This window comes from Eulemur rufifrons, chromosome 7 (genome assembly GCF_041146395.1).
Source record: "Eulemur rufifrons isolate Redbay chromosome 7, OSU_ERuf_1, whole genome shotgun sequence".
In the NCBI taxonomy this organism is placed as follows: domain Eukaryota; kingdom Metazoa; phylum Chordata; class Mammalia; order Primates; family Lemuridae; genus Eulemur; species Eulemur rufifrons.
Genome location: NC_090989.1, coordinates 76,474,367 through 76,618,545, shown reverse-complemented (window position 1 = coordinate 76,618,545; position 144,179 = coordinate 76,474,367). Strand labels below are relative to the sequence as shown.

The 144,179-nt window shown below is 44.4% G+C and overlaps 2 protein-coding genes across 6 annotated transcripts; one reads left to right on the top strand and one right to left on the bottom strand.

Annotated features, from left to right (window-relative positions):
- The first annotated feature begins 8,490 nt into the window (after positions 1–8,490).
- RTP1 (receptor transporter protein 1) lies at positions 8,491–11,138 on the top strand. The gene is made up of 2 exons (XM_069472798.1): positions 8,491–8,768; positions 10,619–11,138. Exons 1-2 carry the CDS (start codon positions 8,491–8,493, stop codon positions 11,136–11,138), a joined length of 798 nt encoding a protein of 265 aa, XP_069328899.1.
- Positions 11,139–37,857: 26,719 nt separating this feature from the next.
- On the bottom strand, positions 37,858–104,545 carry MASP1 (MBL associated serine protease 1). Of its 5 annotated transcripts, XM_069475212.1 has the most exons (17): positions 104,175–104,538; positions 98,855–98,952; positions 98,350–98,581; positions 74,986–75,163; positions 73,210–73,341; positions 70,430–70,626; positions 68,071–68,218; positions 66,841–66,959; positions 65,743–65,821; positions 59,435–59,572; positions 57,900–57,974; positions 47,722–47,859; positions 46,063–46,176; positions 44,987–45,172; positions 43,146–43,213; positions 41,154–41,253; positions 37,858–40,746 (listed from the first exon to the last, which is right to left on the bottom strand). In XM_069475212.1, exons 2-17 carry the CDS (start codon positions 98,881–98,883, stop codon positions 40,556–40,558), a joined length of 2,124 nt encoding a protein of 707 aa, XP_069331313.1. In that variant the 5' UTR covers positions 98,884–98,952; positions 104,175–104,538; the 3' UTR covers positions 37,858–40,555. The 5 variants fall into 5 exon arrangements, with proteins under 5 accessions (XP_069331313.1, XP_069331314.1, XP_069331311.1 ...); XM_069475213.1 differs by lacking the exons at positions 37,858–40,746; positions 41,154–41,253; positions 43,146–43,213 and adding an exon at positions 43,226–43,386 and having other exon boundaries at positions 104,175–104,540; XM_069475210.1 differs by lacking the exons at positions 37,858–40,746; positions 41,154–41,253; positions 43,146–43,213; ... (1 more) ...; positions 46,063–46,176; positions 47,722–47,859 and adding an exon at positions 50,244–53,848 and having other exon boundaries at positions 104,175–104,545.
- Between the last annotated feature and the right edge of the window lie 39,634 nt (positions 104,546–144,179).

Below are 144,179 nucleotides of genomic sequence, written 5' to 3'. Positions count from 1 at the left end.
CTCCCTCCGGGGTGTGATATGAATGAGTGCAGGCAGGCAGGCAGCGAAGGAGGGGAATCCGTGCCACCTGTCTGCTGGCAGACATTGAACTTCTGTGTGTCCTCAAACAAAAACAAGTCTTCAAAAACAGAAAACTAACCAAATCAAGTCCAAATAAATAAATAAATAAATACTCAACCCACATGGAATCTATGAAAACAAGTGAGTCACACAAAAAATACAACACTCTAAAGATGAAAAGGACATATAAACTTAAAATGAGTTACTACAGGTTTTAAAAACATGCTTATGAAGAATCTGCCTTTTTTCTCTCTCCAACTCTGTTTCTTTCTTTCTGTGGCTCCATTGTCAGCCTTTCTTCCTTTTGTCTCCCTCCTCTGTCTTCCCCTCCACAGGCCTCACTTGCCCTCACAGGCCCTCTGTGTCTCACTTCCTATTTCCCGCTTTATCTTTTCAGTTTGTGCCGTCCTTGCTGAGGATAACATGCTGGAAATCCTTCAGTCTTCCCCTTGTTCTCCATCCCATCTCATGGAGGGAGTGTTGGGGTCTGAAGTCGCAGGTGCTCTCAGGCTCTGAGCCTCCTGGGGGAAATCTCTCTTCCTGTGGCTCCCTCCCTTGCAACAGTTGAGTTCATGTCTTACATCAGCATTCCCTTGGCTCCACATTCACTTGTTCAGGCTTGTTAAGTAAGGTAAGAGGCACCAGGTGTATGGCAGTGGTGATGCCCTGTGTTGAATCTAAGGGTGCTTTTGGTTGAGTTTCCTGGAAACTGACTCTGGGATTGAGAGTGGCACACAGAGTTTTCTGGGAAATGCTCTTGGGAGTTACACCTGTAGGGAGGTGAAGAAGGCAGGAATGGACAAACAAGAAATTGACAGGCAATATGACTGCAACTGATCCTCAGCCCATCCTGTGAGGAGCTCTGGAAATGAGATAGCCCTTCAGAATTGTCCCAAGTCAGGCAAAGGGGATAGGTCTCTGGATGCTTGAATCAGCTGGTCACTGGCCTTGGGAACCTGTTGCAAAGGGCAATTCACAGTGAGTGGTCAGCAGCCAGCACTTCCAGCTGGCTGGGATGGAGCATCTGCGGAGAGGAGGGGACCTAGGTGAGCTCTAGAGTGATACTTAATGTGGGTGTTTTGTCTTCATCCACCCTGTACACTCCTTCCTTCTGCAATCATAGTGATGATTGAGACACGGGTTAATCAGACCACAGATTTGGCTTCCATAGAAGATACAAAGGAATAATGACCAAAATAAGAAAGAAGCAAGAGAAAAGCCAAGAAGGGGAGATATCATTGACAGGGGACAATCTGGGAAGTCTCCCTGAGGAGGTACCTTTGAACTGGGCCTGAGGGAAAGGCCAGTGTTTGAAGGGTAGGGATGAGGGACAGGACTGCAAAAATGTAGACAGACGTAGTCTTCTTGAAGTACGGCCAGCTCTTTCTCTCTGCTGTGTGTTCTACACCCGCGGATCCAGCTAACAGGGCATCAAAAATGTACTTAGGCCTACGATGGTTGTGTCTGTACTAAACATGTACAGGCTTTTCCCCCCTTCTTATTATTCCCTAAACAATACAACATAACAGCTATTTTACATAGTATTTACATCATATTAGGCATTATGAGTAAGCCAGAGATGACTTAAAGTATTTAGGAGGATGTGTGTAGATTATATGCAAACACTACACCATTTTATATCAGGGTCTTGAGCATCCACCGGTTTTGGTATCCTCAGGGGTTCTAGAACCAGTTTCTCATGGATACCAAGGGAAGACTGTGCTCTGAAGTCTATGCAGGTCTCCAAGCTCCAGGTCATTGTGAATAAAGAAGTCCTCCTTCCTTAAAGTAAATGTCCCTTGAAGACCTCGGGTGAGGCATAGAGCTGGTAACATGCAGTGTAAGGGAGGCCCATGGAGCCTTGCCCTGGAGGTGTTTTCATGTGCTGATACCTTGAAGATGGTGGGAAGCTGCAGGTGTGCAGGTGTTCCCTGGACACCCTTCTCCCTTCCCCTGTGACTTTGGCATCCTGTATTTAATGGAAGTTTAGTCTCAGAGCCATTTTCCAAGGCATGTGTTTTGCCGTGAGGGTTGGGAAAGCTCTAAGGGTCATCATAGCGGCTGCCTTGAAACATCTGAAGGGGGCCATGAAGCTGGGGCGGTGGGGAGATAACATCTACTCAACGTGGGGCCAAAAAGCAAATGTGGGAGTGAAGCAGAAAAATAGGTGCCTCACTTCATTGAAAGAAAATGCTTAATGAAAGGCGGTGCTTTGTCAAAGTCCAGCAGGTTATGAAGTAGTAACTGTAGGAGGAGGAATTAAGCAGAAGCTGGAAATGCAGACAGGGTTATAGAGCATTCTTTGATGACCTTTAAAGCCCATTCCAGCTCAGAAATAATATAATAATGACTAACATTTATTTAACATTTACTATATTAAATACAATTCTGAGGATAATAAATACTATTATAAGAATTCTGAACAGATTATATCATTTAATCCTCACAAATTCATAAAGTGGGGACCATTATTTTGTTCATTTTACAGATAGGACATTGAGACCTAGAAGAATTAAGTCCCTTCACCAATTGTCACACAGCCAGTAAGCGGTGAAGCCAGGATTTGAGTGCAGACAGGCTGATTCCAGAACCCACAGTATTCATCTCTTGTAAGAGCACAGTGTTTGAACCTGTGGCATCATTGCACAGCAGGTGTGACGTTGAGACAATTGGTAGAAAGAGCACAGGAGCAACAATGATGGACTCTGATGTGTTAGCAAATTTCCCCTCCATTTGGTGAGTTACTTAGCTCAGTAATCTATAAATGTCTACTAATACTATCGTCGAAGGGACACATCGCTGCCTACTACTTTACAGTGAGAATGAGATAATCATGCCCTTGACAATCAGTCTCTAAACAGTGGGTTATTCAGCATTTATAGAGTAAATCTGAAGATGTGTTTCTTTGCTTTTCCTGTCAAGTCAGAGGGGCGTTATGAATGTATGACCCAGTTTTCCAATCTGACTGGAGCACCCCTAAGGGCAGAAAGTGTGGATGTGTATCTTGGGGTGTAGCAGATCCCTCCTCTCCCCCTGCAAGTCACTATGGGTTCACAGACAAGAGCACTGAAGTCTTTGTAGTTCCTCAGACACAACCCCTGCCCTTAAGGAGCTTGTGCACTATTAGAATTGTCACTGTCACAACACTCATATACAAAATACATGCAAGTGTAATAGAGGTACCAGGAAGGGTTTTTAGTGGCCTAGAAGAGAGAGCATATTCCCATGGGAACAGTGGGGGAATTGTCCCAGGGCAGGCAGGATTTTAACTCATTCATTCTACTTCAACTTTCTTTGATGCTCTACTTGATGCTGATGTTGCATCAGCAAGTAAGCCAGGTGCGGAATCTGTCCTCTGAGAGCTTACCTCTTGCTGGAGAAGACAAATAATTAATCCTGTCATTCCACTGCCCCCTGGTTCAGAGAGTGGGTGCTGTCATCAGAATGCCCAGGTTCAAATCCCTCCTTTAATCAGTTGCAGGCCGAGTGATCCATTTATTGTATTATTTCAAGGCTTCTTTGAGTCACCCAAGAAAGTTAGAAAAAAAAGAGCCTACTTCTTGGCCAGGCGTGGTGGCTCACACCTGGAATCCTACCACTCTGGGAGGCCAAGGTGGGAGGATCTCTTGAGGTCAGGAGTTCAAGACCAGCCTGAGCAAGAGCAAGATCCCATCTCTACTAAAAATAGAAAAAATTAGCTGGGTATAGTGGTACGTGCCTGTAGTCCCAGCTACTCGGGAGGCTGAGGCAGGAGGATAGCTTGAGCCCAGGAGTTTGAGGTTGCTGTGAGCTATGATGACGCCATAGCACACTAGCCCGGGCAACAGAGGGAGACTCTGTCTAAAAAAAAAAATAAATAAAAATAAAAATAAAATAAAATAAAAAAAGCCTACTTCTCAGGGGTGATATGAGGAGAAAATGTAAATTCTTAGCAAGGTGCCTGCTTGGCGTACGGTAAGTGTGCAGTAAGTGCTAGCAATCTTTAAAAATGGGGTGGTATGAAAAATGTGGGCTGCTATAGAGAGCACAGGAACTCGCCCCCTCCCCACCCCAGTATAGGACAGAACCATATCAAGTTGGATAAAATGGTGCTCTACGAGGATGTGAATAAGACATTTTAGGTGGACAAAAGAGCAAGAACAAAGAAATAGAGGTGGGATCCAGGTCCTTTCCTGAGACAGGGAAAGCATCAGCCAGGTCCATTGAGAGAGGGTCAGGTGGTGGGAGCTCTGCTTCACAAGTGAGATTGAGACCAGAGCATGGGGGGAACTTGAGTGCCACACTTAGAAATTCCTTTAAACTTAAAGTTGAGACTACTTCCTGGCTCTTTATAACATTAAACCAACAGATTATTGAGGGGCTTACTGCTCTGGCTTAGTGAGGGTGGAACATTCTGGGAGGGAAGATCCTTTGTTGTGGGACTGTCAGGCACATTTAGATCCTTCATCCCGGCACAGAGTACCAGTAGAAACTCCTACATTGGTCTAGCCCCCAGACTCACCCCTCCTCCTTCCCAAACGCCACTTAGGAATACAGAACTGCCCTCAGTTGAGACTCATTTTTCATTAGTACATCATTTCGAGAGTGATAATGTATGTTTATTTTTATAAAATTTTGATCACCTATAACAGAATAATTAGCTTTATAAAATGTTTCCTATTGTGCCAAACAACAAATTAGAAGCATGGTTTTCTTTTTTCCTTTTAATCACTCTATTTTCTAGTAGAGAATTTGGTTTTATACCATTTTATGCCCATAAGATATGATCACAAACTTTAAAAATTTGAGCAGGGTGAGGCCAACAGCTTTAAAGATGTCTAGCTAAGCAGTCTCTAAAGTTTGGATTCCATGGCATCAGAGCTCTTTGACAGAGAGTAAGTTGCAATACCACAGTGATTTTTGTCATGATAGAAATATTTTTATCAGAGAAAACACTATGCTATACAGAAGGATGCATTACATTAGCCTATGCATAGCAAGCTTAGGTTCTAAATTAAACTTAATTTGTGCCAATGGGGATTGCATCAGCTGGTTACACACACACACACACACACACACACGCATGCACACACATTTCTTTTTATCTTCTTGTTTTTCATCATAGTGTTTATTGTAGCAACAACTGCAAAATACTTCTCCAGGGCTTGTTCTGGGTGCTGGTGCTGGGTAGCACTGATTGTTATAAGCTCCTCTCAATTTCACATACTTTCTGGAAAGATCCCTAGCTCACATTCTCATCTTGGCCAGTGGCTGCCACCTGAGACAGCTCCCATCACACCCGTGAGGCTAGTTAAGTTAGTTTACTTATCTGGGTGTTGATAGCCTTAATTCAGAGTCAAGAATACTGACTTGAAAAATTAGTAGTTTAATATAGGGTCCCAAAGAACTTAAAAGTCCTTCCCAGTGTTAATGTCTGTCCTTCTTACTGTGCCCAGTACAAATCTAGCGGAGTGACACCTCCCCAGAGCTCCTTCAACCATGCAGCAGGCCCCAGGAGAGAGAGCCTGGCTCCAGGCCCTAGCTGGCAGGCCTCCTTGGAAGTTCTCTTCTCCATCTCATGGGCTCCATCCTACCTCCTGCTCTCCCAGGATTCAGTATAAGTATAAAGCTCTTTGAAACCATGTATGGCTACAGTCAGAGGGGACCTTATGTTATCATCTACTCTAATTCCTCATTGAACAGATGGACAAGCTGAGCCAAGAGAAGTGAGTGACTTGCCTGAGGTCACAGAGCCAGCAGCAGAGCTGGGATATGTATTTGTAACTTCTGACTCCCAGCTCAGTACTCTTTTCATTGAGCCAGGGTGCCTGACATTACATAATTGCAGCTTCGCAGTCTTGGTGTGCCTAGAAATGACTTTCTGTACTGTATTTTCTTTGGCACGATTCTAAGATGAATGCGTCTCTCAGCTCTGAAATATTTACACCGAGCATCAGGGGTCTGTGGGCACGATTGCTTCATTAAATTCAGCAGCAGAGGCAGCATCTCCAGTAATACCAGAGAGCCCAGCAGGTCAAATACTACTCACTCATCTTCCAGGGAGGCTGTGGCCTCAGTGTAGCCTATTGAATCATTCGCTGAAAGGATATGAATTTCCTTTGCAATTCTTGGAGTCTGGAATGGCGATATCCAGTGATGAGAAGGAAAAAACACACATTTACTTTATATCTGTTATGTTCTAGAGTCCATGCTGGGCATCATAATAGCTAAAGCTGGGGCTTTGTAGCAGTCATATAGATTCAAATTCAAGTTCAGCAAATCATTAGCTGTTGAATCTTGGGCAAATCATCTATCCTTTCTACTTTAGCTTACATATCTGTAAAATGGAGTTGCTAATATTATCTGCCTATGAAGGTTGTTATTAGGATTAAATAAATTAATATTTATAAAGCACTTAGAACAATGCCTGGTACTGAATAAGTGTTATATAGTGATTGCTGTTACTATGCAAATTAAAAACGTATTCACATAAAACAACACATATTTTAATCACTACAGATACAGCTTTGTTATCCTATTGCCAAGATGAATAAATTGAGATTAGAATAATGTAAATCAAGGCACCAAGCATTCCTACAAGGTAGGAGGAGTCTTGGAAGATGGTCTCCAGTATCAGATGGGAAATCGGATTTTTAGGTCTTCCATTTTCATCCTTAAACTTCAGAATCTGCAGACTGTTCATAATTTATACCATTTGAAGAGACTGCTCAGATTCTTTTTTTTTTTTTTTTTTTTTTGAGGCAGTGTCTCAACTCCATTGCCTGGGCTAGAGTGCTGTGGTGTCAGCCTAGCTCACAGCAACCTCAAACTCCTGGGCTCAAGCGATCCTTCTGTCTCAGCCTCCCGAGTAGCTGGGACTACAGGCATGTGCCACCCTGCCCGGCTAATTTTTTTCTATATATGTTTAGTTGTCCAGCTAATTTCTTTCTATTTTTAGTAGAGATGGGGTCTCGCTCTTGCTGAGGCTGGTCTGAAACTCCTGAGCTCAAATGATCCGCCCGCCTCGGCCTCCCAGAGTGAGACTGCTCAGATTCTGCTAGCCACATCAAGCTTTTGAAGAGAGTGGAATCAAGAGATATGTTTTCCAACTTTAGAAAGTATTGTCTCAGATGCCTGGAATGCATGCCCATAAGCTTCTTCAACAAGATTTATACAAATAGGTGGCAAGAGCATAATTGTGAGAAAATGAAATAAAACCACAATGCCCCAAAATATAGGGTTGGTTAAATAAATTATGCCTATCTATATAACAGAATATAGGCAGCCTACAAGATATTACTATGGAATAATATTATGACCTAGAAAAATATTAATGATATATTGTTATTTTAAAAATATGCACAATGTTGTATGTAGAATGTGTGTGTATACACACATACATACATGCACATATTTATACATCCACATATATGCATGTACAGAAAAATGGTAGGCAGGATGTATATATCATAATACTAGCAGTAGTCATCTTGGGTGGGCTATTATGGAAGAGCTGTACTTTTATTTTATCTATATTTTATAATTTTTCTATAATAAACCCATGTGACTTTTAAATGAGAAATAATTTATTAAAAATAGCAGGAGAGGAATCTATAGTAAAGCCCATTTTCCCTCTTATGCTCTTCAATAATTAACTTGGAAATCATCTGTCTATTTCTGCCTGGCTGATGCAATGGCTCCTACCTTTGTAACAGGTGGTTGCTCTCACACATGGCCATTACAGCATGGATCCCATTGCATTATGGTTATTGGGCACATATTCAGTTACAAGCACCCAGCGCAGAGCCTGGCACATGCCTGTACAGTCTACTCACATGCTATGTTTGAAATGAATGAATTAATGAACTGGTCTGGGGTCAACAGCTTGGATTTGGATACAAGAACTGCCATTTATAGGCTAGGTGAGTCTCAGGCTCCTGATCCATACCGTGTCAGTAGTAATCACAGTTTAAGAGACCTCCAATTGTGTTTTGAAAATGACAAAGCACTGGTCAGAAGATGGGTGGGGATACCAAGGGAGGATTTATTATTATTGCTCCATCAAGTAACAAATCTACTTCTCCCTGTACCTTATTTCTCCTTGGCTCCCTAAGGCATCAAGGTTACCATAGCAGCCAGATGCTGATAATGCCTCCAGGGACAGAAAGGTGAAACTCAGCCAGCTCCCAAGTCCTTCCTTCCATATACCCTTTACAGGCCAGGGTGAGATGGTCTGAAGTTCAGCCTCTGGACAGGCCCTCTACCCTATCTCGGATCACTTAGACCCACAACCCCTGCCTCCGCAGCCTCAGTTCAGGGATCTGAAATACCCTTTTGGAGACTACTGTCTCCCCAAGCTCTGTCTCCTGGCATCCTGCCTGGTTGCTGTGGAAATAGGTTCCACTGCGGACAAAGGAGGGAGCTGGGGCCTGCTTCCTCCTGGTTCTGTCGATGAGGATTTTCAGACCGTGGAGATTGCGCTGCCCTGCCCTGCACCTGCCCTCGCTCTCTGTGTTCTCACTGAAGTGGAGCTTGCCCTCCCTTACTATTGACACTGACGAGAACATGTGTAAAAGCGTGACCACAGGTGAGTGGAAGAAAATCTTCTATGAGAAGATGGAGGAAGCAAAGCCGGCTGACAGCTGGGACCTCATCATAGACCCCAACCTCAAGCACAATGTGCTGGCCCCTGGCTGGAAGCAGTACCTGGAGTTGCATGCCTCAGGCAGGTGAGTAGCCCAGGAAGTAAGGGCCCTGCAAGCACCCCCTGGACCCCTAGCACCTTCTGAGGAGAGACAAGGACACACAGAACTCAGGCACTTAGCTTCAATCTCACTGTCAGGCTGGTGTAGACTGGAAGGCAGAGAAAGAGTCCCTAATTGGGAGTTAGGACACTTGAGTTTCATTTCAGCTCTTCCACTGATCACCTGTATAACTCTTCCTCTCTGAGTCATAGTTTCCCCATCTGAAAAATAAAGAGGTAAAGTATATTTATTAGTCCGAAACTCTGACATTTTACATATTTTCAGATTTTAATCATCTCTTAAAAAGTAGTTGAAAACCAGAGAAGGAGGGCTTGAGGCCCACTGGGGGTCAAGAGGTTTATGCTCTGGTCCTAGGACAGTTCAGTTTAGATCTGTTCAATTCAGCTTGATTTAATTTAAAATATCGAACACATGATGTATGCTAGAAATTGGCTCTACTGTTAGCTCCATGGCCCTTGAGCAATTCAATTTCCCTCTCGGACCTCACTTTCTCCACTTGCAAAATGAGAGCTTAGCCTTGCGGTCCAGAGAGCAGCAGCAGCAGCATCACCTGGAATTTGCTAGAGGTGCAGGATCTTGGGCCCCATTCTAGACCTGGATCAGAACCTGATTTTAAGAAGATTCCCTAGGTGATCTGTATGTACAATAATATCTGAGATGGTCGTCTGGCTTCTAGCACTCTTGTCCCTGAATCTATGGCATAAAGACTTTGCTTTGGCATGTAAGATGGGGAGGCTGAGTGGTACAGCCTGGGGGTAAGAAGTGAGCTCTCCTGCATGCCTTGCTTCTGTCCACTCCATTCCACTCAATTCAATTCAAGAAACATTCCTGACACCTGTTATGTGCTGGGCTCTGTCTCCAACTAGCTGTGTGCACATGGATGGCTCTCCTAACTCTCTGTCACAGGGTAAAACAAAGGATTAATTAGGTGATTCCTAGCTTCCTCTGGTTCTGACATTTTTTATTTCAGGTTGTGCAGTCTGGTCTGAAAGGAGGAAAGAGTCCCCAAAGGATATGAGTAAACAAGAAGAGATGAGAATGAAAACGTGAAGCTCCTAAATTGGCCGACAAGAGGGGTGCCAAGGGCTAGACTTTTGCTGGTGGGACTCAGGAACTTCTCAAAGACCTGGAAGGCTTGTGGGGCTGAGTGGGGAGGGCTTGGGGCTTTCCCAGACCCTGCTGGTGGCCTGTGATTCCTAGCTGGCCCCAGTCAGGCCTGTGAAACCATAGCCCTTGGGGGGTCACTGTGGGCACAGACTGCCTTCACTGCCAGGCCTTGGAGTGCATTAACTCTGGCACTGACCTGCAGGCTTATAGGTGATAACGGTGTCATTTTCTACTGATTTGGATCTAAACTGTTCCAGTCAGTGTTGACAGATAAGAATGTGGAGATGGATTATGCGTTTCCTCTATGGCATGGGCCATCCTTGCTATCAGACTCACAGGAATTCTGACCAGGAAGGACTCATCTAGTGCACCCTGTGCATTTTACAGATGAGGAATAGGAATGCTGCCCAGACAGAAAAGCCCAGAGCACTGTGATGGAGGGAGCTGAGGCCTCTGGAAAGCATTGAGGAGGCAGAGCGCTGCTGGGTGCCTAGTTGCATCCCAGGAGCCCATTCTAGTCCCAGGGGCGCCCACAAGGGAGCAGCAGGTTGGCGGCCTCCAGGGGAATGCTAACGAACCCATGGCAGGCAACACACCCCCTCCACCTCCAGGCTCTGCCTGGTCCCCAGGTCTCCCCACCTCCTTCCTCAGGCTGTTTGCACGGCCTGCACACCATCCTCTCCTCCTTCCTCTCCCCATCCCTGCAGGTTCCACTGCTCCTGGTGCTGGCACACCTGGCAGTCGCCCCACGTGGTCATCCTCTTCCACATGCACCTGGACCGCGCTGAGCGGGCGGGCTCGGTGCGCATGCGCGTCTTCAAGCAGTTGTGCTACGAGTGCGGCACAGCGCGGCTGGACGAGTCGAGCATGCTGGAGGAGAACATCGAGAGCCTGGTGGACAACCTCATCACCAGCCTGCGCGAGCAGTGCTACGGCGAGGATCCGGGCCAGTACCGCATCCACGTGGCCAACCGCCAGGACACCCGGCGGCATCGCAAAGAGTTCTGCGAGGCCTGCCAGGAGGGCATCGTGCACTGGAAGCCCAGCCAGAAGCTGCTGGAGGAGGAGGCGAACACCTACGTCTTCACCCCGGCTCCCAGCCCCACCAAGCAGCAGACCGAGACGAGCTCAGGCTGCAACTTCTGCTCCATCCCCTGGTGCTTGTTTTGGGCCACGGTTCTCCTGCTGATCATCTACCTGCAGTTCTCCTTCCGCAGCTCCGTCTAGGAGTCCCTGCTGGGCCCAAGGCCTGTGTGGGCCGCCAGTCAGCTGTGGGAGGGCTGGAGGAGAGACCTGGGCTGGGAGTGGGGCACATTCTAACGCTGGTGCCGCCGCTGACTCAGGGGGACCCTGGACAAATTATCCAGTTTTTCCATCTGTAAAATTAAGGGTTTGGGCAAGATCATTGGTTTTTCAAAGTGAAACCAAGAACCCCCAAGTTCTGCATAGGGACCTCAAGGACTTTTGGGTTTGGAAGGTAGACTGAGTGCGAGGGTTTCTGACTTCTGGTCCAACTATCTAGCCTCAGCTCCTACCTCCTCTTGCTTTAGTCAGGACGGGTCTACCTTAGATGGCGTTCCATTGAAAATTTTGTACAAAAAAACATTCAGTTGCTTTTAAGGAGTTGGGAAATTGGAGAACTAGGTGATCTCCAAAGGCCTTTCCAGGGCAATGAGCTAAACCTTACTCTCTTGTTAATCCCCCACCCCTACCCTGCTTGCCTCCCACATCTTGTAGCTGCAGCCTTAAATTAATCTCTTTGCCTACTGTATGAGCCTCATCCACAGCTCTGCTCCCTTCTCCTCCCCCACACAGCAGAGGTTCCTCTTGAAGGGAGAGAGATGGGGGCACCAGGCTATCCCTTTGCTGCTGGGGACACAGGGTCCCTTGCTTCTGTTCCCAGCTTCCCAGCTTCCAGCTTCTCTCCACGCAGGGTGGATTCTGGGGTCTGCCTGGCTGAAAGATGGTGGTTGGGGTAGAGTCCCATAGGGCTAGGCTTCCCATCCACTCCATAGGAACTGGCAGAGAATTTAGGGGAGGTTTAGAAGACAGAGTTTTAAAAGCAAAGCACAAAATCCCTGGTAACAAATATAATGATTCTGCATTATAGTGAAGGATCTTCCAAGTTCAGGGACCAGAGTTCAGGCACTGGGCCTAAAAGATTCTCAGCAGTGCTGATGGCCAGAACACAGGAGCAGGGACCTGGCCTCCTGGGTTCTTTACTGAAACTATAGCCAAGTGGCTTTCCCACTTTGGCCAGGCATGAGCCCTCTTGCCAAAGATCTGCTGTTCACCTAGAACCACAGGGATGGGTGTCTTCCGCAAGAGAGGGTGTTAAAGATGTGAAGTGCTTTGCCCATAGAGAAGTGCATAGATATTTGGGAGAATCTTATATTGCTATAAAATGGGAAGTAATATTGTTTGGAGTGGGAGGACAGAAGACTTTTTATAGTAGTGTATGGAATGAAGTTGGTGGGGAGAGGCAGAAAGCTGCAATTTTGAGGGCCCTCATTTACCCACCTCTGTTATTAACTTGACTCCTTTCCTCACTACTCTTCTGTTTAATAGAAAGTCATAATCATCTGTAGCGGTAGAGGGAGGAGGGCCATTTATAAAGATGGGCAACTACTTTAATAAAGATGGGATATATTCAATCAGGCTTAGCAGTCATTAATGTGTGTTTGAGATGCCCCACACTGTTCCTGACCTATAATGGGCTGTTGGTCCCCTCTTTCCCACCTCCTTATCTCCCTGCTCTCATTTTGGGGCCGCCATATGAGGCTCTATGTAGTTCCAGCTCTGGGCCAATCCTGTTCATAGTCAGGAGGGGTGGAGGTCAGTCATCAGGGGATCAGCTTAAGGTCAGTCTTACCCCTGCCCTGGCTCTAACTCTAGTAACCAGCTGTGACTTCCTTTACTTCATTCACACAGTATTCATTTCTTCATTCAGTCCAGGTATCCTGAGCACATACTCTCTGGAAAGGCCTGATTTAGGTGCTGGGGTAGAGTGGGCACTCTGGGTAGGCACTGTGTCTCAGAGGTCTCTGCTTACTACAGAGGTTCTCACTCCTGGCTTCACTTTAGAAATCCTGGGGGCCTTTTAAAGAAATATCCGTGCTCAGCCCAATGAGGTCAGAAATTTTGGGGACAGGGCCTGAGCATTTGAATTAGAATAAAATGCCCAGGTGATCCTCCTGCACTGCCTGGTATAATGCCTTCTAACTAAAAAATAGATTTTACATCCAATTTTATAAACACTGAGGCCTGATATCTTGCTTGTCCTAGATTCTCTAAGACTAGGGCTCAGCTTCCCTCTCTCCAGCTGACCTTCTCCCTCCCCACCCTGTGCCCTGGGACTTCACCCTCCCTCACCTGCCCCCTTTTGCAGATCTGCTGCTACAATGGCTTTGTCTTGCCCTGAGAGTCTTCATTACCCGAGCTCTGCCACCCTTGCTGGGACACTCATCAAACTTTGTTATAATTACTCTCCTATAGCTAGATTCCCTGCTAGAATGTAAGCTCCAAAAAACCCCCACAAACTCCATGTATTTTATTCACCTCTGTTGAGTGAATAACATGTGCTCAATAAAAGTTTGTTGAATGAATAAACGAAGCAATAAGCTAGGCCATCTCCAGCCAGATCCTCATATCACTAGTGTATTATTATTATGTTCGTGACAATATCTGGAGTCTCACTCTCACTCCACCACTCATTCTTTCTAGATCCGCACTTATGTATCCTAAATCAAATCAGTTTAAATCAAGGTACCTGGAGGAGGAAGGAGTTGTGTGTGTGTGTGTGTGGGGGGGGGGCGCATATTTTAAAGATGACAGCATGGGGTCATGTAAAGGGCTCTGAAGCCTGCGTTGGGAGCCGTGGGTCCTCATTTACTTTTGAGCTGATTCCCCTGGGACTTTCAGCTGATCATTATTCTCTCTGGGTCTCAGGTGCTCTGTCTTCTTGTGGTTTGGAGCATCCTGAGGTCCTTCGTTGTACTATCCTGTATCAGCCCATAGAAAACATGCTTTTTCTACACTTTCCAATGGCAAGTTATCCAGCCTCTATTTGAGCATTCTTGATGACAGGGAGATCATTACCTCTGAGGGCAGCTCATGCCATCTTTGGATAGTTCTGCCTTTTAAAGAAGACTTTTTCCTCTTAAGCCTCCCTCAAAAGGACTTGCATTGTTCATTCACAGGTTCTAGTTCTCACCAGTGCGATCCCACAGGGAGGCCGTTCCCTTTTCCTCATACAAGTCTTTTCTTATCCCCACAGCCAGGACAGTGCTCTTAACCTAAGTCAGATCCTGCCATTCTTCTGCTTCCCTTTTCATCCTGGGAAAGCGAAGCCCTACGTGACCACACTTGAGGTGGCTCCAGCCGTCCTGCTGACATTTTTAGTACTCCTCCTCCTCGTTTCTGCAGCCACACCAGCTTCTTTGCCATTCCCCAAACACATAGGCATATTTCTGCTTAGGGCCTTCTTCCCCCTGATCCCTCTGCCTGGAACGGTCTTTCCCAAGAAATTCACTTGCCTTGCTCTCTGATGGCCCTCGAGCGTTTGCTCAAGCCTCATCTTCTCCACCAGGCCTGCTCTGACACTCCATTTCCTGCTGTAGCCTGCACCCCCCCCTCCTGATCCCCGCACCTTTACCTCAGCCTGGGTTCCCAGAAAGCAGAAATGGAGGCAGAGGCTGACGTGTCGGCACTTTATTGGCAAGTGCGGCCCCTGGAAGCTGGAGTTAGGCAGGGGGAGCCGAGCAGAGCAGAAGGGAAAAGCAGTGGAAAGAGGCCTTACGCTGTTGACCGCCTCCACTGGGGCCGGTTGCTCAGTCCCACAGAACCATGAAATGCATCTTGGTATCCTTTGGGCGTGGGGTGGGGTGTCTTGTCTTCCGGTGGCTGAGGGTGTGTCCCATAGGGTGTTAAGTCCCCTGCACTCTGGGTCGTGGGTGTGCTAATTGGGTAAATATATGAAGGAACAAGTGCTGAAGAGGTATCTGAAAACAAGGTTTGTGTCTTTGCTCTGACTCTCTAGAGTAAAAACTCCAGTTTCTGCCTTTTTACGGTCCTGTTCTGGTTGTGTTTCTCTCTGGGGGCCCAGCATCCACTGCACATCCTTTAGTGATAGCTCTCTGACTTCCTTCTCCAGGAATTACCTCTCTCACATTGAGTATAATTCCGTGGGGTATCAAGGGACTCTGCAATTTCGTGGGGGGTATCAAGGGACTCTGCATCTCCCCCTACTCCCAACCAAGAGTCACGTGGCCCAAGAGAGGCTGATGGGAATTTCAGTGACGAGCAAAGTGATAAAAACACTGAAAACAGGTGGAGCATATTAATTGCAGTGGTGGCCCCCTGGAATGATTGTAAAATAGTTTCTGCTATGCACATTCCCATCATGGCCAAATTTTGTCTTTGCAGAGTCTTGTTCTCCACTCTTCTTTTTGCTTCTGTGAGCTTCCGCCATAGTGTTCCAATACATTCCCTTTATGCTTAAATCAGCTGCTATCTCTGAGCATTTCAACCAAAGGACTGTGACTGACACACCACGTCTTTCCTCCCTGGACATGCTGCATTTGGGCAGCTGTGATGATGGGAGCCCAACCTGAGCTCCATCTGCCCTCTCCCTGGGTCTTCAACTTCTCTTCCCTCTGTGCTCAAACCCCACATTCACCTGTCTTTTCTCCTTCTATTCACATCCAAATGTTTCAAAGACTGTCCACACTCTGTCTCCACATTCTCACTTCCCATTAATTCTGCAGGCTGGCTCCAACCCCCACAAAAGCCTCCAAAATTGTTCTCACCAGGCACCAGCAGGCATCTTACGGCTACATACAATGTATACTTTTTTTTTTTTTTTTTAAGAGACAGGGTTTCCTCTGTTGCCTAGGCTGTAGTGCAGTGCTGTGCTCATAGCTTATAGTGACCTCGAACGGTCCTTCTGCCTTAGCCTCCCAAGTAGCTGAGACCACAGGCAGGTGCCACTATGTCTAGGTAATTAAATTTTTTTTTTTTTTTTTTTTTTTTTGTAGAAGTGAAGTCTTGCTATGTTGCCCAGGCTGGTTTTGAATTCCTGGCCTCAAGTGATCCTCCTGTCTCACCTTCCCAGAATGCTGGGATTACAGGCATGATCCACTATGCCTGGCCAGTGTGCACTTTTATACCTTATTTTTCTTGGCCTGGCAAAGGAGTCTGATACTATTGACTGACTCCACTCTCTGTACTTGGCTTCAGGGACACCCCACTCCTAATTTACCTTCAGCTTTTCTGGCTTCTTCTTCCCCTCTTCTTCATAGGTCTCTCTGCCTCTGCCTGCCTCCTAAATGTTGGGGTTCTTTAGGACATTCCAAGTCTTCTTCTCTTTGCTCCTCTCTCATTTGTCCACACTTCCCAGATGATCCAATCTATTCTGAGATTTTCATTCAATATCTCCATGCTGATGACTCAAGTCTACATCTCTAGGCCTGAACTCTCTTCTGGGCTTCCTACATTTATGTTTTCCTTCTTACTTGACATTTCTCTTTGACTTTTTCACAGGCACTTTAAAGTCAACATAAACAAACCAGCTCTGAAATTTGCTTTCTTTGGTGTTCTATAAAATTACCCACTTTAACCATTTTTAATTGTACAGTTCAGTGGAATCAAGTACATTCACATTGTTGTGCAGTCATCACTGCTATCTATCTCCAGAATTTTTCATCATCCTAAACTTGGAAACTACCTATCAAACACTAACTTCCCATTGTCCTCCTCCTGCCAGGCCCATGATAACCACCAATCAACTTTCTGTCCATGAATTTGACTATTTTTAACTGGTTTACTTTAATATAAGTACAGCCATTTCTTTTCTTCCCCTCATATTTATTTCTAAGCAATGACATCATTTTCCCAGCAGCATGGTAGCCACAATATTTCTCCTTCTGTCTCTGCACATTTCACTTAGCATAATGTTTTATATGCATATCACATTAAAACATGCATCAGAATTTCCTTCGTTTTTAGGGATGACTGGTATTTCATTGTATGTATATATCATATTCTGTTTATTGATTTGTCTTAGTTCATTTCCTGTTGCTTATAACAGAATACCTGAAACTGAGTAATTTATCAAGAAAAGAAATTTACAGTTATACAGGCTGAGAAGCCCAAGGTTAAGGGGCCACAACTGGAGAGGGGGACTATTTGTGGCATCTCAACGTGGGGCAGGGCATCACTAGCTCAAGTCTCTCTTCCTCTTCTTATAAAGCCACCGGTTCCCCTCCCCTGAAAAGTCATTAATCCATTAATCCATGAATGGATCAATCCACTTGTGAGGGCAGAGACCTCATGACCCATCACATCTTCAAAGCCCCACCTCTCAGTGCTGCCGTATTGGGGATTAAGTTTCAATGTGAGTTTTGGAAGGGACAGTCAAACCATAACATTTCTTCCCCTGCCCCCTCAAACTCATGTCCTTCTCACATACAAATACATTTATTCTATCCCCATAGCCCCAAAGTCTTAACTCGTTCCAGCACCAACTCAAAGGTTCAAAATCCAAAGTCTCATTTGTGAGCCTGTGAAATCAAAACAAATTATCTACTTCCAAGACACAATGATGTGACAAGAATAGGATATGCTTCCTATTCCAAAAGGGAGAAATTGGCAAGAAGAAAAGGGTAACAGGCTCTAAACAAGTCTGAAACCCAAGAAAGTAGGCACTGGGTCTTGAGACTCCAGAATAATCTCCTCTGACTCCATGTATGGCATATTCTGCACACTGTGTGGGGATTGGACTCCCAAGGCCTTGGGCAGCCCCATCTCCATGGCTTAGCTGGGCTCAGGCCACTAGCTCTCCCAGACTGGCACTGCATGCAGGTCGCTCTACAGTTCTGGGGTCTTGGTAGTGGTAGCGGTCTTACCCCTAAGGTTCCATCAGGCATTGCCCTAGTGAGGACTCTCTGCAGCAGCTCTGACCCCACATTTCTGCTCAGCATTTCTCTAGTGGGGGCTCTCAATTGTGACTCTGTCCTTGTGACAAGTCTCTGTTGGGCTCCCAGGTTATCTGTGATATCTTTTAAAATCTAGTTGGAGGCTTAAACAGCTTTTGCTTTCGGCAAGCCTGCAGATTTAGCACCATGTGGATGCTGCCAAGGTTTATAACTTGTACCTTCCAGAGCTGCAGCATGAGCCATACCTGAGACCACTTGAACCTTGGTTTGGGTGGACTCACAGTGCTTCTCCAGGGTGCAGGGAGTAGAGTCCTGAGGGGCTCCAGACAGCAAGCCCTTGGGGAGTGTCCCAGGACTGTTCCCTGAACCTATTCTGCCTTCCTAGACCATTGGGCCTGTGATGGGAGGGGCAGCCTCTAATGAATGTCTCTGTGGTCTTTCTTCCATTGTCTTGAGGAATAGCACCTGGCTTCCTTCTAGTTGTGCTAATCTCTTTAGCAAGAGGTCTCAGGGCCATACCCTGATTTCCTCTCCTGAACATACTTTTTTACTCTTTACATGCCAGGCTGAGAATTTTCCAAATCTTTCCACTCTGATTCCCTTTTCATTATAGATTTGGTTTTTAAATTATTTCTTTTCTCCTGAATCTCAGTGTAAGCTGCCCGAGGTAACCAAGTGGCTCCTTCCATATTTTGCTTAAAAAGTTCTTCTGCCACATACCCTAATTCATTACTCTCAAGTTTGGCCTTCTGCAAAGCCCTTGGGCATGGACATATTTCAGCCAGTTCTTTGCCTATAACAAGAATGGCCTTTACTCCAGTTTCCAATACCTTCTTCTTCAGTTCCATCTGAGACCTCATCAGAATGATATTTACTGTCCGTATTTCTTTTTTTTTTTTTTAAATGATTTTTATTTCAAAATATTAGGGAGTACAAGTGTTCCCGTTACATTTTTTAAGTTAAATTTCTCTTTTATTTTAGGGTCTCATGCCCTGCCCCCCTTAGCTTTACTACAACATTGTATAGAAGGAATCAAATTGAAACAAAAATTGAAGTTTTAGGATGCAATAATTTTAGAGCTTAAATAAAACACATCTCCATAACAAAGAGAATAATAAACAAATTATTGGTACTATAATCTGTAGCTACAAAAATTATATACTTATTTTTGAGAAAGACACGTTCCCTATGGATGAACCAATATCTCATTTTAAAGTCCACTGTACAGAATTTTGAGCATCAAATCCCAAATTCAGGGAGCTGAATTAGTCAGTAATTGCTGGGAGGCATGATTAAAGGAAAACTTGGACCAAATGTAACCCTCATTTCTTAGTTGGCAGAGAACTAATATTTAAAAAAATATTCAAGAATCAGAAAGCAGTGAATCCAGAAACAAAATGGGAGCCTATAGTGAAATCCTAAGCAATTCTCAAGGCACCTGCTTAATTGATATGTTTGTTTGCCTAATGAGCTTGAGAACTTGCTGGAGGTAAGGAGAAGTCAGCTCAATGGAAAGAGGATGGGAATCTGTTATGACTTTGAATAGCTGTCCTCAACACTGTTAAATTTTCAATGGAAGAAATACAAAAGAATACTGCCTGTTTATTTACTTTCTGTTGTTGAATTGTATAAAGCTGAAGTCAGGGCTTTTAAGTGTGCCTGTCACCAGAATAGTGTACATTATACCTGATAGGTAAGTTTTTATCCATCACCCCTTTCCACCCTCTCCCATTGGTAGTTTCTGATGCCCTTTACACCACTTTATGATCATGTGTGCCCATCGTTTAGCTCTCACTTATTAGTGAGAACATGTGGTGTTTGTTGTTCCATTCCTGAAATACTTCACCTAGGAGAGTATTCTCCAGGTCCATCCAAGTTGCTGCAAATGACATTATTTCATTCCTTTTTATGGCTGAGTAATACTCCATTGTGTGTGCGTGTATGTACACCGCATTTTCTTTATTCACTCATCAATTAATAGGCACTTAGGTTGATTCCACATCTTCACAATTGTGAATTGTGCTGCGATAAACATTTGGGTATGGCTGTCTTTTTGATAAAATGACTTCTTTTCCTTTGGGTAGATACTCAGTAGTAGGATTGCTGGATTGAATGGTAGATCTACTTTTAGCTCTTTGAGGACTCTCCATACTGTTTTCCATAGAGGTTGTACTAATTTACAGTCCCACCAACAGTGTATAAGTGTTCCTTTTTTACTACATCCATGCCAACATGGATGATTTTTTAATAATGGCCATTTCAATATGGGTAAGACAGTATCTTATTGTGGTTTTAATTTGCGTTTACCTGATGATTAGTGATCTTGAGCATTTTTTCATGTCTATTGGCCATTTTTACATCTTCTTCTGAAAAAACTTTGTTCATGTCTTTTGCCCACTTTTTAATGGGGCTATTTTTTTTTCTTGCTGATTTGTTTGAGTTCTTTGTAGATACAGGATATTAGCCCTTTGTTGAATGTGTAGTTTGAGGATATTTGCTCCCATTCTTTAGGTTGTCTATGTACTCTGTTGATCATTTCCTTTGCTGCGCAGAAACTTTTTAACTTAATTTATTTTCATTGTTGTATTTGTCTTTGGGGGTCTTAGTCATAAATTCTTTGCCTAGGCAGGTGTCTATAAGATTTTTTCCTATAGTTTCTTCCAGAATTTTTATGGTTTCAGGTCTTACATTTAGGTCTTTAATCCATTCTGAGATAATTTTGGGGTATGGTGAGAGATAGGGATCCTGTTTCATTCTTCTGCATGTGGCTATCCAATTTTCCCAGCACCATTGAATAGGGCATCCTTTCCCCAGTGCGTGTTTTAGTCTGCTTTGTCAAAAATCAGTTGGTCATAGCTATGTGGTTTTATTTCTGTGTTCTCTATTCTGTTCCATTAGTCTATGTGTCTACCTTTATGCCAGTACCAGGCTATTTTAGTTACTATAAACTTGTAGTACAATTTCAAGTTGGGTAATATGATGCCTCCGGATTTGTTCTTTTGGCTTAAGACTGCTTTGGTCATTCAAGCTCTTTTTTGGTTCCATATGAAGTTTAGAATTATTTTTTCTAGATCAGTAAAAAGTGAACTGTCCATATTTCTATCAGCATTCTGGTCATGACCACTTAACCAATCTCTAAGGAGTTCCAAACTTACCCTTGTCATCTTGTCTTCCAAGCTCTTACCAAAATCTAGGCTTTTTCTAGCCTGCTCCTCCAAATTCTTCCAGCCCCTGCCCCATTACCCAGTTCCAAAGCCACTTCCATATTTTCAGATATTTGTTATCAAAAACACCCTACTTCTTCGTACTAATTTTCTGTCTTTGTTCATTTTTCTGTTGCTTGTAACAGAATACCTAAAACTCTATTCATTCATCCAAAGACATTTAGTTATTTCTGCCTTTTGGCTATTGTAAATAATGCTGCTATGAGCATTAGTGTACAAATATCTGTTTGAATCCCTGCTTTCGATTCTTTTGGTAATTTTTGTTGTTGTTAAAAATGGGGTATTTAAAGAAACAGCCACTTCTCCCTGTCTTTGCAGACTGGCTTTTGTGCCAGAGAAGTGCTTCACTTATTAGATGGGCATGCCCTGTAACGAGAGATCAGCTATAGGTAAAAGCTTAAAGTCTTTTTGGCTCTTTTCAGAGCATACACCTTGCCTGGGCCTGTGGCTTTTTCTATTTCTTAGTATACAGGGCTGCTTTTGAATGTCTTCATTTCCCGGAGTCTCACCCCAGCTTCTCCTCTGTGCCTTAGACAGTCCACAATATGTGTCCACCTATAATGTCTTGCTCCAGGCATCTGTGGGTCTGTAGTCTCCCTGCAGCTTTCTGGAGTGGAATCCCCCGACTATAACCCTAGGGAGACAGAGACCAGTCCTTCAAGCAGCCCCCAGACAGGTTAGAACATTACAAATAAGGCCTGCTCTGCTCCTTCTGTTTTGAGGGGGGAAACTGGCCACTGGGATGCTGCCCCTTCCAGACCAGGACTGTGCTACCCAAGAAAAAGGGTGGGTTTAGAGTGGGTAAAAACATCATGAAATTTCTTACTGTTTTGAATGTGTCTTTTTCTTGACTAGGCATTTGCTTGGTTGCTGTCCTTTGACTGTTTTCTAGAGCTCCTATAGGGTTTTTTTTAAATTTAGCCAGTTTCTGGTTGTTTTCTGATGTTTCTGTGGGGGAACACGGGCTTGGAGCTTCCTAATCTGCCATTTTACTGCGATGGACTCAACTGCTCTCCTGTTGTTGCCTTCCTGCACCCAGCCTCCACACAGGGCCATAATGACACTTCACACATGCAGTTCCATCTGTTACTCTTCTCTCTGTGCCAGGCTTATTCCAATTCATTCAGCTTCCAGCCTACAATATTTCCTCTCCATTTTGTCCATTCAAGAATAGAACTGATGCTTCTGCTAAGAACTTGTATAACTCCCTCTGCTTCCCCTTTCATAGCCTCCCTTTCCAACTCTAAGACTTTGTGATTCTGAAAGTCTATTCAGGGAAGCAAGTATTTGCAGAGTTGTGGGATGTTAGAGTTGGAGGAACCGTTAGAGACCCGATCACTTTATTTTGCAGACAACAAAATGTGACCTGAGTGTGGCGGTGACTTACCCTAGGATCTGTTGTCAGGTAGTAAAAGAACAAAGAGTCCAACCCTCTCCTAGTTTTCACCTAGAACTCTTTCCCACCACTCTTCCTGCTCTGCTAGGAAGATGTCTGCAGTCTAAGAAGGCCTCACTTTTGTCCCTTATCGTCTCTTATATTTGCTACAAATGGGGAATTTCAGGCTTGCTCATGGGCTTAGCCCCTGTCTTGGCGACGACTTCTCTGGGATGGCTCTTTCTTTGCACGCATTGTCACATGCCACATGATGAACTTGTTGGATGTATCCTGTGTTATAAATAAACTCCTTGGGGACATTCCAGAATCCCCAGCCTCTCCCACTGGAGCTTCTATACACTAGTCTTGATGTTCAAACCAGGAAGAGATCTACAGGCATTGAATTGTGGTTCCAGAGGCTGGAATCCTTAATGCAGGGTCAGCAAAAAGTGCTGCTTTGATTACTTCCCTCAAACCCATCAGGATAGAGGACCAGCCCAGTGGGAGAATTCTTCCTGGGGATCAGGATCCCTGAGAACCAAGAGGATTGCCAGCTAAGGAAAATTCCTAATGTAGGAAGGCCATAGACTCTTGGAACTATGAGAAAAGTTATAGATGCCTTGATTGAGGGCCCTTATTTTACAGGTGAGGAATTGAAGCCTAGAGAAATTAGGGAACTTGACCAGTATTGCACACCACAGAGTAACAGAAGATCGTGAAATTTGGGGACAGGAAACACTGAATCCTGGCTCTGCTACTTACCAGCTCTGTGGCCTTAGGCAAGTTACTTGAGCTCTTTGAGCCTCATTTTCCTCCTCATCAGGATGGGAATTGTACTACCTGCCTTGGAGGGTGATTGTAGGGAATAAATATGATATTATACCACCTGTGACATGCTCACTAAATGCATATGCTGTTTTTCTTCTTATTTCCCTTTTAATTTTCAGCTTCTCCTTTGAGTCTAAAGTTTCTCTTTGTAATTTCAGTAAAGCTCTGTTGGTAAAGGCTTTAGGAAACAAAACAGAAGTCAAGGATTAACATCATAGCCCAAGATTTAGGACTGGTTTGTTTTAATATATTAATATACAGTCATTTCTTTTCTTCCCCTCATGCTTATTTCAAAGCAATGACTTCATTTTTCCAGAAGCATGGTGGGCACTCTTTGTTCTTCAAAGATAGCTATTTTAAAAATCAAACAGAAAACACCAGTGATTTCTGGGCTCCATTCCCATTGGCTGGAATACCCGGCAGGAATTTAGTTCTTTTCCAACTCCCATTCTGATTCTCTGTAGGACTCTCAGCTAAGGAATTTCCTTTGGAGTCATTTTTGGCATAACTTGGGTACTGCCACATGCATCAGGGAAATGAAATCCGCCTGTTGTATGACTCCTTTGTGACAGGGCCTTGTAAGTGTGGTGGATAAATGTCTGTGGCATTAGAAAGCTCACTGGCCTGGGAGTCAGGGAAACTGGGTTTCAGCCCTGGTTTAACTATAATCTAGGTGGCTGACCTTGGGTGACTTAAGTTTCACCGACCTGTAGGCCTCAGTTTCCCTATTTGTAAAACAGGGAGGTAAGGTGATCTGAAGAGTGCCTGCCAGCTTCGACCTTGCTCATAAACTGCTGCTGAGCACTGCTTGATTTGGGGCATTTAAGGTGGTATCCTTACCTTGACCCTCCCAACAGGCCATCTAGTTGCTACCCCAGCATTTCAGTCTGCCTAGCGAGGTTTGGAGTTTGATCCTCTTATCTGAAACATTCGTAATATCTTCATTTTCATTCCTATCTGGAAGCAAACTTTCATACATCTTACTCCCTGACTTTCCTCTAAAGGTATTCAAAAGGCAGTTACCTTGCGAGGTGTTGCCTTACACAAGGATTTGGGTGGCAGTGATGAAATTTCAGGCTGTGTTTTATTTATCCCCTCACTTTTAAAACAAGCCCAATAATTCTTCATTCCTGTCTTAATAGGATCATAGTGATATCTTGAGAATGTAATGAAATATTCCCTATTTTCAAAATCATTCATTCAACAAATGTTAATTGAATGCGTATTATGTGCCAGGCAGTGTTCTAGGTATTTGGGAATGTAGTAGAGAGCAAAGCCACTAAATCGCTGTTATTGTGGATAGCAGAGGAACTTGACAAAACGCAATGTGAGTAAGATGTGTGATAAATTAGATAGTGTTAAGTACTAAGGAGAACAATGAAGTAGACAAGTGGGATAGGAAGGGCAGTGGATGGAGTTCAATTTTAGATTGAGTAGCTAGAGAAGGGCTCACTAAGAAGGTGACATTTGAAATAAAAGATGAAGGAACTGAGGAAGGGGAATGGCATGTGCAAAGGCCCTGAGGGGAGCAGCCTGGGATGTTCAACCGTGAGGTGGCGCGTGTGGCTGGAGTGCAGCAGGGCCAGGTGACAATGGGGATCAGAGCATACAAACCATAGGTCATTGTCAGGATGTTGGTTTTTAATCTGAATTAGACAGGAAGCTACTGGAGGGGTTGAGCAATAGGGTGACGTTATCCAATTTACTGTTGTCATGTTGATAATAGACCACGGAGGAACAAGAGTGAAAGAGAAAACATTACCTAGGAGCCTCCTGCAGTAATCTAGGCAAGAGGCAATAGTGGCCTGTGCCAGGGTGGTAGCAACTGCTGTTGAGTCTGGATATATTTTAAAGGTGGAGCAGAGAGGATTTGCTGATGACTCATATGTGTGGTACGAGAGAGAGACAGGAGTCAAAGAGGTGTCAGGATTTTTGGCCTGGATAACTGGAAGAATGGAGTTTCAACTTCCTGAGATGAGGAACAAATTTGGGGGCACTATTAGGAGCCGGTTTGGGGCATGTCAAGTTTGGAATGCTTGTTAGATATTCTGTTAGACATTAAATAAGAGAAATGCCAAAGTGGCAGCTGAATATTCATGCCTGCAGTTCAGAGGTGAGCCCCAGCTAGAGATAAAATTGGAGAGTCATCAGCATTTAGGTAATATTAAATGTCATGAGACTAGATGAGATTATTTAGGGAATGAGGGTAGAAAAAAAAGAAAAGAGGCCCAAGGACTGAGCCCTGGAGCTCTCCATGTTTAGAAGTTGGAAAGACAGGGAGAAACCAACAGGGAGACTGTGGAAACTGAGGCACAAAGAGCAGCATTCACTTGAGTTTTCAGAGCCCAGGCAGCGGAATGAGGACTGTAACACAAGTCTTCCCTCACTGTGGGCTTCAGAGCTCTTTCTACTGGCCCAAGGCACCTTCTCTCTCATGGCACCAACTACTCCGTGGGTTGGAATCCTGCTGATGTCTCTTGCATGGGATGTGTTGTTTCATCAAGTCTGAGTAGGAGGTGGATTTTTGTCTCTATTTTTTTTCCAGTGTGTTTGGAGTATTTCATAATTTTAAAATGAACTAAAATAAAAAAAAACTTTGTGGGAGACCTAGACTGCCAACATGGATTTGGGCATTGGACACGCAAACTCAGACCACAGGGAGATGTTGCTGGAGTAGTTTAAAGGAAGGATTCTGTTGTCTGGGATCCCACTGGCAGGCCTGAGCTGTGTGTGAGTGTTTAATGGGCATGGATTGAATAAACCAGATGGTCCCAGGAGATGGGATTATGTTACAGGACACATAGCCCAAGGGGTGATGAGAGTCCTTTCTTTCAAAGTCGGTCAGCATCTTCTGCACCTTGGGCCTGGACTGCATCTACACTGTACCCTTCAAACCCCCAGGCTTGCTCTGGTTGGTGCTGGCCTGTTGGTTTGGATTGGGGTATCATAACCTCTCACTTTGCAGACGTCTCCACTGGGACTGGCAGATGCCGGTGGGGAGACATGTTCTCACCCATGCTGGTCTGCTCATCATTCAGACGCTCGCCCTGGGCACCGTCCAGTGTCAGCACACCTTCCCCTTGTCATAACAATGCTTTGTCCCAATGCCCATTCCTCCGAGGGGACTCCCTTGGAGCCTGTGGGATCTGTGTAGGTGTCAAAATGGTCCTGGCCCTTTTTCCCTGTGATCAGAAGCTCGTTGCTGGGAATTGAGTCTGTGTTTTGCATCCAAATGATGTTTTCCTTATCTTCTTGGGAAAAAAAAGGCCAACACATACCAGATGCAGGAAATTGTTGTAAAGACCCTGTTTGACTCCTTCCCTCAAGTTCAGAGAACCCAGGGCTTCCTTTCTAGAAACAAGCGCTGGTGCCAGCAGGTCACAGAAAGATCAGGGACCTGGAAAGCCATTTCTGCCTTTGGGTTTTGCTTCCTGCCTTCTTTCCTCACTACTTCTCCACTAATTCACTCTGAAGTATTAGCAGATGTTGGGAATCTGTTAGCAGCGGCTTCTGTAGGCCCAGCCCTAGGTCCCCAGGGCCCCAGATTCCTCCCCCTCTGCTGGGTTGCCTCACTCAGGACCATCGGGTCTCGCCTGATGCTCTGCAGCCTTAGTCTCCCTCAGTTCACTCTGCATTAACGCCTCGTTTGAAAGGGAAAGATGATCACATCCCTCTTTGGTTCAAAAACCTTAACGTCTCCCTATTCCCAAAACCAATCAGGCTTCTCATGACCTTACACTTACAGATCTTCCTGAATGGTGTGATATTCTTTCCCCCAACCTTTCTGTCTCTCCAGGGACAGCATGTCACTCAGTTTTTCCCAAATATCCCATGTTCTTTCAGATCTCTGCTTTCTCTTATGCTATTCCCCAGTTCCTGGAACACTTTCTCATTTTTTGGCTTACTACTGCAAAGTAAAATGGCACTGTTCTTTCTAGAAAAACACTAGTGCAAAAGTCTTAGTGATGGTGTTGCTATGGAGAGTCACAAAAAAGTTCTGGGTTGTGGGCTACATCACCAGGGCACCCGTCTCATTTCTGACCCTTACCAGCTGAATGACATGAACCAAAGACCCATGCTTGAGAAATGGAGACTCCCACCATTCCTCAGGGGTTACGTACTGGCAGGATGGCCTGGAACAGTGGGTCTCAAACTGGATGCACATTAGAATCACCTGGGAGTATTTTAAAAGCCTCACTGCTCTGGCCTCACTCCAGACCAATTGTATTTGAGTCTCTGGGGGTGGGACCCAGGCATTGGTATTTCTTCAAACTCCCCAGGTGACTCCTGTGTGTGGTCTAGTTTGAGAACCACTGGTGTAGTAGCTGAAGGATTGGACTCCAGAGTCCATCAGAACTGGTTTCAAATCCTGTTTCCCCATCTCGTAGCTGAGGGATCTTGGGTCACATTTTTAAAAATGACACATTTATTTTTAGAATAGTTTTAGAAAAAGTTGTGAGGATGGTGGGGAAAGTTTCAATACACCCTACCTCAGTTGCTCGTGTGATTAACATTTCACATTAGTATGGTGCTTGTGTCACAATTAATATATTAAAACCATTATTGGTATTAATATATTATTATTAAAGTCCACACTGTATTCGGATTTTCTTAGTTTCTACCCAATGTTCTTTTTCTGTCCCAGGGTCCCATCCAGGATGCCACATCGAGTTAGTTACCATGCCTCCTACATTCTGTAGTAGTGTCCCAGGGCTGCCATAACAAAGCACCCAGACTGGGTGGCTTAAAACAACAGAAATTTGGTCTTTCACAGTTCTGGAGGCTAGAAATCAAGGTGTTCCCCCTGAAACTTTGAGAATCCTTCCTTGCCTATTCCTCGCTTTGCTGGCAATTGTTGGCTTTCCTTGGCTTGTAGATGCAGGGCTTCAACCTCTGCCTTCGTCATTACGTGGTGTTCACCACTCGTGTGTCTGCGTCTCTTCTCTTCTTACAAGGACACCAGTCATATAGAATTGAGAGCCCACCCTACTCTAGTATGACTCTTCTTAACTAATTACATCTGTGATGACTTTATTTCCACATAAGGTCATATTCGGAGGTACTGGGGATTAGGACTTCAATATATCTTTTTGGGGACACAATGCAACCCATTATAGGCTTATTTAGGCTATTACAGTTTCTTAGAATATCCTTGTTTTTGATGACCTTAACAGTTTTGAGGAGGATTGGTCAGGTACTTTGTAAAATGTCTGTCAATTGGAATTTGTCTGATGTGTTTCTCAAGATTAGCCTGGGGTTATGGGATTTAGAGAGGAAGAGTACAGAGCCGTTTTTATCACAGCATATCAAGATCACATACTATCAATATGACTTGTCAATGTTAATATTACCTTGGTTACCTGGGTGGGGTAGTGTTTATCAGGTTTCCCCACTGCAGAGTTACTGCTCCCACACCCATACTGTCCTCTTTATTTTTTATTTTATTTTATTTTTTGAGACAGAGTCTCACTCTGTTGCCCGGACTAGAGTGCTGTGGTGTAAGCCTAGCTCATAGCAACCTCAAACTCCTGGGCTCAAGCAATCCTCCTGCCTCAGCCTCCCGAGTAGCTGGGACTACAGGCATGTGATACCATGCCCGGCTAATTTTTTCTATATATATTTTTAGTTGTCCACAATTTCTTTCTATTTTTAGTAGAGACGGGGTCTCATTCTTGCTCAGGCTGGTCTTGAACTCCTGAGCTCAACCGATCCACCCACCTCAGCCTCCTAGAGTGCTAGGATTAGAGGTGTGAACCACCACACCCGGCCCATACTATCCTCTTTAAAAGGAAGTCACTAATTGCTGCCAACACTTAAGGAATGAAGAATTATGCTCAATCTCTTGAGGGCAGAGTATTTACATAAACTATTTGGCATTCTTTTCTGTGGGAGATTTGTCTATTCTCCCAGTTTATTTATTTGCTCAATAACTTATTCACATATGTATGTACTGATGGATATTTATTTTCTACTTTGGATTATTACCCAATACTACTTATTTTTTTTTTATTGTTGTTGCTAAAAATCCCAGCTTTGGCCATTGGACACAATTGGCCCCTTTAACACATTCCCACCATTATGGGTTCTCTGAGCATTTCCTTACTTTCTGGCACTCCAAGATACTCCAGGCTCAACTTGTATATTTCCTGCCTAGTCCTAGAATTAGCCATTTCTTCAAAGAGCCCTTATTACTTTTATTGGAGAATGATATTAAAAACAAAGATCTGGGTACTAGCTGTGTTGGTGTTGGTGCTTCTAGGTTGGGCCACATTTTTAAACTCACTGTGCTTCAGTTTTCTCACCTATAAAATGGTGATAAGAATAGTACTTTCGAGAACTCAGGAAGATGGTGGAGTGGCGGTGACTACTTGGATCTGCGCTCCGGCGAGGAACCGTGGATCCGGACCTGCCACAACGCTAGAGGACCGCTCCCACACAGGAACAGCGGTGTGAATCCACGGAGAATCAGCGTGGGACAAACAGAGCAAGTGAGGTCTGAGGTGAACAGAAATTAAGATCGCGGAACTCTGCGGAAGGCGTGGAACAGACAGTAGCCAGCGGAGCGCAGGCGGCTGCGCCCGCCCCCAGGTGGGGCGGGGGCAGTCTTTAGGAAAAGCGGCTTGCGCTCCTCACTGACCTCCATCCCCAATTGCTTGGAGACCCCCTCGCAAGCCAGAGCAGAATCTCCGAGCGAGACGTAGGGCATTGCAGACAGGAGGCTTTTTTGGGAGAATAGCTTGGAACCTGGGAAGTCTCGGCTGAGACAGTCCTTGACGAGAAGGGACGGACCTGTGCCAGGGGGGAGGGGCACGATCAATCCCCGATCAGCGAATTGCGCTGTACCTCTGCGCTACTTTTGTCGGTGGTTCTTCAGCCGGTGGCCCCCGGCGGCTTTGCCCGCCAAACCCCCCGGCAGCGGCGGTCCCTGGTCTCTGCCTGCCGGGGAGCCGGTCCCCCTCCGACCCCGGAGCGCTGCGGGCGCCATCTTGAAAGCAAAGTCGGAACCGCTCGGGAGCCATAAGGTGCCCAGCGGCTCTCTCTCCCCGGCGCCCCCCGCTGGTCTCTGGGCCCGCGCCATCTCCGCCGGCGGCACTCGGCGTGAAGGGGCGGAGCTGCGCTAAGACTTAAAATAAACACTGAGTTGCCGCTCCGGAACCAACGGAGCCGGCGTGAAGGGGCAGAGCTGCGCTAAGACGTAAAATAAACATTGAGTTGCCGCTCCGGAACCAACGGAGCCGGCGTGAAGGGGCGGAGCTGCGCTAAGACTTAAAATAAACACTGAGTTGCCGCTCCGGAACCAACGGAGCGGGCGTGAAGGGGCGGAGCTGCGCTAAGGCGCAAAAACACGATCATTGAGCCGCTGAACTGTATACTTCAGAATTGTGTATCCCTTCGTTTAGCGATGCGCTGTGGTGCTGTGTAGCTCTGTTTTTGTTCTTTTGTGTTTGTGTTTTCGCTGTTTCTGGGTTAGGTCTCTTTGTGTTATTTGTTAGTTTGGTTTTTGTTATTGTCTTTGTTTTTTTTTTTTTTTTTTTGGGTTTTTTTTTTTTTAATTTTTATTTATTTATTTATTTTTTTTTATTTATTTTTTTCTTTTTTTCCTCTTCTCTTCTCCTTTTCTTTTCTCTTTCTTTTTCTTCTCCTTCTGTTCTTTCTTTTCACTTCTTTTTTTTTTTTCTTTTTTTCTTTTCTTTTCTTTTTTCTTTTTCCTTATTTCTTCTCTCTTTTTGCCTTCTAACTGGGAACCCACGCTGAGCTTGGGAACGGGCCAGGCCCCTGGCTCTGGTACATACCAGAACCTGAGTAGTCACTCCCAACGCCGGCGATCTGCGGGCGCGCAATAGCCATCTTGGGGCCCACAGCCAAGTCACTGCGGAGCAATAGGGTGCCAAGAGGCTCCCTGGACGGCCCCCTCCCCTGGTCCACAGACCTTATATAGGGTCCCCACCCACGTCTAAACATTGACTACTTCTCCAGAAGCGAGAGTGTGGAGCCTGGTCCCTGGGGACATTGGGCCAAGGCAGACTTTTGCCTGTGGGAGTTGCGGCAAATGGGGCGCTGAGCGAGCGAGGGCACCATCCACTCCCCACAACTAGTATTTTTCCTGCAGATAGAGACAGAAACCACCCCTATAGAGGAAGAACCAAAGGGAAACAAACAAACAAAGAGAATTTTGGCCCACTACTAGTGTGGACCCGGCCTGCCCTCTGAAAGACTACAACACAGTGTCCTAACTCACCAAAGCAGTCTTGGATCACTCCAATCCTCTAGGATTGGACCCATCAGAAGCAGTCCCCCAACTGAAATAGAAAAATTTCTAAACAATTCACAACAGTCTTCCCCTCTTGCCAAAGGAAGCAATATACCAAGACTACTCCACAGCCTAAGAATAGAGCACAGAGAGTGCTGTTAACCAGACTAAATCTATAAGTAAAGATCCAACGATTAATCTAGATGGGAAGGGCCCAGCGAAAAAACACAGGAAGCACAAAGAATCAAACAGAAAGCTCACCCCCAAAGAGAAATACCGGCTCTCAACCATTTGACACAAACCAGACTCAAAACACCAACATGTCACAGGAAGAATTCCAATTATGGATCATAAACAAGCTAAATAATATACAAGAATCAATGGACAGACAACACAAGGAAAATGCAAAAAAAATTCAGGATTTGGAGGAAAAATTCACTAAAGAAATTGAAATATTGAAGAAAAACCAAACTGAACTCCTAGAAATGAAGAATTCACTCAGAGAGCTACAAAACACTGTGGAAAGTCTCAAAAGCAGGGTAGATCAAACAGAGGAAAGAATTTCAGAAATTGAAGATAACTCCTTTCAACTAAATAAGTCAGTCACAGAGATAGATCAAAAAAGTAAGAGAAATGATCTGAGTCTTCAAGAAATGTGGGATTATGTGAAGAAACCTAACTTGAGAGTTATTGGCATCCCTGAGGGTGAAGAAGACAATAAGCAAGGGTTGGACAAGCTATTTGAAGACATAATCGAGGAAAATTTTCCAGGCCTTGCCAATACTCTAGACATACAGATTCAAGAAGCTCAAAGGACCCCTGGGAGATTCATAGCAAATAGGAAAACACCACGCCACGTAGTCATCAGGCTGACCAAAATATCCACTAAAGAGTCCCTTCTCCGAGCTGTAAGGAGAAAGAAACAGGTAACTTACAAAGGAAAACCCATCAGAATTACGCCAGATTTCTCAGCTGAAACCTTACAAGCAAGAAGAGGTTGGGGCCCCATTTTCACGCTTCTGAAACAGAATAATGCCCAGCCTAGAATCTTGTACCCAGCTAAGCTAAGTTTTCTATACGAAGGAGAAATCAAGACATTCTCAGATAAACAAAGGTTGAGGGAATTCACCAAGACAAGACCAGCCCTGCAAGAAGTACTCAAAAGAGAGTTACACACGGACCAGCACAAGAACGATCCACGAATGTAAAACTACTCAAGAGCTAAAGATCAAATTCCAGATACCACAATGGCTCAGGAGAGAAAACATTGCAATGAAGTTCTACCCAACAAGCTGAACAAAAAACCGTCTCACTTATCAGTTTTCTCAATAAATGTGAATGGCTTGAATTCCCCGCTCAAGAGACATAGACTGTCCCAATGGATAAAAAAGCACAAGCCAAGTATCTGCTGTCTCCAAGAAACCCACCTAACGAGCAAAGATGCATTTAGACTGAAAGTAAAAGGATGGAAATCGGTATTTCAAGCAAACGGTAACGAAAAGAAAGCTGGTGTGGCAATCTTAATTTCCAATAACTTAGCTTTCAAACCAACAAAAATAATAAAAGACAAAAATGGCTACTACATACTGGTCAAGGGCACAATTCAACAAGAAGCCATGACTATACTCAATATATATGCACCCAACCTAGGTGCACCTAGATTCATAAAGCAAACCCTACTAGATCTGAACCAGATGATAGATAATAATACTGTAATAGCTGGAGACTTTAACACCCCACTGACAGTACAGGACAGATCCTCTAAACAGAAAATAAACAAAGACATAATGGACCTAAATAGAATGCTAGAACAAATGGGCATGGCTGACATCTATAGGACATTCTACCCAAAGTCCACAGAATATACATTCTTCTCATCAGCTCACAGGACATTCTCTAAGATTGACCATGTCCTAGGACATAAATCATGTCTTCAAAAATTCAAAAAAATAGAAATTATACCATGCATCTTCTCAGATCACAGCGGAATAAAAGTAACAATGATCACAAACAGAAACCCTCACTCTTACTCAAAGTCATGGAAGCTAAATAACCTTCTCCTGAATAATTATTCTATAAAAGAAGAAATCAAGATGGAAATCAAAAATTTCTTTGAATTAAATGACAATGGAGATACAACTTATCAAAATCTATGGGATGCAGCTAAAGCAGTCCTGAGAGGAAAATTCATATCCATAAATGCCTATATCAAAAAGACAGAAAACATGCAAATAGACAACCTAACGAATAGACTCAAAGAGCTGGAGAAAGAAGAACAGAACGATCCCAAACCCAGCAGAAGGCGAGAAATTACTAAGATCAAATCAGAACTAAATGAAAAGGACAACAAAGAAACTATAAGGGAAATTAATAAAACAAAAAGTTGGTTCTTTGAAAAGATAAACAAAATAGACACACCTCTGGCTAGACTAACCAAGAGCACAAAAGTAAAATCTCTAATAACCTCCATTAGGAACATGAAAGGAGAAATCACAACCGATGCTACAGAGATACAAGATATCATCTATGAATTCTACAAAAATCTTTATGCACACAAACTGGAGAACGTGGAGGAAATGGACGAATTTTTAGAGACACATAGTCTTCCCAGGCTCAACCAGGAAGAAATAGAGTACCTGAACAGACCAATATCAAAAACTGAAATCGAAACAGCAATAAAAAACCTTCCCAAAAAGAAAAGCCCTGGTCCAGATGGGTTCACACCTGAATTTTACCATACATACAAAGAAGAACTGGTGCCCATCCTACATAAACTATTCTCCAATATTGAGAAGGATGGAGTTCTCCCCAACACGTTCTACCAAGCCAATATAACATTAATACCAAAGCCTGGAAAGGACTCAACAAAAATAGAGAACTACAGACCAATTTCCCTCATGAATATAGATGCAAAAATTTTCAATAAAATACTAGCAAATCGAATCCAAGTACTTATCAAAAAAGTAATCCACCACGACCAAGTGGGCTTCATCCCCGAGATGCAGGGGTGGTTCAACATACGTAAATCTATAAATGTAATTCACCACATAAATAGAAGCAAAAACAAAAATCATATGATACTCTCATTAGATGCAGAAAAAGCATTTGACAAAATTCAACACCCTTTTATGATAAAAACGCTTAACAAAATAGGCATTGATGGAACCTACCTAAAAATGATACAAGCCATATATGACAAACCCACAGCCAACATCATACTGAATGGGGAAAAACTGAAAGCACTCCCACTTAGAACTGGAACCAGACAGGGCTGCCCATTGTCTCCATTACTTTTCAACATAGTATTGGAAGTCCTTGCGAGAGCTATCAGGCAAGAGAGCAGAATCAAGGGAGTCCAAATAGGGAAGGAAGAGATCAAACTCTCACTTTTTGCTGATGATATGATGTTATATCTGGAAAACCCCCAGGATTCAACCATGAGACTCCTGGAATTGATTAACGAATACAGCAAAGTCTCAGGCTACAAAATTAATATACACAAATCAGAGGCATTTATATATGCCAATAACAGTCAATCGGAAAACCAAATTAAAGACTCAATACCCTTCAAAATAGCAACAAAGAAAATAAAATATCTAGGTATATATCTAACTAAAGAGGTAAAGGACCTCTATAAGGAAAACTATGAAACACTGAGAAAAGAAATAGCAGAACTTGCAAATAGATGGAAAAATATACCATGCTCGTGGATCGGAAGAATCAACATTGTTAAAATGTCTATACTACCCAAAGTGATCTACAAATTCAATGCAATCCCTATTAAATTACCAACATCATTCTTTACAGACATAGAGAAAATAATTATACACTTTGTATGGAATCAAAGAAGACCCCGTATAGCAAAAGCAATTTTAAGCAATAAAAACAAAATGGGAGGTATTAATTTGCCAGACCTCAAACTATACTACAAGGCCGTGGTTCTTAAAACAGCCTGGTATTGGCACAAGTGCAGGGACACAGACCAGTGGAACACAACAGAAAATCCAAATATAGAACCATCCTCATATAGTCACCTAATTTTTGACAAAGCGGGAAAGAATATACTCCGGGGACAAGAATCCCTATTCAACAAATGGTGCTGGGAGAATTGGTTAGCCACTTGCAGAAGACTGAAACAGGACCCACAGCTTTCACCTCTCACAAAAATCAAATCACGGTGGATAACAGACTTAAACCTTAGGCGTGATACAATCAGAATTCTAGAAGAAAATGTAGGAAAGACTCTTACAGACATTGGCCTAGGCAGAGAATTTATGAAGAAGACCCCCAAGGCAATCACAGCAGCAACAAAAATAAATGAATGGGACATGATTAAACTAAAAAGCTTCTGCACAGCCAAAGAAACAGTCCAGAGAATAAACAGATCACCTACAGAATGGGAAAAAATTTTTGCATACTACACATCAGATAAAGGACTGATAACAAGAATCTATTTAGAACTCAGGAAAATCAGCAAGAAAAAATCAAGCAACCCTATCAAAAAGTGGGCAAAGGACATGAATAGAAATTTTTCAAAAGAAGATATAAAAATGGCTAACAAACATATGAAAAAGTGTTCAACATCTCTAATCATCAGGGAAATGCAAATCAAAACCACAATGAGATATCACTTAACCCCAGTGAGAATGGCCTTTATCAAAAAAACCCAAAACAACACATGTTGGCGTGGGTGTGGAGAGACAGGAACACTAATACACTGCTGGTGGGACTGCAAACTAGTGCAACCCCTGTGGAAAGCATTATGGAGGTATCTTAAACAGATTCAAGTAGACCTGCCATTTGACCCAGCAATCCCATTACTGGGCATATACCCAAAGGAAAAAAGGTCATTCTGTAACAAAGGCACGTGTACCCAAATGTTTATAGCAGCACAATTCACAATAGCAAAGATGTGGAAACAACCCAAATGCCCATCAATACATGATTGGATTAGTAAACTGTGGTATATGTATACCATGGAATATTACTCAGCTATAAGGAATGATGAAGATACGACATCTCTATGGTTCTCCTGGAGAGAGTTGGAACCCATTATATTAAGTGAAGTATCCCAAGAATGGAAAAACAAGCATCACATGTACTCACCAGAAAATTGGTTTCCCTGATCATCACCTAAATACAAATCTGGGAATGACACCAATTGGACATCAGACTGAGGTGGGGGGTGGGGGAGGGGATGGGGGTATGCCTACACAATGAGTGCATTGCACACCGTTTGGGGAGTGGTAACACTTGAAGGTGCTGACTCGGGAAAGGGGGGGTGGGGAAAAAAATATGAAACTATTGTTTTTAACTTGCACTGTTCACTTAATAATTTATCATGAATATTTCCCATATTATTTCATATCATTGTACAAGAAATAATGTATACATTATGAGGACATACTGTATCTAACAAGATATACTGTTAGACTCTTTGATTCTGTAAAACTAAATTGAAAAAAAAAAAAAAATTAAAAAAAAAAAAAAAAGAATAGTACTTTAATCACAGGTTGTTGTGAAGGTTAAATTAAAGAATGTGTGTGAGAACTTAGTGCAGTCTCAGCTGGATAGGAAATGCTCAAATACGTGAGTGATTATTATTTACCATAGAACTTTTTATATTTGAGCTAAGTTTATAGTTTCCCAAGTTCTTTCCCATCAGTTAATTCATCAGATTCAACAACCTCAGACAGGGGTAGGGCAAAGATTATTCTGCCATTTTACAGATGAGAAAACTACATGGATTAAGGGGTCAGCCTATGCTGCCCTAAAACCTAAGTCTCTTGATTTCAAGACTCACTGTAGACCAAGATTGGCTACCAGTTCTGTCATATGAGGGGTCTAGATTTCCCTTCCCTGACTCTTGCCTACTTCTCGCTTGAAGAACTTCTTGGTGGTGGTGCTTCATCGATTCCTGCCCCCAGTGAATGAGATTAACTCATGGAAGAAGGAAAATATATATTCCAATCCAGAACAGACTACTCATAGGCATGGTGCCATATTTTCTGAACCAAGCATTGAATATATGATTCAAAATTGTTTTTTTCTATTCTGGGTATGGGTGGCATTCAATAAATGTAATTTAGATGCTGAAACATTGAAATTCTGGGACATTTTAATAATTTACAGGAACAATAGGACAGGGTATTTAAACAGAACTGACCTGAAAAACCCAAGACATGCTTTTTATCTATAATACAATCTTCCCTTCATAGTCTCTTTCTCTCTTTCTTCATGGTACAGTGATCCTAATCAAATACAGCAAAATGTTGATAAATGAAAACAACTCACCAGAATCATCAGTGCGTGAAAAACATAAAAGCCAAACAGGGAGCTTTGACTCAATGCAGATGTTTATTGGAACAAATGCGTAGTTTCCCATAAGAACAACAGCTTCTGTTGCTAATAAAATCTGGGCATGATTGTTATTGCTAATAACAACATCATGGTATGAAATCGTAGCTTTAGTTATATACAAACTGTATTCTAGGGAGGTGGATTTTGGTTGCATAGAAGACAGACCTTTTTAAGAGGCAGCACATTTTAAAGTTGGTATGGCCTACATTTGGAGGTAGTGAATTTCTCATCACTAGAAATGCTCAAGAATGAAGTCATGGAGCTAGACAAGCTGGTTCTATCAGATATGCCAACCCTCCGCTTCTGTGGCTCTATGAGAGATTTGGGCTTGTTGGACCCGAGCAGCAGTGCAAGAGCTGGAACATCTAATGTTTTTAGAGTGACAGGGAAGCCTAAGTTTCATGGCCCATTTAGACATTTTCTCAGAATAAAGATGAAGTTGCAATTGGGGAAATAAACAGAATAAACTGGGTCCTGCCAGGAGTCATTATCCATACACAAATTCTGAAGCTATTTCAAGTCTCGTTTAGTATTCTAACTTTAAGAAGGGCTCTTTTAGATGTTGGTTCTGATCCCAGAACACGGGTCTACTGCATGTGTAGTTTTTGTGAGAGGAACTGGCATAATCCAAGGAAAGCTTGAGTGGACAGTGACTCTTGTTCTCCCTCCATCTGGAAAGCCTCCCTCTGTCTTACCTGTAGAAATGCCCACCCTGCTTAACGCTCTGCTCCAGCACCATCTCCTCCAAAAGCCTCCCTGATATTGCCTCCCCCATACGTCTGTACCAGAATGGACTTTCTTCTGCCTCTATGCCTCTCCAAAACATAGCACTTGCTGGGGTTCATTCTATTGCACAGTAGTCACTTATGTATGAGTCATATATCTCCCACTAGGAGCTCCCAGAAGGCACAAATGGTACTCTCCTCATCCGGTAGCCCCCGTAGCAGCCCGCACAGCCTGGGACATGGCAGTACTGTGAAGTAGTATCGTATCTTGGAATTCCTTGGGGCAATTCCAAAACTTTGCATCATAATTCTTTGATATTTAAAATAGAGCTCCAGCTTGCTTGACTAGTGTCTGATAGAGTTGAGTCCCATTGCCATTTTTTCTTTATAGAATCAATAGCTGGGCACAGAGAGGTAGGACAACTTCCTCACAGTACTAGAGGCAGGCTGTGAATTGCTGTCCCTGAGTGTTCAGTCTAGGGCCTAATGCCCATAAATTCTCATTCTTCATTATCTTCCTCTTTCAGCAAGAGACCCGGAATGACTCCAGCAGCTGCATACGGTCAAGAGCTGAAATCCTCCATGAAGACCAGTTTGATAGAACAGAAGACAGGAACTTGGGATCAGCCCTTCTGATCCCTTGAAGGGCTTATATCTTGACACTCTGGAGGGGATAAGGTCTATAGAAGCTTCCTTAGAGAAGATGGGGGAGGCATTCTGCTTGGGAAACATTTATGACCTTGCAGGGCTAGGGAGTTCAGGGTGAGGCATAGGGGTGAGGAGTCAGGGGAAATGGCTGCTTGGGGTCAGCTGTGGATGCAGGGAGGGAGAGTGCAGGGGCCTGAGCTCTAGCCTGTTAGGGTCTACCCTGTGCAGCCCAGGTTCCCAGGAAGGGAAGAAGGCTAGGGACCAGAGTGAATGCTCTGCTTAGTAGTAAGGAAAGATCCCTTGGCCAGCACTTTGCCTGGGCCATGTCCTTGGGAACCAGCATGTGGTGGATGGGGGTGGGTGTTGCAGGAGCACCAGTAGTATCTTGTCTCTATCAAAGCCCTTTGGAACCTAATGTAATTTTTGCCTTTGGGTTGCATTGGCTTTAACTCATCAGGGAAGAAAATGGCTTCATGTGACCCTAGATTGTCAGAGCTGGGAGGCCCTTTGAGATGAGGGGAAAGGATTTGCATAGGGTCACACAGGGAGCTGGGGGCAGAGCCAGCTGCAGAACCAGGTGTCTGCCTTCCCAATCCACCATTCCCAGGCTCCTCTGCCCCTGCTTCTCTCAGGCACTCTCCCAATTTGGTATCTAGCCCATGTTCATAAGTATGTTGCTAAGGGACATGCCATAAGAACCTTGTCTGTTTCACTTCTTTATGACAGGAGGGTGCGGATTGGAGTTGGGAAAGTTGCATGATGGCAAGCAGCATAGAGCACCTGGGGGCAGGTGAAGGAGCTGGTCAAGATTGAGGTGTGTGCCTAATCAGCTCTAAAACTCAGCCAGGAGTTTGTAAGAGAACTTGGTCTGCCTGGTAGACACATGGATCTTCTGCTACATCACATTTATTGAACATTTAGTTTATGCTATGCACTGTGTTAAGTGCTGCACATCTATTAATTAATTTCATCCTCAAGAGACTTTTATGAGGTAGGTAGGGTATGCCATTTCCATCTTATGGATGAAGAAACTGAGGTTCAAAGAGGTGAAGTCGCCAGCCCAGCACTACAAAGCTGGTGATAGAGCCCAGAGTTGACTCTGTGTTCTGACCACTCTGCTGCTCTGCCTCCTTGAAGAGAGTGAATGAGGGCGGGGATGCCCCTCTATTGCCCAATAACGGGTGGGCTGAATTAGGGAGGTGAAGGGCGAGGGGCAGAGGAGGGACGGCCGCTTGCATCAGATAATTATTCTCTGCTGCTGACTGACCCGCAGGTGGTGCCCAGGCTGCGGAATGGAATTCAGTTCCTCACGCTCGTGACGCCCTGGATCCAGCCCTTGTGGTGGTGCACGTAGGAGTACACTCCATAGCGGTCCTTCTTCCCACAGTCCACGCCCCAGGACACCGTGCCCACCAGGTACCACTGGCCTCTTTCTCTATCCAGGGTCACCATGGGGCCTCCAGAGTCGCCCGAGCAGGCATCTTTGCCCCCTAAATGAAAAAGAGATGCAGACAGTAGTAAAATATCCCTTCCCCAGCCTTCTCGCACGTCTAACTTGTAGTTCAGAGAATTGGGCACTAGAGGGCGCAGCAGACCGTTTGACCCAAACCTGGGCTCCATGCAGCGCTAGGTGGGCCTCCTAGGTGCTCAAAGGGATTTTAGAAAGTGCTAGTTCAGGCCTCTTTGTTTCACACAGGAAGCATTGGACTTGAAAGGGCAATGATGGACATGCCTTAGAATTCTATTCTCTGATGCATCTTCTTCAAGGGAATCCCTCCCCCATCACCTACCAGGCCCTCCGCCCCTGCCCCCCACCTGCCAGCACCCACCCAGCTGGGAGGTCTCCACTCCTCCCTGGCTGGCAGTGCCCCTATTGTATGCCAGCCTCTTAACCCACCTTCCTTCTCCCCAGCACAGATCATGTCCCTGGTCACTTTTCTCTTCAGTGGGGCATAGGCCTCCTGGCAGGTGTGGTGGTCAACAATAGGGATTTCAATCTGGAACACAAGGCTGTTATTGGTCCCATCCTGGCTCAGGAGCCCCTGCTGTCCTGACATCCCTGGAGCTGGCTCCTCCCCACCCCTTACCTGTCTGGGCCTGGGTCTACCTGAGACTTGGTTTTGGAAACTGCCCTATGGTACAGGTGAGGGAACAATTGGACAAAGAATCAGGAGACCCATGTTCTGGTACAGTCGGGTAAGTAACTTTCCCTCTCTGGGCCTCAGCTCTCTTATCTGCAAAATGGACGTAATAATTCTTGCCTAGGAGATGCGTTATTTCAAATACGTATACAAAAAACATGCTTGGTTTTCTCCCACCCCTGCTACGAGACCTGAGGCATGCCACTTAATCACTGATTTTCAGACTTCTAAGACTCTGTTTCCTCATCTGAAAAATGGAAGCACAGTATTTGACAAAATAATCACATGCTAATCGTTAATCACTGTACAAAGAGGAAATGAATGCACAAGTGCTTTGTAAACTACAAACACTGTATAAATATTAGGTACTTTAGGGGTTGTCACTGTTTGCTTTGCAGCAAGCGCTTACTTATATTATTTCCCTCACTACAGGATGAGCTTCTAGACACTGGGTCTGCATCTTGTCCGTTTCTCTCTTGCATTGCTTGAAACATAGAAGGTAGTCAGTAAAGATTTTTTTTTATAATTGAGGCAATAAATTGATGCTTATAAAAATAAGGCATTGTGATTATTATTGTCCTTGATTCAACATGGGGGTAAATGTTGGAGCAAATATCTAGAATAAAAAAAGGAAACATGTGAGTCTCATTCACCCAAACCACAAACTGAATGGGCCATATTCCCCAAATGTGTAACTCTTGTTGCCTTGCTGGGAGGTAGCCAGAGTCCATTCAGATCCCTCTTGGACTGTGGCCTTCCCTGGATATGTGGAGAGAGGATGCCAGGGGAGGGTGGTCATGATGACATGTCCTCAGCAAACATCGAGTACCCCATTAACCTTTAGTCATCATTCAAGTATAATTTCAAGTGTCACTTCCTTTGGGAAGCCTTCCTGAACCCCCACGATGAGGTCAGGTCCCATGTTATATGTTCTGGAGCATGCCACACTTCTCCATCATCACCTTTATCCATACATAACTAGTTTCCGTCCATCCTATCTGACTGTAAGCCCAAGGGGGCCAGGGACCAGATCTGGCCTTTTACCTCCCAGCACAGTTAATATCTAGTACTGTGCCTAGCACATAGGAGGCACCAAATCAACGCCTGGGAGTTAATGAATGAAGGGTTGTTAGTCATAGAACCTGGTGATGTCAGTGCCAGGCTGCTTTTAGCAGACATCTAGTGTTGCCATGAACTTTGTAGTTTGAAATAGTATCCTGTGGTCTGGAGAGGCAAAATGACCTGTTTCAGATCACCCACTAAGTTAGCAGCAGTGAAGACTTGGAGCCATGGCTCCTATTCCTAGTTCAGTGTTCTTCTCTGAAATGATAGGAACGTGAACTTCTGAATGTGACAGGCAAGTTCATCACTGCAAGGACTGCAGTTCTCGGGAGCCTGGCTCGTTCTTGGCTAATTTGCTATATAGTACTCATGGTGTATAGGTGGATTATGACCCTTTCAGGTGCTTAAACCTGCTGTTTTCTTGAAGAATTTCCATAAGCTGATCATTTAATAAGCCATAAGGAACACTGAACAGTGTTTAGAGAATAGAGCCCATGACATGTAGAATAAACAAATCAAGCTTTCTGGGGTTCAAAGTCCCACTGAACTTTGGAGGTAAGTCTGGGCCTCCCGTCATCTCTCTTACCAACCCCCTGCCCAAGCCTCCAGATCCCTAAAGGGGCAATGTGGAGAAGGAAGGCCCAAATGCAGGTGTCACTGTCTGTAGGGTATAAAATGAATGTCACCTCCATGAGGGTCTCTGGGAACCTTTGCAAGAACTGCTTCCCCCAGCCACTGACGATGACCACGGCTCCTGGAGGAGAGGAGACACAGTGAGAACCGAGAGGCTGTCTGTGGGGTTTCCAGAGGGTTGTATCTTGCAGCCCTCTCATTCTCTGTCTGTGGAGGAAGGGCCAACTTGTCCCCTGCAGGGAAAGGCAGCGTGGTGGGGAGGGAGGCAGGAAAGGCTGCTGGGCTGGAGGCTACCTGCAACAGAGCTGGGGACACGCGTTACCTGGTTTGCTTGCTTAGTTGTCTCTTCCCTCCAACCCCAACTAGCGTGGAACGTAGGCCCCACGAGAGCAGTAATCTTTTCTATCTTGTTCACTGCTGTATCCCCGTGCCTATAACAACGCTGGCACATAGTGGGCGCTCATTCAATAATAGTGCATAAATACAAAGCCCAGCCTACTCAACGATATGCTGTCCTGCCTTCAGCAAGGCCTTCTCCTCTCCCCGCTTCTAAGCCTCAGTTTCCCAAAATGAAGATGTTGAACTCAGTATTTTCTAAAACCCAGCTCTGATATTTTAGAAGTCCATGAAATTGGCCAGTTGGGTGCATTGTGGAAGTGGGGTGAGCATTGACAGAGCAATTATTTTTTTATTTGAAATAGAACCTTGATACTGAAAACAGCCTGGGCTTAAAGACAGAAAATCTGCACTATAGCCCCAGATCTCCTTCATATAAGCTGTATCCTAGGTGAGTCACTTCACCTTGCTGAGACTCAGTTTTCTCATCTGTAAAATGAGGCCACAATGCCACCTTGCAAGGCTTTCATGAACAGTAAGTTGATGAATATAAAGCTACTGGCACATGGCAGCCACATGGCACCCAGTGCGGCAGAGCCAGCTGTACCTGTGTCTTCCCTATTGGCTCAGTTCCTGGAAGTAATTCTCAGGGTTCCATCATAGCCATTTTTTTTTTTTTCCATATTTGAGCTAAAGGAAGTGAACTATGACGTGGCCCCACTGAATTTTTCATGAAAGGAAGCCAACTGGCATGGGTTGGACTCTAACTCTAAGTCTATTATCTCACTTAAATATCACACCCCCCCATGGAATATTATCTCCAGTTCTTCCTCAAGATCACCCAGATAGGAAGTGTCAGCAATGCGGTTTGAGCCCGTGTTGGTTATTAAGCCTTTGCCCCTCGGCTCTAGACTTACTCTTCTATACTTTGCTCCATGGTGCTGTGGATGGGATCCTGACCTGGCAGTTCTGCTTTGCTAGCTGGTTTTCTGAAAACAGGAGGCACTTTCAGGGAGACTGGAAGACTTTCTGTGACTGTTGGTGTCACCCTGGTAACAACGGTTTTACATCCCAGTAGTGGCAGTTGGTTCCAGCTATTTTCCTTAGCGCATCAGCCTCTTCTGCAGAGACCTAAGTCCTGGCTCCATAGGGCCCCTTTTCCAAGCTTCTAGGTTCTATAATTCCAGGCTCTTACTTTTGTTTCCCCCTCCCTGGGGTCGGTGGTTTCTTCCTGCAAGCGCTATCTCTATTATCTCAGCTTTTCCCTTTCACTTATCCAGTCCTCCAATACCCTGTATTAAATTCTCCCTGTTATAATTAGTAGTCTAGGTTTTGTTTTCCCATCTGGACCATTAGACCTACCTGTTTACTGTGTGCTTCCCACTGCTTCTGCTACCTGGGGACCAGTTCTGACGTGGCTTTAGTGGGGAGGCAGCTGGTGCCATGTAGACCCTGTCAGCTGTCTCAGCTGGCACCAGGGCTTCACCAGCGATGGGGAAGAACTCCCTGCTCAGGCACCAGCTGCTCTGCAGAGGTGGGATCGGGTGGGGGAGGATACCTTCCTGTGGGGGCTCCTCGGGCAGACAGATGGGCATCACGAATTGATTCAGCATTGGGCTGTCCAAAAGCTCCACCAGAGCCACATCATTCTCGAATGTTTGGGGGTCATACAGGGGATGGAGGATGACACGTTTGACCCTGAGATGCTGTTCACTTTCATCTGACCGGACCCTCCAGTGCTTGCCTGGGTAAGAAGAAGGCACATGAGGCATGGGGGCAATGGAGGGTAAGGTTCCCCTTTGCTCCCCATCAGCCCCCAACCTGGGTCCCATCCAGCCCATGCCTCCAGCCTTAACTCTTTCACTGCTCTTCACCCACCTTTCCCCAGCCATCCCACCCTACTTGCCATTCCCTGCATATTCTCATGAGTTCCCACCTCTGTCTTACCTCATGAGCTGATCCCATTGCCTTATAATGCTTGTTCTTATGTCTGTCGCCACATGTTGAATCCATATACTCACCCTCAGTGCCTGGGTCACACGTTGCTTCCTCCATAAAGCCTCTAAGATTCTTTATTAGAAGTCTTTTCCTTTATGAGCTCCCATGGCACTTTATCTGTTCCCCTTCTATAGAACTTACTGCTTCCTGCCTTCTGTTAGAGGTCTCTGTGCTCACATCTTATTCCTTTATTAGACTGTAAGCTCCCTGTGGGCAGGAACTAGGTCTTAATTATACTGTGTCCTTAGATGCTGGTATAGTGTCAGCAAATAAATATGTGTTGAGCTGAGTTGAATCAGTTAGTGGTCTTGATTTTATAAAGGGGAGAAGGGAGTCTGATTGTATATGTATGATCAATGTGAAACCGTGGATTTGCAGGAGCCAGAAGGATCTTTGGAAATTACCTAGACTGGACTCCTCACTTTACCCTTGTGAAAACTGAAGCCTAGACTTTAATGACTTGCTCATGGTCACATAGCCTTGGACTTGGACTCAGGTCCCTGAACCTTCATCCCAGGTGTCTTGTCCTGACAAATGAGTGAGTGAGCAAGTGGGCACGCCTTGCAAAATGGCAGCAGTGTCACCCCATTCCCAGAACCATAACTGGCTTTGGGAATCAGCTTGCCCCTCACTCACCCATGATGATTTTGAAGTCAGAAGGGCTGAGCAAGTCTGCATTGCGCAAGGTTGGGTCCTCTGGATCAAGCGACTGGTGGAGGCAGTGAGCGGCTGTCACGATCCAGCTGGAGCCTGGAGAAAGGGGCATATGTACACGCTGCCCTGCACTGCCGGATCCCGCCTACCCTTCCTGGAGCTGAGGACCTTCAGACTGCTCCAGGGCACCCCTCCAGACCCTGCAAATGGCCACACCCCTCTCCATGGTATTTCACAGTCCCTACCCAGACTCTCGCATGATCCCAATCTGAAGGTGAAGAGGTAAACCTGTGATGTCAACTGCCTCTTCCAATCCAGGCCAGCACTGGACATTTTAAAGACGGTTTCAGGGATCCCTTAAACCCATGTCACTGGTAAGTGCCAGATAGAGCAACGCAGGTGCACAGAAACCCTGTGCTCATAGGCTGCCCCTCAGGCCTTGCTTCTCAAAGTGTGGTCCCTGAGCCAGCAGCACCAGCATCACTGGGAGCATCTTAGAAATGGAGACTCTTAGTACCCCCTTGCATCCTCTAAATCACAATCTGCATTTTAGCAAGATCCCCAGCTAATTCCTATGCACATTAAAGTTTTAAAAAGTACTGATCAGTAGCTAGCTGTACTGGCTGCAAACTGGAATAACCTGGACAAAGAAAAAAGAAAATCAGTTTCTGGGCCTGGATCCAGACCATTTAAGTCATGGGGGTGGAGCCTATGCACAGGTAAGTTTTCAACATTCCCTTAGGTAATTCTACTGCTGCCAGGACTGAGGCCCACTGCTCTGATCCAAACCTCTCATTTTATAGGCATAGACCCTGAGGCCTGAAGAAAGCAGGAATGTCCACGGTCAGCCAGCAGGTTAATGGCAGGGCCAGGCCCAGGCCCTGGGTCTCCTGGTGGTCAGCCTAGTACGTTTCTACATCCAGACATAGATCATCTGGACCAACTGTGGCAGGGAGAGCCATCAGCCATTCCTTTCCCACCCTTGCTCCCACCCACACTTCATCCAATACAAAGGTGGCAATCCTATTTCCCAGTGCTTTTGAATCTGCCTCCTTATTTCCATCCCTCATGCCCTATTCTTATTTAAAGGCTAATGACTTCTATCTCTGCTCCTGCAATAGACCCCTCACTGAACTCCTGACCTCCAGATTCACTCTCCTTTTGATCCATGCTGCCTCTGGAGAGAACTCTCCAGAACATGCATATAAACCTACAGCTGCATTCAGGGTAAGATCTAAATTCCTGAGCATAGCATTCAAGGCCTTTGTATAATAAATCTACCTTCCTGACTCTCCAGGGGTGAGTTTCCTGGTTAGCCCTGATCCTGAAGCCCTGGCACACCCTGCCTTTGAGCCCCACATAGGTGTCTTGTGCTGTAATTCATGGCTGGGAGTCTGACTCCCTGGTTTACACCTTCCCAGTGCCAGAGGCTGATCAGGATTCAGTAGCTATCTGTTGACTGAAAAAATCAGTAAGAGCAGGAACACATGTCTCATGGCTCCAGTTAAGGACTCTTTCTACCACACTGTACTGCTGGGACCTAACACCAGTGGGGACAGTGATTCTCAATGGAGAAACCTTGGTCAGTCTTTAGGAAGAGGGTTCAGTGCCTTACCGTCCACCCTTCCACCTTCTCCTTACCTATAAGGGAGCCCCCACAGAAGTGTTGCCCATGCGGCCGTGACAACATGGCAATCCAGGGAGTGGTGCCCTTCTGGGCTGGGCGTCCATTGAAGATCCTGGCCGTCAGCGTCCGGGAGAACTTGGGGAGCCCACACACTGCAGCCAAGGGAGGGAGGGACAGGTCATACTCTGGGCTCCTTCTTGCCCATTGCCAGAGCTACTAGCTCATCACCCTGTTGGGAACAACTGTTATTTTTGATCTCCCAGCACCCTTTGCCCCTTCTGATAATAGCACCCCAATTTTTCTTTGGGATGTGTACTTCTCATCCTTAGTCTATGCAGCCAGAGTTGGAATGACCTCTCCTCTGGGCTCAGGGATAGGAATGTGAATGCTCAAAGCCATGTACCCCCTGGTCACAGCAATTGCTCAGAGGTGGTTATGTAACCTTGGCCAGGCCAATGAAAGCCTGACTTGAGAATTTTGCTAAACATATTGGAAAAAAAGAGTGATTCTCTGCTTGGACTGCTAACCTGTTGGCTATAAGCCAAGATCTTCCAATAATCATTTCATGGAGAGTCTTCTGAGAATGACGCTACCTATCAACATAGAGGGAAGTGGAGCCGAAAGATGAGGGGTGTAGAAAGCAAGAGAGATTATTTCCTGGCAGTTGAGCCCTTTGATCTAACCATACCTGAAGCCTTTTGTTATAGTCTTTTCAGTTATGTGAACCTATACATTCTCTCTCTCTCTGTCTCTCTCTCTGTCTCCCCGTCCCCTCCCACCCCACACACACAACTCCACCCCTTAAGCTGTTTATGTTGAGTTTTGGTCACAAATGAAAGGATCCTGACTAATAAGGAATCCTCATGTTCCATACACTGAGATCTTGTCTCCTCAGAGAAGCCCTTACTCGGGGCCTTCTGGGGTTGGAGACCCCATAAATGCCTGCCAGCTCCACCATCCGTTTTCCACTGATGTGGGTTCACAGACACGCACAGCCTGCCCCGTTCCCAGCAGATGCTCAAAGCCCACTGGTGGGAACTCCCTGGACCATCGTCCTCCCCATCTTCTCCTCCTGTAAAGTTTCTTCTCTTCAGAACAAATTCTGTGCTCTGGGTCTCCTCACTTCTGAACTCCCGGGGACCTGGCCTTGGGGATTCTCACCCCTTTCCTGTAATTTCCATTTCCCCTCCTGTGCCTCCAAAGCATAGTCAAGACTTCTCTTCCTAAAAATAAGTTTCCTTTTCCCTGCTTCCCACTCATTCCCTCTCTGCCCTGCCATAGTAAAGCTTCTGCAAAGAGGAGTTGACACACAGTCCCCACATTCTTCGCTCTGGTTTGGAGCTGGATTCAGGGGAAGAAAGCGCCATGCACTGCACAAACTTGGAAATGAGCAGCCATTTGAATATTTAATAGACCTACCATCATAGATGAGATAGAATGGCTCTGGGACCATAAATGGAACTTTAACAGTGATATTTACATATATAGGAGGTTACTATTTCTGAAATTTTATCTGACGTATATTCCATCCCTAGGAATTCTCCTTGCCTTGTGGCTACGCAAGCACTGAAGAATGGATGGCTTCCCATCCGCTGTTTTAGGTGAAGACTGGATATGGTTTTGAATTTTGGAAGAGCCAAGTGGAAACCAAAGTCTGGAAATGCAGACTTTCATTTGAAGAGTCAGGCTTTGTGGCAAGAATAAACATTTATAGGTTTCAAGGAACAAAAACCTGGAGAATTCTGCATATAATTTTTATCACAAGCCATAAGGAAGGGAGGATGAAAGGGCAGTTTCCTGCCTCTCAGGAAAGAGCTAAAAATCCTTCTTGCAGAGAATGAGGCTGGAGAGAGAGCAGGGAGGACAGAGGGAGGAGGGAGAGAGGACAGGGGAAGAGAAAAGTGTTAGAGACTTTAAACACAAGCACAGAGCCTGCTGCCCTTGTACTCCCTCAGAGATGACGAAAGACTTGGGCCCTATCCTGGGGCAGCGCCATCCTACAGGCATTCGCCTGGACCCTCAAGCAGTGTTGGACACTGTGACCACTTCACCATCCGTCTTGACAGTTTTCCCTCCTTGGCTTCTGAAGCATGTTTATCATTCTTCTTCTTCTTTTTTTTTTTTTTTTGGTCTATGTCTTTCTTGGGGCATCTTTTTTCTTCATGCCTTCTATGCTGGTGTTTCCCTTATTCAGCTCTTGGTCTTCTTTTCTTTTCTGCAGATTTCCAGTAGTTAATACGATCTATCTCCATGCCATCACATGCTGATGAGTTTCAAAGCAGTGCCTTTAAATCTACCCTGTCCTCTGAAATTCAGTCCTCTTCACTGCCTACTTCTAATTCCAGCTACACTGCTTATAAACTCTTCAAACCCAGCAAAACCAAGCCCTGGTCTTCACTGTCACCAACCTCCTGTCCTTTGTTATTCCAGGTGTCTGTCAATGTCTGCACCAACTGCCTCCCTTTTCTTCAGCCCCCATGATCAGTCACTAAGCTGGTGGTAAATCACTAGGAGAAGCAGAGAGTAAATCCATGTCACAAAGTCACAATGCACTCTCCATGTAACCAAGATACCCCAGGGTCTGAATATGTCACAACATAAAGTCCAAATACCTAGAAGAAAATGAAAATCAGAAATGTAACAGAACATGAGATGTAATAGTCCTTGAAGCCAGCAACATATAAAAATGTAAAGCATAATTTATGCTTCTTTTTGTTCTCAGTAGTGTAAAAAGCATGACATTTTCATTAAAATACAAACCAAAAACAAAGGCAAACCAGATTGTGTCCCCTGGCAAGCCCTCACTCTCAGCTTAGCTTTGCCACACAGGCACCCCCATGCCTGCACTTTCTGAGAGATGCCTACAGTCCAAGCCCTGCCGAATACACCACTTAAATGCATCTAAACAGCCCGCCCCATGTCTGCACTGCCACAGCCCTAGGCTGGTGGGTCTTCACCATCTCTCATCAGGGCAGTTGCAGCAGCTTCATAGCTGCCCTCCCTAGCTCACCTCCCCACTTTCCACGCCATGCTGCCTGCCCTCAGACCTGCAGAATTCAAAATTTCTGATGGGTGAGACCCAGCAGTTGGCACTTTTAACAAAGCTCCCCAGGTGGTTCTGATATATATATCCCAAACTTAGAGAATCACTGGTTCCAGAACAGAGCCCAAATAGAGTATGGCTTGTGAGACTCCTCACACTCTAACAACACCTGCTGCTCCCACTCCAGTCCTGGCCTGTCTTCCTGCTTCAGTATCTTTGTCCCCTCTGCCCCTTCCCTCTCACCTCCTGGTGCATCCTTTGAAGCCTCTGCAAAGCTATTCCAGTCCCTTCCGGCTGTATGAATCCCTCCGTCCTTTAAATTCCCATAGTACTTCAATCTCTATTCTCCTTACGTTTAACTCCTTTCGCTTGTGTGAGACCTTTGCACACACAACCTTGTCTTTCAGGCTAGTTTGAAGGCAAGGACTTAAATTGCAGCACATAAATGAAGGAACATGCAGCCTCTGAGAAGGAAACCTATCAGCATACCAACTCTTTTCTTCATTGCCTCTTCCTGGATGATGTCCAGGTACCAAAGATTGTACTTTTTCTGTAGCAAGGGAGATTTTGGCTTAATAAAGGGGCCGATTTTTTTTTCCAAAGAGTCAAAACAAACAAACATACTTCAACAACAATAACCAAACACCCAAACCAAGGCTGTTGGTTATCTACAGAGGGTTTATTTCCACTTTAGACCACTGGCAGGAGAAACAGATTGCCGAGGCCCCTTACAGAGTAGTGAAGCATGTGATATAAAATATACAAAGTAAAGCATCCTCTACGTGTGCTGTTCTCAGACATAGGAGTGTGCTCTGATGAACCAATGGGAACGCGGAAACTTCCCTGTTGTTCCCCTGGAATCCCTGTCCCAGGGTTCCCTGGCTGCCTTTCTCTGATGGAGAGTCCCAGGAGAGAGTGCTCCAGGGGGAAGGAGCACAATCGAATCTGTGAGAGCCAGGGACATGCTCCTGGCAACTACGGAAGCTCTGAGTGCCAGAGGGTCCTCTTGCCTTCCTTTTACTGATGGGGACACTGAGGCTCAGAGAAGGAAAATGATTTGTCAAAGGTTACACAGCCTGTCAAAGGTTACATCTCTTTTCACTGCCTGTCATGGGTGAGTCTCTGCTTCCCTTGACCTCTGGTCCCTGGAAAACGAAGGAGTGGATCCCTCTGCACATCCTTCTGGGCGGATTCTCCACCCGGCTCAGGCCCAGGGATGCTGGGCAGCCTGGCAGGATTTGGGTGACTCCTAATGTCCCAAGCCCACCCTTTCTTCCATTGTCCTGCCCAAAAGCACAGCAGGGCACAGTGCGGGTCTTTTCTTTTTCCAAGTAATCAGCCAAGTCTTCACATCTGGGGCTGGAGCTCAGGTAGCCTTTCTAGATGATACATTTAAAGGCTGAAAAGTTGCTTTGTGCTTGTTTGGAGCAGCAGGTTGGACACCCTGTGGTGTCAGCTGGTGTTCCAGAGTGGCATATGGGCCCAAATGATGTGTTCTGAGTCAACAGTAGAAATTTAAGGAGTTGGGGGAGCCTCCTACTGTTATTCTACTCGCTCCAATAAACACGAACCTTCCCAACTTTCCCTTTGTCCTTTGAAATTCCTGTAACGGGGAACATAAGGGATAAGGCTTAGACTGCAAGAAGCTTTTGGGAGAGAAACCCCAGGGACGAAAGTGCTCCAACGCATTACACTAGGAGAGGGTGCCTCCAGGCTGTGAGCCGTATCTCCCAAAACCTCAGTGATTTTCTCCTAAAGGCAGAGCTGGGAAAATATATAGACTACAGTTTAGTTCAACGTAAAGAACCATTTTGTAACAATCAGGTCCAAGCTCAGTTACACCAACAGTGGGACCAATGGGTCTGATAAATGGTTAGAAGTGAATGAAGGCCACAGGGATGAAGCCAGGCACGGCCTGGACAGGAGTGCTGGGGTTGGCCCAGAGGCTTTGGTTCAGCTCCCTCCTTGTATTGCTGGGGAAACTGAGGCCCAGGGAGGGGAAGGGACTTGGACAAGGTCAGGGGCCCAGGTCTCTTGCCTAGAGCCTTTTCCCTGCCCACACTGCTGTCTCGCAGGAGGATGGCATCTCTGCTCCGTCAGTGTGTTCCATCCTATGTGGCCCGGTCAGGAACGTGGAGTGTGCTGTTGGCCGTGTGTGGTGTAGCCTCGCTCAAGCTGGGGCAGAGTAGACAGGCCCTGAGGAAGTGAGTCAGCTCACCGCTCTACCTGGAGCTCCCCCAGACTTTGCGGAGAGCCCATCTGCTCCCACACCCAGTCCACATAGTTGGAGACCTTCGTGTAGACTCCGTAGACCTGCTTGCTGCCACATTCTTCAGGTCCCCCCCAGGACACCAGGCCATGGGCCACCCAGCGCTGGCTCAAGTCATCAAGGATGATGAAGGCCCCACCACTATCTCCAAGGCAGGTGTCCTTGCCGCCCTCGTAGTAGCCAGCGCAGAACATGTTCTCCGTGACACTGTAGTTGCCGGAGCGGGACTCATAGCTGGTTTTGCACTCAGCGTGCGGCACCACGGGTAACTTGACATACTGTAGGACGTCCGACAGGGTCCGCGTGCCACTGCTGATGATCTCATCCACTGTCACATTGGGATTGGAGATGCCCCAGCCGGCCACCAGGCCCAGCACGTGGGGGGCTGGGCCTTCAGGCTCGAGCCTGGGCAGGCAGACAGGCATGACGTGGGGCCCCAGGGGCACGGGCTCCCGCAGCTGCACCAGAGCTATGTCGTGGTTGTAGTTCTGGATGTTGAAGTCTGGGTGGAGCACCACCCGGGCAGCTGAGCTGTTGACTGCCCCCGATTTGTCCCGCACGTCGTGTAGGCCCAGGTAGACAGTGACGTGCTCCTTGGAGACTGGAATCACCGTATTGTCCCTACGCTGCGAGCGCAGCACATGGGCCGCTGTGAGGATCCAGGACTCGGAGAGCAGGGCCCCGCTCCCAAACCACTTGTCATTTGGCACCCTCGAGGTGTCCTCCACCACTATCAGGGCCTGCCACGGGAAGAGGCCGGGCTCAGCGTTCCGGCCGCCGATGATCCGCTTGACCAGGTTAGGCAGGGAGCGGGAGGGCTGACCACACACTGTAAGGAGAAGCGGGGTGGGGACAGGAGACAGACTGATCAGGTCAGCCATGTGAAAGGAGCCACTAAGAGAAATTCAAATCTCACCCACTATAGATTATGCCACGGTGGGACCCTAACCTGCGTGGGCCATGCTAGCCTGGGAGAGCCCTGTCTGGGGTCCCTTTGGTTCTAAGTCTCTCCAGGCCAGCCCATCTCCAGTCTGGCCCTTCTCTGGCTGGGGCCACCTCTGGACTGGACTGTTTCACGCTTGGGCCTTCTCCATCCTAAACCACCTCTGGCTAAGGCCACTTTTGGCCTGAACCATCTACAGCCAGGCCTGTTTCTGGCGGTGGCCACTTCTCCCCTTTCTTCCCTAGAAAAGGCATGTCTCATCCCAGAAGGGGTCACACAGTGGGCCACTTAGAAAACTTCTGAAAGTTTTCTCTCCATGTCCATGAGCATGGAGAGATGGAAGGAACCTAAAAGGCCATCTAGCCGGCTATAGCAAACACTGGACTGGGAATCAGAACACCAGGAGCCTTCATCCGGCTTTTCTCTTCTGTTTTCTATGTTACACTGAGCCCACAAATTTCCCTCTCTGATTCCAATTTTTTTGATCTGCCAAATGAGGCAGGTGGTCAAGATGATTTCCAAGGAACTTTCACGTTCCAAACACCTGTGGTATTTATTTCACTTGCCCTGGCCACTGTCATTTTGTAGGTGAGTAAAACCCTTCATGGGTTAAGTGATTAGCCTAAGGTGACATGGCTGTCAAGTTGAATAGCAGGGGCATAACTAGATTCTAAAACGGATGGCTTGTCCTTTATTCCACACTGCTTCGTTACATATGAAGACCATGGTTGTGGGCCCACAAACTTTTTTTTCTCTGTCCTACAGGACTCATGCTGCCAATTGATGCCTGTGAATCAGGCCCAGGGCATCCAGGGTTGGGAAAAGTGGCATAATCTACAAGCAATGATGCATGAACCCTGCTCTGGGCCACCCATCATTGCACCCAGGAGCCCTGTAGTACCTTAGGGGAAGAAGAAAGGTCTGAGCAAACTTCATTCCACTGAGTTGCACCCCGAGCATGCACATGCACCACCAGCTTCCTGCAGCCAAAGGCCTCTGGCCCATGAGCAGAGGGTCTTCAGTACCAGCCCCCTGCTGGCTAAGAACAAGCTCACATGGGTCCTTCCCAGGCAGGGTGCTTGGGACTGGGACGTAAGCCTGGTGTGGATGTGGGCCTCCTCCCGGTTGCAAATGGCCAGGCTACGCTCCTTAGCCTGGACCCTTTCAGCAATCCTTTAGAGACCATGAAGCATTCGCGTTTTCTTGGTAACTTTGAGAGGGCAGTTTCGGCAACCTAATGTTTTTCAGATGCTCTTCTTGCTGATACCAAATGCTTCTTGTGTGATCCTGGGGCAACCTGTCATTCACCCCAGGCCAGATGTAAATTGGCTTTTGTAACCTCTGTGGCCTGGCCTTTCAAAGTTGAAGGCCAGCCTCCCAATTACAAGCAGCAGCCTACAAGGTGACATCTCAAGGCAGAGCTGTGACTGGCCCTACATAACAACTCATTTAGTGCTGCAAGGCCTTCATCTGGTGAGGGACATGTCTGTGGCTCAGTCCATGGTCACAACAAAGCCAGCGCTGATCGATGCCTTTCCTCAACCAAGGTGCTGATGGCACATGCCAGGTCACAGGAGATCAGAGCCAAAGAGACCCTGGAGAATAGCTAATTTGCAGATGGAAAAATGGAAGTTCAGGGAAGGCAAGTGACTTATTCAAAGTTGTTAGTGGTAGAGCCAGAAGTGGGACCCATTTCTCCTGACTCTAGTTTCATATCTCCACTAAAATCTATTTTTCTCCTTGATGTACTCCTGTCCTTTCAAGAGGCTAAATGATACAACATGCCCTTTGGAGAGCCCATTGAAATGGGGTCATTCTTATGGGCTGTTCCATTCCCTACCCAGTCTTTCCTGGGACAAAGGAGTTTTCTTGAAATGTTAGCTTTGGCTGTGCTGAAGCAAGATTTGGGCTCTAGAAGACAGTGGGTAGTGAGGGAGGGCCCTTGAAACAAAGATCTGCTGCTCTAGGATCCTGGGTTCATGAGCATGGTGTGGAAAATGACCAGAGTCAAAGAATAGCTAAGCATTGCTTATGATGACATCAAAATTCTTAGGTTCACCTTCCAGCTCTTCCCCTAACTCCCTGGGGGTAGCCTTGGACAAATCACTACACCATTCCATAGTTTTCTCATTTGTAAAATAAGAGGGCAAATAATACTTGATTAACAGGCACTCTGGAAGGGTAGGCTTTGTAATCCTAAATGAAATTACTTTCTCTATTCTGGCATGCATCCTGGTTCAATCTCAGTGTTTTAAGAGGAGACAACCTAGAAATTTCCGGCCTGGTCCAATGATACAATATGGTTCTCCCAAGCACTGAGAGTTAAAAATATTTTTTGACTCTTTGTACACAAGATGGTTTGTACAAACATAGAGAATGATGACCATTAAGAGTCATGGGATGTCCTAGGTCTCCCGGTCCTGCCCCCTCACTTTTGAGGTATGGAATCCCCTCCCTACAGAGGTGTGATTCCTTACAAAGATCATAGTTAGGAAACAGCAGCACCAGAACTAGAATCCAGGCCCCTGACTCCCAGCTCAGCGCATCTTCCCCTTCCCAAGGTTGCAACATGGCTTCCCAGAACAGTTTCCACTCCTAGTTTTCTTTGGCTCACATAGTCTCTTAGCAAAACGGGGATTTGATCCTGAAGTTTGCCACAACTCCACCATTGCCCTCCTCTATGAGGCTTCCCTGCCTGGAGTCCGTGGGTGTGCTCCTGGGCCAGCCCAACTGAGCAGAGTGGGATCAGCCAATGTGAGTGGGATGGCCTTTCCCTTCTTCTACCCTCTCACAAGTTCCTTCTTAGGCATAAAGACTCTTATGTGAGGTCTTCCTAGCCAGTTCTCACCCCTGCACTCCTAGACAACCAGGCACAGTTACTTCTTTCTTCTCTGGGATCCCATAGCACTTACAATGGCCAAAAACTGACTCTCAAATGCTAACATGGTCTTCACTTCTTGAGGATTAATGGTAGATGACCCCATAGCCTTTCCATTTCAGTGTCTAATATGTAGAAGCCCACTGAGTGAATATGGACGATTACTGAAATGTACCATTAACATAATACACTACCTCAGTTTACCCAAGACTCTAATTCAGTGACATACAAATGCCACCCAATGCCTAAGTATATTGCAAAGCTCCTGCTGTTTGTGCAAACATGCAGATGCAATTAGGACAAACATTTTATTTTTCAGCATTCCTCAGTGCTGTCTTGACTTGTATCATTTAATTACTGCTGTTTTTGTTTTTTTTAAAAGTATAAATTACTCTGTTGTGAATATTAAACTTAATGTTTTGTGGATTATTTGTTTAACCCTACAGTGTGCATTTTGGGGCTATAATTTTCTAAGTCTATTTGAGTATGTATATACTGTTATTGCAATGCAAATCATTCATACCAAAGCAAATATCCCCAAAATCTATAGGTATAGTGACACTTCCTGTTACCACAGAACTTTCTTTCCATTTTAAAGTGGGGTCAGTGGGTAAACCATGGGGAAAGCAGCATTCAGAGACTTGAACACATTGCTCTTTGGAAGAACTTCTTACTCTGTCCTACAGTTATTTGTTATTTGATAGCATGGTGAGTGCTGGAGAACAGGGTGCCCACTTTCTTGATTTCCCTGGCACAATAGCAGGTGTACACACAAGCTGTGTTGGATGAAAAACCTGATGGGAAGGGCACAGAACTGGACAGAGGAGACAGAAGAGCGCTTGGCAGGATAAAGCGGGAGGACCATAAAGCCTGCTTGGTTAGAAAAGGTGTGAAGCTGGTCTTCCCTGACCTTTAACCTTCTGAAGACATCTCTTAAAAAACAATCAAAGCATCAGCCTCCCCACCCCCCATCTCCGTATTAACAACCAGAGCACCTGGGGCCTAGGGCCTCAGATGGGAGACCTTGGGGTAGAGGGTGAGGAGACCAGAGTGAGGTACCTGGAAGACAGGTAGGCAGGCTTCTTCCCAGGACTTTGTTCATCCAGACCCCTTGGGCAGAACAGGAATATATACCTGGGTGAGTAAAAAAAGGTAGAAGATGAGAGAGAAAATGGTTGATTTATAGTATTTGGGAAATAGATCTAGATTTTTAATTCCTTTAATATGGATCATTGCAAAAGTCTTCCCAATGGTCTCTCTGATACCATTCTCGGAGCCTGTCCTCTCTGCAACCCAAAGGATCTTTCTAAAATGGGAATCTGACCATGTCCCTTAAAATTGCCAATGGCTTCCTGCTGTCCTCAAAAATAAACACCACACTCCCCAGGATGGTGTCCAAGGTTCTGTGCAATCTGACTCCTGCCTGTCTGAGAGCTGCTCCCCTCCCTGCCTGAAGCTGCCCAGACTCTGGCAGGCTCTTTCCCTTTGTTAGTCACACAGACCTGGGCTTACCCTGTTCTCTGTGGTGCACATGCCCTTCTCTCCCTTCTCCACTTGGCAAACTCTTTAATAAGCCACATTCGTGTCCACCACCTCACTTGAGTCTCTGCGAGGTGTATCAGTATTCCCTCTTTGAAAAGTGAGGACTTGGTGGCTTAGAGAAATTAGGAGAATTTCTTAGTGCTTGCATGCCACGGAGGCAGAGCTGATGGCCTCTCTGCCTCCTGAGAGCTCCTTTTCTGTTGGGGACTGTGGGTGTGCAAGGGTGAGCAAGGGCTGCCACAGGCAGGGAGGGAGGCACATCTCCAAGTGCTTCTTCTCCCCATGCCTCCCACACCTCCACTGTGGCCAATGGACTGGCCATCACTGGTCCTTCACCCTTTGGCCTGTGCACAGCTGCTCAGCCCCTGGGGCAGCCAGAGGTCTCCCTGCCAGGTGATGTGGATGAGGCCTGGAGGGGACAGCTGCGGCTGTGCTTCAGCCTTGATCAGGGATGTGCTGGGCTACCTAGCGAGGGAGACAGATCTTCTCCTCACCTCCCCACCCCACCTGGACCCCTGTGCATGTCAGGGGGACAGGGCCGTGAAGGAAGGACTCCTTCTCGCTGAATGGGTCTGGTCTGGTCAGGTGGTACACTCAGCCGGAGGAGCCAAGGCAGAGACTGGCTGAAGCAGCAATACTGGCCATTTTTTGGAAACCCCAGCTCAGCCCCAGGCAACATGAAGGAATTTATCTTGGGAGATCTCAAGCTTCTTATAGGTTCTCATTTCTTCTCTTAGTTGTGTCAACGTATGACCCCTTTATCCTCCCACCACCAAGATCTATGTTCGTTCATAGCATCAGTGCTAGATTTAAAGTTAAAAGAAAAAAAGCCCGAGTTTTGGTCCTGAGTCTCAGTTTCTGCATTTCTAAATGGACACAATAATGGGAGCTCCTGGGCAGTAAGAATCAGAGGGGATGATGTGTGAGATGGCATTATAAGGCTTCACACACCCAAACAAGGTATTCCTTTCAGAGCTGTCTCAGCCCCAGCCTAATCCTGAGGCCCAGGGAGTAGGAGGTGGACGTGGGATGGTTTAGCACGAAGGGCTTACCTGTGATATTGTGGAGCATCTTGTAATAGGGCTGCTGGCAGAAGTATCTGATGTCAGATTTGTATGTGGTGAGATTGTTCCTTGTGGAGAAGGTGACCAGCCCATGTTCCAGTTCTGCTGGGGCTCCACAGTCTACAACTGATAGAGAAGAAGTGAGACCCCTCAGCTACATTTTGCTCTTCTTCCTAGGGCCATCTAATAGGTCTGACTCATGCAAATATGCAGGTTGTGCACTTCACAGTATTTCAGAGAGCAATGCTATAGTCTATCTGAATGGTGCACCTGGAATTATGCAGTGTGCAACCTGTGCAGCTACCAGTGGCCCTGCTTTTGGGGTCTCTCCCATCCGTTATATACTACTGTGTGATCAACTCACCTGGCCTGGTGTCAGTTTCAGGGAAGGGGCAGTTCTGCTGAGACTTAAGCAGACCCTAGTCTTTTACCCACCACGGTCCCTTTCTTTGACTTCCAGTTCTATTGTGCAATCCTCTGTGCCTCTTCTGCCCAAGCATGAAGCCCTTGGCCCAGTGAGAAAAATCTGGCTGACTTGAACCAAAAAATCTTCCATTCTTTCAGTCCCAACCATAGGCTGAGTAAGATCAGTTAATGTGCTCACATTGGAGTTAGCATAAAAAACCAAAACCAACCAAACAAAAGACCCAGTTCCTGCATGAGTGCACAGCCCCACCCTGCCGGCTCTCTCCGGGCAGCTTGCTTGACCACACAAGGCAGGAAATGGGGTCATGGTGGGCCAGCTTTTACTCTGTGAAGACTCTTTTCTCCAATTTCTGCCCATTTTCTCCAATTGTTGGTGGCTGGACACTGGGGCTGGCTGTAGTCCCAGTACAGGACATGGCCAGAGGTGCCTGCCCCTCAGAGGGGGCCCGAGGGGGGGTTGCCAGCACTGATGGAGTCCAGCATGGTCACCTGAGCTTCAGGGCATCCTTTCATGGCCACACGAGAGACGGAGGACCCAGTTTGTCCATGTCTTTTCAGGAGCCTCCTTTAGAGGATGATGCTTATTTCTAAGGAAATCCTAGTCTTAGGCATGAGTCTATGCCAGAGTCAAGGAATCATCCAGGAATCACAGGATGTCACAGCTGGAAAGGAACCTGAGGTAGGCGATCTAGAATATCCTCTTTATTTCACAGGTGAGCCAAGAGAGGAGACTCAACTAGTCTAACGTCTCACAGCGAGTTTTTGTCAGAATGAGAACTAGGTCTGACCGTGAAATTCATGCTGCTTTAGTAAATGGAACTAATAGTTCTTAAGGATCTGTTTTCCAATTAAACGGCCTGTCCTAGATATTAGCTGGCTAATAGTGGACATCAGCTCTGAGTATTTCCAAAGCCCTGGAAGAAATCCCAAATCCACCCCCTCTTGAATTTTACCTGCCCACCTTGGGAAACAGCTGTTTAACCCTGAGTGCTATTCAGACATTGCGATTTTAACTTTAGGACTCCAAATTCATTTCTTTAATTGACTACAGGGTTATCTCACTTAAAATATAGATAATTCCAAGTCCCTTCAGGAAAGGGATGAAGGAAGGGAGTAAATGTAGATACCTCTTAGCCCCAAGAAAGGCAAAAGCCAAGAAAACTGCTTTTGTCGTGGCCTCTAGTCCCCTTACACAAATAATCCTTATTTGTTTTGATTGCTCCAAAGTAGAGACATTCTTTTACTTTGTGAGGTGAGTGTGTGAAGGTCAACAGAATGATAATAAGAGGCAATAATATTTTTTATTTAAAACTATGGACAGTTTTAAATTTATTTTCCTAGGGAGACTCAAAGCAGCTATTTTTCTCCTCTTTTAGGAAATGCCATTGACTGGTGCCTAGATATTGGTATTACTTTCATCGGGAAGTTCATTTTTCCTACAGTATCCTCAAGACCTAACGACCTAGGTCCAAGTGGAGGAATTCCAGGGTGACCTTACACGGTCAGGCTACTGAGAGCCTGGTGTGTGGCTGGCACTGGCAGGGAGGTGTTTTTGAGGTGGAGGGCCTGCTTTCACATCACTCCAGAGAAGTGACTTTGCCCACTGATATAGCTGGTCTTACAGCCAGATAAAGGTGGGGATAAACAGCAGGAAATATAGGATCACGTCAGCTTGGGTATAGTGAACGGGGAAGGGTGCCCCTTCTTCCCTGGTCTATGGTGCCAGGCAAAAAGCCATGTCTCTCTGGGGCCTGGAGGCAAATTGTCTTCACGAGGGGTCTTGTGCAGCTGTGCACAGCCAGCACCCATAAGACCTGCTTCCTCAGCTGGTCTATCCTCTTTGCTTTAGGAAGAGTTTCATCCTTTTCTCTAAAGCTCTCTCTGGCCACTTCCCCATCCTGGAATCACCCCTTCCCTTTCCCATTCCCTTGGCCTCCCATTCTCATTGTTCTCTGGGGTGGGCTGTACCACCCCACACCCCATCCCCACTGTCATCTCCCGCTGCCATTCATTTTCCTTCAGACACACCTTTCTTGACCTACAGCCCTGAGCATGCTTTGCCATATGCAGGGGCTTCCTAGAGAGCTATGTGCAGGCAGCTCACCCTGGCACTCAGGCCCCAGGGATGGGGCTGTGGCTTCTTCCCTTCCCTCCGTGCACCCGCGCTCCAGTATCACCAGCCCCTTCAGTGTGCCACTCTCCCTGGCCGCCTCCCACGCTCAGGCCTTGCATGTGCCATCCTTGCTTCCCAGGTACCCTGTGTCCATGCTCTGCCCACCCACGAGGCCATCATCAAATACTATTTCTTTTTGAAAGCCTTTCTAATTCTTCTGGCAAGGCTGCTTCCTTGTTCTGGAACTTTTATTCACGTATCTCTGATGGCATGTATCTTATGGTGCCCGGTATTGCAATTATTTGGGTATGTATCAAATATTACTCTTAAATTATGATTTTCTCTATCACATCAAGTATGATATCTGCTAATACTTTGTGGGCTTCAAGATAGTTATTCAACTGATGCTTGTCATTATAGCCACCCCATCTCCTCTCTCAGTGGCACCTCTAACCTAGCACAACACCTGTCTCCACACTTCTCAGAATTCTGCCCTCATTAAGTGGCCTTTTAATCACCAAATAGATTGGGCAGTCACAATTCAGTGCAGGATTTCTCTGACATGTGTATCCAGATGGCATTCAGGCTGAAGCAGAGACTCCATAGCCCTTTCTCTGTCACTGTTCAGGACCCAGTGATGTCCATGGCACCAGAGCTGAGGACCACTGCTTTCAAGTGTGATGCCTATCTTTTTAAAATTTTTAATGAGTGAATTTTAAGAAACACAGAACTTGTAAGCCCCAGAGGGAAAGAACCTCGAATGATGGAATTTCAGCCTTATGTTAGGTAGGGGTAGAAGGGATACTTTTGTGAATGAGAAAATGTCCAGATTCTCAGACATTCACATTATATGAGTTATCATTTGTTTTACCTACTCATGGTTATTAAGAAAGTAGCAACAGGTAACAATTTTAAAGTCATAAAGTCACAGGCATTCTGGCCCACTGAAACTTGAATTATGTAATGGATTAGAAACCAGGGCCCACTTTGACCTCGTCAGCCTAAAGTCACATGTCTATTAGATCTTGTGTCTCTAGGACCGAAGGCATTTTTCCTTTGAGAAGAGTACAATCCACTTAGAGGTGATAAAAAAAAATTCCCCATTTTTTTCATTATTTTCTGGAGTAATGTTTGAATGATGGGCAAACCCTCAAGTGGAGAATCTGTGTTCTCACACATGCAGCAGCTTCAACTGCTGAGACCGTGTTGCCTTGTTCAGAGCCCGTTCTAATCCACACTGAAATGGGCAATGGAGCGTTGGCAGGTGGGGAGGGGTGGAGCAGCTCTGGGACCCAGGGGTCTCGTGAGTGATCCATTCTTGGATGTCTGCACTGTGTGGGGTCCCGTCATTCACTCTGTCACTTGCTCTGACTTGAGTTCGCTCTCCAAATCGATTTCGCTTTCTGCCACCATGGTGAAGATCAAAGAAGGATAGAGAGATACAGAGGAAGGAAGCAGAGAGGAAGAGAGAGAGAGAGAAAGAAATTAGCAAGCAAAGCAGAACCAGTTTATGCAGGAAATACAGAAATCACTCCACCAGAATTGATTAAGAATGCATAGTTTAGGTAACAGCCAGTATGAAGAATAGTTTGGGTTTGTGGAGTTTGTACCATTCTGAGAATTTGCATAGTCACACATCCTGGTTCATGAGGGTTATAAAATTTTGTCCCTGGGGGGAGCTTTGTGTTCATTTGATCCAAACCCTCATTGGACAGACAGCATTCAGAGTAGAGCAGGACATGTCCAGGGTCACCACAGCAAGGCAGAGGCAGGGCCAGGACAACAACCCATAACTCCCAATTCCTTTTCTCTCATCTGATCCCAGTCCTTTAACACACAGTCCCTGAGGACTCTCAATGTTCCAGTCTTGTCTTTGCATCTTCCCTAGGACCTAGCACAATGTCTGGAACAGAGAGATGCTCAATAAATACCTGCTGAGTGAGCAAAGATGCCAGGGATGTCTGAATGGGAATTCTCATAGTCTTTATACAGCCTACTGGGGGAGAATAGGGTCATATTAGGGAGAAAAAAATTCCCCTTTTCATTAGCACAAAATGACAGGGTATTCTGTTGTATATTAACAAGTCAGGGAAAATTATTAATCAGGGAAAACATTGTTAATAACATTTCCTATTTTCTAAAAGCAGGAATGAGAGAAACCAAATCTCTTCCTAGTGAGAGGATTAGGTTGGGGCTGGGAGTGGGAGATAAGCTTCAACTGAGCCTGCCCATACTCCTGGCACTCCTCAGGTGTGGGTATGCACATTGACCAGTTAGTCTCCAGAACAATCTCGAGGACAGGAAGCCGAGGCCAAAAGAGTCTGAGTAAATTGGTTACAGATACTCAAATAATAGAGTCTGCATTTGAATCTAGAACTTCCTGACTCCAAACCCAGATTCTGTCCTGAGCTCCCCATATCCTCCTTTACCTCCTCCTTCAAAATGACCCCTGCCTTGTCCTGCAAAGTGCTTTGTAGACCGCCGTCACAGCACTGCCCCTCAAGCCAGTGCTGGAGGAGGTGGTGGCTGTGCCTGCCAGCATGTGAGTTCCTCCTTGTCTGGACCTTGTCTTTCCACTGAATCCCCTGTAGAACTCTGTGCAGGCATCCAGTAAAGGCTGGTTCAAACTTTTGCTGAAGCCATAAAATGCCCCTCTTTTCCCTCTTTTAACTCCAGCCGCATCATCATATGAAAAAGAAAAACTAAGAACAAGCACTTTCTGCTTCAAAGTTTTGCCTGGGATTCATCTTTAGGGAGCCCCACCTCCTGAGAGTGTCCCCCAGTGGATTTGTCTGCCTACTGGATGGGGCCATTTAGGAGACAGGGAAGAAGACAGTGCTCCTGTTTACAGGAAAGATCATGAAGTGAAGGTGGGTGGGATGAACCCTAATTCTTGACTTCTCATCTCTCCATTCTAAAGTAAATCCTCCATCCCCCCTTTCCTTCCTTACTTTCCTGACTCTGTCCCTGTGCCTCTGCTCATCACTGTTGTCATAGGTAAGTTTCTAAAATTGTGATCCTTATAAGTCTTGCTTGAAATCACCTGGGTGGGGAGTGAGGGGTAGTGGTTGGAAACTTGTATTTTACAAAGGTCAATAGATGATTTATATGGACTACTTTGTTTTAGAGCCACTGGCATACATTCTAGGCTGTCAAAGCTAGTCTAAGCTCTTTATTTTACAGTTGAGGCGAAGGATCTTGTCCACGGTCACAGAATGGGTTAGGGGCAGAGACTCTGGGTCCCAAGAGCCGGGGAAGAGCCATAACCTCTGCTTCACACAGGCCCACTGTGCCGACCCCACATCCCCGACAGCCCCCCTCAGCCCCCACAGCACCAAATCATGAGCTGCCCCAGAAGACCTAGTGGACACGGCTGATGGCCACGTGGAGACCAGCAAGGTCATGAAACTCTGGGCACCAGTGACAGACTAGTTTCCTGAATTAGTGATTGCCAGAGCTAGTTGTGAACCTGGAGACATGCTATTCCTTTAGCTAGCTTGGCAACCTGTCTGCGGACTGAAGTAAAATTAGTATTTAGAAGATAAATGGGGGTTCATATGAAGTTTCTTTTGGGATCCTAAAGTCTTATTGCTGAAGGGGGCATTGATACTCTTTTTTTCCAACCCTCGCATGTCTGTTGAACTCCTGCCCCTTAGAGAGCTCCTGCCAAGCTCGTGCCCTTTCATGGTTTCTGCCCGGATCCCACCAGTGTAGGGGAGCTCATTGTTCTCATCATCACCCTGTTAGGTTTTCTTACTTTTACAGGTGGGGATCCTGTTGCTCCATGTCCCATCCTTCAGACACTCAATCTGGAATGTGTCCATCTCCACATTATCCTGGGGAGAAACAGGAAGAAGGGAGTGGAAAGAAGGAGGTGGGGGTGGGATCCATGTCTGCTTCCTAACAAAACCAACTCAAACTCCAAACCTGGCTGTCCTTGCCTGAGATTTTCTACCGAGGGCCTCCAAGAGAAGGCTTAAGGATATGGGAGAGATAGATGCTGAGTTCATAGTCCCTGTTCCTACTCTGGAGAGAGGCAAGGGCTATGTGCAAGGAGTTTGGGCAATTGTCTCTGAAAGGAAATCTGTAGCCTTGACTCCTTTTTCAGAGCAGTGGTTCTCAAAGTAGGGCAAGTGGTCAGCATCACCTGGAGGGCTTATTAAAACACAGGCTGCTGGGTCCTATCCCCAGAGTTTCTGAGTCAGTGGGTCTGGCCCTACCCAAGAACTTGGATTACTAACAAGTTCCCAGGTGATGTGAGGCTGCTAGTCCAGGGACTCCTCTTGAGAACCATTCCTTGAGAGCAGTGGTCCTCCAGCTTGGCTGCATGTTAGACTCTCCTGGTGAACAAAAGAAACCCAACCAGCAGTCCCAGCCCCAGAGGTTCTGCTTTAGTCGATCTCAAATGAGACCTGGGAGGTGACTTTTGATTTAACGCTAGCCAGATGATTCCTAGCAGAACCACCATTTCAGAGAGTGGGGGAATGAGGAGTGCCTGTCTGCCACGTTTCAAAGCTCGACTTCCTGCCACTCACCCCACCCTGTAAGCCTGATGAACTTTGTTACCACTGTCAGCCTTGATTATAGAGCTGAAAGGATCCATATTTTTAAAAAATTCAAATCAGTCCCTGCTCTGATTAAGAACAATAACAAAAAACTTCTGTCCCACTTCCAGAAGTGTGAGAGACAGCCTGGGACATATGCTTTGGAATTTCTGGAGCATTTAGGAGGTTTATGGGCCAGTTAGGAAATATTGTGCTGGGACTATGACAAGCTCTGGCAGCCCATCTGCCCCCAGGGGGTTGGAGAGTTTCTCTGGCCTGGTTGCTGCCCCTCCCCAGGCAGAGCCCCGCACCTTCAGCACTTTGTAGCCTGTGTCACAGCTGATGAGCACTTGGTCTTTGAAGGAATAGTTGGCTTGTAAGGGCTCGATTTTCCCATTGAGAGGAGGTTGTAGGTCTGGGCACTCATTTCCTGTTGGGGAGTGGATAAAAGAACAGCAGGTGAGAAAATCAGAAGTCTGGCAGTAAAAGGCCAGCCCTAGAACGCAAGGCCTGATGGAGGTGGGAAAACCACAGGACGGGGTACTGGAGGCCTGGACCTTCTAGGCCTTGCAAGAGACTCACTCTGGATCTGTGAGCAAGTCACTTTCTAACTTGGTGGTTGGCCAGATGGTTTCATTAAAACTTGGGGTTGAAAGGAATATTAAATGTCGTTGAATGCAACCCTTGTCTGATGATGCTTCTTTCCAATTTCCTCCATAGTAGGTACCAAACAGTGACAGGGAGCTCGGGACCTCCCTAACCTGCACCTTCCATACGCCGACTCTGCTACTTGAGTGAACAATGCTTTCCTTTTCAGCTGAAATGTGTGCCCTTGTAATTTTTACTTCACATAATTTGCCCTGTTGGGCCACCCAAGAGGACCCCAATCGCTCTTTCTTTCTGAGACCCTTCTTCAAATCATTAGAAAGACTGTGATCACATGTCTCTAAGACCTCTCTTCAAAAGGCTAAATCTGACAGGATCCCCAGGCCTGGGCCTATCTCTGACACTGTTTCCTGGACAAACTCTCTTTTGTTAATATCCTCTCTCCACTCCTCTCCCCCATGGGGCACTGCAGGTGACCATGCAGGCCAGGCCAGGGGCTCCCTCTGTGACCTGGGTTAGTCATGCCCAGCTGGGTCTTTTGTCTCTGATGTTCACTCTCTTCTTCCTTGAGTTATTTCAAATCAGTTACTATGGGTCAAATGGCTCTGTCAGGGTCTGGGCCAGGACTGGCTGCTTCGAGAGATTGGAGAATGAGTCCCACAAGAAGGCAAAGCACCATAATGAAATGTTCTGAGCTTTAGTCCACATCCAAATTCCAGCCTCAGGTTTAGAGAAGCCAGTCTGGTCTACCCAACATTATTGCTGCCCTTGCCCCTATGTTATAGATGGAAAACCGAGTCAGGAAAGCACCTTGGTCCCACGCTACTCAGCTGGGAGTCCCACTAGGTCTCAGGAGGTATTCCTCTCCTCTTTCAGCCCCTGCCTCCGGTGGGCTGAGCACAGCGGCTCAGTGTGGCCTGGGAGGGAGAGCTTACCTGTCGCCCTGTAGAAGAGCCGCCAGCCCCGGTTCTCGCCGGAGTTGTCGCTGCGGAACATGATCTGGACTCTGTGGCTCTGGGTATTGATGGGTTCTGGGGCTTTCTCTCCACAGAAGGGCCCCAGAACGTTTGGACCGGCCTTAATCTGTGAGAGGCGAGATAGAGATAGAGAGGGTCACACTGAGCACCTGGGTGGCCGCTGCAGGCAACACCTCCACACTACACTCTAGGGTTTTCTGGAAGCCTCTATGTGAACCCATGGTATTCTTGTACGTTTTTAGTGGGCCTTACCTATCACCAAATGATTTCATCTCTACTATCTCATTTATAATTTACAGTGGTCCTCAAAGTAAACAAGGCAGGTTAATAATCCTCTGCTTAAAGATGAACATATTGTGGCTCAGAGAAGGGCAGAGCCCTGTCTGGCGCACAAAATAGACAAGGTCTCTGCTCTCAAAGGGCCTGTAGTCTAGTTGGGGAAGACTAACAATAAATAATGAACAAAAGAATTATAGGCTCTCATAAGGATAACAAAAATAATCAGGATGATATACATATATAATAGAAATATATGCTACATGTTTATAACTTATCTATTAATAGTAAAATATATGTAATATACAGAATTCATCTTTTATATAATAGACAGTGATATAATAGATAATAACTTCAAACAGGTGACCAAGGAAGGCCTTTCTGAGGGGGTGACATTGGATCTGAGGCATGTAGGATGAGTAGGAGCCTGTTTGAAGATGAGCGAACAGGACTTTCCAGGTAGAGAAAACAGCACATGTAAAGGCCAAGGCCAAATCAGGAAAGAGCTAGGCAAGTGTTAAGAACAGGCAGGAGGCCAGGGTGGCCGGGACAGGGCAAGCGCCATGGCATGAGGCCAGAAGACAGGTGAGGGCCTCATTGTGTACAGGAATTTAGGTTTAATTCCAAGTAAAATCTTACTTTAATCTAGATTTTATGACGATAGCCCAAGATGCTTCAGGGGAATAGATTGTGTAGGGCAAGGGTGGAAACAAGAAAAGCAGCTGGGAAGCTTTGCAGTTGAGCAGGAGAGAGGCAATGAGGTTTCGACTGGGATGGCAGCAGTGGAGGAGAGATGGCAATAGTGCTATTAGCTGATCCAGATCCCTCCCCACACACAAAGTCCTGGATCCCTTCTATGTCTTTCGCCCCTTTTCCTTCCATCTTTGGGAACCAGGACTCCTTAATCATCATTTGGTGACTTCTGCAATCCTGGATGACATCTCCAACTGGTCCCCCTCATTGTGCAAAGGGGGAAAAAATGCAGCCCCAAGAGGTCACGTGCTTAGGTGAGGTTCTCATGTGTATCTCCTGGGACACTATGTGGGGCAGGCAGAATTCTAAGACAGTCCCCTCAACCTTCACCCCGGTGTTACTTTGTGATTATATCACATTCTTCGGCAAAAAGGATTTGCAGATGTATTGAAGTTATTCATTGGCTGACCTAAAGACAGGTGGATCATCTGGGTGGGCTTAACCCATCACATGAGCCCTTTAAAGCACAGTTTTCTCCTGCTGGCAGCAGCAGAAGTGGAAGTCAGGGTAATTTGCAGTGTGAGAGGAATTTGATGCAAGGGACCATCTCTTAGCTCTGTTGGGAGGGGACAGCAGGGAGGGACTCGAGTGCAGCTTCTAGCTGGGTGCTATCAAGTGTATAGATAGATGCATGGCTTATACGCTCAAGGGCACCCATCTTTATCCCCAGCTCAGTGTCTCTCCTGGGATCAGACCCTAATATTCAGTTCCACTTGGATGTTTCGTCTAATCACTCTCTAAGAATTGCTGATTTCACTTCCTGTATATCTCAAAAGTATCTCCCCCACTATCCCAGCCGTGGCTCAAATTCAGGCTGCCTTCACATCTCACCTGTACTATTGGAGTGACCACACATTGAGCAGTTATTGGCCTATGGCATTCTCCTCACTCTTTATTTGCCTTTCACGTAGCCTCTTCCCCCAAGCAGGACCAGCACCATAATTTGTGAAGTCCAGTGCAAAATGAAAATATGGGTCCTCTTGTTCAATATGTATTAGGAATTTCAAGATGGTGATGGCAGGACATTGAACCAAGCGTGGGGCCCCTCCGAGGCCCTGGATTCTCTTCCTCAAATCACCCTAGTGGCCAGGGAGCTAGTTTTGGATCAGAGAAGATTCCTAGACTGGATCTGATTAATATGGTAAATGTTATTTTAAATAATGACTTTTTGGGAAACTAGCTGCTTGGCCACCTATCCTAGGAGAAGATGAAGGGCCCAGAATATCAGTTTTTCCAATTAGCCAAGATTTTCCAGCATCCTCAGGACAAATGTCCATTGCAGGCTCACCTTGATGTAGTCATAGGGGCAGGGCACCTCAGGATGGTCCTCAATGTCGAAAATGTCCTCAAACTGCAGGCTGACCATGAAACCCTCCTCCAGCTCGATGGTGTAGAAGCATTCGGAGCTCTTGGGGTAAGGGTTTGGGAAGTCAGGGCTGGTGATCACCCCCGTCCTCTGGGTAAAGAGGTTGTCACTGCACTCCACTGTTGGAAACATAGCGGAGAAATGGCACACTGCAAGCATGGCCACAGTGGCCCCTTGCTTATCTGTTACTGTATGATTTCCCCAGTGGTCTCATGCGGTAGGCAGGGAAGGAATCAGCACCCCCATTTTATAGATAAGGAAACTGAAGCTTAATGAAGGGAAATGACTTATCCAAAGTCATACACCTAGTAATTTGCAGAGTCAAGACTCAATTCTGTCCAGGGCTGTTCACCCTGTGTGTTAGCCCTTCTCATCTGGTATTGACTGGGGCAAGAGGAGTCTGGGATGCTGGGATGGGAAGGTTTTGAGATAGAGGAGTCAGGGGGATGTCTTAACCTCTTTGGTCCTGTTCTCCCCTCCACCCAGAACTTCACTCAGACGTCTGTACACAGCCACCTCGATCCCTCATCTCCTAGAGGCCCCTCACACACTCTCTTTCTAGCCCCTGCCTTGCTTTGCTTTTCTTCATGGTGCTGTCCACTCTGTTAAACTAAGTTTAGCCTAAAGCTGCCTCATTGTATATTTTAAATTCGGCCTAAAGGTTTCTCTGTCCATAGTGAACTGTAACCTACCTGGATGTGTAAGCAGACTATAACCTACTCTTGCACTGGTCACTGAGTTTCAGCCAATCACAGGCGGCCAACTATTTAAACTACAATCAAACAAGCCAAACACTGAGCTATAACCAATCCGGCTGTTTCTGCACCTCACTTCCATTTTTTTGTAGGCCACTTTCCTTTTTCCGTCCATAAACATTATCTGGCCATGTGGCGGCCCCCAGAGTCACTTTGAGCCTATTCTAGGTTAGGGGGCTGCCCACTTTGCAAATTGTTCTTTGCTTAATTAAATTGTCAAATTTAATTTGGCTGAAGCTTTTCTTTTAACAACTCCCTGACATTACGTTGTATATTCATCTGTTGATTTTCTTTCCCCCACATGACGTAGGTTCCATGAGCTCAGGGATTCCGCTTTGCTCCCACTGTGTTACTGCAACCAGGAATCCAGTGTCCTGGGATCCTAGACATGACTTAGTGCTGCTGAGGGACCTTTATTTGCCACTGAACCTTTACTCTTGGTGGAGCTATCCTAGATCTGGGACGCCAATCTTTCTAGGGCCTTGTTCCTTCTGCTCATATGCAAAAGAGAAAACTGTGGCCCAGAACAGGAGGCAAGACTAACAAAGTTTCACAGCTATGACCTGCAGAACAAGGCTAAATTGACATTCCCTGAGTCCCCATCTGTTTTTGTTTTCTACCCCAAGTGTCCTCATGGGGTGATCTCACCCCCAAGGGGGGTAAAATTGGTTTATGGTGGGGGAGGTCTTACTTTTCTATGCCTAATACACAGAGAGTACACAAACAAATATACAGTATATCGGTAGTGTTAGAATTTCATGGGGGAGGGGAGTTATTAGAAAAATAGTGTTTGAAAAGGTTCCTGGAGGCAGGGGTGAACATGAAAAGAATGACTGAGAAAACTTGCTCTACCCTTAGTCCCCACTGTACTCAGCACATGGTAAATATTCAAGAAAAACTTAACTGAATAAAAGCAATAGAAAACACAACCCTCTTCAAGAAACTTCCGGGGTGTGCCTATTCTTTGCTTTACTATTGCTTTATACTGATGGGTTATATGGAGTTTTACTCGGAAGCAAATAGCAGTTTTTGAAGGAGGAAAAGCCACTCTTGTCCCCAGCTTTGCCCCCCTCCAGTGCTCTTTCCCTCAGCTTCCGAGTGAGAGCTCAGCGCAGCCCCTACTCACACTCATCTACTGGCAGTTCCCCAAACGTTCCAAGTTCTATCACACCTCTCGATGTTCACAGAAGCATTCTCTCTGCCCGGAATGCCCTCCTTCTCCTTATTCTTTCATCTGTCATCTCTGCCCACTTCTCCAGGCCTCCTCAGGTCTGACAGTGCCATGTCCATGTTTCCATTACACGGACGTAGTAAATGTTGCGCTTACTACACTTCACGTTTGCTCACATGGCTGTCGCCCCACTAGTCCAAGAGCTCCTCCTAGAAAGTGGCTGAATCCTTCCATTTTTCCACCCCTCCCCCAGCCTGAGACTAAAGCACAGTGGCTATGTAGATGAAAGATAGAAGGAATGGGAAGTTTTCCTGCTGGGTCTGTCTTTTCCTCTCTCCTCCCTTTTCTTTCCTTTGGGCTGAGGTCTCTCCAAGTACAGGAATTTAGGGCCATGGAAGAGAAAAGAGAAAGGAACTGCTGGGGCAGGCATTGTTCATGGCTCAGAGAGAAAGGACTGGGAAACCCAGGTTTCCCCCTAACTTTTACACGAGGAAGGGAGACAGGACCTATAGAGCAGAAATGCTGCCCAGGAATAAGGAAGGCCTGGTAGTCCAGGGCATCCCTCACGCAGTCCTTGGAGAGCCTGAGCTCAGGCTTCCGGGCTTTCCAGGCTGGGTGGGCATTTCAGCATCTTCATCCATGTGGTATTTGAGGCACATCTCTGACTTCATTTTTAATTGTTCCTACGGGGTATCTGCCTTTTCTATGAGCTTCATGTAGTCTTCCTCAGGATGTAGCATCGAATGGTAAGGTACAGAATCATCCGTAGGCCCTACCTCGGCAGGTCCTGTTGTCTGTGTGGAGGATGTAGCCAAAGCGGCAGGAGCAGTAGTAGCCACCAATGTAGTTGTGGCAGTAGTGGTCGCAGGACAGCTCCTCGTCCTCCCTCTCCTTGCACTCGTCCACATCTGAAGGGTAGGAAGAGCATTTCCGTCAATGTGTATGCTGTGATGAATATGGCAGCTAACATTTATAGAGCATTTAGTATGCGCTACTGTATTGGGAAGTTCATGCATTCTCTTATTTAATCTTTACATCAAGGCTAGAGGTAGCTATTATCTTCATTTTACAAATGAGGAAACTGGAGCTCAGAGAGGTTAGGCAACTTACCCAAGATCACAGAGAGCCAGGTTCAAACCCAGGCAACCTGACTCCTGGTGGGACCACTATCCTTTAACAGTTGTGATAATTGTGTGCCAGGCAACAACCTTAGGAAGCATTCCACATTTATGACTACATATTCCACTACTATTCTCATTCTACAGGTGATGAAATGGAGACATAAAGGCTTTATTTGCTTACTCAAAGTCACACAGGTAGTAAGTGGCAGACCCCGGATTCAAATCCAGGTGGGCTGGCTACAGAGCTTGTGCTTTTAATGCCCACTCTATGCTGCCTCTTTCTTTCTTTCTAAGCCGCTAATGCGGGTCAAGTCTTGTCCTACGCATTTCTCCAAAAGGGGTATGTGAATGGCCAACAAACACATAAAAAGATGTTCAATATTGCTAGTCATCAGGGGAATGCAATTTAAACCATAATGAGGTATCACTACATACCAACTGGAGTGGTTAAAAATTTAAAAATTGACAACATCTATTGTTGGTGAGGGTGTGGGGCAGCCAGAACTCTCATACATTGATGGACAGATATAAAATGGTGCAATTGCTTTCAAAAAGATCTGGCAATTTCTTATAAAAATAAACATATAACTATTCTATGAAGCAGCAATTCTACTCCTGTATATTTACCCAGTGGAAATGAAAACATATGTTCACAAAAAGACTTATACAAGAAAGTTCATAGAAATTTTATTAATGAGAGCAAAAAAAATGGGTAAAGCCCTGGTGGCCATCAGTGGGAGAATGGATAAACAAATTGTAGTATATTCATATTAATACAATGGAAAATTACTCTTCCAGTAAAAGGAACAAATGACTGATGCATGCAACACATGAATGAATCTCAAAAACATTATGCTGAGTTAAAGAATCCTCACTCCCAGAATGTATTCTCTGTGTGTTTATTTCAATGAAGTTTTATAAGAGGCAAAAACCAATGTATGGCAGAAAAAAAATCAGAACAGTTGTTTCTTCTGAGGTAGGTGGGAGCAGGAATTGACCAGGCAGGAGCATGAAGGAATTTTCTGGGATGATGGTAAAGTGTACTGTCTTGTTAGGTGTTTGGGTTACACATAAATATAGATTTTTCAAAATTCAACAAATGTATACTTAAGATTTGTGCATTTCATCATATGTAAATTTTATGCTAAAAGAAAAAACTTTGAACAAATATTGAACTCTAGCAAAATGATATGCATGCTGAAGTATTTAGGAAGGAATGTCTGCAATGTGCTTTGAAACACATCAAAAATATGAATTGCTGAATGGACAGAGGATGGATAGATATGTGAGAAAGCAGATGCAGTAAGACATTAATGGTAGAGTTTATGTGGAGGGTATACAGGTGCTCATTGTAAAGGAGAGGGCACAGGCAGCTTCACCTTTAGACAGACAGGGAGACCTGGGGATGAACCACCCGGTTCTCCAACTTACCCACAGCCACGTAGTGGGCATCAAAGCCTGTGAATCGCTCCTCATTGGAGAAATCTGACCGGAAAGTGACGGACATAAAGGAACCAGGGGAGAGGATCACCTCCTGGCCAGGGGTCTGCTCCGTGTCTGTGGTCTCCCTGCCACAGAAGGTTGCCAGCACCTGGTCTTCAGTTTCTACCTTTGAGGTCAAAGAGAAAGGGAACAAGATGAGCAGCTTCCCATTTTAACTTCTCTCCTGATCTTTAGAAAGAAAGAGGAAGGGACTGCCTATGAGTAGACCAGACAGCCTGGGAAACTCAAAGAAAGGGGACTAGGGATTCTGGAATTTGAGGAAGGACATGTTACAGGTTAAGGTAATGTGGTCATCTGACCATTCATTCATTTTATTCAGTTCCATCAGAAGTAGCTTGACAATTATCCTTCCTATTGACAACCAATTGGTTAGTTTATTAAAAGTAATTCAATGTTGAAATTTTTAAAAGTTAGTTAACCTGGCAGATAGATTCTATGTGCAACAGGAACGTGCCACAAAATTTTTAAAAGTTAGTTAAACTTGCAGATGGATTCCACATACAATAGGAACTTAACCACATTTCCAAAGCAAAGAAACTTCATGCACAATATAAGTCATTCACTGAGCATCAATGCCTGCCTGCCACTGAACAAAGCATGAGATGCGGCTGATGAGAGATGAGTAAGACACAGTGCTGTGCACAGGACAGCAGTGTTGAGATCTAGGAGAACAGACACAGACAGAGCTATTATACAGTGTGACAAGTGCTTTAATAGAAGCACAAGTACACTCAGAAGGAGATGAAAGATACCCATTAGAACATAAACTATAGGAGAACAGGGCTTTCTTTTCTTTACAGATGTGTCCTCAGTGCATGGAACAAGACCTGGCACATAGAAGCTACCCAATAAATATTTGTTTACAAGAACTAAAAGTGCAAGACCCATTCTAAGAACAATGAGAACAATGAGAAAGAAGCCAGGGAGTCTGTGGGGATTGTAGGAGGAAATGTACTTGGAAGGATATGTGGAAAGTAGATTATGGTTGGCCTTGAATGTCATTAATGCTGTAACTAGAAAACATTGAAAACTTTTAAACAAGGAAGTCATGTAATCAGAACTATATTTAATAGGCAGTCTTAAGAATACAGAAACTATTGATTAGAATCATCAGAAAGTGTGCATGTTTGTGTATCTCTGTGCATGTGTGCATGCTTTGTTAAGACTTAGATGCAAAAGAATTGCCTATTTGCTAAAAGAAATCCTTACTCTGGAAGAGCCAGAGGCCCTGTGCAAATTCAGAGACCGTAGCAGAGATCCTAAACTGGTTGCCTAAAGCAGATTTTTTGACAGTTTGATTTGAGAAACTCAATATGTTAGCTGGTGGGTATATTTATTTGACTATGAATACTTGACCTACCCACTACTCACTCTATTGTCTTACGCCTAACTCCATTCTTTTAAGCTTGTATTTGTGTTTGAAACTTCTGGACTAATATTTTAGCCAAGATACTTGAGAAAATCTTTTACCAAGAATGATTTCTGGTGCCTTTCAAAGTCATTAAAGGAAAATTCTCAAAGACTGCCTATCTAGTAGCCTCTAATGAATTCATTGTTTTGTTCATTAGCTTAGTATGTCAGAAGTATCTTGACATTTGACACTTCTGTTTTGAAACTAATGGTTTATTTATTTAAAATAAGTGGGAGTTTTAAAGAAAAACAATTTGCCCTGGCAACAAAACACAAGGACAATTAATCACTAACTTTGGGAATTGAAGTGTAAACAGAAGATGAGATCATGGCTTTGCTATTTATTCCTCTTCTCTGCAGATACTAGGCAAACTCACACCAGACTTATTTATTAATGTAGAATGTGCCTATCTTCACACAGTTGAAATGTCACTTCCTTGAACATCCCAGCTGCTGTGTTATTTTGTTTGATTGAGTTTTCCAGATAGCTGAAGATTTACCTAACTATAATTTTAAAAAATTTGTATTGGTATAATGCTTTTTTAAAAAAAGTGCTTTATATAAGTTCCTACTTTCTTAAGTGAAATATTCTGACCCTTTCTTGGTGATCCAAGGACATTGTTATGAACGTCAACCATCATGATACTACATTAAAGTAATAATCTTGGGATGTTGAGTTGTGTAATGTTGCTTGCCCTACATTGAACATTGCCAGACTGTAATGCTTTAAAATTCTTATGTCTTTTTAATGCAGTGTTTTATTTCCTGCCTTTTTATCAGTCTATTAACTGCATTTTCCTGTCTGCTTATTTTTAATATGTTACAAATTAGAAACCAGTTAAAGTGCTCTTGTTGGAACTTAATAAAAAGAAGACTAAATAGATTTAGAGTGAGGGCCTAGGAAAGGAATTCTTCTCTGAGTAACTGCATGAACTAGAGTGCTCTGTCTTGGTGATGTCTGCTTTGGAGTAATATAAAGTGTATGAACCTGGCAATTAGAGGTCCTGGATCCTGTTCCTGACTCTACCATAAACTGCTATATGGCCATACCCTTTCTAGCTCTCAGTTATCCACCTGTAAACAGGGGCTTCAGCTAGCCAAACTCTAGATTTCCCTCCAATTCTGACACAACAGTCCTTATATATAGTCTGACACAGTTCTAACAAGTCATCATAGCCATACAGTACATAAACCAACTCAAAGATGGTGAGCAGGAGTTTCAATACACAGATTGTTGCCTGCTGATGAACTTGAACTTGTTTGTGGTTTATGACTATGTAATACAAAATCAATTACCAGTGAATAGTCATGCCTTGAGTATTGACAGTTTTAGCCACATAGCCTCCTTTCTGTAACTTGGCATCTCCAAGACCTCTTGGGTTCCATAGTGACTAGAGCATGAACACTTTCAAGTGAACCAAACCAGAGATCATTTGGACTAGGGAGACACTACCTAGGGTCTGTAACAAATAGCCTTCTTCCTTGTAACTTCTGAGTTTAAGGACCTTTTCATAATGGCAGGCAAACGGTCACCACCTGCAGAGTCACAGTATTCCAGAGAATAGGTAAGAGACCCACGAGGAAAGCTGAGCCATATACACTTACAGAAGCGGAGAGGAGAAGACCAGTAGCCTGGGGCCCTGGGAATTCAGCCTGCAGCCCAGAATAGAGCCCTGGAATATCAGGGTGGGGAGGGACCTTTAAATGCTCTTTCAATCTCTCTTCTTCTAGAGGAAACCAAGGTCCAGAAAGGGGAAGCGACTTGCTCAAGGGTAGAGAGATAACATGAGCATTTTCTGATATCAGTTTTGCTTTTGGAACTGTCCTAAGACAGGGGAAAAGAACTCAGCAACTCAGTACATGACAAAAGACACAGATGCTTGGCCTAACAATTTTCCTGGCTCGAGGGCCTCTTGAAACCTTATCTCAGTGCATGGACTATCTCCTAGAGAGGATGTGGCTGTGACAGCTCCAGCCATAACCTAAACAGAAGGGTCACTGGCCCTGGTTAATATTTGCATCCCCTGCTGTGGAGCATAAAGTGCCACACAGATCCTTTACTTCTGAGTATAGGAGGATTGAGCTCTAGCTTCTGCTTAGACTGTCCCATGTCTGGGGTCATCATATCAACATGATGGGGGGAACTTATCAAGTGAAGACAAGAAATTCACTTATCACAAGGGTGATAATAGACATCCCTGTAGTTGAGGATCACAGACTCTTCATTTTTCTATTATTGTAGGCAACCGTATCCTTATAGATTATTGTTATGTAAGGCACCAACACGTGGCTGGATGTCCTCAATGTTTTCTTTTAACTCAATTCAACAAATATTTATACACCAAGTTCTATCTAGATTATAATGTGGAGGATAGCAAAAATTATTTATTTGTTGTATGAGCTTAATAAACAAGTCCCCTGCCTCTGGGAATGTGACATTTAGTAGGAGAATAAGATAAATACTCTTATGTACATGTGTTAGGGTATTGTCAGGGTATGGAAACTGCAAGGAAAGATGGAAGCCCTGGGGGTTTAAAGAAGGGAAAAAGCTGCATCTAGCTGAGGGGAATTAGAAAACACTTAGAAAGAAGAGAATGATGTTTGCACTGAGGACTGAAAGGTGAGAGGATTTAGGCAGGTGAAATAGTGAGTGGAGGTTGGGGGGTGGGGGTGGGGGTGGGGAGAGCATCCAGGCAGAGGGAATGGTGAAGGCCTGGGGTACTCAGTCTTCACTGTGCTCCATGCCACCCACCCCAAATCACCTAGTCTTGGAAAGGAGCTCTGTTGAAAACAGGGAGCTGGGAAGGCAGATCTAAGGAGAAGCCGGAGTCTTTGTTTTCCTTGAATTTTCTATCTCAGCAGAGACAGAACAAACCTCTTGGGCAAAACTGAGGCAGAGCAGCAAGAAGTTGGTCAAATTTCTGTGGAAGGGCCACTACCAGCTGCTCTCCACATGCACATAGATTCATCACATCAGCTTAACAAATGCATTGACAGTTACCAATTGGCACCAATCGGCTCCTTGAAGCAATGTATGGGGAAAGCACCTCAGGAGTGATTGTTCCCATTTGATAGATGAGGAAATTGAAGCCTAGATAATTTAAATGAATTGGACAAGGTGAATGGTGACCCGAGCGAGTGGTAAATGAATCTAGTGAGTAGTGGATACATGTTCACAGTCGCAGCATCCTGATTCTCTAGCCAGTGCCCCTTTAAGACACAAAGTGAACAAACAAAGGCTGTTTTGCAGTCCAAATGCCTCATGGCTTTGCTTGTCAATATTCCCAAGCTGTATTCTGGAGCCCTTCTGAAATCTACTCTGGACTCTTAAGCATTTCCGACTTTATCTAGGCAGATATTCAGGGATTATGCTATTGTCAATTTAGTTAGTCTGTGAACTACATTCCCTGGAATCTCCTTCCCTGTATAGTTCCAGGTTAGAGTGGCCAAAAGAGTAATTTGTGCACTCTTGAAGGGCAATAGACATTACTCTCAAAGGTTGCTTTGCAATCATATAGAGAGATGAACAGATATAGACATGTCCAATGACTTCTAACTTGTCCTCACATTTCTATACTATGCATCCGGCTCTTCTTTCCAACTACTGGCTCCGAAGACCAACAGCGACCCAGGTCTAACACCAGATGCTTGCAGGTGAACTTGTAAGAGGGTTCTTACAGCTGCTTAGAGCCAACAGCTTCTCTGAGATTTCTTTCTATGAGCCTCACTTTCTTGGTCCCACTTTTGCCCCTTGGATGGACTTGACTAATCAAATCCCCTTGCAGATGCTAACATTTCCAACATTTCCACCCATTCCAGGGCTTTAGGAGAACTATTTGGTGACCTTTGCTGTGGTCCTCTAACTCCCCATTTACAGCTTTCACTTGCCCATCTCCTCCTATAATTGCATGAGTTCTAATGCCCATGATATTCATTATCTCATAGTATCCATAGAAACTCTGCTTTCCTGATTGAACTCTGACTGATACAGTTATTGGTACCAGAAGTAAAATGCTGCAATAACAAAAACTAGAACATGTGGCCTTGGTTTTGGGATTGGCTAGCAAGTGCATGCTAAGAAAATGCTGAGGAGACTGCTATAGGAGGCTTGAAAAAAGGCAGGTGAGTTATGTAATGGTGAATCAATTGGCAAAACTTGTCTGTGGCAACTTAGAAGGGAGAAAAATGTACATAATGAACTTGTAGGTCTGGCTAAGAAGATCTCTAGACAGAATGTTGAAACTGTCAGCATGCACTTCTAGCTGTGTATGGCAAGGTATTTCAGGAAGTAAGTCTTCAGTGCGCAAGCAGAACTTAGAGGAAATATAGCGGACCAAGAACTAGCTAGATTGGAAAATTGACTCTCCACTAGCAAAATATTTTATTTTATTTTTTTGAGACAGGGTCTCACTCCCTTGTCTGGGCTAGAGTACCATGGCGTCAGCCTAGCCCACAGCAACCTCAAACTCCTGGGCTCAAGCGATCCTCCTGCCTCAGCCTCCTGGGTAGCTGGGACTACAAGCACACGCCACCATGCCCAGCTAATTTTTTCTATTTTTAGTTGTTTGGCTAATTTTTTTCTCTTTTTAGTAGAGATGGGGTCTCGCTCTTGCTCAGGCTGGTCTCGAACTCCTGAGCTCAAGCAATCCTCCTGCCTCGGTCTCCCAGAGTGCTAGGATTACAGGCGTGAGCCACCTCGCCCGGCCCTAGCAAAATATTTTAAAAGCAAACATGGCTTCAAGGTAAATATCAAGTCAAATGTGTGGCTATAATAACCCTTTGTTAAGATTTAAGGCAGTGCCTAGTACTCCCAATCAGCTAGACCAGAGACATCTAAGACTCTTAGGGGTATTACTTCATAGCACCCTGACATGCCCCAAAGTAGAGAGGCCTATTTTGAAAAGAACGGTGGGTGTGTTTTTCATCTAGTGGAGTGGCCTATATTCTATTGTATAGAAGATACCAAAAGATGTTAAGGGAGACATATCAGCTTGGACTACAAATGACTAAGACAATTAAAAATGAAAACAGGCCTCTGGGCTTCAGGTTTCTATGTACAGAGAGTAGGCTGAATAGACTACTCAGCTGCAAACACTAGCCATTTCTGATAGAAAGTGAAGAATGTCTCAGAAGGTGAAGCTAAAACGCCAGAGGCAGAGTCAAGGCCAGAGTCAAGAGCCACAGAGAGCAATGGACTAGGGAACCGTTCTTATCATGCCTAGGAAGCAGAACTGGGCTCTAATCAGGAATATTCCTGGTATCTGAAGTAGGCCACATGTGCCTTGGCTGTATTTTAGAATTACTGTGAAGCGGTGATTGTTATGTGCCTCCCATTCTCCCTGTTTTCTCAGTAAGAGTTCTGTTGTTGTTATCTTGTTCTTATCTCACCAAGAAAAGGAATTATTGGGTATGTGAAAGCAAATAACTTTCTTTTTAGGTTTAGAGATCTCTGGAGCTATACCTAGAGAGCTATATACCCTTGGTGTCTCATCTGTCTCTAGACATTATTTAGATCATGAGATCCTGGGCTTCAAGCCTGATCTGCTAATGGGATGAAACTCTGGGGGAGAGGGCAAAAGTATATTTTGCATATGAGAAGGATATGAATTATTTTGTACCAAGGGTCGATTGTGATATGTTGTTTGCAAAAAAAATAACCACAACAATCCTTTCCATGCCTACACTCAGAGCCTTTTGCAATGTGACTTTGCTGCTCATGGATTGGTCTGGTGAATTGCTTTGACAAAAAGCATATGATGTATTAGAAGTGGTGTGTCACTTCCAAACTTAGGTCTCAAGGGGCCTTGTGGCTAATGACAAAGATTCTTTGCTTGGCCACACTTTAGTTATGCTTCTGAAACTTCTCCTAGGCTCATCTGTGCACTTCTTTGTAAAATCTAGTTTTAGAAAAGAACATTGCTGAATCAGTTTAGCAAGAACTCCCAAACTGAAATCTTATCACCCTAGATATCTGATTGGGTTCCTCATCCTCCACCATCCCCCAGGTGATGTCTGATCACCCTGGCCTGTCTTTAGCAAGCATCCTGTTGGGTTGGTTTAGCCAGAGTCCCCTTTACCCCTGATGTTTCCTCTTATAATTTTCTATCCACTAACCCCACCCTGCTCCTTGGCTATAAATCTCCACTTGCTCATGCTGTGTTTGGAGTTGAGCCCGATCTCTCTCCCCCTCTGCAAAATCCCATTGCTGTGGTCTCTATGTTTATCACCGTGATCCTGAATAAAATCTGCCTTACTGTGCTTTAACAAGTATCATTAGATAATTTCTCCTTTACCAGTTTCCCCGTGGAACACTGCCCTGAGACCACTGTGTGAAGAAGCCCTGTGAGGCCTACTGGAGAATGAAAGGCCACACAGGGCAGAGAGGAGCCGTCCAGTTGAGACCTCTAGACCCACCCACTGGTATTCCCCACCAGCCCCTGGATGAGTGAGTGAGGCCACCTGGGACCTTCCAGCTTCAGTCAAGTCTCGGAACAACTGTAGCTGCCTGAACGACCCCAGGCAAATCCAGCAAAAAGACCATACCTCTGGGTCCAGTTCGAACTCCTGATCACAGAATCATGAGCAAACAAAATGCGTGTTGCTTTAGATACTAAGTTTTGCAGTGGTTTGTTACACAGCAAAAGATAACTTTTATGGGGAGTAAGAAAGTGATTTGGGACAAAGAATAAGACCGACGTTTTGTAAACTGAAATTTGGAGAATCACAATGTTACGGGTTCTTGAGGCCTAAAAAGCCACCTAGTCTAACCTATTATCTTTTTGTTACACCCTTACCAAAAAAACCATGCCACTTTTTCATTACTAGCTGCAGAGGTGAGAAACTCCTTATCTTTCAAGATAGATCATTCTGAATTATCCTTGACTTAGAAAGTTATCCCTTTGTCTAGGGGGAAATATTCTAAATGTGAAAAAAATTATTATGAACAAAGATATTTATAACAGTCATATAATAATAGAATATTAGAAACAATGTAAATATCCAATTCTAGAGGAAGAAATAAATTAGCATTAACTTAGTAAATATTAGGCAGCCATTAATTATCACATTAATGGAGAATTTACAATGTTCTAGCAATATTCTTAATAGGTGATATTAAGTGAAAAAGCAGAAAAAATTTGTATATATGATATAATTACATGTGTGTTGAAAGTATGCATTAAAAATAAAAAGTGGAAAGAGAGGAAACTGTTAGCAATGGTTAGTGGAAATGGAGGTAATTTTTCTTTGTACTCTGTTTTTACATTTGAAAAGAGACTTGGGCCTGAGGCTGCTTCCCTGTAGCTTTTATTCAGATGTTTAACATTAGTCAGTTCAGGTCAACAAAGAAAGGGAGTGCACAGGAGGGACAACTAAACCAGCCTGGAAGTTCAGGGTCCCTCATCTCCTATAATCCCCAATTCTTCCCTTCCTCATAGGATATGGCATGGGGACGCCTCAGCACTCTGTCACCTCCTTGGGTCTCAACGGAGTTGAAAAAGACATGAACATCTTTTGCTTTATAAACAGTAAGGTGACAGATAACATTCCGATAAAACAATCAAGAAATTCTGAACAGACTGAACTCGGTGGCTCACGCCTGTAATCCCAGCACTTTGGGAGGCTAAGGCAGGAGGATTGCTTGAGGCCAGAAGTTTGAGACCAGCCTGGGCAACATATTGAGACCCCACCTCACAAATTTAGCTGGGCACCTGTAGTTCCAGCTACTGGGGAGGCTGAATCATGAATTTCACTTGGGCCCAGGAGTTTGAGGTTGCAGTGAGCTATGATGATGCCACTGCACTTCAGTTTGGGTGACAGAGCAAGATCCTGTCAAAAAAAAAAAAGAAAAAAAAATAAAGAGAGAGAAAAAGAAAGAAAGAAAGAGAGAGAGAGAGAAAGAAGAAAGAGTGAGTTAGAATAACTAAAATTCACATATGACAGTATATGCAGGGAGGGTCTCATGTCAGGGGATAGTGTTTGGGATTGTGAAGTCCAAGAGGGGGAGTAGGTGAGTGTGAGTGGATGGATAAGAGGAGACAGAAGAGCTTCTTGGTCTGGAGTTCATTAGGACTTTGGGAAAAGGAAAGGGAGAGGCAAGGAGGAAGGGACGGGGAGAGAGAGATAGAAAAAGAGAGACAGAGATGATAGATAGATATTGGATGTTTAAGAAAGACTGCAGTAAGAACATTTCTGCCCTTTTTAGATTTCTTAAGAGTGAGTCAAATTGTGAGTTACTTTCAATTTTTTAAGTTTTTTATTTCTTAGGATGCAGCCCTTTACTGAGACTGGATCATGTGGGACCTCATTTTTACGTGGGTTGCACATGATCTTCACCAATTATTAGATGTTGGAAAAATTATTTAAACTCTTTGTGTTGTAGGGTGAATTGTGTCCCCTCCCCAAATATACGTCCCAGTCCTAACACCCAGTATCTCTGAATGTGGCTTTATATGGAAACAGGTCTTTGGAGATGCAATGAAGTCGAGATGACACCATACTGCATTAAAGTGGACCCTAATCCAATGGCTGGTGTCCTTAGGAAAACGGGGAAATTTGGACACAGAAACACACACAGAGGGAAGACGGCCACAGGAAGACAGGCAGAGATTGGAGTCACGCTGCCATAAGCCAAGGAAAGCCAAAGATAGCCGACAACAACCCGAAAGCTAGAAAAGACAAGGAAAGATTCTCCCCTAGAGCCTTCAGGGGGAGCATGGTCCTACCAACATCTTGATTTCAGACTTCTGGCCTCCAGAATTGTGTGAGAATAAGTTCCTCTTTTTAAGGAATTTAACCATTTAAGGTGGCTGGTAAGCCATCCAGTTTGTGGCTATTTGTTACGGCAGCCCTAGAAAACTAATGCACTCTGTATATAGGATTTCTCTTACGTAAAACAGTGACAATAACAGTATTTATATCACAGAACTATTGTGACTATGACTATACACAAAACACTGAGAAAAGTACCTGGGATAGAATCAGCACTCGGTAAATCAGTGAGACAAGCAGGACTGCTGAGATCCACCCAACCAGCAGAGGTGACACCTTCCTGAGCTCCCAGCCAGGTGGGGCAGGGGCCACACCATGGGTTTGAAGAAGCATTTGTCTTGGGTACACTCTATTTTCTAAATTTCACTCCTTCTTCCTAATCTCACCGAAGCCACCAGCACTGGCTTCTCCTTTTATGAGGACCCCAGGTGCTGCATATGTAGAGCTGGAAGGGAACCTAGAGAGACCCCTCAGCCCAGCCTTCTCCTCTGGTGGGTGGCTTTATAGGTCTGATTGCCTCTCTGCACTTTATAAAGCCTCCCAACAATCCTGGGGGGGTGAGATCTCTAATGGCTTCTATCCATCCATAAAAGGATAGTATCAAGTCCAGGATTTCTCTTTTTACTGTACTGTGCTTCAAAAGATTTTCCTAGATGTGTGAGTGTAGGCCAGTGATTCACTGAGAGCCCTGGGCCCAGGACTCCTGCTCACAGGTGAGTGCTGTGTACCCTGAGCTCACCCTCACTGAACGTCAATCACTTCCTAGGGGCTGGGCCAGCGGTTAATGGCCCAATCTTACTACTTTACCAGGTGGCCTCAAGTTTCAGCTAACGATTATGAGTAGATGCAAGTTAAAGGTACCAGATGCCAGACAAGAACCTGAACCTAGAAAAAAAGGAGGCATCTGCTATGTGTGTTTGCATGTGTCCTGAATTTCAGAAGCTCTTGAAAGCCAAGTAAAAATAACACAGCTGGCAGATCTAAGACTCGGAGTAACCTCAAATGAGAGATGCTGGAGGTTGATGCTCCAGTCCTGGCCCAAGGTAATAATAAAAAGTAATAATAAAAATAATTTGGCCATTAAGAAAAGGTAATAGTAATAATGATAATAATTTCTTCCTCTACGTAGAACTTTCCAGTTGATAGGGCATGATCACTTTCCCTATTTTATTTGCTCCCAACAACAGTCATGTAATGAATGCATTTCAGGCAGATATAATTCTGAGCCCAGAGAGGTGATGTGACTTCTCCAAGACCACATAGCCTAGTAGTAGCAGACCTGAGACAAAATTCAAACTTTCTGAATTCCAGGTTTGGCTCAGTAACTGCAATCAGGCAACTATAGAAGGTCAGAGTGGAAAAGGGCATTAATGGATCACAAGTCTATACCTTTCCTTTTTCAGGTGGAGAAACAGACTTGTTCAAAGTCACGTGGCCAGTCAATGGCAGACTCAGTACCAGGGCCCAGGTATACTGCATTTCCCAGACGGTGTTCTTATTTTTTATTTGTTAATCAGAGTAAAAACCTCATGAGAGAGTTGTGTGAGCCTCTCAGAAGGTATTGTGTACTTGCAAATGCCAGGCACCATAAAGAATGCGGGGGCCTGAGAGAAACAGCTGGCAGGTCCTAAGAGGCCAAGAATCCCACTGCTGCCAGGAAGGACTGCCCATTCTCAGGGAGGGCTCTGGACAGAAAAGGGCAGCATGAGCAGGGGAGAAGAAAGAGCTGGCAGGGGAGGGGTCCGGCTGAGAGCCTGGGAAGCGGGCATCCCGCAGGTGGGAAACGGGCAGTGCCCACCGTCTCACAGCGGGCAGGGCTGGGGTGGGGCTGGGCAGGAGGGCCTGGGAGGATTTACACTCCCTTTGGCCTGAGAATGGCTCAGACCCCCCTACCCCACCCCTTCTGGGACTTCAGAGCTGGGCTTATTCACATGCAAATTCCTTCAGCAACTTGGAGGCTGGGCCCCAAACATTTCAGTACAGGAAAATAGCCTGAGGACAGGAAAAACAAAGGCTTGTTGTGTTCTTCTGCAGCAGAGGCTGCCAGGCTCAAGGTATGTCACCGTCAGGACTGGGTGCAGACAGCGAATAGGTCAGTGCTGAGTGGACGAAGGGATCGCAGCAGGCCAGTGTCGTCCAGCAGAGCTCCCGGGAGTGTATGAGCTGTTGTGTTCATCTGCCACCACCCAGGACCCTGCCCCTACCCAGCCTAAAGTCACATCCTCAAATCTCTGCACTGGAATGGGAACCAAACAACCTAGGCGCTGGTCTCAGCATGTCATGTGTCACTTTCACCTCCACAGGCAGGGGTATGCAAGAGCCCTCAGCTCACACCAGCTTACAGGATCCAATTGTCAACTTTTCAGGAATTTTGCTATCCTGTTGTTAAACACAGCCATCATTAAAACTAAGCTTCATCAACTTACAATTAAATAAATTATATTAGAAACAAATTATATGAAAACTCATTACTTACTGCCTGGTTATTTTAGCATGGTTCTATTACCTGTGCTCCTGAGGTTATGGTATCTGAATAGTGAATGGTGTGCCACTGCACACCTCTGTCCCCACCCCCAGGCTGGTTGTTAGCACACACACCACTGTCTCCAGTCCTCACTTTTCACAAACACAAAAGGTGGTGGTTAACAGTGTCCTCTATGCATCAGATGAAATGGGACCTTGGGTGTGAAAGCAGCTTGTAAAGTCTGCCATTGCCCAGCAGCCTTTGGCAGGAACCCTATCTCCCGGCCTCCCTTCCTGCTCCCTACCTGTACCTCTGGGTCTTTATCTCGCATTCCGATCCCTCCAGCCACGTGAGCATCACCATCCTAGCTGTTCTGCAAACATGACAGGAACATTCCATCTGAGGTATTTGCACTGGAGTCTCCCTCTGGTTGGAATGCTTTCTCCCCAGAAAGCCACATCTTCTCTGTCACATCTTCTAGCAAACTTTCTTTTTTTTTTAAGACAGAGTCTCACTCTGTTGCCCGGGCCAGAGTGTCGTTGCGTCAGCCTAGCTCACAGCAACCTCAAACACCTGGGCTTAAGCAATCCTACTGCCTCAGCCTCCGCTGCCTCAGCCTCCCAAGTAGCTGGGACTACAGGCATGTGCCACCATGCCCAGATAATTTTTTCTATATATTTTTAGTTGTCCAGCTAATTTTTTTCTATTTTTAGTAGAGACAGGGTCTTGCTCTTGCTCAGGCTGGTTTCAAACTCTTGAGCTCAAAGGATCCTCCTGCCTTGGCCTCCCAGAGTGCTAGGATTACAGGTGTGAGCCACCGCAACTGGCTGCAAACTTTCTTATCTTCTTCATGTCTTTGCTCAAATGTCACCTTCTCAATGAGGCCCGCCCTGATCACCCTATTTAAATCAGAGCCCCCATCTCAACTCATGCATTTTTTTTCTGATCAATTAATTTCTTCACCTATCAACTTATTACTCACTACATAATTCATTCATGGGGTATGTTTAGAGTTTGTTATCCCTTTACGCTACTGCAACGTTAGCAGAGATTTCTATCTACTCTACTGCTGTACCCTAAGCTCTAGTAAATTGTAGGCACTCAATGAATGTTTGAATAAATGAACACCTCTTCTTCCCTACCTTGTCCCTCTATAAGCACACCAAAGGAAATGGCAGCTCTGCTTTTTACCAACGTACTTCCAAGAGCAGCCTGTGTACAGACAAGTACACAGATGTGCACGCGTGAGCTCCCGACACTCCAACCTCACACTCTGCCCAGCACGGGGAGCTTCCTTCTATTTTCCATCACCCTGGAGTCTGTACTGTGTGCACCTCCTGCATAAAATGAGCTTTTGTCACACTTTTCTGAAGCTCATTTTCACTTTCTGATTCTTCTGAATCAGCTGGAATTGGTGTTTGGGACCTGGTGTCTCTGGAGTGGAAGAATCCCACTGGGGCTACAACTGACATTCATGAGAAATGTTTATCCATTTCTCATTTCCTTCTGTGACCTCCTGTCTATTCCCAGAGAATTAGCAGAGCTGCTGCAGTAGGTGAAGCCGGTGCAGGCTGAAGGTCAAGGGCTTGTTCTAAGTAAACATAGAGCACTGCACAGAAATTAGGAGCTCAGGAGTCAGAAGAGTCCCCCTGGGGAGGGATGTACCTCTCCATTACACAGCAGGATGCAGACTGACCAATGTGGCCTGGGGGAAGAGGCAATGGATAAGGAGTTGTAGACCATCAGAACTGGAAGGGCTTGGAGAGACCAGCTAATCCAATTCCCTCATAGGGCAGATACGGAAACTGAGGCTTTGAATGAAAAGGCCACTTGTCCAAGGTCTCAGCAGGAGGTGGTGGCTGTTTGCTAGGCTAGAGCCCTTTCCTTTACACTCACTGCCAGGAAACATGTATCTTTTCCTGTTCTGCCCAAGGCTGTGCTTTCCCCTGGAGAAAACACAGAAATGTGCCCTGATCTCGTGGGGCTGACAATCTGCTGGGAGTAACCTTGAGCTCACATTAGAACCTGTGTGCCGCAGACAGATAAATCAAGCACTACCCCTGTCCTTGTGCCTCAGACTCCATTTCCTATTATTTTTCTTCTCAAAGTCAGAATAAAAAAGAAATTCCTTTAACATAATCTAGACAACACAGGGACCAAGGACCCTCAAGGACCTTCTGTTTTACTAAGTTTCACTAAATTACCCCGCCAGGCGAAGTGCTGCCTCAGGAACACCGCATGGCCAGAGAGCACATAAGGCTCCCTCCGGAGAAGAACCTGCTCTGAGAAGGGCTCACAGAGAGAGACAGACCATGACTCGGGATGATGGGGACTGAGACCTGGCTTTGCTGCAGAGACTTAGACAAACGCACTTGTGCCTCAGTTTCCTTTTTTGTAAACTAAGCGTAATATGGATTAGAAATTGCCATAAAATTTGTGTTTCTACAAGGTAAACACAAAGGAGAAGTAAACAACCTTCCACATTTGAATAGTCCTGTCCAAGCACTTTTCCATAAAGTAGGGAGGTGGGGATGAGTGACATTAGCAAGGTCACATAACATATAGCCAGTCAGTGGCAGAGTCAGAGGAGGTAAGAAAACTGACATTCATCAGGCAGGCACTTTATTACTCATCCCATTGCCTTCATTCCCTCTATAATAGTATTTATGAGCTAATTACGTGTTTTTTTGTTTTTTTTTTTTTTTTTGAGACAGAGTCTCACTCTGTTGCCCGGGCTAGAGTGAGTGCCGTGGCGTCAGTCTAGCTCACAGCAACCTCAAACTCCTGGGCTTAAGCGATCCTACTGCCTCAGCCTCCCGAGTAGCTGGGACTACAGGCATGCGCCACCATGCCCAGCTAATTTTTTGTATATATATATTTTAGTTGTCCATATAATTTCTTTCTATTTTTAGTAGAGACGGGGTCTCACTCTTGCTCAGGCTGGTCTCGAACTCCTGACCTCGAGCGATCCACCCGCCTCGGCCTCCCAGAGTGCTAGGATTACAGGCGTGAGCCACCGCGCCCGGCCTAATTACGTATGTTTTGGACGTACGTCATTAAAGCATTGACCTCATTTGGCATTCACAATAAGTCATGAGATAAGCATCGTTATTATTATTCCCATTTTTCAGGTGGAGAAGGAGAACTTAGCAAGGTGAAGTAACTGCTCCAGTTAGAGGTGGAGGCAGGCCCTGACCTCCGGTCTCAATGGCTCCAAAGCTTGAGCTCCCAACTACTGAGCACGATTGCTGTCTGCAATACTGACCCCTTACAGCCACCATTTCATTTGAACCCTCCTGTGAGGAAGATATTGTATCCATCATAATTTAAAAAAAAAAACAACTGATGATAAAACCAATACTGAGGGAGATCAAGAAGCGTGGCCAAGGTGTCTCATTCAGATGGTAGCAGAGGCAGGATTTAATCCCAGTGTGTTCACTCTCTCTCCACTACCATCTCTGTGCTCTTTCCACATCTACCCTTATTATTATTTAAGCCCTGCCTCAAAATTTAAACCAGCATTTCCAGCCATATTCCAAACTCAAGGCACTTCAACACATTCTTTATCTTCCTAAATCTGCCCATCTTCTTCATGTTCCTGATCTCCATTTCTGGGAAAGAGGCCACTATGCTGTCATAACGTGGGCTTGAAATCTCCGATTCCTCCTTCTTCCTCCACCCCACACAGCCAGTTCCTGTTCATCTCTAGCGGGGCTTCCACAGCTGTCAAAGAGCCCTGTGGAATATACTGTGCTCAGGGCAGCCATATTCAATCTATTCAATACAGTCACCCAAATGGCCTTATTCAATAACTCCAGTTGCTTTCAGCTTTACCTGTGCTTAACTCCCCTTACATGGAGTTCCAGATGAACCTTCCTCAGGCATCACCCTGACTGTGTCTCCTTCCTGTACCCCCACCCCAACCACTTCATAGCTTCTAACTGGAAGTCCCAGATCAAATACCCAAAAATGCCAGGCAGAAAACATAAATGAACGAAACAAGCTGCTTTGAAGTCTTTAGACAGAAATATACTTTGCACATTAAATACAGAGAGATACCCTTCACTCCACAAATAAATTGTTCACCAATTTTTCCTGAAGTATATGTCCTGCTCAGACACTTTCATCTTTCCTACTTTTCACAGAGATAGCAAGGGAAAAAGTTTCACTTTCTTACTGTGAGAGAATCAATGGTGCCATCAAGATGCTAGAAAGCTTTAGCATGGGGGCATCTATAGGGGATAGTGGGGACCCTACCCATAGTGCACCTCGACCAGGTGCCAGCTGATTGTTGGCATGCAGGAAGCTGCCAGAGTTGCCAGATTTTCTGATATTCTAAGGGAATTTAGAAAGTAGATTTTTGTTTGAGATCAGAAACCTTACGTTGATATTAATTGTTTTCTTTTCTTTTCTTTTTTCAAAACACAGTGTAAGCCAATACTAGGATGGCCAAAAAATATATATATCTATGGAATTGATTCAATCTGTTGACCACTTATTTGTGACCTTGGGTACACATGCTTAAACCCAAATTCACCAAAATATTTTCTCAGTTGATCCCCAGATGATCTTTCTAGGCTTTTCTCTTATATCTCCCTAAAATATGCCAACCCTGATTATTCTCTGTTCTGCCTCATTCTCATCCGTTTCAACCGCCACACCTTTATGGTCGCTCTGCTGAGACTTCCTGCTTAGGGGACTGTACTACTGAATTCCTATTCACCCCTCAAGACTTATCTCAGTCACCAATTATTTTCAATGCCTTTCCTGGCCTTGCAGAAATGACCACTCCCAAACATTTCTACTTCCTGATATCCCTTGTGTTACTTTGTATGGCTTAATTTATTAATTACACACTTGACTCATGACACACTATGGAACTGTGAATTCCTTGAGCTCAGGAACTGTCTTACTCATCTTTGCAGGCCCAATCTTTGGTATGGTGTCCAGCTTATGGTAGGTTTTCAGTAGGATTCTTGGGCCTTGTTCCATAGACAATGGGGAGCCATTGAAAGATTTTGAGAGTGGCATAATCAAAGTAATGTTTTAAGAAGATCCCTCTAGATACATGTACAGGGCAGAACAGATGGGGAGAGACTGACATCTGGTAGACATTTAGGAGGCTATTGCAACAGACTAGGTGAGAGGAATAAGAATTGGAACTAAGGCACTAACAGTGGGGAGGCAGAAGAAATGTTGAATACATCAAGGATATAGGGTTAACAGGAGGACAGTGACATTGCATTATATGAACATTTAACAGATGCCAACTGAACTATTGCACACAGTGAGAGAATGTGCCACAAAGTGAACTTGGAAATGAATTGTGTGAATCTGCTGTTCTCTTGGTGGTTGTGGTTTCTAAGTAACTATACTTCTTTTCATAACGATAGCTCCATGGCTCCTTTGTAAGTACATATTTGATATTCAACCAAAAGAACTGTAATTTGTTGCATTTCTGGGAAAAAAATATCTTCTGGACATCTAAAAGATAATACTCTATAATATTTAAGGGGTTTTTAAGAGTAAGTTTGACTATAGACAATATTTGCCTTACATTACCTTAAAAACCTAAGCATTCATAAAATGGGACTTCACTATAGTTTAAACTATTTAAAAGAAGAAAAGAGTGAGAGTCTTGACATGTAAATTCTGGGCCAAGTGTGACCTTGGCCAATGAGTTGCCCTTCCCTGGGCTTTGGACATGATGATCATGGAGTTGGACTCTGGTTTCTAAGGTCTTAGATACACAGATTATCAGGGCTAGGTGCACCGAAGAGAACGTCTAGTTCAACTCCTGTTTTTGACAGAGGAGGCAACAGAGTCCCCCCTAGGGGCAGTCACTTGCCCAAGGTTAGTTAGTATAGAGTGGCAGCCAGAACCTAGGTCTCTTGGCTCCCTGACTTGCATCTGTGCTCTGTCTCTTGCCAGCAGCATTAACTAGCTGTGATTCATATGCATCATCCGTGCACTGCAGGAATCCACACATTGCAGCCACATTCCAAGGAAGCAGATGCTGCTATGTAGATGTACACATGCCTTGAAGACCAAGAACTGCGGGAAATCAGGCTGGAGAGGAATTTTCATAAATGTGAGCATCCGGACCACAGCCTTGGGGTCCTGCTCTTCTTCAAGCTCCGAATGTGCAGTGTCAGCAGTTCCATCACCATCGCCCTGATGGGCCTGGGTGGGAAGGCCAGTCTGTGGGCTTGGACTGGGCTATAAAGGGTTCCTATGAACTGGAAGTTTCTTAAAGCCCATTCCTACATAGGCCTGCCAAAGGAATTTAGTTATAGAGCAAAAAAGCCTCAAAATAGGGAATGTTATTCTGCCAAAGGGAAATCAGTGATATTTAAAGTTTCTTTGTAAAGGGCAGTGGCAGCATGATATGTTTACAAGTTCTATCCAAATGACATGCCACCAAGTTGTCCCCAGCAGACTGCAAGCTCTGATTGGCATGCTTGTGGCCATAGAACTTTGAGAAGTGGCTGTTATAAACATACTATTCCTGTTTTTTGGTATTATCCTGACTAGGATAATGAGAGTTTGGTGGGGTCATGTGGAAAATTCTGGCAGGAAATAGGATCGGGATTAGAATTCTGGAATTTAAGGGACCTTAGGGAATCATCTCTTCCCACCCTCTCATTGAACAGATGAAAAAACAGATTTTCGGAGAGGGACGTTGACTTACCAGGGGGTCACATGGCATGCTCATGCTTTTATTCAGATGGAAAAGGAAGATTTTCTCTCCCATTAGTAGCCAGAAAAAGCACATATTCTGGGGGCTAAGGTTGGGGAGGCAATTAGAAAAAGTGAGTGGGTTTCAACTAAGTGTGGAAGGCTTCTGGGTTTGAGATTTCAGAGGCAGAGTGGTCATCCTGTCCCTGAACTCTAACCTTCAGTCCCCTCTTCTGTCCCATGGGAACTTGACCAGAGTGGCAAAATTCAAGCCATAATTCCTCAAGGTACTTCAGGATAACCAAGGAGGGTGAGTGAGCAGAGCCACCTTCACCTAGAGCAGCTCCACTTCTGTCTGTTTTCTATATTGGGCCTAACTGAAGATTTGTTATAAGAAAATGTTCACTGGACAGAAAATATTTGAAAAACAACAATGATAGTAACGAGACTAGGTAAGTCTCTGGAGGGCCCCTGAAGCCTGATATGCTGGGAGTTCTCAGCTCTGGGAGGGAGACTGGCAGGGCGTGTGCCTGCGAGGCACGGGGCTGTCTCCACGTGAGCGCCAGTCATCAGCCAGCATGGCTACAGTGTCCTGCCAAGGGAGGCCCAGTCACCCCCCACGGCTGTTGGAGCCTCTGCAGGAGGCTAATATCGATCCCACAGTGCCGTTCTGGAACAGAGACAACTGTGCGAGCACAAGTGGAGAAATATGTCTCCCTGCCTCCACCATGTTAATGTCCTTTTCCAAAGGAATTGGAAACGTGTATATGACTCATAGACTCAAAATCCAGTAGGCAGCTCGGTCCCTGACTTGCCTCAAGTAGACAACTTCTTTGCTAAGCCCAGAAGCCACCTGTCTAATTTTGGAGCAGAGACGGTGTTATAAGATTTTCTTGTCCACTCTAGATCATTTGGGGAGTTAGTGACAGGTCTGGGACTAGAAAAGGCATTTCTTGGATCCCAAGCAAGAACCTAGGACCATGGCTGCCCCTTCTAAAGGGCCCAGGTCCACCCACTTGGGGTTTCAGGAAGGAGTCTCACCACCCTGGATTGAAATCATCGATCAATTTCCAAAATATCCTCCAGCCAGAAAAACTGAGCTTTAGCTAGAAGTATATTTCAGCATCTGATTCAGTGTCAGAAGTGGTCTTCAGATTTTATTTTCACCCTTGAAAATACCTTGTCATTTTTTCCCACTAACAAAATACTACTGATGTCAGCTGCTCCATCTGCCTTGCCAGATTCAATTTATTTGGAAAAAAGCAATGAGTTAAATTCTCTCTTGTGTGCTTATCATCTTGATAAATGAGTCCTAACAAGGTTAAATTTATCTTCTGTCTAAACGAGTCAAACTTGTGAGAAACAATTGTTCAATGCACATCAAGTTGGATGTCAGTTCTTGGGTAGAGAAAGGGAGGAATTATGAGAAGTCAATGCTAAAACTAAGGAAAAAAATTCTGTAATTTCTGAGCCTCAGATACCAATAAAGGCAAACGTTTGCACTGACAAAATTTCTAGATGGTTGGCATGTTTGAAAGTGGAGAAAAAAATGGTTAGAAAGTTCACATCTAGGCTTGTCTAAATCTATGGAACTCACTATCATATAAAGCCAATGTTTGGTCATTTTCCTTCTGGTTAAGACCACTTTCCAACTCAAATGTTACAGAATGTCATGTTTTATGACCAGCATTGGTTTGGGGGATGGGCTGGGAGATTCTGCTTAACCTAATGCTCCATAGCCATAATCCATCTTAACCTAATGCTCCATACCCATATTCTATCTCATCCTGGAGTTTGGCTTTGGCAGAGGCTAGATTATATCCTGGAAGTCATAACTGACCATTTTGTCAGAATAGTTTAGGAGAACACGTACTTAGGGTCTCCATGAATACTCCCTTGGTTGATTCTTGTGACCCTGAGAAGTTGGCTCCATTTTTAGTGAATTTATAGAAATCGTATGTCAATGTACATTACTAACCCATGTCATCTCTTAGAGGACCAGTTCTACCTCTTCTCATTCTTTATCTGTCAGTCTTTTATTGTCATTACTCTTTTGTATCTTGTGCAATGGTTATTTTTCTAGGTTCATCTCTCTTTGTAAGAGACCAGATCTTTTGTATCCTAATATTCCCATCGTTCCTAGCACAGAGCATTGTAAGAGGGGCAGCACCCCATACAGAAGTAGTTCTGGGATATTGACAACATCTGGAGGGAGACAGTTTGGGTTGTCACAAGTGGAGGGGGAGCTGCTATTGGAATCTAGTGAGTAGAAGCCAAGGATGCTGCTAAAAGGCCTACAATGCTCAAGACAGCTTTTCTCGGCAAAGAATTATCTGGCTCAAAATGTCAGTAGTGCTGAGATTCAGAAACCCTGCTCTGAAACACCAATTTTGGACAATTTTTAGATGTAGAAACCTATCATAAATGGGATTTTGCAAGCAGACTCAACGTATATAATGGTAACACTCTTCATGTAAATAGGTTGAAGATGGGAGGAGGCCACATAAGAAGGCGCCTTCTTACGTGGCCTCCTCCCATTCAGGGCTCAGTGACTGTTGGATGTAGCCAAAAGAGCATGAGACTCAAAGTCACAAGACATGGGTTTCAGAACTTGATCCATCCAGATGTGCAACTTTGAGTGAGTTGCTTGACCCTCCTGGGTTTGTTTCTTTGCCTGTGAAATGGGGTAGTAATTTCTATCTCATGACCTTTTTTTTATTTCAGCATATTATGGGGGTACGAATGTTTAGGTTACATATATTGCCTTTGCCCCACTGAGTCAGAGCTTCAAGCATGTCCATCCCCCAGATGGTGCACACCGCACCCATTAGGTGTGAATATATCCATCCCTTCCTCCCCCCTCCCACCTGCCCGATACCCAGTGAATGTTACTACACATAGGTGTGGTGCACATAGGTGTTGATCAGTTAATACCAATTTGATGGTGAGTACATGTGATTGTTTTAAAATTCGAATGAGATTAACAAGTGTAAAAACACTTTGTAAACTCACTTCTTTGCCGTTGATCAAATACTGTGGTTAATACAAGGTTAAATCTTATTGAATTACTGGCTGTGGAAAAATGAGACTGCAATAATATTAATACTAAAAGTACATAAAGCCCACTCTAGAGTTGTTTGATGACAACCACTTCCAGGAAGCCAGAGAGAGTTTAGAAAGTAGGTTCTTAGGTCTCCACATCTTTTTAACTAGATACAATTTCAGTAAACTTGATGTCTCAGAAATACTCCGACCTTTCTTAGCCCTAATTTAAAAGGAGAACGGCTTCCAACCTATGGAACTGTGTGGTTCTCTCTACATTCCAGGGTATATTGTTTTGATTTTGTGTTGCAATCTCCCCTGCTTTTCCCCCATGTATTTTTTATGTCTACTTCTGAAAGTGATTCTCTCCTCCCTGCCCATGATTTTTGCTGATAAAATGCAAATTCCCTGGCAAGACATTCAAGGCCTTTAAGAATCTCTCTCCAGCCCACCCTTCCAACCTCATCCTCTACTGTCTACTACTGTGCACCTTACACTTCCCAAACACTTGATCATTATTTCAGAAATTCGGGAATGCTTTCTAATACCTCAACTTTGGACATGATTATGGCTCTGTTTCTGTCTGATTACTGCTTACTTTGAGGTCTCTACCCTTTTCTGCTTGGTGAATTAAAGGTGACCTTGGAACAGAGGTTAGTGGAATCACTAAAGGATTTGGGAACAGAAAGAAAGAAGGGATGTGTTTGGCTGAGTTTACTGACCTCAGCTTCCCTCATGGATCTTTCTATTTCTGCCCTCCCAGCTTACACTTAGCACAGCATCCCAACCTTTGTTCATTACATTGTGATATTGTGTATCTCCCTCACTACCTGCCATCCTGGAAGGGTAAGGACAGTGTGTAATTCATCAAGCCTTCTCTAACTGCCAGCAGAGAGCCTGGCCCAATTAGGGGACATCGGGAATCTCACCTTCACATAGTCATATTCACAAAGGTAGGAGGATTCCAAGTTGAAGTGCATGAAGTAAAGCTTGATCCGAAACCCATCTGGGACAGTGATATTCCAAGTCACCTCCGAATCACTGGGATAGGAGTCTGGATAACCAGGCGACTGGATCTGGCCAAACATATTGTTTAGCTCCACGGTGTGGGCTGAAGCCTTCGACAGGAAGAAGCATAGAGCATGATACAGAAGCAGCCACCTGAAAGACATGCATGTGGGTCACTTACATTCATGGACACAGGTCCCCAACATTCATCTAAATCAGCAGCCAGGAAAACAAGTTCTCAGCATGTCTCTGTCTCTGGCCTGCTGTGGTCACTTTTCCCCTCTGGACCTTGCTGACCCAGTCTGCAACATGGGAAGATGGTAACTAGATGACTTCTGAGGTTTCTTCCAGTTTTGCTCATTTGAAGATTTTATAATAGTGCAAAACTTTTCCAGAAAGTGCCACATTTGGGACCCTGACACTTACCATTTGACTGTTGAAAATGTAATTTTCATAATTAGGTAAAAGTTGATATTTCTTCAGCTCAGCTTCATTTAAGAATCATAAACTCTTGATTCCTTTTTCTAAAAAGTAAATGATAATAACATGGTAATATTGGGATGAGACTTAAACTCCTTGATGGAATCTATAGTACCTTAAACAGATTTAACATTTGAAAGAGCTGTTTTATCACAAAATTAGTCAGGTTGTGTGAAATCTTGAATAAAGAATGACCAAAACAAGTTTTCTTCCTCTTGGTAAGTGTCATAATAAAAGGATCAAAATCCTACAACTTATTTCTGCAGGAATCAGAGACAATGGACTCATAAGGAGTTGCAAAAGAGGCAAGGAAAATTCAGTAACCCCTACAGAACACACCAGTGTGGCTGATGCAATACTGAGGCAGAACGACCAAGGCTGGTCAAAGCCCTAGTGTTCAGCACACACCACGCCAGGCATCTGTCTGATGGATCGCTTCCCCTGGGAGACCCAGGGACTTTGAACTCAAACATCCCAAACTTGGCTCATCACATCTCTCCTAATCATTTCCTGCTCTCATTTCTGATTTTTGTGAATGGCATTACCATCTACTGTTCCCTAAGCCTTACTATATACCATTCATGTCTCCTTTTACACCAGATTCAATAGTCACCAAGTCCTATTTATTCTACTTCCTATGTTGTGGAAATTCATTTCTCCCCCTCTGTAGTCAATTACTTAATTTAAACTTTCTTATGTGGCCTGGTGCCTAACTGATCTCCTCTGGCTCCCCAGCCATCTTCTGCCAACGTCGACTTTCTAAAACACAGATGTGACCGTGCTGCACCACTGTGCCTGCAGGGTAAAGCATTTGCTCCAGGAATGGCTGGAGAGGCCTTTTTTGATCGGGTGCTGATCCTATCTGTCCAGCCTCATCCCAATGCCAGCAGGCCTCTTGTCGAATATTCTGGGAGCATCTGTGCCCTTCCATGCCTCAGCCCCATTCCTGCAGCCCACATGCCCTGCTCATTCCTCACCTGCTGTTGTCTTGGGTACCCTCCACCATCTGGCTCAGAGCGTCCCATGCTATGTAGCGTCCCTTCACTCCTCCAGATGCCACGGCTCCCTGGACATGCCTCTATTACAGCAGGGAATGCACTGCACTGCTTTAGGCACAGCCTTTGAAGTTAAATGTACTTTGGTTTAAATTCCACTTCTTCCACTTACTGGCTGTGAAAACTTGGGCACCTACTCTGTCTGAGCCCTAGTTTCTTCATAGATAAAGTGGAGATTATAATACCTAATTTACAGGGCTCACATGAGCATTAAAGATGATGTATGTAAAGGTCCTGGTATAGAGACTGATATGTAACAGATTATGAATGAATTAATGAAGTTGGAGCCAGAGTCTTAGATAGCCTAAAAAGTCAATGCTGGGAGACCATACCAGCATCATCAGATTAATAGTTATATCTTTGCCAACCAGGAAGTTGTTTCCTCCCAATATCCATCCCTCCACCCCCATGCATTCAGATACATATATGTGGAGATATGCATATGTATGAGTTTTTGATTGCGTAAACAAAGCAACATAACTACCTACCTATATTATGCAGCTATCTCATGTAAAAGGTAAACAGGTAAGTACAAAAGGTAAACAGGTAAGTACAAAAAGGTCCAGAAGGATATACATCAAGTTATTAACAGTGGTTGTCTCTAAAAAATAGGAATATGGGTATTTTTATTTTTTATGTATTTTAAATATTTATGTTTGTCTAGAAGGACCATGTACTATTTTTTCAATGAAAAGAAAATAGTGTTATTTAATTTTTTCCAACAGCCCTACAATAGCAACATGTGAGTTGTTATTAAGAAAACAAAATGTTTTAGTCCAATAGCCAATGTCAATATTTTTTAAAACCAATCTGTGGAAGGAGGGCCCCAAAGAGGGAGAAAAGGGAAGACATGGATCCAAGTTAACCAGTGAATTAGTAGAAATGCTGAGTCCAGAAACTATAACTGGCAGGGTCCAGGTGCCCCCATTTTTAAGTGAGGAAATGAATTGATCTTAACAGGGTTGGGAGGGCAGGTTCAGTCCTGCTGAGAAGGGAGAGTACTGGCCATGGGTCAGAAGAGCTAGATTCAACCCTAGGCTTTGACTATTTACCCTACCCATTTTAGGGAAGTCACGGAAGGTCTTGTTTCCTCGTCCACTTCGTGGTAATAATTACGACTTCCCACAGGACTGCTATCAGAGTAAAGGAGGATTGGAAAGTACTTAGTTAACTGTCCAGCCCTAGGCAAACATTAGTTATGATTACTCCATCATGCGGCTTCCCGAAAAGCAGGAGTCAGGAATGAGCTTTGGCTCCCAAGCCGGACTTCCCTGCAATAGGGACACTCGTATTGTGCAAGGCTGAAAGGTCAGCTTTCTCCATGTCTGCTTTTTCCAGAGCACATCGAGGAGACTCTGAGCCTCCTTAAAGCCAGTTTTGTCAAAGGCTGGCAGCTGACAGCTCCATCTAGCCCAGAGGCCCAGAGCCATGTGTCGTAGGCAACTGGTCAGCGTGGGAGGAAGGCCTGGGAAGCTCTCTGTTCTACTTTGTTTGCATTTCAAAATGGTTTCAAACATATGAAACAAATATCTCCTTTCATGTAATGGACTTGAGCATATGCTTGCTTGCTTGCTTTAGGGGCTGTAAATTGAAGAATATAAGTGGCAGCTTTCGTTCCTCATCACACTCTCTGAACGTTTTTGGCTTCTTGTATACCAGGCACCGGCTGTACGATTCCTGACACCTGCTATCTATCCTCCAGCTAATCAAAAAGTTTAGCTACATTTGCTCGAAATGTCAAAAGTAATATATAGAGCTGGGATTTCATAGGCTCCACTGGAGGAGCAGGCTATCTGAATGCATAAAAATGCCTGCACATATCTATGATTATGGAATGGATAGCACTTTCTCTCCTCTCCATACTCTGTCCTCATTTTAACCTACACAACACCAGGACTCTGTTTTTGAATTCAGGAGTTGGAAGGGACTGTATAGATCCCTTACACAGTACCCTAATTTGACAGATGATGAAAAGGATACCCCAAGAGATGTCATATCATGCCCAATACCATATGGTGAATTAATTTCAGCAGAAGAAAGGAAGTACAAGAGCTCACAGAAGAAGCTGGGTCCATGCCCATATCATGCCCAGGCATCTGGCCAAAGCAATTAATCCTGTGAAAAATAATTTTAAAAACCCAAGCCTTTATGTGGAAATTTTAAAAATACTAATGCCAGAGCCCCTCTCCAAGAGATTCTGGTTTACTTGGTCTGGGATGAGTCTTGGGCATTGGCATTTTTTAAGGCACCACACGTCATTCTCACATGAAGCCAGGACTGAGAGCTATCGGTGTATAATAATACACTTGGTTAAGAGTCTAGTGGAATATAGCAGAAAAAAATCCTGGTCTTGGAGCCCAAAGACCCAAGTTCGAGTCTCGGGCTTTTCAAGATCATCAGTGTGGCTTTGGGCAAGTTGCTTAACTGCTTTTATACTCACTTATCCACAAATCCTTACCTCATCCAAAATCTGAAAATCAGTGCCCATGAAAGTGCTTTACAAACTCTGAAATACCATATCCATGTGAGGCAAGACCCTTTAGAGACTTTTCTAATGGAGCACTTTTCTAGGAGTTGCTTCGTTGTTCAACAATTGAATTGAATTCAACCAATAGTCACTGAATGCCTAGTAGGAAATAGACACCATGCTAGGTGCTGGTCACACAAAGATGAAGACATAGATCGTGTACCATAAGGAGCACTCAGTCTTGTAAGGGGAAGTGGATATTCAAACAAGGAGATATAACAAAGGTGATAAGAGATATATTATAGTTGCAAGGACAGAGAGAACAAAGGGAGAGATGCTCACTCTGGAGGATGGTGGTCAAGAAAGAGAAAATGATACTTGAGCCAGTTGGAACAATCAGGTCTCTTAGGTAGAAAATAGAGGGGGAGGGTTGTTTCAGGCTGAGGGATGAGCATATGCAAAAACGTAGGATGGTTCCTCAAGCCCTATAGTACGGCATGGCTGGGCATTGAGTGGTAGGGTGGGATTCCGATGGTTGACAGGTAAATCAGATCACCATCCTGTGTAGATGGACATAAATCCCATATTTTTTAGGAGAAAGGAAAATGAAGTCTAATGGCAGGTTTAAAATTACAATGCATTTAAATAGAACAGAATGATTGAATTAACTGTAATGACCTGATCATCTCTCTGAACCACAGGTAATTGGAGTTCAGAGAGTAGTACAGTCTGAAGCCCCTCATTGGCCCCAGACCCAGCAAAGTTGCTAGGTTACTGCAGAAGAGAAACAAATAGAAACACTTTCCCAATGGAAAAGAAAATTAATGGGAAACATAGTGTTTAGGGACTTTACACATCTGCAGAGTGTTTTTGTGTATGTGTGTGTGTGCGTGTGTGTGTTGTGTGTGTTTGTGTGTGTTTAACAGCATTAACACTTATAAATAATATAAATAACTAGGGTGGTTGGGTTTTCAGACTTGCAGAAAAAAACTTGTAAGGAATGTCTAGTAACGAGCATCAAGCAAGATGAGAAATAAGAAAGGCTGAGGAGCTTAAAACCAATTAGAATTTAAAGTCCTAATTTTCAGAACTCCAAAAGACCCTTTTAAAAAATTGTAGTATCTCTTTAAGAGTCATTTGGTACGATTCTTAGCCTGATTCGTGCCACCAGCTGCCTCAGATTTCAGTGAGAAATGAAGAAATTTATAGGGAACTATAAAATGGGGACAGGTTTTTAGTTTTCTAAATTGAGGTTTAACTGGCAAACTTGTTAAGGTTTAAGAAACCACAGATCGGAGCTGTGATAAACTGGTTTCTTTTCTGGTCAGAACAAATAAACACACAAACATGTACCTAACTCACAAAGTGTTGGGAGAGATAAATCAATGCTCTTTGCAGAGGAGGAAAATAAAAAATCAGCCTTGTGGGCAACAGGAGGAGAGTCACATTCGCCAGCAGGCAGCACCCTGCACTGGCAGAGGGAGAAATCTGGGCTTCAGCAGTGTCCCGAGCAGGATTTGTACAAAGTCTCCCGTCTCAAGTTGCATGTCTCCAGAGTCCCAGGGACGGCGCCCAGCCCGCCCACAGCTCCCTTCTCAGAGCGCCAGGAATTGATGAGAAACTCCCTCACCACCACCCGCAGGACATGCAGGTGAGCCTGTCCAGAGACAAGGTCAGACCCTCCTTGCTACTTGACAGCTGGTCCCCAAAAGGGCACTGTGCCCTCTCCTTCCCTGGCACTCACCTCATTTTCCTGCCCTGGGTGCTCCCGGCTGCCCGGCCTTGGTCTTCCGGGCCCGACTGGTCTGTGAGCTCGTCCCCGGTGTGGTGTCAGCGATGCCTTATCTTTGTTCTGAGGTCCCTGTGTGTCTCTGGAATTGGCTGGCATTCTCCATTCAGGTCACGCCTTCCCCTGCCTGCAACAGATCCCCTCTCCCCCTCTCTCCCTCTGGCTTTTCCTCTCTCCTCTCTCTCTGCACTGACTTGCTCTTACACACTGAGGAACCTGATAGAAAAGAATCTGTCTTCTTCCTTAAAAGATCTGCTCCTTTAGTTCCCTCCTGTATCCGGTGTGGCTGACTCCAGCCCTTGAGAGAAAATAACTGGGAGGCTCAAATAGGTATTTGTATTACAGTGTGTGTGTGTGTGTGTGTGTGGAGAGAGAGAGAGAGAGAGAGAGGAGGCAGACAAAGTCTAATTTCTCTTCAGTCTCCCTTGCCTGATGGCTATAATTTTCTGCTCTTCTTCAGCAAAAGAACAGCAATTAAACAGAAACAACCAACTAAGAAGGCAATTCTAGCATCTACACTAGGAGGAAAAAAAGATCGAAATCCCAAAGCTTCTGTCTGCAAACAACTACAGGTTTTCTTGAGAACAGAGCCGCTGGCCCAGAAAGTGATGAAGCTCCATGTCCTGCAGTTGGCTACTTGCTCTTCCCCACTTAAAAGCAATACTTGTGGTGCTGTTTACCAACTCAGAGTGTGCAGGGGTCTAATCCAGCCCAGAAAGGGCCTGTCACTGCAAGAAAGCCCATTACCCAATAGGTGTAGAAAGACCTGTGCCTTTAGACACACCTACACTCATGGTTTGTGAAGAAATCAACACTGGATCTAAGTTGAACTGAATAGTAAGAAAATTACCCCCTCCACACCATTAACAATCAACACTGAATAAAGAGAGACATGTCTGGGCGTAACAAATAGGTTTGACTTTGCGTCTTTTCTGCATTAGACACAGTGCTAGGCACCTGCATCATCTCAATTACTATCACAAACCTGTGAGGGTCCTGCTACTATGCTCATTTCAGAAATGAGAAAACTGAGGCTCAGAGAGATTATCCAATTTGCAAAGATTATCCAATTATTTATTACTCCCCACTGCTACTAGCACTAATAGCTAACAGTTACTGACCTGCTTAATGTATTAATTCTTTTCAGTCATTTTTATATCTTGTATAGGTGGGCAATAATATTATCCCCATTTTCCAGATGAAGAAACTGCCCAGAGAGGGTAAGTTTTACACAGCTAGAAAGTTGATGGAGGAAGAATTTGAGGTCTTAGCCACTATATTATACTGCCTCTCACTGATGTATTATAATAAATATGGAATTTCAGACACTCACACACACACACACACAAACACACACACCCCATTCATAGAAACTCAATTTGAGTCATTTTGAAAGAGCATTAGACTCTGAGTCAGAATTTACCCATAATCTTTCCTTTCTACCTAACCTAAGCTGGCTGTGCACTTTGGGCACAATACCTAACATATCTGATCCTGTTTCCTCATTTGGCAAACGGGCATTATTATGAGGCTTCAATGAGATTATGCTTGTGGAAGTGCTTTCTTAGTTGTCCAGTGGGACACCAGAGAGATGGCCACCAGCCACTCTAACCAAAGTGGCAAACACACACACCCTCCAACGTCAGATAATGCTCTCTTGGCACATTTTTGGGAGAAGTGGCTTGACTTTCTCTGGAATTCTTGATCCATTTTCTCTCCGTTTTAACACTTTTGAATGTCAACCTTGCCAAGCTTGGCATTAGTAAGAGGCTGTGGTTGATAATGCAGCTGCAAGTATATGAGATGAGAGAGTACATTTGAACTCAGGCACTATTTCAGCAAAATGTTGTTTTCTGTTTCAGGGAGAGTAGAAAAAAGGCCTTTAAAATTCCCATTAAGAAGACTCACAGGCTCCTCACACATCAAATAACTCTCACAAAACAACATTTTAATGATTTAAGTGTAAATGAATCAGAAACACATGGACTACATTTCTCTTGGAATACACAGGGCTTTAAAACTGAAGGAGAAAGAGCTAGGGAAATTCATACTGTGCTGGGAAGCGGGCCCTGCCCAGTAAAGACATACCCTTGATTCACACTGCCACGAAGCTGGCCCTTTCCTAATTTGGGGAATATATTGGAAAATTCAGTCATTTGTTCTGGGCACAGAGGGAAGAGCTTGGGCGAGAAAGCCATCAGCTTCTCCTTGTAAAGTGTCACAGAGCAATTAGGCCTCCTAGAATAATTTCCTGGCCATGTTTTTTCAAGGCTGCCAATGTTCAATGGGAGGCATTTGAAATATGTTCTAAGCCAGAGTTCTGCCAATATACAGCAGATCTGATATGTGTGCTTCCCTGGGAGTTAGCCAAGGCTCAGATGAGATCTGCATAAAAACAGGAACTGCGTAGCTTAGTGAGTGATCTGGGTGCGATTCAGAACAGTTTTCCATTGGATTGGACTGCGTATCTTCCTATGCTTTTGATAAAAACCTCTGAGGTAACATTAATAGATCATGGGGTCATGAGGGGTGGGAAGCACGGGAGGGATGTTGGTCTGGGAGCAGGAGAACTGCGCTCAGCATCTGTGGGCTCACCCGCATGTGTCACCAGTTTCTTAAGTGGGGGTGTAGGAGTGAAGGGAGGGGACATCCATTCGTTCAACTATAAAATCGGGGGATTGGACTCAGTTAAGATCACGGAGCGTGTAAACATGGGTGTGGAGACTGTGGGATGGTATTGTTGTGGAGGAGGCTACGTGGTGCTAGAGCTGTAAGGAGAGTCAAAGAGCCCAGAGTCGCCCTCATAATCTTCACACTGGCTTTATCTTTTTCTTTTTATTTATTTATTTAATTCGGGATATTATGGGGGTACAAACATTTTGGTTACATGTTATGACTTGCCACTTGCTTTTTCCATGGTCATAATAGTGTTACCATCCTTCGGGATTCAATTGTAGATATTCAGAAAAATATATTTTAAAGGGATTTAACTAGGTTTTTTTTTTAAAGTTTGACAAAAATGGTTAAAAATGCATACAAGAAACTAACAGTACGTCATTTAGAATCATAAAAGTGTAGATGATAGAGGTGGGCTCAACACCCTTGGGTTACAGTCAGGGAAAGGGGTCAGAGAGCTAGCTGCTGAAAGAGTAAACGCTACAGCATTCCTACCACTGGAACAGGTTTGGTTTACACGTTCTACCCAAAGTATTTATTTTATGCAACTCCTGAGTGAGAGTTTCTGGCATTCAATGAATGTGTTAGAAAATGTAGAGAATTTGGGCAATGAGTTTTTGTTGGCAAAGGCCAAAATGCAGGCTTCCTATCTAAGAAACTGATAAATAGCTCCAAAGATTGCAGTTCAGAATTAAAATTTGGGTTGTTCCACACATTGACTGACAGTACGCTGAAAGCCGTGGCTTCTGAGCCTATCTGATCATCAGAACAATATGGGAAATTTAAAAAATGATAATCCTTGAGCTTTATCCCAGGAGCTCCAAATTCAATGAATCTTGGGGTAAGGCTCTTGAATCTGGCATTTTAAAATCTACTCTGGCATGGTTTTGCCACTTTTGGTACATGCAACATAATGGTACATCTTATAATTGATGACATCTCCATCGATTGATAAGATATACTTAGTGTATGCCAGATGCTTCCCTATACATTAGAGCATGTAATAGTGACATCTTTTTTTAGAAATGAAGACACTGAGATTCAGAGAAACTAAGTGTGCCCATAAGTCAGTGAGTCATGCCTACAGCCCAGGCCCTCCTGACCTCAAATCCAGGGCTCTTCCTCTTTATCTGAAGATTTCTGATACATCTTGTGGACTTTCAACACTCATGAGCCATGCTGTTGTGTGATTACAAGATTTCAGAGAAGAAAAAATAGCTTCTATTTAAAAAAATAAACTATTAAGCTGTTGTGAGCTGAATTGCATTCCCTCCAAATTCATATGTTGAAGTCTTAACCCTCCATAGCTCAGAATGTGACCGTGTTTGGAGAAAGAGCTTTAAGAGGTGATTAAATTAAAATGGTGTCGTTAGACTGGACCCTAACCCAATGTGATTGGTGTCCTTATAAGCAGAGATTAAGACACAGACACACACAGACGGAAGACCATGTGAAGACACAAGGACAAGATAGCCATTTGTCTACAGGCCAAGAATATAAGCCTCAAAAGAAACCAAACTTGCCAACACCTTAATCTCGGATGGGTTTGGATTGTAATCCTTAAAGACACAATCCTGAATGCCATAATCCCAAACGCTGAAATCCTGAAACATCAAAATCTTTAAAGTCTAAATCCCTAAACTCTAAAATCCTTAACATCTAAAGTCCTGAAAATCACAATCACAAGATAGTTGCATCATGTTAGGTGGAAATAGTATCTTGTTATTGTCTTTATGCAGAAGAAAATGGATTTTAATTGAATCCCCAAACCATAGCGATAGCTTCCAAATAAGGTACAAATAAGGCTTGTAAAACTGAATTTCAAGGTGTTACCAATAAAATTTGTTTTCTTTTTCCATTCAGTGCAATACATTTGGCAAATATTCTGATGAGTGGATTGGCCATACAACATGGCAATGATGAAAACTTCAGTTAAAAAATGCGTCATTTGCCTGCATTGGTGTTTCTTCCAGTTGATGACATTCCAGGAGCTTCTAATGAATTAAAGCCACATTTGCCTGAAAAGGCTAGTGAAGTTACTAACTGGTTTGAAAATGATTATGTGCATGGTAGCATAAGGTGACATTTAAGAAACGGTGTTGCTGTTCTATCACCAGTATTCTTTCCACCAAATTTTTGGTCTGTATATGGGTGTGTGTGAAATGGATTTCCACATACCCAAAACAATGTAGAAGCATGGCACAGAAGATGGAAAAATTTAGTGAGGGCATGCTCATGTCAGTGTATATCAAATCATAGAAAAACTCCAAAAAGGGCAGAGCCACATAGAAAATGAATGTGGGCATACTCTCTGAGGAGAGTCTTGTCCTAAAAGATAAAAAGCAGCTATTCAGTGGTGCAAGACTTTAAAATACAGCTAATAATTGTGAAAGCTGGTCAGCTTTTATCAACTGTCTCCACGCAATTGCCCATAATCTGTCCCTGTAATGTACTTTTTTATATGCTAAATTTTCTTTTTAGTTCATTAGGGGTTTTTCTGTGTTTTTTTTTCTTTTCTTTTTCTGTAGGTTTTTTTTTTTTTTTTACTATTTTAAATTGTTGATATTATTTTTTACAATTCGCTATGCTATGTATTTTGTCCTCACATTAATTCCAATACTGGAGGTATTAAATTGCGTAAAGACTTTTAGAGAGTTCTGATTCATTTTATGCATGTTTTGCGAATGTGACTCCATGAAAATACATTATCACAACACTGACTCTTTGTGTAAGCATTGTGCATGTATGTATTTTATGTAAAAATGTTGAAATTTCCTCAGCAAATGAAGATACATCCTTTTTGTACGTCTGCACTTGTAAAAGATACAATTTCTTGAGATCTTGGCTCTTTGGGTGACTGGTGCAGTGGTGATGTGGTGGGGACCCATCACAGTTTTTGATCAACCTCATCAAAAGACTTAGGTTGTCTGTCACAGTATTTCAGGTGACTGCAGTTATAAATCTGGGTGCCCACAGTTACCAACTATAGTGGTGAGCATTTATACATTCGCTTTTTGACCTATTTCTTTATGAATATGGTTTGTCTGCTCATAACTGTTACATGCATGTGATACCTGTTTATGCTTGCAAAAATACATATGCTACTATTGCCTATTTATTGTGTAAAGTGGTCTATGAAATGTTCTGTCATGTTTTTACATGTTTCTCAAATAAATCCCCTTTAAAAATGTAAATAAATATCCTTTAAAAATTTTTTTTTAATTATTTTTTTCCAGAATTATACTTTTAAGATTTTGATCCTTCAGGATTTCAACATTTGGGATTATGCCTTTTGGGACTATAATTGGCTCCCATTTTGGATTTCTAGCCTCTAGAATTGTGAGAAAATAAATACCTGTGTTTAAGTCACCCAGTCTGTGGTGGTTTTTTATGGCAGCCCTAGCAAACTAACACAGCTGTCTAACAGAAGGGTTTCCCAAAACATGAAACAGATACCACCTAGGATCTCACACTGATTTCACACATCCCTCACATGGAACTAACAAACACTAGGTTGGTTGAGGTTATGTTTGGTAGGAAGGAACAGAAATCTTGACTAATGTTGAAGCAGATAGAGTTTACTTTTCTCACATAACAAGAAGTAATGAGGTAGGTATGGCTGGGGCAACTTCTCAAGATTGTTTTCTTTCTTTCTTCTCTGCCAGCCTTAGGATGAGGCTTTCATTCTCATGTTTGTCACCTCATGGTCACAAAAAGGCTGCTGTAACTACAGATATCATGTCTATATTCTAAGCAGGAATAAAGGAGGATGGGGAAGAGATGGCATTGGGAGATTTCTGCTTATGTCTCACAGGCCAGAGCTGGGTCACACAGCCATCACCAGCAACAAGGGAGGCTAGAAAATTGAGTTCCTACTTTTACAGGTTACATAGCAAGGTGGGCAGCAAGAAAAACAGGGATGGAAATGGGTGTTGCATAAATCAACTCTCAATATATGCTACTATCATGTGCCAGAAAAGTCTTGCCTTTTTTATTTCTCTTTCATTCCTGATATTAAGAAGAAAGTCTCAAGATACTATTATGCCATTAACACTAATTTGCCTTTTAACAAAGAAAGGTAGATCGCAGGTTCAGAGTCTTGTGGAGGCATTAGCATTGTAGAATTTGACAATTTTAAAATTCATTATCTTTTTTACTTTAATGATAGTGAAATACTTTCATATATGTGGATTTCAGTTTAAAAATTCAGTATAGTTAAATGTAAAATATAAAATAAATGATAATATAGGTGGTATTCAAGCATATGAAAAAAATTATAAAGATACACAACTAAATGTTGGAAACTGTGATGGTTAATTTTGTATGTCAGCCTGACGGGGTTAAGGGATACCCAGATAGCTGGTAAGAAATTGTTTCTAGGTGTGTCTGTGAGGGTGTTTCTGGAAGAGATTAGCATTTGAATCAGTAGGCTGAGTGAAGAAGATCCTTCCTCACCAATGTGGGCAGGCATTACCCAATCTCTTGAGGGACTGGGTAAAACAAAATGGTAGAGGAAGAGTGGATTTTTTCTCTCAATCTGAAGCTGGGATATCCATCCTCCCCTACCCTCAGACATCAGAGCTCCTGGTTCTTGGGCCTTCAGACTCTGGGGCTTATACCGGTGGTCTCATTTCATCCTTCCTCCCCACAAGTTCTCTGTCCTTGGGCCTTGAACTTAGAGTTACAAGTTATATATAACATTGGCTCTCCTGGTTCTCAGGCCTTTGGACTCAGACTGAATTATACCATTGGCTTTCCTGGTTTTCCAGCTTACAGATGGCATATCCTGGGACTTCTTGTGCTCCATAATCATGTGAGCCAATTTTCATAATAAATTCCCTCTTATACTTATCTCTATATACCCTGTTGGTTCTGTTTCTCTGGAGAACCTTACTAATACAGAAACATTGTTCTAGAGAGGAGACTCAGTAAAAGCACCCCAGCATGGTGGAAGAGGATCAGACCGTAAGTCTCAATGCCTGGGACAGAGGCCAACTTCTGACCCCAACCCAAGGTTAAAACTTGAACTCTTTGTCAGTCTTCCCTGGGCTTTGGATTTCTAATTCACAATGTTGAGTTGGATTAGGTGTTTTGTGTTTCTCTTTTTTTAAAGCACATTACTACCCAAACAATATATAACATCTCCGTTTTAGTGTGTGGAACTATACGTATTACAGCACTGTTAAGACTGGATTAAAGTTTTAGAGGATCTCAAAGTAGTTTTAAAAGGAGGATGCTCTCTGCGATGATACAGAAGAAGCTATTTCCAAGAAGAAAACTTCTCCTTCATTGCTCCTTTCATTCTCAAAACGACCAAAAAGTCCATAAATTATCATTATTTCACATATAGGATTAGCAATATTGAGACGAGATAATTGAGGCTCAGAAAAATATTTTGACCAGAGTCACATAGAAAGTAGGTGGTGAGGCTGAGACCTCAGATTTCCATACCCCCACCATGCTCTTTTCCCTTTTTAACAATTATTTATTTATTTAAATTGACAAATAAAAGTTTTATACATTTATTGTGTTCAGCATGTTTTGAAATACGTATATGATGTGTAATGGCTAAATCAATGTGTAATGGCATAATTAACATATACATTAACACAATTAACATACTTTTATTTTTTGTGTTGAGAACACTTAAAATCTACTCTCTTAGCACTTGTCAAGAATACAATGTATTGTTATTCACTATAGTCACCATGTTGTACAATGGATCTCTTGAGCTTATTTCTCTTATCTAACTACAATTTTGTGTCCAATTTCTCCCCAGCCCGTCCTTTCCTCCCACATCCTGGTAACTACCATCTACTCTCTACTTCCACAAGTCCAATTTTTAGACTCCACATTGCTATAATTTGGATGTTTGTTCCCTTCAAACCTCATGTTAAAATTTGATCCCAGTGTTGGAGGTGGGGTCTAATGGGAGGTGTTTGTGTCTTGGGAGTGGATCCCTCATGACTAGATTAATTCCCTCCTTTGGGGGTGCTTCTCATTCTATTAATTTCCATGACAGCTGGTGATTAGCAAGAGCCTGGCACTCTCATTCTTCCTATGTCCCCATGTGATCTCTGCATGTGCCTAGTCCCCTCCTCCTTCTACCGTGAGTAGGAGCAGCCTGGGGTCTTCACCAGGTGCCCCATCTTGAACTTTTCCAGACATCAGAATAATAAACCAAATAAACCACATAAACCTTTTTTCTTTATATATTATCCAGTCTCAGGTATTCCTTCATAGCAACACAAACAGACTAAGACATACATGTAAGTGAGATCATGTGGCATTTGTCATTGTGTGCCTGGCTTATTTCAATTAACATAATGTCCTCCATGTTTATCCATGTAGTTTCAAATGGCAAGATTTTTTTTTCTTTTTGAAGGCTGTATAGTATTCCACTGTGTATATATTCCACAGTTTCTTTATCCATTTATCTATATGGACGCTAGGTTGATTCCATATCTTGGCTATTCACATGCTCTTTTATATTAGGCTGTAGGCCACTCTATTTGAAAGTAAGTACTCTGAAAAGAAACTTAATTGTTTTCCTGAAGGCTCAAAGTGACCTTTGCCTGGTTAACATAACCTGCCTTTATACCACACAGTATTGCCAAATAAAGAGATACACTGAGATGTTTTGATCTCTCTTGAACAAATCTTCCCACTTTATCAACTGCCATTAGGCTTATCAGTTCTAGAACCTACTCTAGTCACTACATAAGAGGGGACATCTCTCCCCTTTTCCCACCTCTCAGACTAACCTGATCTTCACCTTCCTCTTTGCTCTTCTCCAGGCCAGAGTCTAAGTGTACCAGTGGGGTGGGGGGAGTGAACATGTGCTCAACTAGCCCTGTACATTAACTGCTCTTGCTTTCTGCCTCATTTCATACAGTGAAAGACAACTCAGGACTACCTCCTTTAGGTAATTCTGGCTCTCACTTTGACTTCTTTCTCCACACGCTTGGCCATAGGGTGATAGGAGATCAAGTCTAGGATTTAAGTGTGGGCAGGGGTTGGGAATGTTCCACTTAAACATCTCATCAAAGGAAGCCTTGTCATCCAGATTTACTTAAGAACCCAGTGCTATGAAAGGGGGTAGTAGCCTAGCTGGAAACATAGGGTGCCTGGGCTCCTGTTTGGTTATTTTCCTCATGGTAATTTTTCAGGAGGATGGGTGATATATTGTGAAGAATCCTGGAGTTCTTAAGTACTTGAGACATATACATCTGTTATGGGTTGGATTGTTTCCTGCCAAATTTATATGTTAAAGTCCTAACTCCCACCACCCCAGAATATGACTGTATATAAAGATGGGGCTTGTAAAGAAGTGATTAAGTAAAAATGGGGTTGTTTGAGTGGACCCTAACCCAATATGACTCATGCCCTTATAAAATGAGGCCATCGGGACACAGTCACACACCCAGGGAAGACCACTGAAGACATAGGGAGAAGACAACCATCTGCAGGCCAGGGAGAAAAGCCTCAAAAAACCCCCAAACTTTCCAACACCTTGAACTTGGACTTCTAGCCTTCAGAATCATGAGAAACTAAGTTTCTGTTGTTTAAGCCATTCAGTCTGTGGTATTTTATTATGACTGACATAGAAATTTAATACACTCATCCATATCTCCCTTACCTTTGCTCACTCAAATTTATTTTATACCAATTATAGTTTTTTTTTTTTTTCAAAGATGGGGATCTTGTTGCCCAGGCTGGTTTTCAACTCCTAGGCTCAAGGAACCCTCCTGCCTCAGCCTCCTAAGTGTTTGAGACTGCAGGCACATGCCACTGCACCCTGCCCAATTGTAGTTCTATCCACTCATACTGTCTCCCTCTCCCAGAGGTTTTTCAGGTGCTAAGACCACATGGACCAGGCAGATCCAACCACAGGATGGGAGGAGGCCATATGAAGCAAATGGATCATATGGTAGGGTCCTAGTGTGTGGGGGGCAGGACTCACCATGGAGGAGTCAGAGTCCTCACTTCCCCTACTCCTCACTACTGTCTCATGGCCATTGATTATTCACCCCCCTTCCGTATTCCCCTGCTCTCCTCTCACTCTGGCCAGTCCATGCCTGCTTCCATCTGTTATTGTCATCTTCCAACCTCATAGTCTCATCCTTCATTCCTTTCATTAAGAACGCAGGCCTGTGCCTAAGAGGTAAATCATTGTTTATCTCTCCTTCCCAATTCCTCCTGATGCCTGGGTGATGCTGCACTCTCAGTCCTTGATCTCTTCATCTACAGTGATGACTTCCTCTACTTCCCCTTAGCCAGGCCACCCCTGAAATCTTAAACTCCCAGCCCCTACTCTCTGGCCACAATCTCCTCTCTCTCTAGGTGTTTTACTCCTGTGATGACCTTCCGTCCAGACTTCAACCTTGTCCAGTTTTTTGTCCACCTCCTTGTCTCCCAGTCTATCAAACTCTCTTGGCCTCACATTGTGCCTGGATCCCACACACTTGCCAGTCCTCCTTTGTAGCTTGTGCTTTCTCTGCTTGCTTCTTGGCTCTCTTCTTACTTTGGAGGAGTGGTGCTTCACCCTTCTGGTGAATCATTGAGAATCTAATGAAAGTTAGATTTCCTCTATTTGGAACACCCCGAATAAAGCTTCATGGTCCACTCCCTCCTCTCCCTCAGTTCTTTCTCAAAATGTCAAGTTTTAAGTAAGGTCCTTCCCAACCGCTCTGTTTAAAGTCCCAGCTTCTGTCCCTGTCTGTACTTACTATCTCTATAATCTGTTCTATTTTTATTCATGGCACTAATTACCAGCCAAGATAACTACTTATTTTAATTATTTATTGGTCTATTGCTTGCTTTCCAATTCACTAGAATAATATAATCTCCAAGTAGAAAGTATTTTTGTATTTTTTGTTCACTCTTGTGGTCTCAGTACTGAGAATAGTGCCTTTGTCTTGCACATAGTAGGACCTTAATAAATATTTACGGAATGAGCCTTCTTCCAAGAAAAACTTCAACGTGCAAATATTCTCAAAGCTTGGCATATAATTTCAGGGGCCTGATGGCTCTCCTGAGGCCATGAAGTTCTGAAGCTCAGTTTTAACCATTCTTCCTAAATATTTCTCATACACTTCACCGCTATAGATTTAAGTACTGTTACCTGCCAGTCATTTACAAATCTATTTCCTCAGTCTAAATGTCTCCCCACAGCCCCCCACCCACAAATCAAATGACCATTCACAGCTCAGTCTAAAAGTTCAAACATAGCTAACAATATAAACTGTTCAAACAGTCACTTGTGTGGAGGGTATGATCAAAACAGGCTTTATTCTTATCCATAACACTACAAAGCCTTTAGTGCCAGGCATGGTCGGGGTTTGGCTGTACTCTCAGTACCACAGGAAATCACTGATGCATTACAAGCAGGGGTGTGGCACAATGCAATCTGCCATCATAAAAGATCCCTTTAAGTACTGGGAGGAGAATGGACTTGGAGGACGGATGGCAGGGGGACCAGTTTTGGGGCTGTGGCAGTAGTCAGGACCCAGGTCCTCTATGCAACAGGCACAAGGGGTACAGAGCCTGGGGCCACAGTATCTTTAGGGGCCCATGACAATTTTTAATTTTAATTTCTTCTAAAATTGGAATAAAAATGATAACTTCAGCTTGGATTATATCTGCCTTTATACCAGCACAGCACTAAACATATAATTTTTGTTTGTTTTCTTTATGAATGAGGGAGCCCAGGAAAGTCATAAAGCATCCATAAGTATGACTTGGTTGGATAAAGGTGGTGACAGTGGACACAGAGTCAAGAGGACAAAGGCAAAAGCAAAAGATATTTTGTAAGAAGAAAATTGAGAGTGAGGAACAGGGGAGAGGGAGAAAGCAAAGCAGAGACCCAGAAGTCTGACTTAAGATGGTGTTGGTCCCATTTGCTGAGAGCGGGGAGAGAGGTGGAAGGTGAGGAGGGGTCAGAGTGTAGAGACCCTTGCATGCCAGGCTAGTGTGGAAAACTAGTGTGACGTGCAACTCTGGCTGGACATCAGAGTCGTGGGGAATGTCAAAAATTCAAATTTCTGCCACAGCACCCAGACCAACTGATCCAGAGTCTTAAAAGTGGGCCAGGGTTGAGGACTACTGAATTTTTAGGTAATGGGAATACAGAAAAGGTTTTTAAACAGAGAATCACATGACCAGATAGTGCTTTTAAGAATTTATTCATTTGATGGACAGCAGAAAGGGTGGTGGGAGGGAGTCGGTGAGAGACTGGAGGATAAACCAGGGCACTAACCATACGTACCTAAGTACCCAGCCTCCTGGCTCTCTCACCGCTCCCCAGGCTCAGGAAGAATGTCATGCGCTGAAGTCACTTGAAAAAGAGCTGGAAAGACCTCCTCACTGAGCCAGAACCCACCATGGCACAGGGCCGGGTGGCCCATCTGCATGCATGCTCTGCCCAAGCCACAGGGCAAAGTTAAACACTTCAGTTGTCACAGCATAGCAAGTCTGAATGATGATGACTTTTCTTAAAGCAGGATTTTGAAAATAAAAATACTTCTTCACAAAAAAGCATCTCAGGAAAGTTAGCTATTCCTTAGTCAATCTTTTTTCATGTTGAAAAATTTTATCTTATTAATTTTAAAAATTAATTGCTTTTTAATTGACAACATTTATATACATTTATTGTGTACAACATAAAGTTTTAAAATATGTATACATTGTGGAATGGCCAAATTAAGCTAATTAACATATGCATTACCTCACATCCTTATTTTTTTGTGGTGCAAACACTTAAAAGCTACACTCTTAGCTATTTTCAAAAATACAGCACATTGTTATTAACTATAGTCACTATGTTACACAATAGATCTCTTGAACTTATTCCTCCTATATAATTAAAATTTTGTATCCTTTGACTAACATCTCCACATCCTACTCCCCCACGCCCAGCCCCAGGTAGCCACCATTCTACTCTCAACTTCTGCGAGTTCATTTTTAGATTCCAGTGAGATCGTATGAGATTTGTCTTTCTGTGCCTGGCTTATTTCACTTAACACAATGCCCTGTAAGTTCATGTCACAAATGGCAGGATTTCATTCTTTTTAAGACTGACTAATATTCCATTTATGTACAAAACATTTTCTTTATTCTTTTAACAGACACTTAGGTTGTTTCCATATCTTGGTTATTGTGAATAATTCTACAATGAACATGAGCATGCAGATATCTCTTAGAGAAACTGTTGATTCTTTTGCATGTGGATATATATTTTTTCTCAATGCCTTTTATTGAACTGCCTATCCTTTCCCCATTGCATATTCTTGGCACCCTTGTCAAAGATTAGTTGGCTGTATATACATGGGTTTATTTCTGGGCTCTTTATTCTGTTCCATTGGTTTATGTGCCTATTTTAATGCCAGTACCTTGTTCTTTTGATTGTTAATAGCTTCAACTATTTACTTCCACTATGGTTTGAAATCAGAAAGTGTGACGCCCCCAGCTTTGTTCTTTTTTCTCAAGATTGTTTTGGCTATTTGGGGTCTTTTGTAGTTCCATATGAATTTTAGAATTGTTTTTTCTATTTCTGTGGAAAATACTATTGGAATTTTGATAGGGATTGCATTGAATCTGAAGATCACTTTGGTTAGCATGGGCATTTTAGTAATATTAATTCTTCCAATTCATGAACATGAGATATGTTTCCATTTATTTGTGTCTTCAGTTTCGTTCACCAATGCCTTATAGTTTTCAGTGTACAGATCCTTCACTTGATTAAATTTATTTTTAAGTACAGTCAAGTGCCTTATAACAATATTTTGGTCAATACGGACTGCATATACGATGGTGGTACCATAAGATTATAATGGAGCTGAAAAATTCCTATCACCTAGTGAAGTCTTAGCCATACATTGTAGCACAACACATTACCTTTTCTGTGTTTAGATATGTTTACAAACACAAACAATTACCATTGTGTTATAATTGCCTACAGCATTCTGTACAGAAACATGCTATATATGCTACACGTTTTGTAGCCTAGCAGCAATAGGCTATACCATATAGCCTAGGTATATAGTAGGCTGTACTATCTAGGTTTGTATAAGTACACTCTCTGATGTTCACACAGTGACAAAACTGCCTAATGACACATTACTCAGAACATATTCCCCTCATTAAGCAACACACTACTGTATTTTATTTTTTTTGATATTATTGTAAATGTGATTGTTTCCTTAATTTCTTTTTTTGTCTAGTTTGCTGTCAGTGTACAGAAATACTACTGATTTTTGTATATTGACTTTATATCCTGAAACAACTGAATTTATCTATTAGTTTTAACTGTATTTTGGCAGAGTCTTTAGAGTGTTCTCTATATAAAATCATGTCATCTGTAAACAGAGATAATTTAACTTCCCTCTTTCTGATTTGGATGTCTTTTATTTCCTTTTCTTTTTCTAATTATTCTGGCTGGGACTTCCAGTACTATGTTTAATAGGAGTGGCAAGAATGGGCACCCTTGTCTTGTTCCTAATCTTAGAGAAAAAGCTTTCAGCTTTTCACAATTGAGCATAATATTAGCTGTGGGCTTGTTATATATGGTTTATATTGTGTTGAGATATGTTCCTTCTGTACTTAATTTGTTGAGAGTTTATATCATGAAAGAATATTGAATTTTGTCAAATGTTTTTTCTCTGCATCTATTGAAATAATCATACGATTTTTGCCCTTCGTTTTGTTAATGTAATGTGGTGTATCATATTTATTGATTTGCATATGGTGAACCATCGTTTCATCCCAGGGATAAATCCCACTTCAGCATGATGATGGATTTTTAAACGTGATGTTGAAATGAGTTTGCTAGTATTTCATTGAGGATTTTTCCATTTATGTTTACCAGGGATATTGGCCTGTAATTTTCCTTTCTTGTAGTGTCCTTGTCTGCTTTGGTATGAGGTTATACTGGCTTCATCAAAAGAGTTTGGAAGTTTCTCCTCCTCTTCAATTTTTTTGGATGAATTCGAGAAGGATTGGTTTAGTTCTTCTTTGAATGTTTGGTAGAATTCACCTGTGAAGCCACCTGGTCTTGGCTTTTTCTTTGTTGAGGTGTTTTTGATTACTGATTCAATCTCCTTACTCATTATTGACCTTTTCAGATTTTCTACTTCTTCATCACTTCCCCTTGGTAGGTTGTATGTTTCTAACAATTTATCCACTTATTCTAGATTATCCAATTTGCTGGCATAAAATAGTTCATAATACTTTCTTATGATCCTATGTATGTCTGTGGTATCAGTTGTAATGTCTTTTTTCATCTATAGTTTTATTTATTTGAGTTCTTTTTTTCTTAGATAGTTTGTCAATTTTTATTTATTTTATTTCATTTTTTTTAGAGGTAGGGTCTCTCTCTGTCACCCTGGCTGAAGTGCAGTGGCATGATCACAGCTCACTGAAGCCTCAAATCCCTGGGCTCCCGGGATTCTCCTGCCTCAGCCTCACAAGTAACTAGGACTATAGGCACTTACTACCATGAACTGTTAATTATTATTATTATTTTTAGTGACAGGGTCTTGCTTTGTTGCCTAGGCTGGTCTCAAAACTCCTGGCCTCAAGCAATCCTCCTGCCTTGGCCTCCCAAAGTGCTGGGATTATAGGCATCAGCCACCATACCCAGCCAAGTTTATCAATTTTACCTTTTCAAAAAAACAACTCTTAATTTTCTTGATCTTTTGTATTGTCTTTCTAGTTTCTATTTCATTTATTCTGAAATAAATGAAATAATCTTTATTATTTCCTTCTAAACATTTGGTCTTTGTTCTTCTTTTTCAGTTCCCTGAAATGTAAAATTAGTTTGTTGATTTGAGAACTTTCTTTTTTCTTTGTGTAGGAATTTATCACTATAAACTTCCCTCTTAGAACTGCTCTTGTCGTATCCCAGACATTTTGGTATGTGTGTTTCCATTTTCATTTCTCTTGAGATACTTTTTGATTTCTACTTTGATCCACTGGTTGTTCAGGAGTGTGTTATTTAACTCCCAAGCTAGACTTTAGAACAGAAATTATTTGCAAAACAGGCATTTGCTACTGAACACGTTTTGGTCTTTAATTAAATTCTTTTAAAACTCTGGCTCCATGGTGTAATGGTTCTAGAATTAGTAATAATAAAACATTAGTTACACTGATGAGTAATGGTTTTATTTAAAACAGGATAAAAATGTTAAAGCAGTGGTACCCAGAACCAGATGTAAAATCTCTCAAGCGGCTACCCTCATGAATGGCAGAGGCCATAGTCATTACTAGTAACCATTAGGTTGGTGGTTGAGACTTACACAGCAACCTGCATTTTACCTAGCATTTGTACCTTGCTATTTTGGGAATACTTTACCATAACTTCTTTTACTGGCAAAAAAACCCTGAAGCTCAGAAAAGCTGATTTGCTGAAAGTCATAAAGCTTGTAGGAGGTGACAGAGCCCAGGAAGTTATGAAGAAACACAGTGGATAGAGCAAGAGTCTGATGCCTGTCTGTGTAACTTGGGTGCCTGTGTAACATACAGTTACTGTATATGAATGGGGATAATGCCTCCTTCGCGAAGACAGAACGTGTAATACACTCAGCGCAGGACCAGACACTTAAATGCTTATAAAAGTTAGCTATTCTTCTTCATTTTCCACCTCATTTCCCACTAGCGTACAAGGGTGTTGACAAACACAGCCACGGGCAACCTTCAACTTACGCAGTTCTCCAAGCCACCCAGGAACATTTTCCCCAATGATCCAGTCTGGGCTTGACTAGATTTCTTCTTTCTTCCCAGCTTGTGTGTCTTGAACTTTGGAGATTTTCCTCCATTCCTCCTTTCCCCGCCACGGGGTGGGGGTAGGGGTGAGGTGCAGGGGGGCAGTGCCTCCTTGTGGGCAGGAAGGGAGGAAAAAGAGGAAATGCTGGAGCAACTCCTCCTCTTTCCCTTTCTCCTGGAGGCACAACCCCTGCTCTGACCTCCCAGACTCCATGCCAACTGTCATTCTCTCCCAGACTTGGATCTCCTGCTCCTTTGCTTAGAGTCCTGCTCTAATCCCTAGGACCCAACTTCCCAGCAAGTCTGCTTTCCCTCTGGAACCTGGTGAGTGTAGTTGTCCTGTGGGCTCAAAGCAGAATCAGTACCACCCGGGAACTTACAAGAAATGTAAATTCTCTGAAGTCCCGCACCAGACCTGCTGGATGAGAACTCTAGCAGTGGGACCCAGCAATCTATGTTTATACCAGCTTCCCAGGTAATTCTGATGCATACTAAATTTTGAAAACCACCGTTCTAAGGAAACAACAGAAAAGGAATGGGGGAGGCCTGAGCATTCTGCTTTGCTTCAAGTTTTTGTTAAAGGCTGTGTGCCTGCTCCAGGGACAGGAGTGGGGGATGGGGAGGGGTGGGGGATACTGAGTAGCCGAATTCTGCTTCTAGGGGAGGAAGGGGTGGAAGGGGCATGGATCCAGTGTTTCCTGAGTACCTACTACGTGCCAGGCACTTGGCATCCACTGTTTCCTTTCATTGCAATTTGCCCCTACATTACAGATGAGGAATCTGAAGAGTTGGGCTTGGAAAGGAGTAAAGAGAAAAGGGTGAGAGGAATAGAGATAATGGACCATAGATTGGACCATCTGTGCATCAGTGGGATAGGACATTATATATGAAGGGAGGGCAAGATCATCTTGTCGAATGCCTTCATTTTACAGATGGGGAAACTGAGGGCCAGAAAGGAGAAAGGACTTGCCCAAGGTCAGACAGAAAATCAATGTCTACTGATTCCTAAGCCAGTGCTCTGTCCCCTACCATATCAATAAGTATTTTTTGCATCATTTTAAAATCTTCTTTCTAAACATTTTTTTGAAGTAATTTTGGATTTATAGAAAAGATGCAAAAATAGTATAAAGTTCCCTTACATTCTCTCACTCCTCCTCTTCTCCTAACGGTAACATCTTACATACCTATAGTAAAATTATCAAGAACTCTTCGGATGTTTAATTAAACTTTTTACTTCGATGTAACTGTAAATTCACATTCAGTTATTTTTTTTCTTTTTTTTTTTTGAGACAGAGTCTCACTCTGTTGCCCAGGCTAGAGTGAGTGCCGTGGCGTCAGCCTAGCTCACAGTAACCTCAAACTCCTGAGCTCAAGGGATCCTCCTGTCTCAGCCTCCCGAGTAGCTGGGACTACAGGCATGCACCACCATGCCCGGCTAATTTTTTCTATATATATTTTTAGCTGTCCATATAATTTCTTTCTATTTTTGGTAGAGACGGGGTCTCGCTCTTGCTCAGGCTGGTCTCGAACTCCTGAGCTCAAACGATCCGCCCACCTCGGCCTCCCACCTCACATTCAGTTATGAGAAAGAATACAGAGAGTTTCCATGTGTCCTTTATGTAATTTTCCCCAGTGGGAACTTCTTATCCAGAACTTTTATATTTGTTTAAGTGTTTTTGTTTTATTGCTCAGGTTCATCCTTAGGAGAGAGTTCTCATATATCTTCTAAGGGCCTAGAGAAAACAGAAAATTAAAAGAAATGATACTGACAAGGATTATTTTGAGGCAGGAAAGGTGAGCATCTGCTTTTTCTGAACCCATCATTGCTTTTCCAGGGACTGCTCATGGCTTCCAACAAAATCCTCTGGCTCTAAGCTCCTGTAGGTGTTGACCAAAGAAAACTGCACAGGCAGGAGGCAGGGAGCAATGGCCGTGTTGCAGGAACCTCAAAACCTCCTGAAACCTTGCACCTGGAGGGTCTTAGAGGTGAACCACCCAATTCTTCTTCCTTTTTTTGGAGACAGAGTCTTGCTCTGTTGCCCAGGCTAGAGTGCCTAGCTCACAGCAACCTCAAACTCTTGGGCTTAAGTGATCCTTCTGCCTTACCCTCCCGAGTAGCTGGGACTATAGGCATGCGCCATCATGTCCGGCTAATATTTTCTATATATTTTTCGTTGTCCGACTAATTTCTTTCTATTTTTAGTTGAGACAGGGTCTTGCTCTTGCTCAGGCTGGTCTCGAACTCTTGACCTCAAGCCACCCTCCCTCCTTGGCCTCTCAGAGTGCTAGGATTACAGGCTCGAGTCACCACGGCCGACCCCAATTCTTCATCTGATGCTTGAGTCTAAATCAACCTCCACAGAACACTTCAGTGCTGGGAACTCGCCCCTACCCAAAACTTTTGCTAACTCTGAATGCTAGAAAGTTCTTTCACTAGACATAAAAGCAGCACTGTGTTTTGTCATTCACTGCTGTCTTCCTGTCCCCAACACAGCGTTCGGGGACTAATACATATTAGTTAAGCTAATGGGTGAATGAATGAACTCATGAACAGATACCTCCAGCCCTGTCCACGAGGGTGTAACCGCAGTCTCCCCATGCAGGAAGGGGTGGGAGCTGCCTGGGACACTGAAGTCATGACAGGCCAGCCTGTCAGGGACAGAGCCAAGCTGACCAGCCTGTGCCTCGCCAAGGGTGGGCACCCTTGGAACTTGAAAGGGATGGGAGTGCCCCAGGGCAAGGAGTCACTGGGTTTGCTGACATGACGACTCTTTCAAGTGTTGTAGGTGGCGGGGCTGAGTGGCAGCCTTTCTCCATGGCCCTGACTTACCACATTCCTGGGTACTTGAGGGAAATTCAATCCATATGTTCCTGGGTTATTTACCCAATTCTCAGCATGATGCCGCCATTGTGTAAGAGCCATTTGACGTCTGTGGTGCTGCTTTCTTTTTCCCTTTCTGAGAAGAGTCCCTGAAGAAGAGCCAAGCCCTCCACCCCTGAAGAAGGAGGGGCAGGAACACAGGGTCCCGCAGTCCGGGGCTGGATCCCCCAGGCACTGCAGTGTCTGGGCAGACTGTGCTTAGTGAGATTCGGAGAGGAGGCGAAGAGAGGGGGAGACGGGAGCACCAGTGGCTGCTGCCCAGCCATGTGGCTGCGTGGGCTCTGCCAGCTGCTGCCAGCAGCACCTGGGTGGAGCAGGGAGGTGGGAACAGCTCAGGGCGTTGCAGAAGAGCAGAGAGGCACAGCTGGTGCAGTGGGAAGACAGGGGCTTTCAGGCGGGGCACCTGGGTTCGTATTCCGGTATAACCTTGGGAAGGTTACTTCCTCCCCATGGGCCCGGGTTCCCTGTCTGCAAAGCATGAGGCTGTACTGGGTTCCACAATCTTTATGAATCCCAATAGCCTACTTATTCCAGGATACTTTTTGTGTGTCTTATTGTAAATATTATCTGACACTGCCTAGATAAATGTCTTTCAAAAAATATTTTTTACCACAATCCTCAGTAAGAAATACATTTTACACAGTAACCTATTATACATAACTGAAACAAAAGTTTCATAAATCAATACTTATCCTTTCTACAGGAGCATGTAGATCAATGGAACAGAAGAGAGAGTGTAGAAATAAACACACACGTTTGTGGTCAATTGGTTTCCAACAAAGGCGCCAAGGTCATTCAGTGGGGGAAGACGGTCTTTTCAAATGACAGTGTGGCAACTGGATCTCCAGATACAAAAAATACATACATGCATACATAAATGCATATGCGTAGACCTTCACATGCTCAGCATTCATGTGATGCACAAAAATTAATTAAAAGTGGATTACGGACAAACGTAAGAGCTAACAAAAAGGGACGAATTACAGTCCTTACACACGTGAGGGCAGGGATGACCCTCGAGAACGTTATGCTAAGTGAAGAAGCCAAACACGGAAGACTAAATGCTTTAGGGTTCCATTCATAGGAAATTTCTGGAAAAGGTAAGAACAGTAGAGACAGAAAGCAGATTAGAGGTTTACTGGGTGTAGGACTGCCAGCAGGCAGGAGGGGGCTTTGTCAGGCGACAGGGGTGCTCCAGCACTGTGGTGACAAGTGGCACAGTTGAATACATTTCCTAAAAATCATCAAACTACACACTTACAATGTATGAATTTATGGCATATAAATTATAACTCAGAGATACAACTAATAAAATTAAACCTAAAGAATAAAGATGATAAATGATTTGTTCACTTGACTTTTTGTGCTTTTTGGGTGTGATGAGTTAGTTCCAAACCACCTCTTACTGTCTTTCAGCCTCTGCTCATAACATCCACAGCATCATCACAGACAGATCTTGCTTATACATGACTAGTCACTTGGACACATTAAGAAAGAATAGATACATACTGATGCAATTTATTTTGAAAACAACTCTTTTAAGAAAATGAGTTTATGAATCTAAGTAAGTCTTCCTACATTTTTATATCCAATGGCAACAAATGCCACCAGGAAACCATAATTAGCCACAGTTTCAAGCACACAAGTTTGTTGTACTCACTAAAGACACAATCTAATGGTTCTGAATACTTATGAGGCACAAGGAAGAAAGTCCTGTCTATTCTTAGTGATTTAGGATGGAACAAGTCACCTCCAAACCAGTTCACTGGTTTCCTAACCAGGTCAGTGATTTCAGATCTAACTGATCAGCAGGGTGATCCATGACTTCTCACCCCTGCCCAGACCCACACAGTCAGAATCCCTGGTGGTGGGGTGGGGGCTCGGGGGAGGGGGGTGTTGGATACTTCTTAAGCAGTTTCTCCAGGTGATCAGGGAGGTATAGGAGCCTCATTTGTAGCCATATCCTTTGGTGAAATCAGTTTTAAGATAGATTACAATTATAGTTAAAATACAAAGGTTTGCAAAAAAAATTATAAAGCAGAGTCTAGATTAAGTTGTCTCAACAATCACATCGCTCACCATTCCTTGCCCTCATACCTTTAGAAAGAGATGGAGTAACAGTTGCTAGTCTAGAATTCTGCAGGCCCCCGAGAACCCACATTGATAACCTCAAATTCGTGGTTTTTAAAAGCCTCATAACCCTTTCTAGTCAAATGGAGAATATCATCAATGAATTTTTTTTAGCGGTTGGCTGCTCTTAGGGCAAGTCACCCTCCTGTATTTGCGCAAGCTAATTTTAAAACCAACTGCAGAATTTTCATTTACGCTGTTGAAGCCAGTTTTTATCCCTGAACTTTAGACTTAATATATTTTGAATCTTCATTCAGGTATTTAATGAACTCATTATTTCCCTCAGATTTATATTAACTCAAATTTTACCAAGTGAGTTTTTGTATTCATGACGTTTGTTTTCATTTTCCCTACCTGAGATCAACCTGTGAACCAATTTCCACTTATACCTTCCTGCTTCTTCTTCCCACCTCTCTCAGGAGAGGAGCCCCCCCCCCCCCCAACTGCTGCCCTGGGGCTCTGGACCTCTCCCCTCCTGCTTGGTCCCCAGGGGCCCCCTTCTCCAGCGATGCCCACTCTGTCCCCCAGCCACCACTTGTCACTCTCAGCCTGCGCATCTCCACAGCATAGACAGATATTCGCATCTTTCCTATTCTGAAAAACAAAATCCTTCTGGCACAAAATTCCCCTTCCCAACCAGCCTTGTCCTCTTTCTCATTTTCTTTCCCAGTCTAGCTTTTGGAGAAAGGAGTATCTCCCGAGTGCCAATATTTCTCTTTGCCAGTTAGTCACCCCCTGGTGGATCAAAAACCCATTTTCTGTTCCTACCTAATGTAACTTTCCTGTTGCGTTTGTTTTGTGAACCATTCTACCCTTCTTAAAACAATCTTCCTTCAGCCTTTCGACACACACTGCTGGTTCCTTTTCCTTCCTCCACCTCTTCCTTTTCAGCTATGACCCCGAGGGCTCTGTACTTCCCATCCCTCGCCTGTTGCCTCCTGTCCTGGGCTCTCTCTTCCTTGCCTTCTCCTCCAGTGGTTCTCCAAGTGCAGCTCTTGAACCATTTGTATCAGAAGCACCCAAGGAGCTTGCTGCTTGCTGAAGGTACGAATTCCAGGGGCCCTAGTCCAGACCTACTGGATCAGAATCTCAGCAGGGGCCTAGGAGTCTGCATTACAAGCTATCTCTCCTGGAGATTCTACAGCTTTCCCTGGGCCACACTCTTTAACATTTCCCTGTTCATCATCCCCACTGCTGCCTGGACCCTATCTCATTGCTCCCCTTAAAATCCTTTATGGGGACCTCATCCCTAAAAGTGGAGACTAAGCTCCATGTCCTGGCATAAAAGGCCCTTTGTGGTTTGGCCCCGGAGCAGCTTGTTTGATTACCCTCCAGCTCTCAAATGTACTCTGTACTCCAGGGATACATTTAACACACCTGCTTGCTCTCACCTCTGAGCCTGGCAGTTCCTGCTGCCAAAATACCTTCCACTAAACTCACCTAAACTCACCTTCAAGTCTCAGAAACTACCTTGAACCCAGACCGCAGTGTCTCTTCTCTCTGCTCCTAGGAATCCCATGTGTAAGACTCCCCACACAGTATTGTGATCAGTGACGGACTCGCTGGGCCTCCTACCTGTGAGTTCAGCACAATGAGAATTATGTCTAGCTCTCTCCAGGACACAGACGGAGAAGATGGTTGATCACGATGACAAGTACAGCAAGGGTGCTGCTGGCCCAGACGCAGGCTGTGCTGCTCACCTGGGTGACGGGTGTCACTCACTCATCTGCTCACGGATGCCAGGCTCCCCAGGGTGGGGGTGGGGGGTTGTGGGGTGCAGAGTGTGAACAGTGTCTGCCCTTAAGGTCTGTAGTTGAGTGAAAGACACTGGAAAGTCAGTAGTGACAACCTCGGATAGAGGATGCTGTTACAAAGGGAAATGCAGGGATCTGTGGCAGCAAAGGGAAGGGAGGTCAGCCCAGACTCGGTTTCAGATGTGAAATTCCTGTCCCAGGGAAAGAGAGAAGTGGTAGGAAAGATTAAACATGGAGACATTGCCGCAAAGCGGGAAAGAGCTCTGGAATGAGAGGAAAGCACATAGCTCCAGTGTGGGCTTGGACAGTGATAAGTCCTAAGACGCATTGGTTATGCAATCTCTGAGCCCCGACCCACATGTGAGCAAAGGGAAGACTTTAAACTTATTTCAGTTTTGGAATCCTTGAAAAGGTCAGAAGTACCAACGTGGAACAAATGTGCTGTGGAAGGTGTAGTAACAGCTAATAGCCACCAGATGGCACTAAAGGATCTCTTTCTGCACAAACTTGGGGCTTTGTCTCCGTTGCTTAAACCTCATCTTGGGGTGATCCACTAGAATTTGGGGCTGGTGCATGCCACCAGCTCTACATTTAATCTCTATGTAAGACTATTCTGAGACATAGAAGCAGAATTTCTCATTAAAAACCTCACTTTGGGGGAAGACATGAAGCTAGTCATCAGTTGTCTTTAAATGCACGAATTTAAAAAGCAGTCCCTTCTGTGCCCCCTGGGCTTTGACAGCCGTCCCAGTACTCCCGCCCTACAGCTCTGGTTTGGACCCCATATGCTGGACACCTGGAAAGATGTTCTGCTCTGGTCCTACTGAGACCACCTGCCCCTCCTCGATTCTCTGTGCAGAAAAGGACTCGACCAGAGGAAATTGCCTGTGTTTCCGCGCAAAGGACTGGCTTCTCATCCCTGGGGTTTTGAGCAAAGCTGGGCAGTTGGAGGCTGCAGACATAATTCCAGATCTTCACGTGGCTGGCTTTGATCCTCTCTGAGGATCTGATGAAAGCCGTAGACTCTCCCCTCCAGCATAGTCATAACGTGCATGTTATTTCAGCAGCTTCACCGGCCTTTTGTCCAGGGACTGGGGCTGTGGACTGCTCAGGGTTCCTTTCAGCCTTGTGAATCTGATATCTTGTTAGCTGTGCTCCATGACTGGCTGTGTACAGTAGCAGCTCCCTCATTTGTAGTAAGACTAAATTGTTGGTTATGTCTTCTGGAGAAGCAGTAAGGGTGATGAGTCCCCCCACTCAGGCGGTGCCACGAGCTCTCCAGCCCCACGGAGAGGCTGCATTCTGCAGCTCTGCACCAGGGGAGGCTAAAGAACCACACATGCCCCAGTCAGCATCTGCCTGCTGGGAATATGTCCTGGCTACACGGGAGGGAAATGATGCTTCTTGCCATGTGGGTATCTACATCTCTGTCCTGGGTTTTGTTTGTAAATCTTTCTCTATGCTGGGGAGCTCCAGGAATTCTGTCTGCTTTCCCCTGCATTGTGCAGTGTCTCCGCACAGCCATGCCTTTGGGGTTTGCATCCTGAAGCTAGTGACCTAGAAGCATCATAGCACAAAATAACTAGCAATGACCTTGAGATTAGGAGTCTCGGTCTGGTCCTGACTCTACCATTTATTAACTGGGGGACTTTAAGCCTCAACTGTAAAATAGGGATATTGACTCCTATTTCTTACCTTATTGGGTTCTTTTATTTAACAAATATGCACTTAGTGCCTGCTATGTGCCACTGCCTGCTCCAGGCACTGCATATACAATGAATGGGACACGCATAATTCACTGTCCTGATGAAGCTGATAGTCCAGGGTGGTTTGAGAATCAAATCAGAAAGCATATCTGGACACCTTCTGTTAAGTACAACATGGTCTCCTGACATGCTCTTCCTACTGTTTTTGTTTGAATGGTTTTATAGCCACTGTGGCAGGAAACACAGAGTCAAGGTTGCAAATATCACATATGGGGAAGATTTCTCCAAGCAGAGTTGATGGACCTTGGCCCTGGTCAACAGAAAACTGTTGTGGGGCTGGCCTTGACTGTCCGTTTTCCTCCTTTGCAGTCTTCCTCCTGGAAGATATGTTGTTGGGCATGAAACCTCCATTATTTAAACAACACACAAAATCCTCCGTTGAGGTTTGGGCAGAGAGTGGGATCTCTCAGAGAATGGAGGCAGGATGGTGCTGGCCGCTCAAGCCACGAGGACGTGCCTGGGCCAGGCTGCTGGAGAAATGCGGTGGAGGAGAGCTGGCCAGAGAGCCCCCATCCCACCTGCCAGCTGACCCACCACAGACACATAGCGAGCCCAGTGGAGATTGGTCAAGTCCAGCCCAGATGAGCAAAACAACCCAGGTGACCAGGAGATTTATAAAAACAAGAGATGGTAAATTTTAGGGGGACTGCTTTTGCAGCAGTGCCTAGCTGATACATCTGTGCTGCCCAGGTCACAGTCATGAATTTCTTGAGCTACAGTAGTGATAACTCATTGGTAATTCAATGGTAACTCATCTTCTGGCCTCCGGGCTATATTCTTCCAATCCAGCCTCCACTCTGCTGTCAGACTAAAATGAATTATTACCTGAAGAGGCCATGTGGATCATCTTGTCCATCTCACAGACGGAGAAACTGAGGCCTAGAGACATAATGGGACTTGTCCATATCACGAAGACTTGAGGAAGCCCCAGTCAGCACAAGACTGGAAAGTAAAGTCTCAGATTCTATGTCTGAAGCTCTTTCCCTGAGCTGGAAATCTGTTACCTGGTCAGAAAACTGATTCTCACCTCCTGTTCTAGCTATTCTATCACAGACCAGGTTTTCTGGTAGAAGAGGGCTATTACTCTCTCTTCACTGAAGGAGCATTTCAAAAGTTCAAAAACCTCTCCTCCAATGTCAGAAATGACTGGTGGGTGACCAAGGACACAAAGTTTCCCTGGGCTGATGTTTGATCTCTGCTCCCCAAGAGGTACTGGGCAGCAGGGTTCCCAGCAAGACCCCAGGACATGACAGCTTCGCCCTCATTGCAACCCACGCTTCCCGGTTTTCCTTTACTTTGTTTGGAGACAGGCTCAGGCCCCTCTTGATCTGAGAGGCAGGTCAGTCCCTACATCCTAGGACAGCCAACTTTAAACGTTTATATATTATTTCATTTCATTTTATTTTATTTTTGAAACAGGGCCTCACTCTGTTGCCCAGGCTAGAGTGGAGTGGCACAATCATAGCTCACTGCCACCTCGAATTCCTGGGCTAAAGCAAGCCACCTGCCTCAGCCTCTTGAGTAGCTGGGCCTACAGACATGCACCACCAAGCCTGGTTAATTTTGTTATTTTTTGTAGAGATGGGGTCTCGCTATGCTGTCCAGGCTGATCTCAAACTCCTGGCCTCATGTGATCCTCCCACTTTGGCTTCCCAAAGTTCTGGGATTATAGGTGTGAACCACTGTGCCTGGCCCTGAACATTTTCAGTGACTCCACACATGATGTATGAGGCCCACTTGCCTGACATACTCTTGTAGACATTTCCAGGGTTGCCAACATTTTTAGCTTGAAACTTTAATTTTACTTCTTTCACTCTTTAAGAAGGCAAATGGGAAGAGGATGAGGGTGATGTTATTAAGGAACAACACTGGTAGGTGCAGACTTTCCCAGGGTCACAGGGCAGAGCCCGCGGCTCTGTCCCAGCCGTCGCCGAACTCACGAGTCTCCGCTGTCCTTTCACACTGTATGAGTTCTCCCCCCAGGGCACCCTGAGCCTCCCAGGGAAACTGATTTCCCAACACAACCAGGTCAAGGTTTCCATTTGCTCTTACTGCTTCATGTGGTCCTAAGTTTCCACAACCGTAAGTTGGATATAGAAAGCAAATTAACATTAGTAATGGGGAGCTGGGAGCCCTCAACTCCAATTTCCCACTCTTGTCCCCTTTTCATCTCCAACATGTCCCCTCGTAGGGCCGGGCTCTGTCTCTGGGTGAGGAGCTGTCAGTGGACAGGCTACAGCTGAGCAGCGCACAAGTCCACTGCCCAGAGGGCGCTGGCTACAAAGTGGGGCTCTTTCTTACCCCAGGTGTTTAGAAATATCATCTGTTGTCCCTAGCCTCTCTCCAGTCCCCTCTCAGTGATGGGAGCACCCACCCCTCTTACTGGGTGGCTTTAAGTGGACACCGAGGCTTTCAGACAAGACCTGTATGTCGAGGGTCTGTTCACTTGGCAGGGGGTGGGTATGCAGGGGTCACCACAGTCTGCATTTTTATTGAAGAACATGTCAGATTTGAGCTATTTCTGCTTTGTGAAAATTATTCAGAAGAATCATTTTTCTGGGCAGTGTGAGAAGGCAGGGAAAGGAGGAATTAATGATGAAGGACTCTGAAAATGAATTCTTCTCTCTTGTTTCTGAGAAAATGGAAAAACATCAGCCTGTTTTGCTTTAAAGAAGGCATGTGAAATGCTCAAGTACAAAGCGATTTAATGCAGCTGCACACACATTTTCTGCACACCAACAGTGGCCCAGAGGTGTGTGCGGTGCTCCGAAGCCTCACTCCCTCTCAGCTGAGGGCACCTCTGTCCTTCCAGGTGCTCAGCCCCCAAACCATGCCGTCGTTTTTGACCCCACTCTTTCTCTCATGCCACAAATCCAACCAGTCAGGAAATCCCATGGACTCTACTTTCAGGACATATCTAGTATCCAACCATTTCTCACCTCTTCGACTGCCTCTGCCGTGATCCGAGCTGTCATCAGCTCTCACCAGGATGACTGCAGTAGCCCCCTACCTGGTCTCTCTCTGTCTACCCTTGCCCCCTGCACTCTACTTTAAAAATCACAGCCAGAGTATTCCTGTAAAGCAAAACTCATATAAACTTATTAAGTCAATTCCCTTGTAAATACTTCCATCAAAAAAAAAGATTAAAAAGATTTATATTTTTCTATTGACCATTGAAATGTCCTGACAGGCTGTGCAGAAACTTCCTGTTCTTTGTTCAGTAGCATTAACCACTACCAGCTCATGGGTTTGGGCTTAATTCTCTTATTTACTCTTAAAGACAGAAAAATTCTGGAAATGAGGTAATAGCAGAAATAGGTTGAGATTTCTTTCAAGTTATTAATTTTTATTTCCTGCTAGCTAAATTGGGCCTGTGGTTCTCCTGAGAAGCCCAGAGCAGTGATTTTAGCCGAGCTCTGCTAGGGTAGGTCCAAGGGATCCATCCAGGGCTAGCACAAGAGAGCATTTGGGGGAAAACCAAAAGAGCCCAGGCAAAGCCAACTGGAAATAAAGAAGTCTTCAATGAGCTTCATCAGCCTGCAGATTTTCTCTGCCCACCCCCCTCACCCATTGTCTTTCTTTCCAGGGGTGCTTTGCCAACCACGTTTCTAGATCTTTATGCTGCAAAATCTGATCTGAATAGTGGGTGGTTATATAGATGACAGCTAATAATTATCTCTTAGTGCCAAACACGATTCAAATATTTTATATTTATTCATTCATTTACTCACTCATTCATCAAATAAATATTGGGTACTTACTACACACATAAGTAAACAAAGCAGAAAAAAAAAATTCCTGCCCTCCAGAGCTTACAGTCTAGCATAGGGAGGCAGAACATGTGTGATAACCATTATGAATAAATAAATTACAGTGAATGTTGGGAGGAGATGGGGTGAAGGAAAGGACAGGAGTATTTGAGAGCAGGAATTGTAATTTGAGATATTTGGTTCAGGTAGGCCTTGTTGAGGAAGTGACATTTAAGCAGAGGTGGTAAGAAAGTTGTTTCTGTGGGTACCTGGAGGCACAGCAGTCCAGACAGAGGGACCAGCCAGTGCAAAGACTCTGAGTGAGAGCAACTTGGATGCTCTGGGACTGGCAGGGAGCCCTGTGGCTGGAATGGAGGGAGAGGGGGCCAGAGGGGACGCGGTCAGAGACATAAGGGCGGGCAGAGGTCATGAGGGGCCGAGGGGGCCGCTATAAGGCTTTGCTTTCTCTCTGAATCAAGCACGATCAAGTGGGGGGCACTGGAGGATGTTAAGAGCAGGCTGCACTAATGTGATTTATGTTGAGATAGACTGTGGGGTTAAGGGTAGAAGTAGGCAGACCAGCCAGGAGGCTCCTGCAATCCTTCTGGTGACAGGTGATGACAGCTCAGCAGAGGGAGTGAGAAAGGTTAAGATTCCAGATATATTTGAAATGTACAGTCAGTTGGACTTCTCAACTCAGTGGCTGTGGCATGAGAGAAAGTGAAGAGTTAAAAATGTTGACCAGATTCTGGCCCAAGCACCTGGAAGGATGGAGGTGGGGAAGAGTGTTGGTGACAGGCTTGTGGAGGAAGATGGGGAGTCCAGTTTGGGGCATGTTAAGTTGGTGGTATGTACTAGAGGGACAGCTGGACGTGTGAGTCTGGATTTCAGGGCAGAGGCCTGGCTAAAGGTAGAGATTCAGGGCTCTTTGGCACATAGGTGGTAGTTAAAACTTTGAGCCTGGGTGAGCTCACCCAGGAAATGTGTGTAGACAGAGGCGAACCAAGGACAAGGCTCTGGGGCTCCAACATCACGAGTCTGAGAAAAGATAGGGAACCACCCAAGGAGAACGAGAAGGAGCAGTCCGAGAAGAAGGACAAAGCCAATACTGCGGCGTCCCAGGAGCCAAGCGAAGGAAACGCCTCTGGAGGAAGCAAAGATCTGCAGCATCAAATGGCGCCGGTGGCCCAGGTCAAGCAAGGCTGAGAATTGGCCACTGGGTTTAGCAATGTGGAGTCAGTGGTGACCTCGACAAGACCCCGTATGTGGAATAATGATCATGAAAGCCCCAGTTTGAGTATTTTTAAGGGACATTAGGAGGAGAGGAACTGGAGACAGTGAGTACATCCACACAAGCATTTTTGCTCCAAAGTTTTGCAGAGAAAAGAGGTGGTAGAAGGCAGAGAATGTGGGGTCAAAGGAGGTGAAAGACTATTTTTCTTATAAGGTGGGACAAATAACAGCCTGTGTGGATGCCAATAAGAATGACACAGTAGAGGGGGGGAAACTAACACTGTAGGAGGAAAAAGGCAGTGTGGCTGAAACAAAGACTCTGAGTATTCAAAGGCGGGTGAGATCCAGCCACTGAGGTGATGGAAGGGTTGACTCTCGTGGTAGTCTGCTAGGCCACCATAACAAAGTTCCCTAAACTTGTGGCTTAAGCAATGGAAATTTATTGTCTCCCAGCTCTGGAGGCTAAAAGTCCAAGATTAAGGCATGAGCAGGGCTGGTTCCTTCTGAGGGCTGGAGGGAGAATCTGTTCCATGCCTCTCCCTAGTCTCTGGCCAGCTTTGATGTTCCTTGGCTTGTAGGCACATCACTTCACTCTGATCTCTGCCTCCATCTTCACGGGCGTTCTCCCTGTGTGCATGTCTGTGAATACGTTTTCCCTTTTTTAAAGGGTCAGTCATATTGAATTAGGGGGCCGCCCTGCTCCAGTATGACTTCCTCTTAACAAATTACATCTGCAATGACGCTATTTCCAAATGAGATCACATTCTGGGGCACTGGGGGTTAAGATTAGCATATAAATTTTTGGAGCACACAATTTAACCCATAATAGCTTTAAATCAGAAATGGACAATTTACCTTTAGCAATAGGAGGGAAGGTAGAGTAGTTGTTTGAATGTGCTGGCAGTTTTATAGATATCTTTGTGGAAGTCCATAGAAATACTCTTCTGATAGCTTCAGTTTTCTCAGACATGTGGAAAACAAGGTCATCAGCTGACAGTGCAGGTGATAGAGAATTGAGGAGAGGGGAAGTTGTAAAATTGCTCCCAGCAGGTGGGAGAGTGAGTGAACTAAGGAAAGACAGTATGCCCTGAAGGGCACACCTGCGGTCCTGGTCCTTTATTTAAAGCAGGGCTCTTTGTGTGCTCACGAGTTTTTCTGGAGCTCCACTCAGGTACATGGTGGCAGGCAGAGAGTGCAAGGAGAGCTGTGATTAATGAGGGTTGTGGTTTTGCAAGGTGAGTGCAGCACACAGAAGAGAGGGAGGGGCAAGGGAGCGGAGAATAAATAGGGAGGTTATAATGATCGACCAGGGAAATCAAACTGGGTGAGAGGGAAGAGGGACCCTGTGTGGAGACACTGAATACTCCAACGTCACGGATGGGGAAAGTGATGTGCAGAGAAGGTAAGTACTTTCTGAGGTTGGATCAGTGGCAGAACCAGAATCCAAATCCAGGCTGGGTGGCTCAGAGGCCACACTCTCAGCTCCCTGTGAGAGAGACGCAGGAGCAGAAAGGTGGGAGCACAGAGGCAGGAAGCACAGGGCATCGGATTGGAGTTGCAAGAGCCTGTTCTCTCCACTGACTGGCCACGTAAGCGTAGCATTCCCGTTCCCTGCAATGTGGCATTCCACGATGCCGGTGATTTCCCCCTCTCTGGAAAAGGATCTTTGTTCTTTCATTCTACCACCCTCCCATCCTTCCTTCCTTTCTTCCTGTAAGTGTATTTCACTGTTCACAACATCTTTTACATTCATTTTCATACTGTGTGTCCACAGTTACCTTGTGATGGCAGGTGTTATTAATCCTACATTCAAGATAAGACAATGAGGCTCCGGATAGTGAAGAGATGAACCCAAAGGCTGGTTACTAGCAGACCTAGACTTCAAATCTAAACCTTTAACTTTAAATTCAATTCCCTTTCCATCTCCTAACATACTTTCTTTTAAAAATTATGTTTTCCTGAATTTGAAATAGGTGAATGGGAGAGCAGGTGTATCTCTGACACTGGAGGAGTTCAGGAACCTGCATTTGCCCTCTTCTGGGATTCTATAGAATAAATGCGAGCAATGAGTGTGGTACTAGAGTAAATGACCACTCACATGCCTTCCCCTTGACTCCAGGATACGTCAGGGAGTAAACGTCCACGTTACCAGAAGAAGGCCTGGTTAAAATGAAGTGTTAATGTGTATGAAGTTTACTATCATTTACCTCATGTCTAGTGTGGAAGGTGAAGTAGTTGTTCTTGGGGCTGTTTTCTGTATAAACAAAAATCCTTCTGAAATATTTGGCAGATCTCCTTAGTAAAGTCTATTTATTCAAACATTCAGTCGTTCATTCATAAAACTTTTATTGAGTTCTTGCTATGTGCCTGGAATTGTTCTAGGTATTACATCTTTGCCTTTAGGAAGTTCACAGCCCATCAGGTAGGATGGACTGATAAATAAACAGTCACCCCATCGGTGCTGTAAGGGAGGTACGTACTGAGTACTAAGGAGCACAGAGTCAGGCTGACCACCCGGCTGGGCCAAGGAAGGAGGACTTCCGGCTGTAGGTGACACCTCTCCTCAGAGGAGTTTTCCAGGCAGTGCGAGGAATAGCCATACAGACCCCACAGCTCTCCCTGACTGGTCTTCGCAGGACCTCCACACCTGCAATGACAAAGATAACAAAGCCCATTCCACACTAATACTTTCAGACAAGCAAAGAGCAGACTGATTTCTTCAGCTCTGAGAGGCCATGAAATTCGAGAGACAGATGTGTGGCCAACACCATTAGGGGCAGGAAACAGGGCATGAGCAGGGAGAACTGAGGGTCATCTGGGCTTCTCGTGTGAGACAATAACTCTACCCAGGCTTGTAGTCAACCTTGTGTTTCTTCAACCAACAGGGAAAAACAAAGTTTTCCTATTTCAGAGAGGAGTACAGAGGACTGGCCTGGAGGAGATGTGCCCGCTGACCTGATAGATTGTTGGCCCCCCACTTCTCTTTCCTGAGCCACAGTTCATGAATTATGGCACTAACATCGCTAATTGTCTCTGGTAATGGGCTTATGAATCATTTTTTTCTTTATATTATTTTTACCTTTTCTGTACTTTCCATATTTGCTACAATTAGAATGTTTTAATTAACCTTGAAATATTAATGTAGTAATTAAGCTTAAAAAAGTAAAAATGGAGGGATTGAAGCAAACGGCTTCTAAGTCCCACTCCAATTCAAATCTGATTTTAAAGAAGGAAGGGGTAAAGACAGAGGAAATAAGAGGACAATATATGACTTTCAGTGACAATAATATATTATGTCAATGCTTTTTCACAGTAACCTTCATTTATTGAGTGTCAGGTCTTGTGGAAAACAGCATATTTAACTATGCATACTTAACTACTAGGATGTTCTCAAGACCCACAAGCAGCGCGAACAGTCTTCACCTCCAATCCCCTTCACTGAGCCAGGCAGCAAACTGCACAGATTAGTGTCCTTACAACAGGAGAGTGCCTCTGAGTGCTGGGGCTGCAGAGGCAGGGAAGTGCCTGTGACATCCGGGAGTAACTGGGACTCCCACATCCAGAAGTCTGGCCATACGTTCAACTCATTGCCTAGAGCACACCCCACTCTTCCACCACTGGACTAGAGTCAGATTTTGATAAAGGAAAAGAACTTTTAGACGACCCCAAAAGCAATCTCTAACGTAAGGTTGAATATGTTACCAAGAATTGCTGAATATTTAAAAAAAAAAAAATACTGTAAAAAAAGGAACAAAAATTAACAAATAGGAAAAGTAACATCCCAGGAAAGAAAAAATTCAATAATTAAAATGGAGAAAATGCTCAAAATAGAGAGAACAGACAAAATAAATGGGGAAAAAAATCAAAGATGTAACATAAGAGAATGTCCTAGTGCTGGAATTTTTAGATTGAAAGGGCACACCAGGTTTCTGAGCAGAATGAATGAAAAAAAAATCCACCTTGGACATATTTTGGAAAATGAAGGGAAAAACAATATAAAAGTTTTCAGAAAGAAAACAAAGATTCTGTGCAAAGGAGAAAGAATCTGAACAACAATAAACAAGCTTCTAATTGGAAATAATGGCTACAAGAGACAATGGAATAATGTCTTCAATGTTATGAGAGCAAATAATTTTCAACCTAGAATTATACACTGATTCAATGATCATTGAGATATTAATTAAGATAAAAATAAATGCATTTTAGACAAATGAAGTCTGCACAACTCTCATTATAAGACTTTCTGAAAGCTCTAGTACACGAAATGACAGAGCAATGGGGAAATCACAGGAGAGAGAAACATTCTTGAGCAAAGAAACAAAGAAAAAATTAATTAAATCTAAATGTTGGACTATTTTAGAAAATCAATATTATGCTGATCCTCAATCCAAAATGATCCCTATGTAGGATATAGAGAGAAGGAAGTTTTTGTCATTATATATGGGAAAGGATACAGATGTCATTTTAATTTTAGATTATACAAAATTATGTTATTGAGTTGCTTGAACTACAGCAATAAGTGTATACTGCTTTCAGAGTTTGAAAGGAAAATCTGCAATATGTATAAGAGAAAAAAAGAATCCTCTATTAAAATGGGAATAGCATTCTTAGCTAACACTTTGATTACTGAATAAATAACTCCTTAATTTCCTTCTAACATCTATCAGTTGACTGTCTAAATAAGAAAAGAATAGAAGCTGTGGCTCTCAAGCTTTGCTGCACATTAGAATTATCTGGGTCGTGTTTATAATGTACAATGCCCAGGCCCCACCCTATAGTAGTTAAATAGGAATCTCTGGGGGTGGGACCCAAACATCAACAGGTTTTAAAACTCCCAGGTAATTCCAATGTGCAGTTGGGTTTGCTAACCAGGGCGACAGAGGACAGGTACTTTAAGAAGATTGCATTTCGGGTGGGACTAGATGGCAGAGTTACAGCGGGAGGGTCCCTGCACTTCAGACATTTGTTTGTCCTCTGAGCTGCAGGAGTTGGTATAGAGGAGATCTACAGGGCCTGCCAGAGCTGAGGAACTCTGATTCTATAAGACCAGTCTCAGAAAAGATAGAATTCATTTACTCCCTTATAAAATGTACCTCATGGGACTCTGAGCGCAGAGCTCACCTGCTTCTGGTCATCAGAACTGGTACTCACTCTGCTGCTCTGCTTGTGCGCTAACAGCCAAACATTGCCTCCTTCTCACTAGGAACTTGTTGGGCATTTTCCCACAGCCGCAGGTAATAAAGCCCATCAAGACTCTTTTGGTTTACGACAGTGGTCAGGGACCTTGCTGAGTGCTGCTGTGGGTCCCAGTGCCAAGCCTTGCCCAGCCTGAAATACCTGCTCCTCTCCTCCGTGCCTATTTGGGATGTGCCCACGTCTCTAAGGCTGTGCACCTTTGCTGCTGGGAGAACATGCCACTCAGCCAAGTCCTCTGTCCTTCGTCTCTGCGAAGGCTTCCTGGATTCCCTGCTTGGAGTTGAGTACTCCTGCCTCTGTGCTCCCTCACCTTGCTTCCCCTCCTCATGGCAGCACTCATCACTGTGGGTTATAGTTACATTTTTTGCATTTTAGTTTCTCTTGCTAGGTAGACCACAAGGAACTGGAAAACAGAGGACAAGTCTCTGCCTTCACCCGTAACTAGCACACTGCCTAATGAAGATTTATAAGATAAATGAATAAGATCATCTAAGACCCTAACTGATCTGGCAAAAGAAAGATGGGCTAAAAATCAGAATGAACATGAGAGTTTCTTAAAATGCTTATTCCAAGGCTTCAATCCAAAAGATTTCGATTCAATAAGATCAGGGCAATTCTGCATTTTCAAAAGCCTTCCCAGTTGAGTCTAATTTATCAGTTCTGGGGACATGCTGTGGTCTGGGGGATTCTTTTTTGAGAGGTTTGTGCCTTTGCCCTTCTCCCGGGGCTCACAGTCTGGAACAATGTGGCTAGTCATTGGGTCTGTTTGGCCCCTCCCTCTCCAGGAAGGTGGAAGAGGACAGTTGTTCCTCCAGCATCCTGACGCTGGGTAAGGAAGAGTCTCAACAGCCTGAACCCTTCTGAGGGCTGCACAGCAGATTTGCATTTTGGCTAACTTCTAAATCCAAGAGGATTTGAGGAAAATAGAGGAACATTTTGCTATTAGGGTCCTGTCACCTCATTACTGTCTGATGTGATTGACAACCCTGGTATGAGCAATCTGCCTTTCAGCCTCCATCTTTTTCTAAATGAATATTGATGCAGTGTTTATCTTTAATTAATATTCATTGCGATAAAGGAATTACACTCATTCACTTTTAATTATATCCTTCTTGCATAAACAGGCTTTTAATAACAGATCTTCCAGGGTGGAAAAACAAGCTCTTTGCCCCTAGCCTTTTCTGATGCCAGGAAAGCTGCCTCTGCGTTTGATAAAGGGGATTACAATTTGTTATTTGGTGCAGGGGCAGGAGCCATAGGTGCAAAGTTAGCTCTTCTAAGTTCTGGCTCTAGCTCTGCCAAAGCTACTGCAGGTTCTTGGGCTAATTCTTTTCCCTCCTGTGCCTCAGCTTTTGTATCTGAAAATAGTGATTGGACCATTTTTGGGTGGTCCAATGAATCTCATCCATAGCTGCATGTTGGGTTTACTCAAGAAAATTATCTAAAAATACCAAAGCCCAGGCTACATTCCAGACCAATTAAATTAAAATCTCTATGGGTAGGGCTCAAGTGCCAGTATTTTTCAAAATATTTCTAGTTGGAACTTTTTTAATATTAAGACTTTGAGGGTTGATAACTGCTGATATGGGCATGATTCTCAGCAGACTTCTAGTTGCTTGTGGTTCCTATTTGGGTTGCAGTTGTCCAGGGCCCAGGAGGGCCGGCATGGGCCTCAAATACCAGCTCAGCTCTGCCCTGTGCTCCCCTGTGCTGCAGTCTCACCTCCTGGGATCGCCTTAGTGGTGTTCTCTGGGAGAGGAGAGGAGGGAGTAAGGTTCACTGAGCACCTGCTGTGAGCCAGACACATTCAACATTTCATCTGCTGGTCGTTAGAAGTAGGTATCTCATGTCCACTAGGTGCCAGGCATGGGGATTTCATAGTGGTGAGCAAGGCAGTTTCTGACCTCATGGAACTTATGATTTAGTGAGGGAGAAAGACTTTAAGCTAATAATGAACAATTACACAAGTTTAAGGAGTTGCAAAGGAAAACTACAGGTTACTATCAGAGCGCAGAGCAGCAGTGGCGGAAAGTTGGTGAAGGAAACCTTTTTCATGAAGCACTGTTTAAGACCTAAGGCTGGAGAACAAGGAGGAATTAGTTCAGTTAATAGATGGGGGAAGCAGTTGAGTCTGAGAATTCTCCCACAAGGCAGATGTCGTTACTCCTGTTGTACAGACGAGCAAACTGAGGCCCAGAGAGGCCCACTGCTTTTCCTGAAGTACAGAGCAACCACTCTGCTTCTACTTTTCAGTGGGATATTAGAAATCACTGAAATCATGTGGTGGGACAGAACTGGCCAAAATGACTTTAGCTGCAGCTGGACAGGGTAGGAATCAGGATGGAGTGGGGGAGGAATGAAGTCATAGGCCTAGAGAAGGCTGTCTATTGGCAGAAAATGCCACCTGCTTGATCATGCAACGGGCACGTGGTATTAGTCCTGGGAAAAGCATCACCATGTCCAACAAGAATCCAGGATGGGAGGGGGGTTCTCTGTGAGGCGGGTGGCATGACAAAAGGAAAAGTCCACCAACAGATGAGAGTTGGATAGTCCCAGCAGGTGGTCGGAGCAGGGCAGTCTTTCAACCAAGCAGGGCGGGGCAGGGCAATTATGCAGCTCACATAGGGAGTAAGGTGTGTACTACTACATCTTGAAATCTGGGCGGGGCTTAGATGAGAGACTGACACAAGAGGTCAGAGCCAGTTCAGCGCCAAGGACACTTGATGCTGAGGTCCAGAGCTTTGGCCTGAGGCTGAGCCTCAGCCTGAGCATAGGACAGGTGCTGGTGGCTGTGGTCAGCTTATCCTGAAGGTGGAGGTCAAGTAGTTCCAGCTGTGGGGAGCCAGCATGCAGAGATGGAGGCAGGCAGGACCCAACTGTCTATTTCAGTGGCTCTCAGTGGGCAAGAGATTCTAATTCTCCTGCCAATCCTCTTCAACATGTCTGCAGTGGAGCATGGACATTTTTACGAAGTTCTACAGGCAATTCTGATGTACGTTTCTGGTTGAGAATCACCGACCTAGACCAACCTTTCCAGTTTTCAGATGAGGAAACTGAGGCACAGAGATAAGAAGTGACTTGCCCAAGGTCATACAACTATTAGTGTCAGAAATGGGATTAAAACTCTTTTCTGTATTCCCAGTTCAACGTACCTCAATGTTCATGTTAGCAATTAACGTCAACAGCAGTAACCACAGCTCCTTAAATGCGTTTACTGTCTGCAAGGTGTTACCATGCTTCTGATACCATCTGATCTTCACAACCGGGGATTATTTATGCCCAGGTAATAGACAAACAAACAGAGGCTGTGAGAAGTGAAATGATTTGCTTGCCCAAGTTCATCTGGCTGGGCTGGGACAAGAATTTATTACTCTTTTCTAGTCCTGAGATCTTTCTCCTGCTTCAAGCACCAGATTATGAAGTTAGAGTTTAGGCTTTTCTCCCAGGGTGCGAGACCTGACCTTCCTCAACCTGGATGGTCTAATGGCCTCCAATCCATTTCCTGTGCGTGTCACCAACAAGCCCCTAATGGAGTACAGCAATAAGGCCAAAGGGGAGCCTGGTAATTAGTGGCCCAGAGGCATAAGTGACGTTTGGACAACTGGCTGGCCGGCTGCAGTGCATTTGGCACCCCAAGGGCTCCAGAAACCGGAGCCGAAGTGCCAAGTACATCAAACTCAAGTGTCACCAAGGTCTGAGCTCAGCTGCTTCCTTAGCATTTGCAAAATGCCTGCCCACACTCTTGCCATCACATCTGCCCTTGGCCATTTTCAGGAGCAGATGAGCTGAGGTTACATCCAGCTGATCCCAGACTT

Excerpts from the sequence above, each read along its gene's own strand:
- RTP1 (XM_069472798.1), top strand. The coding sequence starts at position 8,491 with ATGAGGATTTTCAGACCGTGGAGATTGCGCTGCCCTGCCCTGCACCTG. Across the intron at positions 8,769-10,618 it reads GAGTTGCATGCCTCAGGCAG|GTTCCACTGCTCCTGGTGCT; the intron begins GTGAGTAGCCCA and ends CCATCCCTGCAG.
- MASP1 (XM_069475210.1), bottom strand. The coding sequence starts at position 98,883 with ATGAAAATTACATTTTCAACAGTCAAATG. Across the intron at positions 75,164-98,349 it reads GTGAATATGACTATGTGAAG|GTAGAAACTGAAGACCAGGT; the intron begins GTGAGATTCCCG and ends TTGACCTCAAAG. Across the intron at positions 68,219-70,429 it reads GCCCCTATGACTACATCAAG|ATTAAGGCCGGTCCAAACGT; the intron begins GTGAGCCTGCAA and ends CGCCTCTCACAG.